The following is a 144,179-nucleotide window of genomic DNA, read 5'->3' on the forward strand; positions in this document are numbered from 1 at the left end:
CTGTGCCACCATTCACCAAGTCTGCTGTCCACTGCTGCCCCCCTTCACCCATCGCTGGTTGGCGACACTAATTGATCCATTCATTGATCACAGGACAACGGGTAAAAGGATTTCCGTACGGAGCTGATCTACTCAGGAGCTGTGGCAACCAGTGTAACTTTGCTAATCTGCAGATTTCATATAATAAACCCAGGCTACTGCACCTGGTCTCAGTATTACTGAGACAAAATCCATCCTTCGGCTCTTGCAAAGCTCGGGTGGGTCAAATGCGCAAGAAAGCAGCTACGCTCAGGTGGACACAGAAAGAAAAACTCACCACAACAGGGAACGAATGGCCTTTCAGTTTAGCCACAATTCTAATCCCGTTTTGAGTTGCCTTCTCAGACTCTCGATGCTTTTACCTTTTTTTAAAAAAAACAAAGAAAACAGCTTTCACAGAAAGCAGCGCGCAATCTCCTCTGTGTTAAACATCAGACAGCTGTTGCTTCTTACACTATGCAAGCAAAGACGGTGGATGCGTTTTACTGTTAGCCGTTTTTTTTTTAGCTGTTTGGTACAGTGCATTCCTCCCTCATAGATCAGCCTGTGGCAGTGCTATCTCAACAGGGTTGCGATTGAGACTACGTAAAGGTAGTTTTCGAAGGCTTAACAAAGTCCGCCGCTCTCCTGGCTCTTACGGGTTAGGTTCAACGATGAGGGTCTCTGGGACTTAGAGCAGGTCCCCGGGCTGTATCAAAGCTTTATGTCTTGTGACTCGGACATTTTGGCCAAGGTTTTCTTCACTCGAAGCGCCGTCAGCCGAGAAGCTGGGTTGTGGGCCCAGCATTCCGTCATGAGCTTCCCCATTTGCCTCAAACACTGCGGGAGCAACAACAACAACGACAACAAATACGTAAGTAAGCTTCCAGCAACTCTGAACCAGCTAAACCAATCTGACAGTCCCACTTCGTCTCATCTCTACTGTAACCGCCACGTTTTCTCGCTCGGTAAAATCGGCGAAGTGTACGTTACATTAAATTAATAAATTAGAGGAGAAAAAAGTTGCAAAAAGGAAGTCTTTTTAGACAGAGGGTTACTGACTGGACTGCCGAATGCTCCACCACAAGAAGCTGTTGATCACAAGATTGTTTGGATGTTAAGAAGACCCTTCGGCCCATTTGATCTCATTCCTCCAAAGGCCGAAACCCATGGCAGCTTTCAGAAGGCAATTTGATAAATATTTAAGGAAAAACAATAGGAAATGGTGTGAGAAAGAGCACGTCTGGGGTCCCCAAGCATTAGCTCTTTCCAACCTGTGCCTAGGACTTTCTGGAATTAGGTAAAGTCAGGGAGAGAGTGTGCATTCCATTCCAGCAATCTATCTCTTGAATTTCCATGTGTAAGTGGGATGCATGGAAATCTCAGCTTGGTTTGGATACTCGAGCAATGTGATGGGTGTCTGCGTGCGTTAGACGCACGGCTGCCCCCACACCCCCTACCCAAAAAAACAGCAAGGAATGGGATCAAAATAGATCATTTCATTGGAGGATCCAGCACCAACCCCATTCTCAATGGAACAATTGGCCTCCTGCTTTGCTATCAACTTTCTTTGATTCTAACCATCAAAACAGGTTTGAGAGCCCAGTTGATGGGAGTAAATTTTCCAGATGAATAGGTTGGTTGGACACCTTGGTTGGATACCCAGACTGTGTCTCCTACCTCGTCGCTAGTCCATCTGTTGGGGAACGATGGCCTCAGCCGTTTGATGCACACCACTTCTCTCATGTCTTCGAAGGACGGGTCGCTGGGCACCAAATCGTGATAGGGCAACTGGTATTCTTCAACAATGCCTGCAGGTACGACAAAGTGTTCACAGTTAGAAACTATAGGAAGAAGGTACAATTGGGCTGAAATTCTGGTCTGTGCTAGATGCCGCGCCTTTAGCAACACACAATTATAATGGGAGATATAACACCAACTGAAATTTCAGCCCCAAATAAGTCCAGTCGTATACTGTAATATTTCGATACAATTTTCCTTCCTAAAAAAAATGCTAATAATCCTTGCATTTGACAACGCACCTTTCACGTCGGGAGGACAGCTCAAATGTCCTGAAGGGATATTTAATGTCCTTAAGGGACATGTCCTCTTCACATCCCCGTCTCCTTGCCCAACACTCACACACACAGAACTTTACATCAGGATTCACTGGATAGCTGTCAGAAGCAGGATTACCTCCCCTTCCTCCTCCCTACCTCTACCCAGGACTCTGAGCCCTCAACAACACAACCAAATTACATTTATAGAGCGCCTTTCACGTCGGGAGGATGTCCCAAAGCGCTGTAACCCTCATTGTAATATACCTCGACTGCAGTCTTATCTGAGATCAGTGAACACAGCACAGACTAAACATTGCACCTGACCTAATAATAATAATCCTTGCATTTGACATAGCGTCTTATCACGTCTTCGAGACGTCTCAAAGCGCATCGCAGAATATACCGTAAAGAGAATTGACTGTGCATTTTGTGGGGGAAACACGGCAGCCAATTGCACACAGCAGCGTCCCACAAACAATCGTGGATTGAGTGACCACATTTTTTTAGGTGGGGGGAGGAATTATTACCCACGGAAAAGCTATCCCCTAATCGACTGACAATCGGGTTCCTACTTACTGCTAGCTAAACAGAGGCTTGTGGAGTAGAGAAACTTGCCTAACATTTCGCCCTGTCTGGAATCGAACCCTGGTCCTTTCGCTTGCGAGGAGAGCGCTCTTACCAATGCACTACAGGACTCCAAATCTTCTAGGTCTGTATGGCTCAGTATGGTTCGGATGCACACCATATAGTGCTTTACCAACTGAGTCATTAGAAGGCGCGTTACAGTTAGTTTAGTGTGCCAACGTACTGCCTATGTTCAGGCATTTTTCCCAGCGGCTGGGCAATGGAATACTTTTCTTGGTAATACGTGCGAGTTGCTGGAATAATTTGTTTATATCCGATGTTGTGGAAACATGTGGCTCGTCTATTATAACAACCCCGGGCCACCATGTGCGTTTTCATTCAAATAAATTACTGTGTGACGTTTTTACAGCTACTACTGGGGCAAAGAGGAAGTGTTTATTGGTTTCAACACTGCTGTTCTTCATTAGTTAGCAATTCGAGTCATTAAACAGACATCACGCTCAAAGGAGGTCTTTAATGGCACCTATCTGATGGTCAAGGCTTTCCGTCCATCTCCCTCTCACAGCAAAATAAACACGGCTGAGACACCAACAGGGTATATTGTAAGGGAGGTTAGGATGGTTTCGTTTTACACACAGAGAGTGGTCATGTGAAAGGTCGCAAGGTACGGTGGTCGAGGCAGGATCCATATTAGCTTTCGAGAGGAAACTATCCAAAAAAGGAGTGTTTTGCAGTGCAGGCGTGTAGGAAAACGACAGATAAATGGGATAAAAGGATTGGTCTTTCAAGGAGGCAGCACAGGCACGATGGGCTGAATGGGCCATCTGCTGCACTGTCAATTTCTATGGTTTCATGTCTCGAAGGAACATACAGAAAGATCTTTTCATCTTCTTCACCCCATAACACTCCTTTTAGCAGAACCAGTCTGAAGTGCATTATATGATGTGAGCAGGACACACCGCTTATGAAACACAAGCTCACGTCATCATAGTATGTTCCCTTCGTGTTTACATGAAGAGGCGTGTGGAGTAAGGAAACTTGCCCAACATTTACGCCCTGCCAGGAATCAAACCCGGATCTCTTGCTTGCGAGGCGAGCGCTCTTTGTCACTGAGCTACATATAAACCTAAGAGTAAGGACCTTTGATTCACCCTGTACATCGTTCATCAACAGGGTTGTACTGGAGAAACAGGAGGATTCTGGTTTGCAAACTAAAAGAGACTGCGGGAGTCGGGATTAGCAAATCAGAATGTGTAAAGTTCTTTTACATCCAAACCGAACTTGTCATCTTGTGATGCAAAACTCTGCTTGAGATGTCCCAGTCATCATAAAGGCGACTTGAGCTTGTGTTTCATAAGTGGTGTGTCCTGTTCACATCACAAGATTACAACTTTGTCAATGCTTACTAACCTATACCAATTAAACGCCAATGTCTGTTGTCTGCGCTTCAAGAAGGATCTCAATAACCGATTGACGTAGAGGCATGACTTAACCTCATCGGAAAGCTCTTGCAACTGGAAGTGACATGGGCATATTTGTTTTCGGGTATCTCCTATTGTCCATGAATTGTGACCCAAAATGTATTTTAGTTTTGCCTTTTTTTTTGCTGCACTTCCACCCGCTGACCATCGAGTCAAAATGGCGCTGTGGCGTCGTGCGTAACAGATCACCTACGTATATGCGCGCGCTGCAGTTACACCTGGTGGCCACGTCAGCTGACCGTGGCGCTGTGGCATCCTGAGCCCGAATGTAGCCAAGCGGCGGCGGGAACCAAATAAAAAGCGCAGACGAAGCTAAGCCGCGGCAACACCAACAACAACAACAAAATCCCGTTTTTTAAAGCGCCTTTCACGCCGGGAGGACTTCCCGGTGATTATAAATCATACGTTTATATTGATCATTATCAAGATGCCTAAACGGAAATCCACCCTTTCAAGGATAAGTAAAACTGCTCGACAGAAGAGACAGACGGCCCATTAAATGAAACCGAAGAGCAAAGAACAGCGCGGCTGGACGTCAACGCCGAAAGGACGGCAACCAGCGCGGCCAAAATGAGTCGCCCACTCAAAGAACAGCGCGGCCAAAATGAGTCCTCCCACAGGAGTCCTCCCATATATGAGTATAGATGAAGGTGAAATGTCTGTCTGTGTGTCTGGCTGTGTGTCGATCTACATTCCATATGGGATCCTTTGGTTGCAAGGGCAACCTGCTATGAAAGATATTCCCACCCACCCAAGTGGAAACTGAGCGTTTAGATAATCTGGAGGACTTCCCTCGAAATATCCTGGGCTCTGATGAGATCGCAGGAGAGAACGCAGGCAGCCTTACCTCCCGACACACAGCGCCTGCCAATCTCCCACAGGATCAGACCGAAGCTGTACATGTCTGCCATGATGTAGGACTGGAAGTGGTTCCTGTTGAGACTTTCATCCAGCACTTCTGGAGCCATGTAGCGTTTGGTGCCCACTCTGGTATTGAGGGGTATGTCAACTTCATTGGTATCACTGAGGGGGGATAAGGAGAACATTAAGCATGTTCATCATCATACGGATTTGTGACAATTCATCTATAGTAATAATCCTTACATTTGATAATAGCACCTGTTGTCAGGAGGATATTTCATGGGGATTTTATTGCAATTTATAATAATCCTTGTATTTGGTATAACGCCTTATCACTAAATTATAACCAATTGTGGCATAAAATGTAATAAATGGAAGGTCACGTATAGACTTACAGAGCCATGCTTATAGCCATATACAGATAGACATAAGAAAATACAGTTACCAAAGGATTTTTCCGATAGACAAACCCAGCTACATGATGCTCAGAACAAAACTTCCTGCTATCTGGTCTGAAATGGCCCTTTATAGCTCTAAACCTCTGTCAGTCCTGGCTTGTGGCTTCCCAAAGTTTTGATCTGGCTTTACTTTTCAATCCCATTTAAAATTTGGTACACATCTATAAGGTCCCTTTAGAGGCGCCTTCTCTCAAGAGTGAAGAGCCTTAGCTTGTCTAATCATTACTCATAGTTAATTCCACTAACACTTGGGGGTCATTCTTATTGCTCTCCTCTGTATAACCTCCAAAGTGCCTGGTGACCCCCTGTGTAGTGATAACCAGAACCGTATACAGTATTCAAGGTCCGGTCTGACCAGGGCAGTGTACAGCCTGAGTGTGATGTTTGAGGATCTGAACTCAAATGATTTAGCAATACAGCCCAGCAACCTGTTTGACTTGTTTATCGTTGCTTCACGCTGTTTTGACACACAGTGAACGACAAGTCAACAAACACCACTAAATCTCTATCAGAGTGCCCTCCCCCCCACTTGGCGAGTTCTGTCCTATCCATGGAATACAGTACTTATGTTTCCTATTCTTGGAACTCATTTGTATCTTGTATTTATTTGTATATTACAAGTCAATCTACCAGTTAGCAGGTCTCTTCGTAGGACCTTTGCTGATTCCACAGTTCCCCACCCCCCACCAGTTTGGTGTCGCCTGCAAATGTAACCATCTCACACTGGGTCTTTGAATCCAGGTCATTAATATACATGAGGAACAGGAGGGGTCCCAATACAGACTCCCTGAGAGACCCTGCTCAGTATCTCTCCCTATTGTGAACAAGCTCCCCTAACAAACACCCCTCCGCTTGCTTCCCTTCATCCAATTCTGAATCCCATATCTTGCCTTTATCGCCAGTGACCACAGTTTATGAAGGAAAATGATCCGTGTCATTGCCAGAGAAAATTCGAGAACTTTATATCAAAATGACACGGTTTTTTTTTTTACAAATCTTGCCAATTTCCGTCGAGCCGAACCCTCGGAAATTGTCGGCCCGTAAACAAGAACACATGTGTAATTTTGTGGAGCGATGGCAGGATTTCAGAAGGCATGTTGTGTTCGTTTCGTTCTTCGAGTAATGCAGACTGGGTGGGCTGGGGAAGCAAGAAAATCATGTGTTCCCACTCTGCCAGATCCGCACAGGCCCCTTTGGCTGGGAGACTGGAGGGGAGCGCAAAAGCGCACTCCCTGCTGTACCCTCCCCACCCCACCAGTCCTCTGTACATTCTATGCAATACCTCGACCCCTCCATTGCACCATCGTCGGCGGGCGGGTGTGCGGGCAGCCCCCTACTCAGGAACCTTTGGAACTCTCTGCCTCAATATCTCCACCTTGCCCCCCCCCACCACCTCTTTGCTCACCTTCAGATTGAACCTGAAGTTCTTTCCTGTTTGACTTGTGTTTGTGGTCACCTCCCCTCTCCTTCCCCCCGCACGATGTCGAGCGCCGCCTCTGTTAAGTGCTCCAAGATCCGACCTTGCATCTTCCAACGATTTCCAGTCGTTTAGATATGCTGATTTGCAGTCTAGCCACTTTAGGCACCATGGACTGTTTTTCTCAATCTTCCTCTGTTCCCCCCTGCACCACCCTCACCCCACCCAACGCACATTCCACCCCTGGATCCTCTCAACACAGAGAGAATATTTTCTTGTGAAGTACACAGCTCGGAGACAGACACTGAAAGATATCATCGACTGCTGCGCGCAACTGGCTGCCGTGTTTCGCCCACGAAGTCTAGTCACTCTACTTTACGGTGAAGCGCTTTGAGACATCTGAACGATGTGATCAGGCGCTGTATCAAATGCAAGGATTATTATTATTATCTACATTACATTTATAAGTATAACATATACAAACTGTTTACGTGGATTTAATTCAGTCTCACAATGAGCACCGTCTGTTCTGTCAGGAAATGTTATCCCTCTGATGGTTACCTGTCCCCAATCATTCATTTGTCCCTTTTCACGATTCACCATTCCCATTCCCCGCTGACAACTCTCTGCACAACACATTGTCACAGTGTCTAGCACCAAGCTTTCTCCAACAGTTAGCGTATATATAGGGACTAAAATGCAATACTATTATGAGTCTCAAACAGTAAGTCTGTCACAAACTCGCAGGAAACTTGAGTCTGATCTACATCTGAAGCAGAGTTCCCTTGGGTTTTTGCGTTAAGACTTCCAGTTGCTGGCAGTAGAGTAAATATCATGTTTTAGACTCCAGATTATAAAGTAACAGATACCACTGAAAGAGGAAAGGAACCCGATGCTGTGATACGTGAAATGTATGAATAACCGAGTAACTTGTGATAGCCTGGTATGTGCCACGATCTACCCGCATGCATCCTGTGCAGATGGTAATAAAACGATTGAGAGAATAGATACCTGATAAATTTGACAGCCAAGCCCAGATCAGCTATGCAGCACGATCCATTCTTCTTCACCAGGATGTTTTTGCTTTTTAGGTCTCGATGGGCAATCGCTGGCTTCCCCTGGGTGCCAAATATCTCTGTGTGTAAGTGACACAGGCCACTGACCGTGGAGTAGGCCAGCTTCAGCATGGCTTTCGTATCCAGAGTTGTGGATTTTAAGTAGTCGTACAGTGACCCGCTCTCGTGGTAGTCAGTGATGAGATAAAGCTGCGTCCAGGATCCCGTCCCCTTGATGTCAGCTGCAATAAAACCTACAAGACACAATTTATTTTGTCAGCTTGCTGTCTGCCGCACAGAAGCCTGTCGCCACGCTTAAGGCTATCCAAAACAGACGGGTAGTTCCCGTATGCGCATCACATCGCAAAGCGCACATTCTCTCCCAGGAGGGACGAGTCCTACTTATTTAACTCCAGCGAGTATCGGGCGCAGGCTGGCAAGTGCCTTGGCAAGGCAGAGCGTGCGTTGGGGTACTGCTGGAGTTTTGGCAGCTGAGACCCCGTAGCTTGCCATTGAGAGCGCTGTCTGGCAAACTTCCCCCAGCTTCTCCCGCCAGGACCACCCTAACTGTTGGGATTTTGGCTTGCAGGATTAACAGCATTTAAGAAAAACACACACACATCTGCCACGATCAAAAAAAAAAATGTTTTTAAATCTGTGCAGTAGCTCGGTTTCATCAAAACATGTTCAATCTTCAATTTCTAATCAATCCAACGGATTGGAAGAAATGGGAGTGATTCACTTCACCCACGAAAAAGTCACCCCAATTCGCAGCATTTCCTGCGAAGTGCTTTGGGACGTCCTCCTGACGTTAATGGTGCAGTACCAAATGTAAGAATTAATAATAATAATAATCCTTGTGTTTGATATAGAGCCTTATCACGTCTTCGCGGCTGACCATAAAAAAGGAAAACGCGTGTGTAGATGTCATTGAGGACGAGTGTGGATTTGGCTGTGCTGAATCCCTGCAATCGAATGGCCTATAAAAACACTCATTGGCTCACGTGTGAATTATGGCATCCAAGGAACCATACCTCAGTAACAGGAAAGAAATTCTTGAGGAAAAGGAGAAAGGGAAGGGAGGGGAGGAGACAGTGGGAAAAATTTGGCAGCGTTATACAACTAAACATTACTGACCAAACATAAGTAGGTTTGCTGATTTTATTCCAAAAGGTTAAATTTTTTGGTTCAGGGGACGTTGAGAGGACGCGAACGGCGCAGAAGGAACACAGCACAGCACAGAAGGAGGCCATTCGGCCCATCGTGCCTGTGCCAGCTCTTTGGAAGAGCTACCCAATCAGTCCAGAACCCCTGCACTTTTCCCATATCCTTCCAAAATTTTCCTTTTGAAAAGAAAAGTTTGAAAGCTGTTATTGAATCGGTTTCCACCACCCTTTCAGGCAGTGCATTCCAGACTGCAACAACTCTCTGAGTAAAACAATTTCTCCTCATCTCCCCTCTGGTTCTTTTGCCAATTATCTTGAACCCGTAATTATTGTGGAAACTTAAAAACAACTGCAGATAATATCCTTAAAATTGAAAGTGAATTTCGTTTTTTTTTAAAGTACAATCTCTCTGTCACAATAATACATGTCAAGGCTAAAACAATGAGGAATTTCAGGTCTCTGTTTTTTGTTGAATTTCTTTAAACCCGTTTTGAACCCAAAGCTACAATGTTCTAGCCAAATTCCACAGAGCTAGCGTGTTGTGCATGAACTCTGTATTGCAGTGAGGTTTCAAAATGAAGACTGCACTGTCTTGAATTTTAGTGAAGTCCTGTAGCTCAGTGGTTAGAGCACTCGCCTCGCAAGCGAGAGGATTCGGGGTCGATTCCCGGGCAGTTCAAAATGTTAGGCAAGTTTCCTTACTCCACACGCCTCTGTTTACCTAGGAATAAGTAGGAACCTGGTTGTTAGTCGATTGGCGGATCGCTTTTCCGGGGGTAATAATTCCTTCAAAAAAAAATAATAATTTGGTCACACAGTCACCGTTTGTGAGAAACTGCTGTGCGCAATTGGCTGCCGTGTTTCGCCCACAAAATATACAGTCAATTCACTTTTCAATATATTCTGTGAAGCGCTTTGAAACAACTTGAAGACCTGATAAGCGCTATATCAAATGCAAGGATTATTATTATTAGTAGTAGTATTATTTTAGTATTATTAGTATTAATAATAATAGTATTATTGCAGGATCCACACATTGCTGTTGTGACATTCAGGCTAGTTTCTCATCAGTTGAAGATCGTGCAAGGTCCCACCGGGTTCGAACTCTGCATTCTCTGCTCCAAGGTCAGCTGAAAGATTCTGGCCTAAATAAAGCCAGTGTACTCCAGCGAATTGGTGAAATGTAACCTCGGTTACATTTCATACGTTCTGAACGTCTGCATTACCCCTGGGGAATGGTGTGCAGCAACACATCAAGACTCAGGCAGCCTGGGTTAATCAGCTGCACGAGAATGTCATGCTATAACCAATACTATTTAAACAAACCCTTGTGCCTGAAGCAGACAAGTGAGGAGATCAGCCGATTTAGGTTAGAATGCTTAGATCGTATTTACGGCTCCTCTCGTGCTGCCACGATGAGTTATTTCTTCCGTGCAAGCGTTATTCCAATATGGTCACTTGTATCGTGACGTACTATAGAATTTCTCCAAATAAAAGCAGCTCTGTATTGCAATACAATGCTGTATGAACTTATGTATAAATTTATATTATATACTGTATATAGTGCCTTTCGGATCAAGAGACATTCCCAAGGATTAAAAAGCAATCTGCGAATGGACTAACGACTGAGCTCCCACTTTCTGCTCGGTAAACAGGCGTGCAGAGTAAGGAAACGTGCCTCAACAGCAACAACAACTTGCACGTATATGGTGCCCTACATGCAGGGTAGTGTCTCAGTCGAAAAGGAAGGTTTTCAGGCAGGACTTGAAAAAGGGGAGAGTGGGGGCAAGGCGGAGGGATTGTGGGAGAGTGTTCCAGAAGTTCGGGACGTAGTGACTGAAAGTGCGACCTCCGATGGTGGAGCGGAGGATGCGAGGGATAGGGATAAGCAGGAAGCCGGGGCCAGTCGAGCGGAGGCACCCTGTGGTGGATTGGGGAGTGAGGAAGTCGGAGAGGTGCCGGAGAGTGAATGGATTTGAACACGAGCGTGAGGATCTTGAAGTCGATCCGATCGAGGAATTGTGTGTCATCCGCATACGTGTGTGATGTATTAGGGTTTTGCCCTGCCTGGGAATTGAACCCAGGTCCTTTCGTTTGCGAGGCGAATGCTCTAACCGCAAAGCTACAGGACTCCAATCTTCCGGGCTGAGTGAGGAGGATCGGTGCAGATCGGTGCAGAGAAGAACCATTGTAGGCCTATCGAGACACTAGAGCTCTCTGCTAACCTGAAGCTATGATGACCACTCTGGGAACAGTGGCCAATGACAGGGTAAATGCACCCTCTGTTTAGCTTCTTACCTCCAGAGGAAGGAAGAAAACCTCCAAACACAACGTGGAGAGAGAATAATGAGTTCATAACATATCAATTGCTACCTTATCCGCTTGATCTGTTTCTGTTTGATACAGAAGGGCAGAAGATGCTATTAATAGGTCAGTCCCTAACACAACCCAAAGTTTTCCCCGCTCCGCAGACGCGAAAGTAAACTGACCTTTGGAAAAATGCTCTTGAACGAAACGAAGCCAAAACATGTAGCTGCTTTGCTTGGCAAGCTATTTCTAATGTGAGTTCTGACTTCATTTGTTCAGTAGGTGTGACCTGATAACGGGGCAAAGTGCCTGCCTGACAAGATACTCCAGTGTGTTTGTAAATAGGAAAATAGGGGCTGCTGATACCATGAACGCCGTGACACAACAATAGAATAGACCTTTTTTTTTAAAAAAGGACGGAAGCCATTTACACAGCGTGAGCTTAGCACACGACAATCTTTCCGAGATACTGCACGCGGTGCCAATGGAGTGGGGTATTTAGAAACAGGCTGTTACAGGAAGGAAGGCTGCCTGAAAACTCCAAGGCCAGTTGTTTATCAGAAGACTTTATATTCTCTAATAATAATAATCCTTGCATTCGGTTTAGCACGTTATCACGTCTTCGAGAAGTCTCAAAGCCCTTCCCAGAATACGCTGTAAAGTGAACTGACTGTATAATGTTTGCCTCCCAATTTTCTTTCTCGCTCTCATGAAGCTTTTTCGCTCTCAAATCATTCATTTTATTATCCAAGGGCACTGGAGAAACTTCCTTCTCTTTTCAAATAGTGCCATGGGATCTTTAACGTCCACTTGAACAGGCAGATGGGACTTTGATTTCAAGTCTCATCCAAAGAACATCACCTCCAACAATGCAGCACACCCCCACCCCAGTACTGCACTATGTCCGTTCAAAGTCCTGACGCACGGCTGGAACTCACAACTTTCTGACAGAGGTAGAGAATGGTACCCACTGAGCCAGGCTGACGTCTGACTACTTTGACCTCAGTGTGGATGATGGCGTGATAGTGTTGACTCACCGAGGATATTCTCGTGTCTCATCAGAACAGTCTGGTAAATTTCTGTCTCTCTGAACCAGCTGGCCTCTTCCATGGTGAAGAAAACTTTCACAGCTACCTTCTCCCCACGCCATCTCCCCATCCAAACCTCACCATAACGACCTTTGCCAATCTGCTTTACCATCTGAATCTGCTTGGCTATCGTCCTCTGGACCTATTACGACAGGAAAAGGCAAAGCAAAATCCTGAACATTCGTACTTCAAAAAGCATCTATACCACATCCATTGTGGGTTTCAAGAGTGAAGTAGATACAACAACAATAATTTGTATTTATAATAATAATCCTTGCGTTACAGCGGCCTTCGCACAAGGTAGTCGTATCTCGGAGAGCTTAATAGTGGCTGTTGACACCGAGCTGGGGAGAGCGGGGAGGTCAAAGAGGAAGGTTTTCAGGTGTGATCTGAAGACAGATAGACAAACACACCGGCCTCTTGCTATCAAAGTCAGAGGTTTCTGGGACAAAAACCAAAAATGCTGTAAATACACAAGAGGCCAGGCCCTGAAAGAGAAAGGCAGCTTTACGTTGTGGGTGTGAAACCCCCCACCACCCCCACCGCACCCCCATCCCCCACCACTGACAGAATTCTCCACTGATGAACCACTGGTGCAGTCGAAGAATGGAGCATTGGCTAATGATGTCGGCGCTGCTGGATGTTTCTTGATTTTTACTTTGCTTTGCGTTATCTTGACCGAAATTAGTAGGAGGCCTTTGGAAAGGCTGGGGTGTGGGAAGGCGGGAAGCGACCATTTCACGATCAGGTTCGCGCAAAAAAAAAAGAAAGCACGTTTGAAATAGGGCGAGTCACGTTGAATACAAGCAACGAAAAGGGCTCTGAGAAATTCCAGGTGCCAACAACAACAACTTGCATTTATATAGGACCCTTCGTGCGGTGTAGCGTCTGGGAGATAGACCGCCCACCACCAAGTATGAAGGTAAAGCGCTTGACGTAAGAGGTGCTTACCAATAGAGGGAGCCCCGAACCACTGCCCGAGCTCTGCGATTGCTCGATCAGATCCTTGAGCGATTCTCCAGGAGGAATGAAGGTCTCGTCCTGCTCAATGCCCATGTTGTATCGTGGCCTGTCCTCCTGCCTCTTATACCTGAGCAAAACACCAAACACAAGTCGGCCTGGGTAAGTGAATAACCGAGACTTGAGTAGAACGTGTTGATTGTTGTTACTTTGTGCTTCTCTTCGTTCGTGATTCTCTTCCGTTTTCCAGCAAATAATATTTTTTTTTTTTTTTGCTCGTTCTAATCCTTACACTTAACATAACCAACGGAAGTAACGAATTACATTTGTGCAGCGTTGGACGGTCAGGGATTTGGACTCGAGCAGGGGGTTGGGGTCAGGAGGGCAGGGAGGGTGGGAGAGTGACCGAAGGCGCGGCCGAAGAGGAGGCTCTGGAGACGAGCCGCGAAGGAAGCAGTGGAGGGAGCGAGGCATAGGGCCTGTGGGATGGAGTTCCGAAAGGTAGGGGCAGAGAGGCTGAAGACTAGACCGCCGATGGCGGGGACGGCTGGATGGGGGAGGTGGAGCAGGCTGGAGCCAATTTCATGTCAAGCGGACATCTTGGAGCGTTAGAGATATACAGGATATATATTTGGATTGCTTTAAAAATTAACATTTCGCTTCCAAAAATAATATTCACTGTGTTGCATGCAATACATGCAAAACACTGGCGTTGCTGTTAGATTCACCTGAAGTAGCAGAAGATAATGAGAAGGGCCAGGATAATACTGCAGACAGTGACGGAGATCAGCAATGCCATGTGATGGGTGCTTCCATCCACAAAATCTGAAAATGGAATGGAAAGTGAGCACTGCGGGCATAATACAATACAGATATACATTTATATAGCGCCTTTCACGTCATGAGACCGTCCCAAAGTGTTTTAACAGTACTGGCTATGCACCTGAGCTGGAGTGGGAACTCGGGGGAGTGGGGAGGAGAAGGATGGCGGAAAGAGGTAGGACGTGAGACAGATCTTGAATGAGGTGAGGGAGCGAGCGGTTTGGAGAGACTCCGGGATGGAGTTCCAAAGAGAGGCCACAAAACGGCTGAAAGCCCGTCTTCTGCCGATTGTGGGGCAGGCGGGTGGGGGGTGGTGGTTGGGCAAAGCGTAGTGGTGGATCAGTTGCGTAACACTGTACTCCGAGCCAAACCACTGATTTAACACAAGTTCAAGTTGATTTTAAGAAGAATGATCTTTACACTTGGGACAGTGTGTTTTTTTTTGATTGGGCAAATAGGGGCAGCCAATTCTGCACACAGCAACTTCCCACAAACAGCCGTAAAGTGAATGACCAATTTTGCAACAAGGAGTTGGCTAGGCAAGCTGTAATCTATGACTTTCACCTCTTAAAAATGGCTTTATGTTTAAGCTTAAGGGCTCAAGTCTTCATGTTTAGGTATCTTTTTCAATCCTGTCCGTTTTTTTTCCATTCGAGTTTCCCTGCGGATGTATTTTTCTTCTATTCCGCTTCGACATAAACAACTGCTAACAAATCTTTTGCACGTGGAAGGAAAGCGGACCATTGAGGTAGAAAATGCAAAGCAATGTTGCTTTTACGAGGAAATCCCAAATGTTCCTCAATTTGGAGGATCCCAAATTTTCAGAACAAAGCACTGGTACAAGAAAATGGCACAGGCATAGCCTATCAATAATAATAATAATAATAATAATAATAATAATCCCCGCATTTGGTACAGCGTCTTTCACATCAGGAGGACGTCTCAAAGCGCTTCACAAAACGTACCGGAAAGTGGAGTGAGTGATGGGCTAATTTGCACACGCACAACAACGTCCCGTAAACAGTCACAAAGGGAATGACCAGTTTTATGCGGGGAACTGTTGGTCAGGAGTCTGAGAGAAACTCCTTTCTCATTTTGAACAGTGCTACAGGGTCTTTAATGTCGGATGAGGCCTTGGTTTAACGTCTCATCTTAAACACTATGCAGCCCGCCACCAGTACTGCTCTGGAGTGTCAGCTAAGACTCTATGAGTTCCTAACACGGGGTTCGAGCCCTCAACCTTCTGACTCAAGTGCTACCAACGGAACCAAGCTGACGCCCGGCACAGTACAACGAGAGCCCGGACCGAACAAAACCAGCGAAGTGGTAACTTTAAACAGCGATCCCACGTCCAGTCAAGCCTACAGCCCCCTCAATCACCGCTGCAATCCTCCGCTCGTCCCTAATAAAGTAAGCAAAGGCGTCCGTTGCGTCATCTTGATCGAAGCTGATCAGGTGTATCGTCTGAAATCGTTTCGCCGAGCCCGCCAGCCGGGGCTCCGCTAACAGCAAGCAAGCCTGACTGCCGGGGCGAATGCTGAACGAGGTAAAACTGCATGAACTCTATCGCCTATTGATTTTCCGCTGGAAGAAAGCTCTCAGATTTCAGATTTACGACCGTAATGAAAAAGTTTTTTAAAAAAAAAACACAGGCCGATCCTGAGGGAGTATTCTCTTACCGTCACGCACGCTTTCCGAAAGAATGCTCTCGTGTGATGAGTGCTCCGATGCGCGCGGTTTTATCAATACGCGAGCTGGACAAATCTTGTCCTATTACCTGCTCACAGGACATGCGAAGCAGGGACAGTTAATTAAGAGCTTGAGGGGAAATATCGATGCTTACAGCAGAAGAAAATTTACTTGCCCCCCCCCACCACCCCCCGCCCTCACCCACTCACTTCCCCGTAGAGCAAGATAAGTGGTGTTGCACTCTCCTGACTGAAACATTAGCTGATACTGAGAAACTACTCCAGGGAGCTGTTTTTCTCCACATATCAGTGGCTAACATACCCGACTGCGATCTCCGTTACAGCGTTTATCAACAGCTTAGCATTTATGTGGGCCACTTGTTTCCTGTCGAAACGTGTGGTTTGTAACAAGTTTAAGATGTCAGTACCTATCAGTTCGAAACGTGGCGTAGGCTGAAAGAGAAGACCTGAAACCGGAGGGAATGACATTCGGGCTCACAGAAAGCGGAGCTAGATTTGATCGATCTTCACATCACATCGTCAGCAGGATCAGAGGAAGCCACGCAAGCACGGATAGTCTATTTATTTATAGAGCTTAAAAAAAAAGTCTGCGGGACAGAAGGAAGCCATTGAAGTCTTGCTGTTGCTTGATCCCTAACTGGAGCAATTTACTTTTCGCTCAGCGGACTCCAGCCTTTTCCATGTCCCTTGTACCCTCCGCTCCACCATTGACAGGGGTGCTTTCAGCCACTACACCCACGAAACTCTGGAACTCTGTGGCTCAACCCCTCTACCTTGCCCCCTGCTTGCCCGGCTTCAGATCGCGCCTAACACCTTCCTGTTTAACTGTGACTATGGTGACCTCCCCTCTCTTCCTGACTTGGTATTAAGCTCCTCTATTATTAAGCGCTCCGAGACTCCAGACCATATGCAGGGTGCTATGTGTGGTTGCGAGTTGCTGTTGGTTGTATAGTATTCGCTTTAATTTAATCCCATTCCCCAACATTTTTTCCCCACATCCTTTAAATGACGAATTGTTCGGCGTCCTGAAGTTAAGCTAATTTCCTTTTAAATGCTTTCACGACCTCGGCTTCAACTGCCATTAGCTTCATGTTATAAACGACAGATCATTGATGCCGGGTGCCCACAGAGGAGAAGGGGGAGTTAATACACTGCAACAAATGAACACGTCTGAATGGGCAAAATCAAATCTGAGCTGCAGGGGGTGGAGAGGGGAGAAGGAATGCAGAGGAGTTCACATGTTGTCGGTGTTCCAAAGTTGGTACCAGCAAAACGGTACATTTATGCTTAATTTCTACCCATGGTGTAAGTGGCATTGCTCAACAAAATCCTCTCTCTCCTGTGGAGCAACAATCATCGTTCAAAGTCATAACCAGTGACCGGTGAAAAGATAAAAGTTTGCTTTTGATTCAGATTCCTGCCGCTGATTAAACATCGGGGCTAAGTGGCCAGTTTCGGCTGCGGCTGACAGCTTTGGAGGGTCTACCAAATGCCTGTCGACAAAAAAAAAACCTGTGATCTTTTTGTTAGTTTTTCTTTAAAAATGGGTGTAAACGAGCTGCTGGAATTTAGCAATAATAATATACAATCCTTCAATTGATGTAGCACCTTTCAAGTCAGGAGGAGGTCTTAAAAGCGCTTCACAGGATATAATGTAAAGTGTAGCGACTGTGTATTTTGCAGGGGAATTCAACCAGCAGTCAGTGAAACTGGAGAACTTCCTGCAGCTTGTCCAGCTAGGACACCCTACCCTTGCGGTTGTTAGAAGACAGGATAAACCCTATATTTGTCACTGGTCGTCTGTATTTCCATGTTCCTAACTACTAGATATTGCAAGAATGCCTCACGTTGATTCAAGAAACACTGCTTAAATTCCCACTTGGCTTTACCGAAGCTCGTGTTTTTGTTTTTTACCTCACCCAGCGTTACCGTGTGCTCGTTTTCACCTAAGTGGTTTCCTACAGCTCGGGGTCTTGGTTTGCCCTTCACTTTAGACTTCGCTTCACGGCGGAGCAAACATAGATAGGAAACAAAATGGGCCGAATGGCCTCCCCGCTGTGTTGCCAAATTTCTATAGTTCTAAAAGAGCTTTTGTAGATGAATGTGGGGCAATTGAGTTAACCTGTGATACTTAGATTTGGGGGAGGAAGACGGGTGTATAACACAATGAGAAACTCTTCACTGTACTTTAATAACATCCAAAAGAGAAGGGTTTCCAAATGTATCCGCCACCTACACACGAGAATTTCCCTATCTCTGGAACAGAATGTGAACGCTCCAGCTCAGCTACGTCGAGAGAGTATTGAGGTTCATGAGGCTCAGGGATCTCAGAGTGTGGGTTGGGATAACTGCTGGAGTTTGACTAGCTGAAACCACATAGCTTGCCATCGAAAGAACTGCCTGGCAAGGTTCCTGCTGCTTGTCTGGCGAGGACCACCTCTTAGGACTTTGGCTTGCAGGGTTAACAGGAGCTGAGCGGGAAGAATCCCTGCTCCCAGTGAAATGGTCTGCTTCTATTGATGAGTCGTACCGATAAGTCATCAGCGTTGCCCTGGAGCACCGCTGAGCCGCCCGGCTCAAGAACCAGACTCCTGAGACCACCACAGAGGGTGGACTTCATTCCGACGTTCCATTGTCAATTCAACTCCAAGGAGACTCAGCTTCCCTCCCAAGCCAGGGAGGATACCGAGCATTGAATACAAAATGGGGAAAGAGTGGAGGCGTGGCTGTTGAGAAAACTGAACAGAGCGTTATACTATAGGCATAATAATATTTATAAGGATGGAGATCATCTTGTTAGAAAAAGTTTCCCAAAACTGTATTGATTGTTTGGCTTTAGAGAGGATTACTGCTTGATCCAGCTGAGTCCAATATCTTTCCCGATGTGCCTGTCTGCAATCTTAGAAGAGTCTTTAAATGGGGATTAAGTTCTTGTCACTGGTCTCTCTCTCTCTCTCTCTCTCTCTCTCTCGAGTTCCCTCCACTCACAGGACTTTTGAGCATCAAGAGTAAACATTTAGTTTTGCGATTCAACCCAAAAACGTAAAAACAAGAGAGCCTTCAAATTCATTTGGTCACTTGGGATAAAGGATAATAATATGTCTGGGTCGGCAATAGGATTCGACAAACGTTAGAACCGTCAAAGATTACAGCACAGACAGACAGAGGTAAATCGGTCCATCGTTCTGCTCTCTGAAACAGCTGGCCGGTTAGCTCCGCAGTCAATCCCGCTTGTAAGCACAGAACCAGAGAAATTTACGGCACAGAAGAAGGCGATTCGGTCCATTGTGTCAACGTCAGCTGTTTTGAAGAGCAACCTCCGCTCTCATGAATGCAAAATCCTCTCTGAATCATCTTTTGGGTTGGTCTTCAAACGAACCCGATCATTGCCGGCAACAAAGTCAGAGTCGACGTTTCTCCCGGTGAATTTTACCCGTCGATCTCTGATCAGTAACAACGGCTGATTGGTACATTTCCACCTTGACTGACATTCTGCCCTCCTTCTCCACTGCCCCACCCCAACCCCCTCCCCCCCACCCCACCCCGCCCCCACTTGCTCTCTCTCTCATTCAACACCGACAGGTCTATAGCCGGGGAGCCAGGCAACTCGGCACCACCTCCGTTACATTCACAGGAACCAGGGCAGGGAGGACAAAGCTTTCTCTCCCCCATTAACTGCACTCAGCGTGTTCCGTATATACATATATACGTTTTATACACAGACAGAGGAGGTAGGAGAACTGCAGGACGACAGATTTATGATCACCTGTGTCTCTTAAGAGACCGTGTTCCACTGCTGCACTATAGCAGCCGGGGCCTCAGGTTCTAACAACCTCATCTCCACAGTACAGCATCTCACATTAGTATGCTTTCATCTAAGTGTTCATTAAAGTCAACAATATGCCCTTAACTGTTGTGTTGCTTGATGGAACTCTTTTCGAATAGTGCCACGGGATTTTTAACCTGAACAGGTAGACTGGACATCGGCTTAAAGTCTCATCCAAAGGACAGCACCTCCTACAATGCATCCCCAGCACTGCATTGGAATATCATCTTAGACTTTGTGATTGTGAGTCATGACGTGGGACTTAAACCCATAACTTTCTGACTCAAAGGCGAGCATGTTACACTGAGTCAGGCTGACATGTGAGCCAGTTTTAACCGACGCGCTTGTAATAAATCCTTCTGACGTCTAAAATCACTACAGGATGATTCAACTCACTGCAACTGGCTCCTCAAGAGGCAATTGTAAACGGAATCAGAAATAAGGACTGACGTTTTGGCTATGTTTATCTGAGCACATGGGTGGCATATCGGAGCCAAATGTACACAAGTTTTTGCGGTTTGCTGGCGATGATTTGTGAAAGCAATTTTAAGTGGAAAGAGACACACATAAGGAAGAACCAGACCCACCAGACTGCTTATACTGGCAGTCAGCACCATTAAAGAGAAGGGACTGAAAATACCGTTAACTGCTTTCTGATCGAGGATTGCCCAGAGGTGATATTTCAATTATGTTCTGAACGAAGGGTCATGGACCCGAAACGTTGACTCACTTTCCTTTCTCCTCGGATGCTGCCTGACCTGCTGAGTGTTCCCAGAGACTACTGTTGTTTTGTTTCAGATTTCCAGCATCTGCAGTATTTTGCCGTTTTTTTTTTTAATTATGTCTTTTGAAAATAAAATGCCTGAGAACCAAAGGCAATCAGACCTAGGGCATCCTCCGCAGTGATTTCGGAACGCTCTTGGAGTTGTTTCAACACTCAAATAAACACAACAGGAAACTAATTGGAACATAATATAAGCCACAGATGATCTCTTGGAGTCCTCCAACACGGTTTTGCACTTTTAGCCCCTAACTCCGCATACCGCTTCTCTCTCTTTGTGTGAAGAAAAAACTCACTAAAAATAACCCGAGCAGTTATCGGAAAGGAATTTGTTTTTTTTCCATTTTGCTTGGCTGGAGGGACGGGATTTGACGGCTAATATGGACATTCGGTAATTGTGCCAAAAAAAAACCTCCTGTAAGTAGACAATATGTCATATCCTGCCATTTGATGATGATACATATCTGGCAAATGATACATTTCAGTGGAAGAAATGAATTGTGTGTGTCGAGCAACATTTTTACATATCAGTTAGCATAACAACAGGGGTGCAGCCAAAGTTGACTATAAGAAGGCGAGATAATAAAATGAAATTGACTTTGATGATTGCCGCGAACGGGAGAAAGCTCCTGTCAATGTCTTAGAGGACACGACCTGCGATGGAAGGGGGCTAAATTCAGAACAAATCTGCGCAAACGCTGCTTCGTTGAGCGAGTCGTAAACGTACGGAGCAGGCTCCCTAACAGAGACGGTGGAAGCAGAATGCGTCGATTGTTTCAAGGACAAGTTAAGATACGTTTCTGTTAGGAAACGATATCTCGAGATACAGAGTATAGTTTGGGACATGACGTGCGTGCGAATGCCAGGATGGTGGACGACAAACTGGATGGACCTCGGTCTTCTTTCACCGAGCAAATTCTTACGGATTTATGTTCTTATGTTCACCTGCGGCTCCGACCTCCTTGACCTCCCGGGACTGTTCCTCAGACTCGTTGAATTTTTGCGCAACCGAGACATTGGGTTCGATCCACAGCTGTCTTTTCTTCTCCAAAGAGATATGGTCGGAGGCAGGCAATGTGACAAGTACCACTGTCCTCCACCTCCATCTCATTGCCCGCCTCCGACCATATCTCGCACCTAATGCAGCTGAAACCCTCATAATAATAATCCTTGCATAGAATATACTGTAAAGTGAAAAGACTATTTTCCAACCCAGCACCGTATGTGCCACAGATACCACTTCAGATAACATGAAATGAATGAGAGCTCTTCTGTTTGTGGCTCAGAAACCACCACCCAAAAGATAACAAGATTGGTTGAGATGAAGAAGGCTCTTCAAGCCTTTTGATCTCATCCTTCTGCAAAACCCACTCTACCAACAACAACGCCAAGCTGTGTTTTTAAATGAGTCCTGGCCTCAACCACCTTTCCTAGCAAAACCCGTTCCAGTCATTAATTACCCTCTGGGTAAACAAAAAACTTTCCTGGAATCTGTCCTGAAATTGCCCTTTTCAACTCTAAACCTACGCCCTCTTGTTCTACTGTCTTAGTGGGTCCTAAAGTATCGATATGGGTTGACTTTTTCAATCCCATTTAAATCTAACATTTTCAATCTGTCAGGTCTTCTCTGAGATATGTCCTTTCCTATTTGAGCTCCGGCTGCTTCATGCTTGTGTGTCTATGTACGCGTGTTTGTGTGTTCGTGAGAGAAAGTCTTACCTTGGTTGCTCTGAGGCGGAAGTGTGGGGTGAAGGTCACGATTGCAGAAGTCCCGTTCTGTGCAGCATTCGATGGCCCTCCGCTGAGATGACTTTGGGGTATCCTCCAAGGGAGAAATAAAAAGGAAGAACACTTTGACAATGGGTGACCTGGTAAGAAATTGAGATCTCACTGCTAAATGTATACTTATTCTCCTCTTTTAAGAAAAAAAATACAAGGTCTAAATTGCAAATATTTCCCAACAGATTCAACGTGTTACCCCCATTGGCACAAATCCCAGATAACAGCGCCCATGGCTTTTGCACCAGGTTTGGGTAATGCTGCAATTCAGATTTCAGAGGTTATTTGTAAAACACATTTTATCCCCGTTCCTTCCATAAGAAGCACCGCAATATTAATCCCAGCGTTGTTTTCCTTCTGCCTGACCGGCACTTGCGCTCACATCCTAGAACTATTGTATTGAACGACCCTTCACCTGAATTTGTTGTGGATTTCCCTGAGTTGGAAAACCTTTGACTAAGAGCCGAATAAAATGAGGCACACCCATTGGACGGTGTGTGGTTTGAACTTTGAAAGGGTGAAGCGAACCAGTGTGTTTACAAGCTCCGCTGGTTATATTGACTGGCGAGTCCCTAATTGTGATCCTTCTGAGGCGCTCGTTAAGGGCGCTATATAAATGCAAGTTGTTGTTGTTGATGCCTGGGCCCAGTTTCTAATCAGTGGACGACTGTCCTTACGTTGATCCTTTTATAGTCAACAGCATCTGACAATTTAAGAGTGGGGCACCTTGAACAGAACCTCTCATGTGGATGGAGGAAGGACGGGGCTCGTCGGGAAGTCACTGAGAAACGTTCAAGCAGGATCGGTGCAATAAAGTTACTTACCCGGCACTGAAAGTCAGAGCCTTCTTTACCCAGGCACCCGGATGTGATCACGTGGCCTCCCCACTCGTCTTCTTCCATTATCGTGAAACAGTAGCCATCGGTCCTGAAGAAATAAAAAGGAATGTTAATCGCACAGCGCCCACCTTCTAACCTCTCCAGCCTCTCCTCGCGACAAGCCCTAACCTCTCCAGCCTCTCCTCGCAACAAGCCCTAACCTCTCCAGCCTCTCCTCGCAACAAGCCCTAACCTCTCCAGCCTCTCCTCGCAACAAGCCCTAACCTCTCCAGCCTCTCCTCGCAACAACCCCTAACCTCTCCAGCCTCTCCTCGCAACAAGCCCTAACCTCTCCAGCCTCTCCTCGCAACAACCCCTAACCTCTCCAGCCTCTCTTCATCGCAAGTCCCAGCCTCGGAACCCAAGCACCACTTCTTGCTCCTGTACCAATCCTGTCCATAATATTATTGGTTTCATATTAGCAAGTGGGATCCAATCTACAGGATTTCTTCACAGATTTCACAACAGGAGCTATGTAATTACTGAATCTCTATTCAAAATCCCTCAGCACATGAGGTATTTATATAGCTGAGCGCTAATTAATCATCTCATATTAATAAATCTGTCAAGATGCATCGTGTTAGACACTATTCAATGCAGCACATGCTTTCATATGAGCAATGTCAACATTTTCCAGAGAGCTGGAACTATAACTTCTGAATCTATTTCCAGCCCCACCCCAGCCCCAACCACTAACACCTCATTTTTTGGCAGAAACAATAGCTTCCTGAATGCAGGATAGCTTCAGTCTGTGCAGACCATTTCTCTGTGGCATGCTGGTGGACATCATTTCTTATCCTTTGTTTTTTTACACATGTTTTTTTTCCATTAGCAACCTGTCCGCTCCTTCCACTCAGCGGGCTCTGGCCTGCTTCACGTCCCCCGCCTTGCCCGCACCCACCATTGGCAGGCGGGCCTTCAGCCTCTCTGCTCCCACCCTCTGGAACTCCATCCCGCAGTCCCTCCACCTCCTTCAAGACCCATCTCAAGACCCTCATCTTCAACTGTGACTTTGGTCACCCTCCTACCCCTACCTTCCCCGCTCTCCACCCCTCCTGATCCCAACCACCAGCTTGGGTGCGTATCCCTGAACGTCCAGTGCCGTGAGACGTCCTCCTGACGTGAAAGGTGCTGTACACTTGTAATTTGTTGTTGTTGTTGTTGTGTACCATCACAAATTCACCGACTCAGCAACGCATTTCCCGCAAGCGAAAGAAACTGCGATGTTTAAAGAGATTTGACCAACCTCAAGCCTATCATCACCATGTGTTTGGGGGGAGGGGGCTAAGAATCCAGCCTGATGGCAGCCTTGAAATCTGAATGAACTCCGCCGTGGATTTGATCCAGTTATTTCCCACAGACAGACTCTACATTTCAGACACTCTGATCAGATGAGCCCTAAAAAAAACCTCGCCACCCCCATCCCCACAAGACCGTCGACTGCAAATGTTACCCGTTCACTTTGTGTTAACAGATACTTGGGATTTTTTCCAGCGCAGTCTGCGGAAACCCATCACCGCGCTTAAGAGTATCCAGACCGACAATTCCATGTATCCCACCTACACGCGGACATCCCTGAGATAGATTGCTGCAATGGAACGCGCTCTCTTTCTCCCTGGAGGAACGCATCCTGCTGACCTAATTCCAGAAAGTATTAGGCACACAGGTTGGCAAGAGCCAAGGCTTGAAAGGTCAATGCGGAAAGTGGATGTGGGTAATTTTAACTTACTTGCAGGTGTTATTGACTGACTCTTCGGGGCAATGATGATGACAGTGACACCAGAGGTCCTTCTGAGGAGGAGTAGACATGGTGCTGTCATCCGATTCCATCTTGTTCTCTACGCTCAGCTTCCCGGTACTTCGCAGCAGCATGTTGTCAAGGCGATTAGCTGAAAGAAACGATGAGTTTGCACATAAACATCGCAGGTGGTGAATAACATCACAACATTAGCTTTTGATTGAGTTGCCTTACCGTGATGTAACGTCTGAAAACAAATCACGCAATGAGTTACTCTGAATGCCAGTCAGCAGGCAGGGGTGACTTTTAATTTGCACCATTTACGTCCCACAGACAGTAAAACAAAATTAATAATCATATTATAATAATCCTTGTATTTGATATGGCTCCATTCACTTCTATCTCTGGGATTTCCTCTACCTCTAGGATTTCCACGTGTAGGTGGGATGTCAGGTATGGAACAAAAATAATAATAATCCTTGCATTTGATTTAGCACAAATCACCATCGGAGTCTGAATCTCGAGAGGGTTGGAGAGAGGGAGGAAGCAGGAAGGGAATCTCCGTAGAAATAAGTGGAACACATCAAAGTGCTCACGAGCGAAGAAACTTCTTATACAACCTTCTGAGCAGGACGGGAAGGATTGTAAGCTCCGGTCAGTTCTGAAATGCAACACCCTGCTCACATACCGGCAGTCTGCAGAATCATAGTCAATCGATGAAGAACTGAACCTGAGCTCAGTGAAACGAGAGCCAGGCCTGATCCGTGGCCTGACTCCTCAGTATGACTGGGTCACAGGAGGCACCACTGACAAACATACTGTCACTGACATCTGCCAAGTAAAACAGCACGTTTCAATGCAAAATCCTGCGCAGCTCTTCAAATGAAACAACGGGAAGTGAATCCTGACCACAGAGAGCAGGGTCCGTGCGGGTTGTTGAACTCCTTTGCTCGTGCCAAAAGCTCATTATGGTTTGAAAACCCTCAACGTGTCCACTCACCCTCTGTAAAAAGGGGACAAAAGCATTCGCTGTAACGACAGGGAAAGGCAGTAGGCCGTGTTGGCAAGGTGCCCAGCTCAGTAAAGGCATCCTTTACATTTCAGATTGGTCGGAGATTCAAGGGGTAGAAATATCCACCTGGGTCGAGGTCAGTTACTTAGACAGCCTTTCAGAGCATCCAGAAATTCGCAAACTTGTGAATTCAGTCTGGAAGTTGAAATTCGTTTTCGGTTCCTCGTGAAAGAAACTTACATAAAAGATGTTGTTATACCCCACTGGTCAGCAGACTTCCAACCATTCTGCTTCAGCTGTGTGGAGCTCAATCCCAGATTCCCCTCTGCTTCCCTCCCTCCCTCCCCATAAAGCTCACCTTAAGACCTATCCTTTTGACCGTTGATGCTCCCTTGCTATCAGCACGTGAGCAATTCTCTGAAGTTCCCACCTGAAACGTGCCCGGCTTGTTATTCTAGACGTGCTCGGTTACAATTCCAGCAGGCAGCAATAATTGGGACGAACGCGTGGAGCCAAAGCTGGACATTCCTTCACTTCCTGTGCAAAGGGCCCAGGGCTGATCTTGCGCTGCAGCTGAGCCTCAATAATAAAAGGCACTGAGACTGAACCAGGTCCACCACCGGCTGCTTCTTCTTCAGTCCTAACTGGACTCCAGTGCCAAGCCCTGGAGCGTAACAATTGGCTTTAACAACTGGGTTTAACAAGCTCCTTTGCTTGTGCAGAACCCACCGAATTTATAAGCCACAGTAAATACATACGTTCCCCCCCACCCACAGTCCAGGAACCTTGGCTAACCCTTAACCAGATTTGCCCGCCATCTAACCCAGTGGTAGCGGAAGTGGGGGGGGTGAGTGAGGGGGGTAAACAGCCAGAAGCAAAGACGGCTGAAGGCATGTTTCTTTACTCCATACGCCTCTGTTTATCCAGCAGTAAGCAGGAACCCGGTTGTTAGTCGGTCAACCCGTGGATCGCTTTCTCAATGGTAATAATCCCTTCAAAAAATAAATTAATAATTTGGTCATTATGGTTTGTGGGGACGCTGCCGTGCGCAATTGGCTGCTGTGTTTTGCCCACAAAATATACAGTCATTTCACTTTACAGTATGTTCTGCGAAGCGCTTTGAGACGACTCGAAGACATAATAAGATGTTTATATTGTATCATATAAATATATTATATCAAATGCAAAGATTATGATTGGTATTATCATCTATGGGACCCACTTCTGCTCCGTTATTTGGCCAATCTTCAAGTGAAATAGATTGGCGTTTGTGTATTTCATTACTGGGGGAGGATACGTGGAATGTGCAAAGAAGGCTCACGTGCCTTGAACATCTGGGTGCACGAGGCAATTCAAATTGATGCCCTTGGAAAAAAAAATAGAATGGGAAGCAAAAGGATTTGCTTGGATACGAGTCCCTGCAGGGAAGAGGCTAAACTCTGTGGGGAAGAGATAAAGCAGACCCAGTGTATGTATAAATTCATATAGAACACTAAATCACACGGCTGGCATTTAAGATAATGCTGATATCTGTGCTCAATCACTGCAGCTTAATATGAATATCATTCACTTTGCGCTCTGTCTGATCTCTTCTTTCCAGTGAACTCTTTGATCTCACGGAACTCCACAGTTATGTTTGATCTTATTTTCTTTAATGTTCGGGCCTGAACTAATTAATGATAGCAAGGGAGAGAGCACTATTTTAAACAAAGTCAGCGAGGAGAACAAAGAGCTAGTATTCAGTTTCCTGCTGTAACTCAATGTTCTGCCGATGCTCATAAACTCCCTACGTTTTCCTGCTGTGGTTTATGACTCAACACTTGACATCCACTGAGTACTTGCCACTTCTCTTACCTGACTTCTTCAATCAGCTGTTGGTTCTCTTGGAGACTATTACAGTTTGCCGTTTGGGAGGGGAAAAAAAATGTGCTTTTTAAATATGGGGTTGGGGACGGCAATGCTCAATGGAAATCAAAACACAGGATGCGAACAAGCAATGATTTCCGTGGCAATAGAAAGAAAAATATAGGCTTTTGCTTACCGATACACAGTCACTACACTTTACAGTAAATGCGTTTATAAGGCATGTAGGCTGATGATGTTTTGGAGTGTTGTACAACGGTGGGGTTCGGACACAGAGTGAGGGACGAGGGAGAGAGGGGAAAGAGTGGGTTGGAGTGTGTGGCTTTGGGCTTGGTTGAAGAGGTGGGTTTTAAGGCAGAACTTTAAAGAGTGATAGAGGAGCTAAATGGAGGAAGGGACGATCGAGAGGTTAGGTGCAGAGAATGTGAAATTTTGACCACGGATGTGGCTAAGAGAAGGCACAGGATGGAGCAAGGCGGAAGGGCCAAGCAGAGAAGTGAAGTGGGGCAGTTCCGAAAAATAGAATCATAGAACTATACAGCGCAGAAGGAGGCCATTCGGCCCATCGTGTCTGTGCCAGCTCTATGAAAAGAGCTATCCAAATCAATCCCACTCCCCCGCGCTCTCCCCATAGCCCTGCAAACTTGTCCTCCCCCAAATAATGATCTACTTGTCTCTTAAAAGCTGTTATCGACTCGGCTTCCACCGCCCTTTCAGGCAACGCTTTCCAGATCCCAACAACTCGCTGCGTGTAAACATTTCTCCTCACCTCCCCTCTGTTTCTTTTAACGAGTATTTTAATAAGGAGGGATAAGTCATGAAAGGATTTACAGGTGAGGGCGAGGACTTGAAATTGATTTGCTGGGAGAGAGCGGAGCTTGGGGAGGTTGGGTTCACCTGTAGGCTGGTGAGGATGTGGGTAGCGGTGGAGTTAAGGAGACCGGGGAGGACTACATTAGAAAAGGCGCTAGCCCACCAACATTACCCCTCCAAAGTGTTCTGCTGACATCGAAAGAAACTATTTTACTGTTATCCTATTTGGTGAGTATGTTCTGTCGTTGAATATGTTCTACAGGTCTAACGAAATATATTTGTGCATTATATTACACGTTGTAAAACTCCCTCAGATAAAAATAGTCATTTACAACAACAACACCACCAACAAATTACATTTATAGAGTGCCTTTCACGTCGGGAGGACGTCCCAAAGCGCTGAATATTCATGTTACATTGCTGTGCATGAATTGACTGCTATGTTAGTCTACATAAAATAGTCACTGCACTTTACAGTAAAAACCTGGGAAGTGCTTTAAGGCGGGCTCCTGATGTGAAGACCTTGGGCAAAGCCTAGTGTTTGGGTTTGAGAGGATGCTGATTTAATGCACTTATTATTTCTGGCGCATTCTGGCAGTAAAACTCAGTCCAGTGTACGTAAGCGAAGGTGTTATCACAGAGAAAGCTGTTCCAAGAAACAAGTACATTGAGTTCTGCCAGTTTCCTTCAGACCTCCCGTGAAGACAAGTCAACAGCACAGGGGCGCATATCTAGTCCATTCTCCGGTATTAAGCTCCGAGCCCAGGCATCGTGAATGGTGCTGTCAAGGCGCTCTTCTGAGGTTCAAGCTGTGTCCTGCCTTGCCCAGCCCATCACTGCAGCTCCCCACCACCGCACCCCCGATCTGTGCTCTGCACAAGGGGCGGAAAAAAAAATCCCCAGCACAACATTTCGACGGCTTAAGGAATTCCAAGAATTTACCTTTTCCTTCCAAAAGTCTCCTTGCTTTTTATGACCGAGTTGATTTTGGTGCTTGTTAAAACAAGAAGGGGGAAGGGGGTGGGTGCGGGTGAACAGTCGCCAACACTGACTTGTGTGTGTAGGTTTGTGCTTTGTGAGGTTCTCCTGACCTGAAAGGCGTTCTCTGAAAACGTACATGTGCAATTTGTTGTTTTGTAAATGGGGATAGGGGTCATTAAAACATTACATATTCCCTTTAAAAAAAAGTTATAATTTGCTCACGACTGCTTGCGGGGACGCTGCTGTGCGCATTTGGCTGCCGCGTTTTGCCCACAAAACATACAGTCGATTCACTTTACAGTACATTCCCCGATAGAGCTTCGAGACGTCTCGAAGACGTGAAAAGGCGCTATATCAAATGGAAGGATTATTATTATTATTATTATTATGATACATTTGATATTAAATGCCTGGAAAAGAGCGTGAAAGTGCATTGCTAAATCAAAGCTACTCTCTTTAGACTGTTCAGTAAGTTTAAGCTTACACGTCTTGCTCTAACTTGCCATGTGTCCAGCATCCTGTTGACTCTTGGGCGATGGTTTTTTTTGTTGACAGGAGTCATGTGAGCGTTGATAGAGTTTCTCTGGACTAGGAGAGAACCCAGAGCTCCTGGCAGGGTTAATCCTGCACCTGTGAACTGTTATTGAGCGGTGTTAGAAACAAAAGCCTCGCAGACGTCGCTTAATGCGACTCAGCTGCTCTCTGAACAGTCCTTGTCGGAATCCCTTTGATAGCAGGCCGACGAGAAATTAATTTCAGTCCGACGGGTCTGTTGGAGACTGTTAAATTTAGGCGCAAGAGGAAATAAGGAGAACGGAAGAGAGAAAAGAGTTCGCTATTTAACCCACACCGAATTCTGCGTTCAGTAAGTGGCATGGTGTAGAGAGAAGGCTGCAGTTCAATGGATGGGGTTCAGATAACCATGGCATTTAATGGACCTTTTGGTAAATATTTCCATTCAGAGTTCCGCGGAGCTCTTTTGGCGATGGGAAATCTCCCCAGAAAAGCAATGGACATAATGAGGAACGGAATTCTTATCCCCAAGTGAAGAACCCATTGACCAGGAACGACATGCATTCTCTAACGACCCTGGTTTCGAAAGGGCCCTAATGGTCAAGGGACACATTCCAGGTGACAACGTTGTCTGTGGAGAGTTTCGCCACAATTCTGTGCATTTAATACAATGTCGATAAAGTGCTACTTGTTGTCAGCCGTACTGACTGCGCTTATAGCAAAAATGACAGTCGTTTTGTAACAACACAAAGTGAATGCAAAATTTAATCTGGAGGATAGTTAGCCAGGACACTGGAAGAAACGCTCTTCTAAGAGTGCATTGCGATTCTTAACATCCATCTGAAGAATAAGCAGAAAAGGAACTCGGTTCCCTAAATACTCCGCAAGAGTGTCAGCCAAGAGTATGAGCTCAAGTACCAATGATGGGCTCTATTCCATTACTTTTAGACCCAGAGGCAAGAGTAGGACCAGCTGAGCCAAGCTGCTGCCTGCAAAATTACTGTAGTCACTAAAGGAACATATCATGCGAGTGACGGGAAGGTAGGGTAAAGGAATTATTTTTGAATTGCTTAACCACGATTAGAAAGGGAGTCCAGGGCAGAGTAGTCGCAAAGCATGGGGCAGGGGAGGAGGTAAAGGAACACAATCAATACCTTTCACGGCACATAGCAGGGCCCAGGGGCGAGTGATCTTCGCAAACCACAAGTGCTCATTCATTCATTGCGAATTCTGGTCCGTGAACATTGGCTAATTGCGGATTTCGCGAGCAAACAGCTTCCGACCTTCCAGCACCGTGAGCTTCGATTTAATGCAACAAATCCCAACGCTGACCATTGCAAGTTAGAAGTCAACATGAAATAAAATGTTCACGGGCAAGGCACTTTGAAATTCTTTGCAGCTTGACTGAAGCAGTAACCGCAAATAGATTGTTTTCTGAGTCGTAAAGGGGAGTGCCTTGATGAAAGAGAAAGCCGCAACTTCAATTAGCCCACACCCCACAAGGTCAGTGCGGGGGGGGGGGGGGGTTATTGTCGTTTATCAATCTTTTAGAATCTTGTCACATCCAAACTTTCAATTATCTGAAATTATAGATAATAATAATAATTATTCTTGCATTTGACAGAGCCTTATCACGTCGTTGAGACGTCTCGAAGGTCTTCACAGAATATATTGTAAAGTGTAGTGACTGTGTACTTTGTGGATGAAACGCGGCAGCCAATTGCGCACAGCAGCGTCTCCACAAGCAGTCGTGGAATGAATGACCAAATTTTAATTGTGGGACGGGTGGGGGAGAGGTAGGAGGGTTATTACCACAGGAAAGCGATCCACCAATTGACTAACAACCGACTACTTACTGCTCGGTAAACAGAGGCGTGTGGAGTAAGGAAACTTGCCTACGTTGGACGAGGAACACTCTTTAACATATTAAATTGAAGCCTTCACAAACATTAGGATGAATTTACATATCAGAAAGAAATAACAAGGTCTACTTCAACAAAAATCTTTTCTAATACGCTTCAGGAAACAGTGGTTCAAGTATTTAACAGGTTACTCATAGTTACACACTTACAAGACCGACACAAAGCATAGCACTTAACAATATAAAGGTATTTGCAAAGTTTACACAAGTGATTCCGTAAGCATGAAATGTTTTGTACAGTATTTGAGCCCCTAAGTAAATACTTTATTTACCAGATCCCAAGAGTGATAATAATAATTCNTTTTTTTAACCAAAACACCTAATCACATTGTCAACACATCTCAAAATGCTTGAACGGATTTAGTGTAAAGTGTAACGACTGCGTATTTGTAGGCAAATGTGTCACACTTTCACCCCACAGAATATCCAGATAACCTGGTACATAACCGCCTGTGCCTATCACTGGGAAGCACTCGATAACAGAAGAAATTCCATCTGGGTCTAGTTATGCTCTAATTTCTTAGCATTTAACAGTGCCTGTAGTTTGGCAAATTTCTTCAATTCTGCCTTAATTTTGCAGCCGGTTTACTCTAAGTTTCTTTTAAGAACTGCTGAACCAATTTCACTGTTAAGAATAAATTCAACAGTCTGCCAAGCTCTAAATGGTATAAAGTGCTAAATAGAATAAGTCTAGACTAAGGCGGGATTTCTATTCATAGTCTCTTACAAGGTTGGCTTCATGCTTCCTGCCTCCAACGGCACAGTTCTAGTTGAGGACTCACCACGGTGGAGACATCGAAACCAGTGTGTGCCTTCAGTATACTGCGCCGCAGTAAAGATCGAGGGCCTATCTTATAGCCTGAGATCTTTTCAAAATTCCTGGCAGAAACCACAGCTTAAAAGGTCAAATGTCATCGTAATCAAATGCTTTGCAATCTTTGTTGTTTGGCAGATGGGTTAAGGTCTTGCGTCCCATTCACGTGGCAACGCAAGGAGGCAACGCCACGACAATGTGTTTCTATCGCGACGTGGGGTCACTGTATTGGCTACTTATATAAACAAGCAAAGAAATGCTTGTCTAACAAGCCTTTTCCTCCGTCACGAGAACAATGGGAACTGTTCATCAATCTGCTCGAGGGCTACAACGCCGAACCCAGGAGACTGACAGAAAACAATTTTAGAATAGTTTACACGGACAGCGCCCCACACCCAAAACAAAACATTTACCAACAATCCAGTAGGAATGCGTGTGCTAATCTAAGTTTGAGCCGGTTGCACTGTTTTCTTTCATTTTGTACCAAAGCAGTCCTTGAAGTTCCCACATCCCGCAGGGACTCCGGCAAGGGGCAAAACGAAACGGTGCTGGAAATTTGCTCTGCGTAAATGTCAACGCTCCACCCTCATCTGGGCCAACCCCCACCCACTGTGCACTTAGAAACAACTTGAGAGGGAAAGGGTGCAAGTGGCCTGGGAGAGTGACGTTCGTTCGGTGTGAAGTAACCGTGAGTAACGGCCAGCTAGGAAGTAGCCCATAATTAGTCATTGTCTACTAAAATACCCCAAGTAGCACCGTTCTTCGGGTGAGACATGAAAGCCTTCCACCGTCTTGGCAATCACATGCCATGCCGTGTCCCAAAACTATATATTGTATCCCGAGATAATAACAAATTGTTGATATGTCTCAAAGTGCTTTACAAGATTTTCCACTGTTAAAACCTGCGAAACCAAAGCCCTAAAGGGTGGGGTGGTCCTAGCTGGACAAGCCGTGGGAAAGCTTTCCAGACAGTGCTTTCAATATCAAGCTCGGCTGCTTTAGCGGGTTAAGTCCAGCAGACTCTGGGGTCACCAAGCCTTGGCTCTTACCAATCTGAGTCTAATATTCTCTGGAATTAGATAAACGCTCTCCAAGGAGAGAATTCATATCATCCTTACAGCATGGTCCCTTGATGTCTCTTCATATCTGTGGAAGTGCACCACACAAGCAGGGCGAAACCTTGGGCAAGTTTCTTTACTCCACACGCCTAATAATAATCCCTCCAAAACAGTAACAAATTGGTTATTTTCAATCCACGGCTGTTTGTGGGCACGCTGCTGTGCGCAATTGGCTGCCGCGTTTCGCCCACAAATATACGGTCGATTCACTTTACAGCATATTCTGTGAAGCGCTTTGAGACGTCGAGAAGACGTGAAAAGCGCTATATCAAATGCAAAGATTATTATTATTATTATTATATTCTGTTCTAATAAATTCCTCAGGAATTTTCATGTGAAGATGGGATGCACGTTATTGTCCGTTTGATTTGGGTACTCTTAAGCAAGGCGATGGGTTTCTGCAATGATCAAAATAAATCTAGTAGCAAGCTTCACCAATAAAAAATAACATCAATGGGGTGCTTATAGTAACAATAGAACATAATCCACATGGCTACTTCCATATTATGATGATTCAGAAGCCTATTACATTCAATACTTTATATTTTATCCATCAGGGATAACCCAAATGAGCAAAGCATATTGAACCACAGCTCATAGTTGCATCGACAAGCTACAATTTAATTATGTTAAACTGAGAAAGTTTACAAATACTGTGCAAAGGGTTGCCTCCTGTCCCCAAATTCAACATACTTAGCTCCCCGAAAAGGCAGTGCAAAGTACACGTTGCTTCACTTCAATTTAAGAACTCATGGTCCCTTGCAAATGCTGGTACTTGTCCAAGGTACGGTAAATGGTGTATGGGAGGGAAGAGGGGAGAATGTGCTTTCATACTTCCTTCTGGTTGAATTATCAGTTCCTAGAAACATTGTGTTCTGTTGTAAACTGCACTTTCAGATATTTATACAGTACACACACAACGAACTGTCTGGCGAGATGTTCCTTGCCAAACAGCAGATTTAGTGCCTAATCACTTGGCTTCGAGCATGACCTTGTTTGACAAGGCTTATTTTTGATTATTGGTTGAGCCACACATCCAGCTGCAGTGCAGATCCAGCTACAATACAAGCTCTGGCTGAGTGAGAGCCTTTCGCTCAGACCCTCAGCTCTAGGCAGAGGCAAATCAATACAAAGCAAAGGGATCGCAGCATGTTGGGGTTCACTTTCCCCAAATAATACTACGGGAATTAAAAGCCTGGGGTTTACAGGGGCTAAACAGCACTGCACAGACCGCCCTCGGATTATATACAATTCTGTCCGTTTTAAACCCGCATCTCAGAAGAGTTTACAGTGCGAGTATCAAGGCCATTAATTACAGCCAGTAATGTCTACAAGATAACACTGACTCTAATTTCGTGAAATAGTCAAGTGTAAACATTGCGCTGAAGAGCAATTTATCTAGTTGTTCGAAGATAAACTGTTGGCCGTTTCAATTAACTGGGTCTGCAGCCATGAGGCTCGGATAAGTGGGAAGAAATGTGTTGATGTTACGCATGGCTTCCTGCGTGGAGTTAGAAAATCTGCGTAGAAATAAATGCCGTGCAATAGTCTGGCACTTTTGGGACTGATGATGAATGGGAGCATCAATCAATTTTATGCAACAATAGTAGTTTAACAATCACTCTACTGAAAATTGGATTGTCCTTTGGATAGTTTTTAGTTAATATTCATAGCAATCTGTACTTCATTTGCACAGCACATTTTATTATCCATCGAGTTTGTTTGCCTACACTTGCAGAGTAAAATCCTGTGAAGTGCTTTGACACATCTTGAAGACATGAGCAATGTCATATCAAACGCAAGGTTTATTATTAATTCGGTGAATGAAGCACACAGCAATTGAACTCTGAACACACACACACACACACAGGGTGTTCACTGCTTCAGATTTAACCCAGTCAGTCCTGAGCCCTGAAATTTCCCGTAGTTTTAGCCTCCAGATAGCATTGTCTTATAATCGAAATACCGCTTGAATTTTGGAAAATTCTTAAATTGAAGGTTAATTGAGAAGCACCCGCTTTATTAAGCTTCAGTAATACTACTATAATAATCCTTGCATTCGATAAAGCATCTTATCATGTCGTTGAGGTGTCTCAAAGTACTTCACAGAACATGCTGTAAAGTGTAGTGACTGTGCACATTGAGGGCGAAACTCGGCAGCCAATTGCGCTTAGCGGTGTCCCCACAAACAGTCGTGGATTGAGTGACCAAATTAGTATTTTTTTTTGGAAGGGTTTATAACCAATACATTGCAGGACTCCATTCGCTACACTATAGTATGAGCCTCGACTGTGAGTTGAAAGTCCCGACATTGGTCGTAAACCCACAACCTTCTGACTCGGAGGCAAGAATTCTACCAACCGAGGCAAGGCTGTAGCATTGAGGTACTGCAAAATAACCCGACGCTGAATCTTGAGCACATCTGGGATTTTATTTGCGGGCAAGCGTGAGAGCCCATCTGCATTCCCATTATTCTGTTCAGTCCCTTTGTAGATTATCTGCGAAAGAATGGAAGCTGTGAAAACCCACACAGCCCCGCCATCAACTCATTTGGAAGCTGCAGCAGCGGACGCAAATAGTTGTTAAGCACTGTAGCACCTTGACAATAAATTCCGGCCTTAGATTTACTCTTCTTAACTTAACAATTCAGAGCGACCAGAATTTGGCAAGTTCTTAAAATAGACCTCAGTATTTTGGAAGCCATTTTTCGATAAGTTTCCCTTAAGAAGTACAGAAACCCCGGGTTCAAATTTTAAACTGAATTGACCAATTTCCCAAATTCTGGACACTCCAAAAAATAACAACAATACTAATCCTTACTTTCAGTATTACTGCCTGCCTCTCACATCGGGCAGTTGTCTCAAAGCACCTCACGGTACAAATAGTAATAAGTAGCAATAATAATCCTTGCATTTGATGTAGCACTTTTCACGTCTTTGAGACGTTTCAAAGCGCTTCACATAATATACTGTAAAGTGAATTGACTGTATATTTTGTGGGCGAAACGCGGCAGCCAATTGCGCACAGCAGCGTCCCCACACACAGCCGTGGATTGAGTGACCGAATCATTATTGCTTTTTTTTCTTGAGGGACTGTTGTCAGGTGCGTGGAGTAAGGAAACTTGCCCACAGTTTCACCTGCCAGGAATCAAACCCATGTCTCTCGCTTGCGAGGCGAGGGATATGTAGTAAAGTTGTGTGACTGTGTGTGTATTGTGGGTCAATGCTATATAGAGCAAATCTAGACCCTGGTTGAATTTCGCCCTGAATTTGTAACTGACTAAGTTTAATCCGGAAACCCAAGCTTGTACACCGAGTGTTGAACCCTTGATGAAGGGACTCCTGCGCTCGAGGAAGCAGCAACTCTGCCTTTCCTGTATTTTCACCCTCACTGCTTCGATGAATGCCTCAGAAGAAGCAACTGTTAATAGGCAAGTGTGAGGCCAGAGTCTGTAATAATCCGGGATCAGAGCAATTGTGACCTTCCTTTGATGCTGTCCTCCTACCTCGCGGATTCCTGGGAGGAGTTGAACACTACATATGGCTCGAAGCCTTTGTTCATTCGAGTCACATTTGTTCCAGTCGAGGCATTTTTGCCCACACTTTGCTGTGTGTGTTCAGTTACCAACACCAGAAGTACTGACACTCACACCTTTGATTTAATAGTACACGATTTTGTATATCAACCAAGTTAGAGATTTTTTTACCCGAGTGCTAATTCAGGGCAGAATCCTGACCACTGTACTTCGAATTCTTGTTATCCTAACCTGAGTTCTGATGTCAGGAATCTTCTGTAATTGGTATTATTTTTTGGCCCAAATCAATTAAGAGTTGTGAAACGAAGTCCTCGTTGACAATTCCAGTTCCAAAGATACGAAGTGATTTTGTATCCATGTACTCAAGAGGAAACTTGATGCCTACGTGAGAGAGAAGGGAATGGAGAGGTGGAGCGGGAAATAGGAGGGGTGGAGGCTCGTGTGGAGTATAAACACCAGCACGGATTGGGGTGTTTGGCCTGTCTCAGCGATGGTGGACCTGCTGCACTCACTCTGCCCCCCACTCTCCCATCCCACCACTGAGAAGCACGCCGAGAAATTATTTGCTTCGAGATGTTTCGCCCATAATGTACAGTCAATTCACTTTACAGTCTATTCTGTGAAGCGCTTTGGGACGTCCTCCCGACGTGAAAAGCGCTATATCAAATGCAAGGATTATTATTATTATAGCGCCCCTCCAAAGCAGGGCAATGACTCAGAGCGCCTATGTTAATGCAAGTTGCTGTTTCGGGTGGTGGATCATTCCGTGCCATTCGGCTTTGTTGAATTTTAGTTTTCCTACAGCAGCCGCAACAACAGCTTGCGCTTATATTGCATTTACTGGCGTGTATCGAGTGCTGGGTTATCGAACGCACATTGGATGGTGGTATTGGTAACACTTGCTCTGTTATCTCTTTGCACAGATAGCATACATCTGTAGTGGAACAGTTCAGCTGCTCTTTGTGTCTCCTGCTGCTGCCTTATTCGACATTTGGCTGAACCGCTGAGGAGTCTGCGTGATCTATTCCTACGTGCGCGCATGAGGCAACACAACAGGAACACGTGAAACAAACAGGATCGTTACCGCAGGAAAAATAAAAGGTTGGGAGGACATGACCCCAGGAAATTCCTGACACTCTCGGTCGGGAGGGACTAATCCTACAGCGGGTGGAGAATGATCACGAAGAAAGCAAAATAATATTAAAAAGGTACAGGGAAAGGCAGGGAATGACATGAGTGGATAGCACTGGTGGAGGACTTGGCACCGGTAATAATAATTTGCATTTTTATTGCATTTTCTCCACTCCACCGCATTGCCCACCTCTGACCGCACCTCATCCTCAAAGCTGTTTGAAACCTTTATAAAATCCCTCCGAAACAAAGCAATAATAAATTGGTCATTTTCAATCCACGACTGTTTGTGGGGCAGACGCTGCTGTGCGCAGTTGGCTGCCGCGTTCCGCCCACAAATATATACAGTCAATTTACTTTGCAGTCTATTCTGTGAAGCGCTTTGAGACGTCGAGAAGACGTGAAAAGCCCTATATCAAATGCAATTATTATTATTATTATTATCCCCATTTTTGCCACCTCCCAACTCGACTACTCCAATGCCCTCCTCGCCAGTCTCCCCCAGCTTCACCATTCACAAAGTCCAATTAATTCAAAGCTCAGCCGCCCGTCTCCTCACCCGTACCAAATTCGGCACCCCCAGCTTCTGCCTTCCTCTCTGACCTGTTCACACCCCACTCCGCTACCCGGCCCCTTCGCTCAGCTGGCTCTGGCCTTCTGCACGTCCATTGACCCTCCACTCCACCATCAGCAGCCGTGCCTTCAGCGACTACGCCCTGAAGCTCCGGAACTCCCTGCCTCAATCCCTCCGCTTGTTTTCTCTTTGCCCACCTTCAGATCATACCTAGATCATACCTTTCTTCTTTCGGCCATGCCTGTGGTCACCTCTCCTCTCTCCCTGTCAAATGTCACCATTGTTGAGTGCACTGAGCTTTCATCTCAAGGGACCATGCAGCTGACTGGGAGCCCAAACTGGGAGAGGGTGGGGGGTGGGTAGGGAAAGGGGAAAGATGCCTGAGGGATCAGTGGACGTGATAGGTCTTCAGGTGGATTTTGAAGACGGGAGACGACACGACAAGCCGAATGGCCTCCTTCTGTGCTACGAACATTCTGATGCATTGCAACCGCAGGTGAACAGGTTAGATCGTTCAAGAGGTTCAATATCCTGTTCGATGGATGCAAAGAAAGGTACAAGTCTCCCTCCCTCCCAGCGCCCTCCAACACTCATCGTTCAAGAGGTTCAATATCCTGTTCGATGGATGCAAAGAAAGGTACAAGTCTCCCTCCCTCCCAGCGCCCTCCAACACTCACCGTTTTGCTCTCAGTGCTGTGCTTCACACGTCCAGAAGAGGGAGCAAATATACAGCCCCCAGCCCCACGACACGGTCAAAATTATAGACTGCTTGGTATAATGACACCCGCATACATGCTTATGAATTATGGTGTGTTAAGCAAGTGACTACTCAGGAATAATAGTCTCCCTATACTGCGGTGATGGGTCTTGAGAATTTTAGTGCTATTTGAGCAAACGTTTGCACATCCACAACGGCTTTAATGTTGAGCTTCCCCGATAGCCTGGACCATACAAACCTGATGGCTACCTGATTGTAGTCAAATACAGGGACTGTAATCCCTGGTTTATGGATTGGGGTAGGAAGGGAAAGAAATCAGAAGGTTGTGCGGTCAAGACCCACATCAGGACTCGGAACTCGTGCAGTCTAAGCTGACACTCCAATGCAATGCTGGGCGGTGTGCTACATTGTTAGAGGTGTTGTCCTTCAGAAGAGATGTTAAACCAAGGCCCCGACTCCCTGTTCAGGTGGACATTAAAGATCCCATGGCCCTATTCGAGTTTCTCCGGGTGTTCTGGCCAACAATGTCCCAAATAAAATTGGTCACTCACTTCATTGCTGTGCGCAAATCGCTCACAAAACATGGTCCTGCACTTTACAGTGTATCCTGTGAAGCGTTTTGAGACATCCTCCTGACCTGAAAGGCACTACAGCAAATGTAAGGATTATTATTATTATTATCAGACAGTATTTCTGGTTATCCAGAAACTCCCCTGGTGGAAGGTGCATGATTGGGAGTTGAGTGAGTGCAGGATGCAGCTTGGCTAAGACTCTTTGCTTCCCCCCCCCCCACCCCTCACCCACACTCACAGTGCGTGAACAGCCTTCTGAGTTATGGATCGCACCCAAATCATTTTTGATTTGGGTGAAAAAAACCGGAGGGTGACCAGCACCCTGGAAACTGAACGCCAGCCAAAAAACAAGGAGAGAAATTGGCCGAAGTGGATAAAAAGGAAAAGTTCCCATTGAAAGCTCGGCCGGTGAGGCCGCAAACGAACGAGAACGAAACATGTTTACAAACTCAACGCGTATTGTATAAACGGAGTGCTTTGACAGGGACACAGATTAAGTGCAGGTTTGCCTCGCACACAACACTTCAGGCCTTTGCCAGACACATCAGACACAATCCAAACCTTGCTTACACAAAGAAATGTCAAAGCCTTTTTAAAACAGTGTCGAGAGGTCAAAGAAAAGAACACGCAGGTGTGTGTTATGTCAATGACAAGCAGCTACCAAGGCCACTCGCAACCTGATCCCTTCACTAACAAATTCTTAAAGGCATTACAAACTTGCAGCAGGAATTTAACCCTAATGCATTGTTCTCCGAGCGCGCTCTCCTCTCCGGCTTGCAACGCAAAAGCTGGCTCTAGCACTTTGGTATTAACCCTTTGCGTCAAAGACATTTGTTAAGGTTTTCACACCGGCCACCTTCAAGCCTTCTCGAGCTCCTTCAATGTGCCTTAATCGCCCCTCGCCATTACTTCCACAAGTTTTCTGTCAACGGTCAACGGACAAGGCAGGATAAGAAATTAGGCTTTGTGTGGATGCCTCGCTGATCTCAGTATCACCTCCTTGGCTCACTGACAGATACTGATACCATCTCAGGTATATTAATAATAATTCTTACATTTTATACAGTGTCTACAACATCGACGCATCTCAAGGTGATTTACAGTGATTTACAGGTGAATGACCAACTTCTCCAAGGAATATTCTGGCCAGGACACCGAGAGAAACTCTGTTCTCTTTTCGAATAGAGCCATGGGATCTTTGATATCCAAATGAATCGGCAGATTAGCCTCAGTTTAGCATCTCATCCAAAGGACGGTCACTCTGATAATGGCCCCAACAACAACCAGACCCAGAGGCAAGGTTGTAACCCACTGGGCCAGGCTGACACTGACCTATTCTAGGAATTTTCCCAATTATCTGACGGCAGGAAAACTGAAATAATATTCACCTTCAGTACTGTAGGAGAAAGCTCGTATTACCTACACCGGCAATGCACGCAGCTGGACTGAATGGACCTCCGCGGACATTGTTGGAAGGTTTGGAGACGACCAGAACTAAAAGACTGCCAGTGACGGTTCTTCCTGTGTTGCTGCTGATGTCCTGGAATCTACCCTGTGGAGAACATTTCACAACCGCTCCGAGCTTCACGGTGGCTTCTGGCGACAGGCGCGCAGCATGAAGGCGTCCAGCGAACTGCATCTCTAACCCACGCCATCTGTTCCCAGGGAGAAGTGTCACATTCCTGGTTGCAGGGTGTTTCCCAGAGGCCATGCAAAGCGGGATTCTGCTCCAAGGGATCGGAGAACATTGTGAAGCAGGTGCCTGAAGCTGGAGTCAGCTTAAGAAGCTCTGCTGAGCCCTGCTGTCAAAGAACAGCACTTAATAAGGAGAAGAATAACAAGAATAAGAATCCTTGCGTAAGATATAAAGCCTTTCACATTGTTGAGAGTCTCAAAGCGCTCGCAGGATTTCCTGTAGAGTGTAGTGACTGTGTATTTTGTAGGCCAGCTTCTCTCAGGCCTTCACTTAACACAACACACAGTAACTATTATCACGGGTGCCAAACACTTCTTTTTGTAGGGAAACGCCGTAGAACATTTTGCACACCGCAAGTACCCACAAAGGGTAAGCGGCGAGGGTAAGAATGACCAATTAATCTGGAGGGTTGTTGGAGCACGAGGCCAAGAGAAACTCCCTTTTTAAATAATGTTGGGTGACCTTTCAAGTTCATTCGAAGAGCAGGCAGGCAGGACCTTGGTTCAGCACCTCACATGGAAGACCGCACCTCTGATAACGCAGGGTTCCCCCAGTCCTGCACTCGGGTGTCGGACTGGACAAGGGCACAAGTCACTACCTCCACAACAGATCCAAAGGTGAAAGTGTTCCCCCCGCTTGTCCAGCTAGGACCTTCCAGGTCCTGCCAATGAGCCTGGCCGATTCCAAAATATTAAAGAATTCTCCCAAATCCTTCAACGATCTTAAATATTAAGGCAAAATAATCCTACAGATGAGGACAGATGAAATGTATGTCTGCAGGGCGCCTGCAGCATCGAGCACACACGTGGGGGACATGTAATATAATAATGATAATAACCATTGCATTTGACACAGCACCCCTCACGGCAGAATGAATATCTCAAAGAACTTCCGATGCACTTTAAAATCTAGTGCCTGTGTGTTTTGAAGGCGAACACGGCAACCAATATGAGCGCAGCAATGGAGCGAACGACCGATTTTATTCGGGGGGTTTTGCTGGCCGGGACAACCTGGAAGAAACTCCTTTCTCTTTTGAGATGGCCCCACGGGATCTTTAACGTCGCTGGAATGACACCCGAAATGACGCCAATGCCCCGTCGTCGACGTTGGAGCTGTAAATCCGGTGTCGGGAAGAGGACTGACACAGCCTTTCCATTCAGAAAGAGTCGCGCACCCACCCCGGGGACAGCTGAGAACCGCTCTGGGCGTTATCCGGAGCAGAACAAAAGGCTGGATTGTAGCTCCGTGATGGGGCAGATCACAATGTAGAACATCTGTTCTACGTTTAGTGGTTACACACAAACCACATGTTCTGGGCGAGGGCAGAGCCGTCAAAACGCTGTGACTAATTCACAATAGACAGCGCGGCCCTACCATCCATTTCTCTTTGAAAATGGAGGCCAGGTGTTGTACGGCGCTCTGCTGCACCTCACTGGCGGGCACCCTACAGTCATCGCCCATGATATTTCCCTCTGCTCCGCTCTGACAGGCACGCAAGGAACCGGACAATGACAGCGAGGAAGAAACCCACGATGCCCCTTGCCCCACCCGCCCGGACTCCGCCATCTTTACTTCTCAATTCCGAACGCGCTCCAGAAGGAAAGGTCCCCGCAGACGGCGCATCACAAGGCATGATACATACATGATGACGGAGCCACAGCACGCTTGGGTGTCAGCCTGGCTCAGTTGGTTGCACTCTCATCTCCGAGTCAAAAGTTTCCGGGTTCAAGCCCCACATCGGGTCTTTGACCTCATTGCCTCGGTTGATGGGGCGGGTGGTGAGTGGGGGTGGGGGGGACTGTCTTGTCAGAGGCACAATCCCTTGGATGAGATGTTAAGTCGAGGTCCTGACTTACCTGTTCAGGTGAACGTTAAAGACCCCATGGCACTATTCAAAAAGAGAAGGGAGTTTCTCCTGGAGTCTTGGTCAACAATCCCTGAGGCAAAATTAATTTGTGTGTTGAGACGTGACTGTGTGTAAAGTCATGTAAATTCACATTCACCCTCAAATAAACTGCCACGGTGCTTTACAGTAAATCCTGGCTAAGTGCTTTGAGATATCCTCTTGACAAAACATCCTCCTGACGTGACAAGCCGTACAGTTTCTGCTGGTTAAACTCTAGCAGTACCCCAAACGCAAGCTCCTTTGTCCCCAAGCCTTGGCCCTTGCCCGTCTCCGTCTTATATCTTGTGGAATGAGGTAAGCAATGTGCATTACCTCCTGGGAGAGCGCGAGTGCACATTCCATTCCAATACATGGGAATTTCCATGTGTAGGTGGGAGGTATGGAACTCTGTTTGGTTTGGATACTGTGAAGCACGGTAATGGGTTTTCGCATATGTTTTCGCTGACCCCCAAAAAATCAAATGCACGATTATCATCATAAAGTAAACTTTGCCTATTGCGTGAGTTGTGTAAACACATGTCCACAATTCGCATGGTGTTGTGCGGTAAGAAAATGTGGAGCCCCCGTAGCTTAGTTGTAAGAGCGCTCGCTTCGAAGCGAGAGGACCTGGGTTCGATTCCCGAGCGGGGTGTAACCTTGGGCAAGTTTTCGTATACCACGCGCCTCTGCCTACCCAGCAATGAGTAGGAACCAGTTTGTTGTCGATTCGCTTTCTAGGGGTAATAATCCCTTTAAAAAAATTTTTTTAAATGATATTAATAATTTGGTCCCTCAATCTACCCACTGTTTGTGGGACGCTGCTGTGCGCAATTGGCTGCCGCATTTCAACCACAAATAGACAGTCAATTCACTTTAAGGTATGTTCTGTGAAGTGCTTTTGAGACGGCTCGACGATGTGATAAGGTGGCAACAACAACAACAACAACTTGCACTTATGAGCGCCCTCCACTCAGGGCAGCGCCTCAGAGCGCTTAACAGCGGCGGAGCCTGATTCCGAGCCGGGGGCGGAATGGGGGAGAGATGGCCGTAAGCACGGTCAAACAGGAAAGTTTTCAGGTGGGACTTGAAAGAGGGGAGAGAGGGGGCGCAAGGCGGAGGGATTAAGGGAGAGGGTTCCAGAGTTTTGGGGGCATAGTGGCTGAAAGCGCGACCTCCGATGGCGGAGCGGAGGGCGCGAGGGACGAACGGGAGGCCGGTGCCAGTCGAGCGGAGGCGCCGGGTGAGTGGATTGGGGAGTGAGGAGGCCGGAGAGGGAGGAGGTGCCGGGGAGTGAAGGGATTTTGAACACGAGAGTGAGGAGATCTTGAAGTCGAGCCGTTCGGTGATGGGGAGCCCGTGGAGCCCGGCCAGAACTGGCGCTATATCAAATGCAAGGATTATTATTACCGTTATTATAAAATCAGAGCCCTACTTTGGGGCCCTTCTTGCCGTCGCTGCCTGCACTTGCTGAACCAGACGAGACTATTATCCGTGACCAAATGAAGCACTCAACAAAGCATAATGTTGCCATTACACTTTACAGTGGAGCCATTGCCGTGACGATATTTTGGTTGTGCAAGTGCCAAAAATGCGGTGGGACGCTGCCAGCACCAGCCCGATCTCCTCAAGTGTTGATATAAGCAAGGTTACCCTTCAGGAAGTCATCCCACGTCGACTATACTTCGTATCAGCCCGAACGTAACTGCAGCTGGCCCGACATCTGCCTTTTATTGACTGCACTCGTACGGAGACGTACCCTACCTCCTGCAGGGCCATCCCGTTTTCCATTCATTTAGAAAGAGAGACGATTGTGCTCTCCTGACTCAGCGAGACAAGAGTCAAGGGCCAGCGTGTGCTGTCGGACTGGAATCCGGAGAGGTTTGAGCACGCGGTCATCTGATGGCGGTGAGGACGGACGGTCTAACTCTGTCCTTCCCGGCTCACGCTCACACTGCAACTGAACTGCCAAACACAACAGCCTAAGTTATCCACTTTCCGAGTCCTCTCAGGTAGTTATGGGTCTGACGTTTCCTCTACACCGCACAGATTTTAACTACAACTAAAAGCACCAGGCAAAGTAACTTGTGTACGATAATAATCCTTGCGCCTGTCGTTATCAGGAAGATGTCTCCAAGTTCTTCATAGGATTCTACTGTAATACAACTTTACAGGATTTTACTGTATTTGTAGGCGAATATGGCGGCCCAATTGTACGCCGCCAATGTCGCATGAACAGCCATGGAGTGAATGATCAATTTTGTTTGGGAGATTGTTGATCATAGTACCGTGGGATCCTTATCACCCACCCAAACAGGCAGAGGGGACCTCGGTTTAACATCTCATCTGAAGGATAACACCTCTGACTATTCAACACACCCATAGAACCATAGACATGTACCACAGAGAGAAGGCCATTTGGCCCATCGCGTCGCCAGTGTGTGTGAAACCTCTCAAATAAAATGGAAACACTTTCCACTTTCAGCTTGAAAAGGTTTCAACTTTATTGTAGGTCCACAGCCTCTACCCTCCTCCTACCCATCCTCTCTGAGCTTTTAACCTTTTATGTGTCCTCCCATTGGATCTACAAGGTTATAATAATCCTTACATTTGGTATCGTGCCTTTCGTGTCGGTAGGACACCCGAAAGCACCTCACGTGAATTTACTGTGAAGTGGAGTAACCATAGAGATAATAGTCAAAGCAGCAGCCAATTGCATACAACAACGTCCCACAAACAGCCATGAAGTGAATAACCAATTTTATTTGGGGGATGTTAGCCAGGACACTGGGAGGAATTCCCTCATCTTTTCAAATAGCGCCATGAGATCTTTAACTTCCGCCTAAACAGGCAGATGGGTCCTCAGTTTCGTGTCTCATCTGTCTCATCCGAAGTTGGGCATCTCTGACAAAGCCATACACCCCCAGTGCTGGAATGGAGTTTGATCCTGGACTATGTGAGTTCAAGTCGCAATGTGGAGCTTGAACCCAAAACCTTCTGACTCAGAGATGAGAATGCTACCTACCGGCTGAGCCAGACTGAAACACTAGGTTACCTGATTTATATTCGATAACGCATCCAACATCGCTTTGGCGTGTCAGCTGATTGTATGATCCTTACACATTTGTGAAATCTAAGGAAGTGAAATAGAGCTCAATTTTTTTTTAGGGGGGGGGAAAGGGACTATTCCCTTTCTGATGTCCAACATGGGAGACATTTCTCAGAGCAATTTAGTTATTGAATCGATCTTTCAGCCGCACATTCTGATAAGCACCTTAATTGGACTGTGGAGTCCTGTAGCTCAGTGGTTAGAGCACTCACTTTGCAAGCGAGAGACCTGAGTCAATTCCAGATATATCCCAAACCAAAAACAATAATAAATTGTTCATTTTCAATCTACGGCTTTTTACATTGCTCTGCGCAATTGGCTGCCGCGTTCGCCCACAAATATAGCGCTTTTCACGTCAGGAGGACGTCCCAAAGCGCTTCACAGAACACACTGTAAAGTGAATTGACTGTATATTTGAGGGCGAACGCGGCAGCCAATTGCGCACAGCAATGTCCCACAAACAGTCGTAGATTGAAAATGACCAATTTATTATTGTTTTTGGTTTTGGAGGGATTATTATTAGGCTCTGTGTGGAGTAAGGAAACTTGCCCAAGGTTTCACCCTCTGCCTGGAATTGAACTCAGGTCTCTCGCTCGCAAAGCGAGTGCTCTAACCACTGAGTTACAGGACTCCACATGTGCATGTGAATGTGCATCAAAAGGGTTAGGCACAGTATACTATGATCAGATCAGGACAGTTCGATGTCTGGTATGTGCTGAGTTAGCTGTTTTTGACTGGGGTCCGCAGTAGAGAACACTACAATTGCCCTCTTCCCTGAGGGTGAAATTCCTAGATTTCCTCTGTTTATCCAGCATTTAGGAGCATCCAGAATTTGGCAAGTTGTTGGATTCAGTCTTAGCTTTGAAGTCAGTTTTCTGTAGTTCTTAAAAGAAACCTTATGGAAAATCAGCTTCAAAATTAAGGCTTGTATTTAAGAATTTGCCAAATTCTGGATGCGCTGAAATGTTACATAAATAGTGTAAATCTAGACCCTGTTGGAATTTTACCCTGAGGGTTTCTGGGCTAGAGGGTGGGGGAAAAAAATCAACCGGCGTCCCTTGTCTTGATCACTATCCAGTAATTGCTGGAGAATGTGTATCCGGGGCAAGAGAATGATCTGATTCAAACTGGTACCACTCCAACCCAATAGCGTGTCAGCACCGAGTGTGGTTTATCAATGCTCATCTCTAAAGCTAGTAATCTTTTTCGTAGCGTATTTGTAACGGGAAATCCCATTGTAAATACTGCCTTGAAAGCACATATATCCCACAGATCGCCCATGGTGGCTGGCTGACATTCACACCCGGTCTTCCTCCAGATGGCTAAGTGCTCAGCTTTAACTCGTTGTAAAGCTCACTGCTTTAACTTACTGAAAAGCTGACCGCTTAACCCAGAGGGAAAAACACCCAGCTTACCTTAACCACCGCAGCAGCCAAATAGCACTGGCGCACAAAAAATATAAGACGTTACGGTGGGGGTGGTGAGAGGGAAAGAGACACGGTTGAGAGGGGAGAGAACAATAACAACATTTCTTTGCGATAATCTCAGCGATAAACTGAAAGTATTTCGAATCTGTCCCGAGTCACTCACACATTGAAGATTTGGAAGTGAATTGAGGGATCGTTTTTTATCAGATCCATTTTTTGGGGGGGAACAGTTATTTACAATTTACTGCAAAGCACAGCGACAGCAACGGACTGTTGGCCGAGAGATCGGAGCAGAAGGCTCTGCCGGACGTGGCGGAGGCAGAAAGGAATAACCAGCTCATGACTTCCAAAGGGCATTCAATAAATTACCACATGAAAGACTTCTCTACAACCTGTAGTCATTGGGTATCAAGGGCAAGACATGGACATGGATTTAGACTTGGCTGAAGGGAAGGCAGCAGAGGGTCTTTGTTAGGGGAGCTCGGTCACAGTGAGGAGCATTAATAAGCAGGGTGTCTCAGGGATCTGCATTGGGACCCCTTCCTGTTCCTCGTCTATATCAATGTCCTGGATTCACAGACCCGGTGTAAGATGGTTACAAATCCCCAGACATCATTCTCAAGCTGTCCAGTGCTCCAGTCAGGCCCTAGAGGCAGTGCTGAGGAGCACGACAAGGAAGATTCCTGGTGTTAAAAGGAATGAGCTACGAGAAACGACTAGACAGGCGAGGGCACTTCAAGACCTGACGGAACGACTCGGGAGTGGACCACATAGATGCGTATACCATTTTAAAGGGGATTGGAAAAGCAAGCCGAGATCAATACTTTAGGATGTATCATAGCAGTAGAACGAGCGTGCATAGGTTAAGGGCAAATTCAACACTGATATCAGGAAAGTTTTTTTTTGACCCAGAGGGTAATCCAACGACTGGAACAGGTTGCTGGAACAGGAAAGGTGGAAGAGCCCATGACACTTGACACAGCTTGGTGCTGTGATGGAGGGAGGAGAGGGTGGGTGTTCCGGAGGGATGAGATCAGGTGGGCCAAAGGGCCTCCTTCGTCCAAACCGATCTTGTAAGATCTATGATATCCCCTTTGGGATGAATTCTTCCCCTTTGCTCAGGCTGACCAGGGTAAGCTAATGAGAGTATCCGGATAGTTTTCCACACAGTTGGTTCATCCTGATATCCTGAATGAGGACAGGATGGGAACAGGGGGATTAAGTTGGACGAGGATTTCCTCCCACCACCCACCCCCCCCCACTTCACGGAAAATAAATTGAAACGTCTAAATTTTTGATTCAATCAAAACTCCACGTTTCCGGGTGTAGTCAGAACTGATGCACTAAAGATGTGGCTTTGATTCTTGAAGCTGAATTTTAACCAGTACATCCTTGAAAGAAAATAGCAGTGGGTGAGTGGGTGCACTACAGCAGGTGCAGTCTTTCAGCCATGGCATTAATAGTCGAGGTCTTATCTATTTCTTCGTGTGGATGTTAAGAACGATCCTGTGAAAAGGCAAGGGAGCTTCTCTTGGTGCCCCGGTTGACAAGCGCAAACTGTTTTTAGCTGCTCGGGTGGCAATTACTCCAATTGTAAGTTTACGGTGTTAAAATCATAGCAGTGGGGCCATCATGAGGTCACATATCCTGTTGCAAAATCTCTTGCGAGACGAAAATACCCCCTTTAAAAGACAGTCTGAATCTTTGCAACATGCAAGGCTTCCTCCTCGAATCTAACGTTGCAGCTTTTAATGCCTGAAGAAAGGCAGAGTAAAACAAGCTCTCTTGTTTATCGTTCCTTACTCTTTGATCCTGTGCGAGGAATTTTTGGATTTCAGCAAAGCATAGGTGCATCCTGTCAGCAACGAGGGGATGAGGATTATGTTCTACAAACAGAGCCCGTAGGATTGTCAGAGGGTTTCTTTTTACACAATGACGCTAACAAAAGGTAAATCGGAGCGTGTTTTTTTGCCATTTTTGCCCAGCACCTGAGCATTCTTTACTTTGAAAGCAAAGACTGTGGCCTTTATCTTGTTGAGTTGCAAAGGCAAACGTCCTGGGTATATTGCTCAGTTCGCAAAGACCGTTACTCAAATGCCAGATATCGTCACGGCCCTGTTAACTCAGTCTCTATTAATCCGAGCAGTGATAGATTTCAACACCAAGTTGTTGAAGCACAGCTTCATAACCGGAATTAGCTTTCAAAAGCCACTCCACTTCGTCTGACAGTTTCTGTGGAGGAGAGGGTGTCTCCGACTGTGAGTGTGTGTTTCTGCGTCTGTGAGTGTGTCTCTGTGAGTGAGTGTGTGTCTCTGCTTGTTGAGCGCGTGTCTCTTGAGTGTCTCCCTCCGAGTGCGTGCCCGTGTGCGTACCTGTCTGTGAGTAAGTGCGTCTCTTTCTCTCTCTCTCTCTGGGTCTCCGTGTGATGGTGGGGCCTGAGAGGTAGGAGGTGGTGACCTTCTGTAGCTCCACAGCCAGAACGCTGGCGAGCAATGCTGTTCTTTGGCAGATCTCTAAGCCCATCGGGCGCGCATTGTGGAGTCCTGTAGCTCAGTGGTTAGAGCACTCGCTTTGCAAGTGAGAGACCTGAGTTCAATTCCAGGCAGAGGGCCAAACCTTGGGCAAGTTTCCTTACTCCACACAGAGCCTAATAATAATCCCTCAAGAAAAAAAACAATAATAATTGGGTCACTTCAATCCACGACTGTTTGTGGGACATTGCTGTGTGCAATTGGCTGCCGCGTTCGCCCACAAATATACAGTCAATTCACTTGACAGTGTGTTCTGTGAAGGGCTTTGGGACGTCCTCCCGACGTGAAAAGCGCTATATCAAATGCAAGGATTATTATTATTGGTGTGTCCCCACCCCCCCACACCCCGAAACATCTGAATATTAGAGTTTATCAATAAAGTGCATAAATGTAGGTTGGCCAGTAAAATAAATGTGCCATTCAATAGCACCAACCAGCCCCGCAATTTCCCGCAAAGTTTATCAAATTTTCCCCGCGATCTCTGGGGAAAATTTTTGCAATTTTCTCCCCCCCCCCACCACCCCACCCCGGTCATCTTTAGTGTGGGAAATGAAATCAACCAACTGTTCAAAGGGGCAGTGAATGGGATCCTCGTACCATTTGAGTTGAAAATGAAGCAGAGCTGTTATAAAAACGCCTTATAACAATAATAATAATAATATGATACATAACAAGGCTGCACTGTAGTGTGGAAACCGCTATCCTTTACGAGAATGGGCAGAATTCACGGCAATAAGCAGACAGCCCGCGCGAGCAAACATCTACAATTTTGTTTGTCCACACCGCTGAACACGGTGAGGACTGAGCCAACACCTCCGTTCGCATCGCACAGGACTTGGCTTCGCGCAAAAAAAAAAAACAAGATGTTTTTGGACCAATACTAATTGCAAAAAGTTAACCTTTTTTAATTCAATTACATTTTTGTCACCTTTGTTAAATATTAACTGGAATATTAATGTTTGCAGTTCCTGAATACAAAAGTTAACTGAATTTCGCCCCTGGGAATTATGCACCGCAAGATCACATTGAAGTGAATTAATTATCAGATGCTCAGACGTTCGGCATTTCAAGTCACCAATGAAGGAAAATTAGTTAATAATCTCCAGAGTTCATCCGGTATTTGTTCGGAATTTGTAACATTCCTATTAAGTGTACGGTTGATGAAGCAAGGAACAGAATAGGGATCAGACAGTAGAGGAGGATATAAAAATGGAGCAGCAATCTGAACAGTCCAAAGCCAGTTGACTATCTATCAGATGTACGTAGCTAGTCCAGATTGACACTCGAGTGCTGTACTGGGGGTGTGCTGGATTGCCAGCGGTGGCACCCTTCATGAATTAAACTTCATTAATTAAATAAAATTAAATAATCATGCATTAAACCGAGGTCCCGTCCTCCTGTTCAGGTGGAAGTTAAAGATCCCATGGCACTGGTCATAAAGCGAAGAGACTTTCTCCAGATGTCTGGCCAACAATTCCCCGGATGAAATCGGTCACTCACTTCATGTCTGTTTGTTGAGGGATTGACGTGGGCAAATTGGCTGCTACAGTCGCTCACAGGTAAAATCACTGCACTTTACAGTATAATCTTTTCAAGCGCTTTGAGACGTCGACGGCAAGATAAGGCGCCGTATGAAATCCCTGGAATTTAGAATTATTACAACTATTTGGGAAAAGGAGATGGTGCATCTTTCCCCAAACCTGCTCATTTTCTTTTAGGTTAGGGAGGAGAATATAAGCCACAGTTTCTTCCCCTGTTGCTATCCAGAGACATTCAGTGAGGACGGGATTGGGTTTGACTGAGTTTACCTATTGCTCCCCCTCCCACGGTCAAATAGCTTGTTGGATGTCAAGCATCACACATAAATAATGGACACTTAAGCCATGAGCAACCATCACTTATGCAATTAACTGTCAGTAGAAAGGAAAAGTAGTAAGGGGTACCTCTAAAGAGGAGTAGGGGAGAGAAGAAAACTCATGCAGAAAAACTGATAGAAAACCAAAATACCGAGAGTTTAATGTTGCTGTAATCGTACTTTAATAAATAATAATCCTCGCGTTTGATATAGCGCCTCATCACGTCTTCGAGACGTCTCTAAGCGCTTCACGGAACATACTGTTAAAGTGAATTGCCTTTTTTTTTTGTGGGTGAAACGCGGCAGCCAATTGGGCACAGCAGCGTCCCACAAACAGCCGTGGGTTGAAGTGACCAATTCATTATTATTATTTTTTGAAGGAATCATTATCCCCGGAAAAGCGATCCGCCAATCGACTAGCAACCGGGTTCCTACTTACTGATAGGTAAACGGAGGCGTGTGGAGTAAGGAAAGTTGCTCAGTGTTTTGCCCTGCCCCAGGAATCGAACCCAGGTCTCTCGCTTGCGAGGCGAGCGCTCTAACCACTGAGCTACAGGACTCCGCGATGTATAAAAACCTGGGATTTATATAGTGCCCTTCAATGTAGGATAGTGTCTCAGAGTACTAACATCGGTCAGTATAACGCTGATATTATGATTTACAGCTCCTTAAATAACAGTTTGACATTTTAGAGGAGAGAAAGTAAAAGTGGCAGATGTTTCAAGAGCTGCATTCTCTCCCTGCCTCTGGTCATGATGCTTAGCATGTATAGATATGATGGTTTAGTGTCTCTGGCCGTTGTCCTTAGATGCGATGGTCACTGACTCAGGAATGACAGTCAGAGACAACATAACATTTCGTATCTCTGGACATGGTGGTCAGTATCTTGCGGCATGAAAGGGAGTATAATAATAATAATAATAATAATAATCCTTGCATTTGATACAGCACTTCATCACATCGCTGAGACGTCTCAAAGCGCTTCACAGGATATACTGTGCAGTGAATTGGCTGCATGTTTTGCGGGCGAACGTATTGCTGCTGGAAGGCAAGGCTGCTGTTGGCTGCAGTGCTGCAGTGCGAACTACAACGTCAACCAAAATAGCAACGCTGGCAAGGGCTGAAGTTAATAAAAGAGCAGAAATAAAGTCGGGCAGCTGCAGAGAAAACTTTAGCAGCTACGGAAAACTTTAAATGCAACAAAAATATTTTTTCCCTGATACTTTAATTGGACCGGAGATTAGTCAGTTACACAAAACTAAAATAAATTCAAATTGTCAGCGCGAATAGGGTTTAATACTAATGTCTTGCAGCAGAGCCAAAACGGGGAGCACAGGTGCAAACCAACAGTGTAGGTACAAAGAGCGGATAGTTCAGTCAGTATCAGATTGTGCTTGCAGCAGTATTTGTGATTCAAACTTTGAACGCCAAAGCTCAGAGGGTTCGAAATTCCGCTTGGTTTTAGCCTGCGAGGCCATGTTGCCTTAAAACATAAGACCACGCAGAAAATTCTTAAATTCAGCCTTAATTTGCCCACGAAACACACAGTCGCTGCACTTTAACAGTAAACTCTCTGGAGCGCTTCGAGTCGTTCTTCCCGACATGAAAGCCCCACATCAAATGCAAAGATCACCATTAATATAATTTGAAAGACTTTTTAAGGCTTCCAAGCTAGAACTAAACATCGACGAGTAATCAAAATGTGGTGCAATCGGACATTTCAAAGCACCGGTTTCAAGGCCGTGACGCTTTGATTTGCCGGTGTCATTGGAACAAATGCACACGCATTTCTATCCATTTGCTTCACCGGTTTCCTTTCGTCATAATGTTCATGATGTTTAAGATTTCACCGGCCAGCCAGAAATAAGAGCTCAATCCTCTCTTCATCAACAGGAACATTCAGACCTTTACTTAACACTCCAGATTAGCAACTCCAATCTGCTTTGACAGTTTTTTTTTTAAAAAAGAAACCCTTAAACACTTTACAACGTTTCCACAGTCGGATAAAAGATCTGCTAAATGCAGACAGATAAGGAGGGCCGTTTTTGCTCCATCTATCATTTTAACCTCAGCTCACTCCTCCAAGACTTCAGAAGGCAGGAACTCAAAATAACATAGACAAGGTCACAGGAAGAATTTGCACAGACTTCAATACAGAATTGACAAAACAAGCTGGTTCTCTTTCTAGCAGACACCTGCAGCAAGAATTTCTTCAGTCTCTCAGGGTAGAGATATTGACGGTGAGTGCGAATATCTGGCACGGTTAGAGAACAGCAGCAAACGGGACTTAGCGGCATGAGGAAAATCTGGTTCTTGTAGGTTTATTACTCGAGCTATTGGCGCAAGGAATACACTTGGCAGAACGGACAAGGTGTATGTTCTTAAAAAGTCCCTTAAAATCTTTCTTCGGAACAGACATCTTAAAGTCAAGCCGATCAGAGTTGTGACCATCCTTTAAATGTAATAAAAATTTACGGCAGACAATTTTTTAAGTAGAATTAATCTCCCCCCTCCCCCCCCACCCCCACCCACCTCGACTCGGAAAACTTGCCGCACGTAGAACTCGGTTATATTTCTCCCCCGCCTCTTTCCGCTCCTGAAAGAGCGAAGTTGTACTGCAGTACGTTTCTGGGACCACCCTCCGGTGCCTCGCTCAAAGAGCTATTATTTACGTGTGAGCCTGGACAATGAGTTATTCAACCACGAGGGCCGAGATCATCGCAGCCAGGCCCTAGTTCAGTCCTTGCCCAATGCCCAAACGCTGCAGTTTCCAACATGTCAGTGATCAAAGGCTTGAAATTTCACCTCGTCTCGGGCCTGCAAGACAACCTCGGGTTAAAATTTCAAACGGCGCAGAATTGTAAAACTTTCGTTGAGTCCAGAGCTCATTTGGAAAATCCAGTTCTTTTTTTTTTTGTTGTTGTTGAAGAACTGCAGGAAACGAACTGCCAAATTAAGACCGGATTTAAGAACTTTCTGCAATTCTGCACAAGCTTCAAAAAAAATCCTTTCAAGACAAAACGATCTCGCGGGCTAAGATAAGGGGGAATTTTGTGCCCCAGGACTGGAAATCCTGGTTGATTTACTACTCCCCGAGGTGGCCTGCTGTGAAATTGCTACCATGTTGGCAGCCAAGCACCGGGATCAATTGACAACAGACAACGTGATCTTCCTCAGTCTGATGCGCTTTTCACGTTGCAGTGTTGCTGACTTTATAGACGTCGTTCCAGTGTAACACGGGCAACGCTACTAACTCCAGGGGAACTCAGCCTTGGGGTCTTTACAATCGCTCTGGAGGCACAAACAGGGACCTGCCACCGCATCTCTCGCTAAAGCACCCTAAAACTGGCCAGCGCCAACAATCTTGCGCCACCGGCTTGCACGCAGCCCTTTCCCAAGAGATCAAACAGAACACCAAAGTCTGACCTTACCCAGTGACCCGGTGAGTAATTATAAAAAATAACAATACGTTCGGTATATTGCCTTCCACATCAGGAGTGCATCTCAAAGCCCTTGACAGAATTTACTGTGAAGCGCGGTGACTATGTATTTTGTCGGCGAACGAGGCAGGCAATTGGCGCACAGCAATGTCCCTCAAACAGCCATTAACTGATTGACCAATTTTATTTTGGGGGTGGGAGGAGGGGAATTGTGGCCACAACACCAGGAGAACTTCCTTTCTCTTTAGAGATCCACGGGATCTCTAACGTCCGCTGGACCTTGGTTTAATGTCTCATTTCACCACCAGTGTTGCCAACCGATCCCGGCTGACACACAAAAATTACGTCCTGATAAACAGTTGGCCTTATATTCTTGGTTCAAATCACGGTCTGTGCTAATTTTTTTTTAGCTTATTTCAGCGAAGACTGCAGATACAGTTGGCCCTTAATTTATAATAATAATAATAATCCTTGCATTTGATATAGCGCTTTTCACGTCGGGAGGACGTCCCAAAGCGCTTCACAGAACACACTGTAAAGTGAATTGACTGTATAATTGTGGGCGAACGCGGCAGCCAATTGCGCACAGCAATGTCCCACAAACAGTCGTAGATTGAAAATGACCAATTTATTATTGTTTTTGGTTTTGGAGGGTTATTATTAGGCTCTGTGTGGAGTAAGGAAACTTGCCCAAGGTTTCGCCCTCTGCCTGGAATTGAACTCTCTCGCTTGCAAAGCGAGTGCTCTAACCACTGAGCTACAGGAAATTCCTCTCCTTATCCCAGCGATAAGGAGAGGAATTTCCACCCTTTTTCCAAACTTTTCTCTCTACTCTTCTCCAGGAGAGGATGCGGACTCCAGACACGCCGTTTGGTGAAACGAGCAGCTGATGTAGAGAAAAGGGTGACAACAATCTGCCAGTCATCTGATAAAACAGGGGAATCAATTTGATAGCTGAATCCAACCTATTCCGCTTGTAAAGCAGAAACAATAATTTGTGTTTCTACATTACTACTGTAAAGGGGTTACGAGCTTCCGTCAATAAATTCTCCTCCCCCCCATACACATCTCTCTAAGGAAGTTTTTCCTGCGCCCTCTCCGACAATCCTCCAGGTAAATTTGTCATTCGCTTCGCGGCTATTTGCGAGGCATTGCTGCGCACAAACTGGCTGCCACTTTCGCTCACAAAAATCCTTGCGACTGCACTTTGCAGTGTATCCTGTGAAGCGCTGTGGGACATCCTCCCGACGTGAAAGGCGCTTTTTTTATCAAATGTAAGGGTTATCAGAATGGGCCAAAGGGCCAGACGTGTGATCCTTTCACCTTCAGCAAAGCAGCGAACCAGGATACCTCTGTGAAGCAGTGCAAGTCGATCCCTGAGTTCTTTGCGTTTTTCTTCCTGTGAAGAAGCACGTTTCTGTCCCATTCTGTGACTTCGACACCCCCCCCCCCGACCCCACAAACCCCACCCACCCCCCCCTATCCCTTTCCTACTAGCTCCGTCACAACCAATTTCTAAGGCATCCCACAATGTCTGCGATGGTTTCACAGACCCAACGCTTTCCTTGGGGTTTGTGGGACACTTCATGCGCTCCTATAGTCAGCTCCCCCTTCCCCTGCTGGGTGCCTGACCCCGTCTATGAAAAGCACCCCATCTGCTCCACCCACCCCCCTACTCCCCATCTCCCCACCGAGATGTTATCTTGCGTTATTTTAGTCACATTGCGCAACTGTGTGAAGTGGGGGGTGGGGGGCGGTTCTGATTCGAGTGCTCTATGACACTGTGGATGGCAGAGCACCAGTCGCAATCTGCAGTCGAACCATCTCAATCTGTTCCCGACAACGGGCAAAGCGGAATGAAAGAATCTGGGAAATTCTTGCTGGTTCTTCCGATTTGCCCGGAAACTGCCTTCCCACGTAACTGGGAGCTGTACCAGCGTCTGATTTTACATGCTTCACGATGACTCAGGCTGTAACCCCGCACCCTGTCACTTTCCCGCCAGCTGTACTGTGCCGTTCTCCTCGGGCAGACGTTGACATTTGTGGGGAGGGAAAAAAAAAGAACGCCAATCGTTCAATTGACTTCGGGCGGAAGAACTAATTCAACATAATAACAGATCTGATAACAGTCCTTGTATTTGATCATGGGCCTTCTCTGTCCTCACTTTGAGAAGACATCTCAAAGCACTACAGCATTTGCTGCAAAGTGTAATAGACGTGCAGTTTACAGGTGAATGTGGCAGACGATTTGCTCACAGCGATGTCCCACAAACCGCAATGAAGCAACTTTATACCTCGGGAATTGCTGGCCGGGATCCCGGGAGAAACTCGCGGCTAAACATCCCGGGTGGAAAGAGAACAGAATTCCACGAAGCGCCGAGTTCGGAGAGCGATTTGCAAGACACTTGAGGCCAAGTGACCATGGCTTTTTACGAAGTAAGATGATTACCTTGAAGTGTAGGCGGCTCATTGCATTACAGGCGCGAGTTCATTGTACAGACCGAACACTCACTGATGCCTGCGGAGGGAGGGGGGAGTCGTGCACACAAGACCGCTTGCAACTTGCATACAAATTTCCCATTACATGACGCTTTGCATTATAGATTCAATCCAATTCGCTAAAGGTAATGAAGAATAGCACAAAGGCCACGGAGTAAAATGAACAATTGCTCCCATTTTCGGGGGATGGTGGTGGGTGGGGGGGGGGGGTGTGGGTGGGTGGGGGATGGGATGGGTGGGAGGCGAGGAAAGCGTTTGATGGACTGGGGCAAAGTGAACGAGCAGATGTTTCCGCAAAGAATTTCTTAGACGAATTAAATGAAGCATAAAATTACGAATTAAATAGGCTTAGCTGCCAAAAAAAAAAGGTGCACAGAGCAAGCAGTCCTCTGCATTGCGTTCCGCTTAAACCGTTTTAAATGTAAAGTTGATCTGTTAAACAGCCAATTCAATTCAGTCAGGATTTTCCCACAGACGGCCAATGTAGCTTGACTGGTTGAATTCTGCCCGCAATTCTATATTGCTGAACACTGTAATCTCCTTACCTTCTGTCTGTAGGGACAACAGCATAATCAGGGACACGGGAATCTGCCAGATTGGATGTGCGAGCCAAACCATCCCTTTCGGAGCTGTTCTAACCCTGGGAGCGGGTTTCCTTCTCCACGCGTAGGGGGGGGGGTGGTGGTGGGGGGGCAACACTGCGTCGTTCAGCTGTGAACCTCTAAGCGATTCCCCCCAACGAAGCCTGTGATGGAAACGCAGAAGACAAGACGGTTACAAACTGGCCCTGTCACCAGCGAGAGAGAGAGAGAGAGAGAGATAGAGAGACGTCTGTTGGGACACCTCATGGGGAGGACAACAGCAGAAGGGTAGCAAGGCTCTGAATCCACAGCAGGAATGGATTCTCTCGAGTCGGAACATGGACTGCGAAGGTGGGGGATGAGAACACCAGCCCCGGTCTCCAAAAACCAGAAAAGCAAAAATACCGCTCGTCGCACGAGTGCGAACAGTATCGACCTGGGGTGGCTCGGGTTGAATAATAATAATAATAATAATAATAATCCTTGCACACCTCCTGGAACAGGCAGTTTAAAAGGGTGCAGACAGTCAGCGAAGCAGCTGAGAGTTCCTCTCTCTCTCTCTCTCTCTCTTTCTCTCCTCCCTCCCTCTCTCTCTCTCCACTCCGTTCAAGTTTCGCAGAAATCCACATCACTCAACATATTCGCTGCACAGAGAGGAGCCGACACAAACCTTCCCTCCCAATGAGAAGACCATCACTTTGTTGCAAGTAAACAATCCCCCCCCCCCCCACCACCCACCACCCAGTCCTGATTGGCCCTGGAGATATTCTGAGCACGTTTTCTTCAGCTTTCCAAATGCCAAGCTTTCCAAATTGAAATCCTCAGACGCACACACACACACACACACTCACTCACACGCACACAAAATAGGAGGGAGCAAAATTCCACCACTTGTCCTGGGCACACAGACAATGATTTGTTTTCTCGCTTGCTCCGTCCGTCCGCTCTGGAGTGTTGACTGTCACTGCTGATTTGCTCTCAGGCACGGATTACATGTGATGAGGGGCTGACCTTTATTTTAAGGATTCGCGCATTAAGCCCTCGTAGTAAAGTAACGGAACACAAAAGTCCCCTCACATGTTCAAAGCATCAATCAGCCCTCGCAGTACGCAGTCTGCCAAACCTTTTTTTTTCTCTCTCTCTCTCTCTCCACTAAACTCAGGAGGAGAGAGAGAGAGAGAGTGAGAGAGAGAAAGAAAGAAAGAAAGAAAGAAAGAAAGAAAGAAAGAAAGAAAAAAAAGAAAGAAAAAAAAAAAAAAAAAAAAAAAAGAAAGAAAAAAAAAAAAAAAAAGAAAGAAAGAAAGAAAGAAAGAAAGAAAGAAAGAAAGAAAGAAAGAAAGAAAGAGGGGAGGCCTTTGTTTAACGCAGACTTAATAAAGTTTAAAAGCTAGACACGGTCCCTCAATATCCCACTGTCTTTTCTTTTCCCCCTTTCAGAGAGTCACTAATGATAATAATTATACGGAGCGATGGGCTTGCTCTATCCATCGCTCCCATTGTCCGCAGCGTTGCGAAAACACGCAGATTTATTTTGTGTTTAAACTCCTCCTGCACCTGTAGGTGCTTTACGAGCAGGACTCAGCTGCGAATTTCCGCCGCGGTCTAACAGCTTGGCGAAACTCGCTGTCGAGGCCTGGATGACAGACGGCCAGGACGAGGTACGAGAGGGCATTCGGAGCCTGTGAAAGTGTACCCCAGAAGAGAGACGGAAGGGAGTCAAATGTTTACAGGAGTGGAGGGCGGAGGGAGGGAGAATGTTGGTGCTGAGACACCAAAAAGACCCACTGTAGAATGATGACTGTAATAATAATAACAATCCTTGCACTTGATAATAGCGCCTTATCACGTCGTTAAGACGTCTCAAAGCGCTTCAGAGAATACACGGCAAAGTGAGCTGACCGTATATTTTGTGGGAGAGGCGCGTTCAGCCAATTACGCACAGCAGCGTCCCCACAAACAGTCGCGGATTGAGCGACCAAATTGTATGATATATTTATGTATATATGTGTGCATGTGTATGGTAGAAGTGAAAGAAAAAGTGAATGCTGGCAATCCAAAACCATAACTCAAGGGCTAGAAAAACACACCACCTAAAAGAAGAAAAAAACAAGTTTATATTTTGGACACAACTCTGGCCAGAACAGTTTGATCCCAACAAGGGGCTTACCCGAAATGTTAACCAATTTGCTGCTTGACCTGCCGTGGATTTCCAGCGTTTCTGTTTTTATTATCTTATCGTGGTGGTTCAGAAGAAGGTTAATAACCATTGAAACCTTCTCTTGGGGCTTGTGATGATAGATTACCGCCTTGAAATCGCTTCCAGGCATCTGTTAACCTCAATTTAACACCAACTGCAACAAGAATTTAGTGCTATTCTCGAGCACTTTTAACTGAAGCTGTTCGCTGTAATGGGTTAACACACTGGGGTCTAATGTGCGAGGCTCGATTATTTGACGAAGGGATTTGTCAGCAGTTGGCACCACTGGTACCCGGACTGGACTGAGGCTGACACGTTTGAGCTCATCTCTTACTGGGCACCGGAAACCTTCATCAGACGCAATTCGGGTTTCCATTCACAGAGGAGATTGGCGTGCAAGAGAAGTGTCAGCCTGCGACAGATCTGGGTACCTGCAGGACGCCATACTTAAAACATCCTTTCGCAAACCCTCATGAATGAGTCCCCCCTGGCCCTTCGTCCCCATCGGATGGGTCCTCTCTGACAGCTTTAGTGCGGTGTCACACTGCTGTGTGAGAGCTGCTGGGCAGAGGTTGAGTGCAGAGCAGCCCTGCTGAAAGGCTATCAGCAAGTCACCTACTGACTTAGGTTTGAAGCAGCCCAGCTGGGTTTGTGCCGGAAGAAAAAAAGGTAGCTACCGAGAGCGCAGCAAGGATAATTTAGGCACAGCTCCTCTCTAATCTGTTTCTCCCTCAATCCCACACCCCGCCTCGCCCTGCTGGTAGACCAGGTGTAACCGTGTCCAAGGCTACAGAACCCATCGAGGGATTGATGACAAGAGACAGGTAGATGATTGAGAAGCAGGAATACTAAAGGATTCGCCAAGCAGGAGGCAGGGAAGTACAGGGTGTCCACAAAGTCCTCTTAACTCTCGTCACAAATACTGCGACGAGACGACGGGGGTTCTGAAACAAGCTGCCAGAGACGCATTTCGGTGGGGGGGGAAACTACCGTGAGGGTAACGAGACTTTGTGGATACCCTATAGTAATCAAGGGAGCAGTGACATTCAGTGCTGTGGATGGCCTGTGGTGAAGGGGGCTTGATGGACCAACTCTCCTGCTTCTAAATACCTATGTGGACAGTAACCTTCCTGGTTAGAGCCACACTACGCTCTGGGGTCCTCACACCTTGGCTCCTGCCAACCTACGCCTAATGCTTTCCGAAATTAGGTAAGCAGGATGAGTCCTGCCAGGGAGAGAGAGCACATTTCAATGTGGTTCGGATACTCTTAAGCACCCTGATGGGTTTTCTGTGTATGTCAGACACCCAGCTGACTCCAAAAACAAAGGAGAAAAATGATTTACCCAGGAGACAAGTTTACCAAACGCCTTTGGAATACTTTTTTCACAAATAAGATTTCATTCCCTCATTGAAAGTGACACTGAGTCCAGTAAAATTTTGCTCGATTAAATTTGTGCTTTGGCAGTCCTGTGAGTCGGTCGCAGACTTTATCAGCCGTTGAACAATAGGTGGTCTTTTTTTTCCCCGACTCTTAATCAATGGCTAAAATTATTTCGTTACACGCAGTCACACCACACCAGAATGTCTGCGCTGATGAACCTTAAAGATCCTGAGGTACTATAATGAGCTATAACAAGGTGTTCTCCCTCATCCAAACTGTCGCTTATCAACATGCTTTTTCTGAGGGGGGGGGAAGACTTACTGGTGCAGGTATTAGCCGACTTATCGAGTCACAGCAACTCAAAGTAACTCACTGTGTGAATCGTTCTGAGACGTTCTAACGCGATACGGCAGTCTATTGAAAAGATGTTTTGTTACTTAAAATGTGCTGGTTGCAAATATCAGTGTGCATTACTCCTGTAACTGGTTTGAAACTGCTCTCAGATGTAACGTATGCCTTAAGTGTTAGAAGGCGACCAGATGTCACTGGGTTAGTCAGCATTCTGACTCACCTGTCACGTAATGTGGGACCACTGAATTTCCAAGTGTCCAGATCTCACAGCTGCTTAATGTACCATTATCAGCATCCAGAGACTATTTAATGTCCCGCTATCCATCTCTCGGGACTGCTTAATGTCCCATTATCTGCCTCTGCTACGACCGACTACACAAGCACTTTGTCATCTGGTAAATTGTCTCACAAAACAATTTTCCGAGCTCGGTAAACAGAAGGAGAAGCAGCCAATCTGCAACCTGATAACATCATAGCTCCTGGCGTTGCAAAGCAATTCTCTTCATCTTGGTTTCTGGATGCTAATGCAAAGCAGCCAGCCAATAAATAGCTCGTTGCTTTGCCTGGCACCGCTGGATAGGAAATATTTCTCCAAATATTTTGCAGCCTTATCAATACCGTGTACGGCTGTCACATAAAGGCAAGGGAGTCCTGTAGCTCAGTGGTTAGAGCACTCACTTTGCAAGCGAGAGACCTGAGTTCAATTCCAGACAGACGGCGAAACCTTGGGCAAGTTTCCTTACTCCACACAGAGCCTAATAATAATCCCTCCAAAACCAAAAACAATAATAAATTGGTCATTTTCAATCTACGACTGTTTGTGGGACATTGCTGTGCGCAATTGGCTGCCGCGTTCGCCCACAAATATACAGTCAATTCACTTTACAGTGTGTTCTGTGAAGCGCTTTGGGACGTCCTCCCGACGTGAAAAGCGCTATATCAAATGCAAGGATTATTATTATTATTATTAAGGGTAGGGAGGGGGGCAAATTATCCTGGGAGTGTGGAGGGTCCATTCTTTTATCCTTTTACGACTGGAGTGGTTATAATAGGCTATAGCAATCTCACAGATTTCACAAGATCACAAGACCGGTGTGGATGAACACGGTTCCTTCAGCCCATCTGATTTCATCCCTCCAGAAACCACACCACACCTCCCCACGTCAGTGCATCAAGCTGCTTTTTAAACAAGTCTAGCGCCTGGTCTCGACCACTGTCCCTGAGAACCTGATCCAGCTATTAATTACCTGAGTAAAGCAAAACTTCCTGATGTGTGGCCTGAATTTGCCCTTTGCAACTCCAGAAACTACGTCCTCTCGTTCGACTTCTGTGGCACATTCGGAAGTGTTAATCTGGGTTTACTTTTCGATCCCTTTAAAATGTTACCCAACTTGATGAGATCCATCTGAGTCGTTTTCTTTCAAGATTGAAGAGCCCCAGCTTGTCTAATCGTTGTTCATAGCTCATCGCCACTGAAAGCTTTGTATTGCTAATGTGCACAACATGGGCTGCTTATCCTTCGCTGTTTAACACTGTCTCTCCAGTCCCTCTGCATCAACACATAGCGGAGGGAGTGTGTTGCGCATGTGGGGCGGGGGAGGGAAGTGAACGCAGAACACCAGATCCGTCAAGGCAGCAGAACAAGAGGACACAGGTGCAGGGTTTCAATGAGCCATTTCATAACACTCACCAAGAAGTACCGAGACCACCCACTTGGTGTTCCTCAAATTGTTTCTTACATGAGTTAAGGGACCCTTTAATAAATGTCGGAGTCACTTTATTGCCTTGATGTTTAGAATCAGAGAAACGTACAGCAAAGAAGAGTCCTGTAGCTCAGTGGTTAGAGCGCTCGCCTCGCAAGCGAGAGACCTGGGTTCGGATCCCGGGCAGGGGGCGAAATGTTGGGCAAGTTTCCTTACTCCACACGCCTCTGTTTACCGAGCAGTAAGTAAGAACCCGGTTGTTAGTCGATTGGCGGATCGTTTTTCCGGTGGAAATAATTCCTTTGAAAAAATAAATTGGTCACTTCAATCCACGGCTGTTCGTGGGGACGCTGCTGTCCGCAATTGGCTGCCGCGTTTCGCCCACAAAATATATAGTCCATTCACTTTACAATGTATTCTGTGAAGCGCTTTGAGGCGCCTCGAAGACGTGATCAGGCGCTATATCAAATGCAAGGATTATTATTATAGAAAGAGGGCATTCGGCCCATTGAGTCTGAAAAGTGAGCGGTCCATTCAATCCCACTGCTCCATCCTCTCCCCATACTTATTTATGTCTATATCTTTTTATTGGTATATTTTGTTACATTACATACATTTTCTTTGTATATATATATATACTGGTATTTTTTCAGCTGAAAACAGACAGAGTCAGGATTCTCTGCAAATGTGAGGGTCAGTCTGAGGGTCAGCTTGTTAAAGTAAATCAATGTAACGTAAATAGGATAGGAGGCAGGACCTGAGGAAATCTAATCCAGAAGAAGTATCAGAGAAGTGTTTCGGGAGAAAGGGTCTCGAGCGATTAAAAAGTTCGCACGAATAGAAGGAACAGTAAGAACAAAGAAGTCAACAGGAACCGATGCTTAAAAAAGTAAAGAAAGGAAAAAGAACCGGAAGTTGAAAATGGAAATGGAAAGTCACCCGTGTAAGTCGATCAGAATTACCACCACTTGTGCAGCACCTTACACTTGGGGCAGGGTCTCAAACGCCGCAGTGCGAAATCGTAAGGTACAAAATATATGACGCATTTCAGGTCACATTCAATGTGAAACGTTCACCTCAAAATCTCTAACAAAATATACCCACGACCAACTCCGTAACTCTGAAACCGCCCGCCTCAATCCCTCCGCCTTGCCCCCTTTCTTGCCATCTTCAGATCGCATCCAAGGACTTTCCTCTATGACCGTGCCTACGGTCTCCTTTGCCCCTCTCCCCTTTGGCAGCAGTGCTACGCGTGCCGAGATCCTGCTCGCGTGAAGGGCACTACCTAAAGGCAGGTTGTTGTTTTTTAAAAAAAATAAATAACCTGTTGAACAAACAGGAAAGAAGAAGGTCCGGTTAAGGCGGAAAAGCAAAGCAATAAGAGTAGGAAGGGAAAGGAAAATCGAAGGGGGTGAAAAAACAGGTGAGGACAGGGCTGCATATTGCGGTTTATAGAATTGCTGTAATATCACTTCATTTGCACTTCTTTTCCCTTTCATTTTCTACTCCTTTGTATATTTTCCTTTCCAGCTCTGTACACGATCTTCCTTCAATCCTATGCGGGCGTGTGTGGTTTTTTTGTGACCGTCTCCTGATCCTTGACCGGATCTCCTGTTCCACGTTCCGGCTGGAGCCGTGCATTTCTCCCGGTGCTGCCGCCGACGCAGTTTCGCGTTACACGGACTCGAAGGTGGATCGTTTTTATCGCGAAACACAGTGCAGAAGGGCTCGCGCTCGTGCAAAATTGCTTGGAGTGCGATGGCACGGTGCGGCCCAGAACGATGCCGGGCCGTTTGCGGTACTAAAATGGCCAACTTCCACGCGACGGCAGCTGCAGATCGTCAGGATGTTGGCAGCACCGGAGCACTGCAGCTTGAATGCACATTATCCCCGTTCTCTAATCCGTCTTCGAAAAGTAGGTGAAGTGTTTGTTCAGTCCGATCGAGTCAAGGGGAAGTACCGACAGATAGCTACGCGCAACCCCTTTGCACGCAAAGTTAAGGAGGTGGAACTTTATTTTGTTCCATCAGGCCAAGGGCTAAAAGCTCTTGAGAGCCTTAGAAAAAGCTGGATTTACTATCGTGAATATTCACTTAGGATTACGATTGACTGTTGACTCTCGTTAACAGACGAGCTGCGCTGCACGCCAACGTCTTCACATTATACGATTGAGCTCACTATCAAGTTAGCGCAGTGAAATTCCAAATCTATCGTAGATTTACTCTAATAAAGTAGCATTTGTTCGGAGCACGACAACTTGGCAAATTGTTGAATTCAGTCTGAACTTTGAAGCCGGCTTTCTGTCGTGCTAAAAATAACTTATGGAAAACCAGCATTAAATCTAAGGCTGCATTTAAGTACAGTATCTGCCAAATTCTTCTGATTTCTGATTCTATTCGCAAATACACGAGCCCAGCTCACTCTGGGTCACCCCTGGCACTGCCTGGAGCAAACGTACTAAAAATGTCATCGATGTTCAGAGAAGCGGAATTTCACTTGGAATTCTGCCGTAAAAAGTGCTTCGGGATGTGACGTTAAACCGAGGTCCCCGTCTGCCTGTTCGGGTGGATGTTAAACATCCCATTTGAAACGAGAAGGCTGTTCTCCGGGTGGTATAGCCAACAATCCCCCTCCCACCCGCCCCCCCCCCCCCCCCGACAATAAAATTGTTCGTTGACTTTGTTACTGCGTCTGGGATACTGCCGGACGCAAATTGGCTGGCCCTACCATTCTACTTGACAGTGAAATAAACTCCTGTGAAGCTCTTCGAGACGTTTTGACGACGTGATAAGGCGTTACATCGAACGCGAGGATTACTTGGGAAACTTTCCCCGCAGCCTTGTGTGGAAGCTGCAGCTTCGGCCCCGACACTGAAGGGGTCGTGACGTTGCCTTTAAAACCGTCAAGTGACTCACTCCTGCCTCTGCTCTGGCTGGCGGAGCGGCAAAACTTCCAGTCCGCGGCAATGGAAGAGCGGGAAGACCCCTCGTGTAGAATGCAGGCGGCGGGATCTTCCCACGGGAGAGTTTAGCGATCGACCACTGTCCAGGACGATGCCGTTGATGATGGTAACAGCTAAGGCTGTTCTGTCACGATAATCCCCTCCCCCTCCCCCTCCCCTCAGGACAGCCAACGTAATAAAAGATCTCCTTATGTTACTACCAAAATCGCTTCCCGGATTGACTGAGCTGCTAACTGCACAGGGGGCGGGGAGGTGCCGGAAACTATTTGAGCCGTTATCCCACCCCCCCCCACCCACCCACCCACCCCGCCCGGCATTTTTTTGTCCCACGTTTCACTTTTATTTGGACAATTTGTCGTACAAATCACACATCAGCGTGAACCCTGAAGCACTGCAGCTGCTGTTGTGCTGAAGGGATTCCTTTAGGTTCCTGTCACCAAATCACCTTGCTGCTCTGGTATTGTCTGGCCTGACCTCTGGGCTGATTTGTAGCACGTTGACCTCTGGCCTTCTTAATAAACTGCAGCGCTTCAAGTCAGCAGCTCTGTTTGCCCCGGGCACTGCTCCAGCATTTGCCTCCAGCTCATCAGCCATTTCCCCTCTTCTCCCTCCTTAATCTTTCTTGGGTTCCGACGGACCACAAGCTCAGGCGAAAAGACCTCGAAAGACGAAGGAAGCAATAAGCGAGCGGGAGGTTTAGGTAAAAAACAAAAAAAAGACCTCGCCGTGGTGTTTAAAACCGTAAGATTAATCAATTAACGAATCACCCCTCTACTGGCACACACACACCGGTGCTTGGAAGCGTTTCCACTTGGTAGGAACCATGGAAAGTGAACTGCTGGAGGCTTGGGGGGGGGGGGGTGGAAGGTCAGCTACTGTGGCCGCAGAAACAAGGGCAAGTCTTTTCTTTTCAAAACCAAGGCTATTATTTTTGGCTGCTTCTCAAAACTGCTGGAAGTACATAACAGAATACCTTACACTGAGCTCCACTGTGTCCCAACTTCCCAACCCGTACTAAAAAATAATCAGTGGGCCACTTCCCAGCGCAGGCTTAACTCTTACGCGAGTCAACCTGTCGAGGTGGGCGCTGTGCAAACTTTTGTCGTCTTGCAGGCTAAAAGTAAAACCTAACGAAAAGTGCCTTCGGAATTAATTTATGTAATATATCCTTATACTTCTGATATCCCACCTTTCAGGTCGAGAAGAAGCCACGGGATACGCCGTACCGTGTCTGCCGTGTTTGTAGGTGAATGCAGCAGACGATTTGTGCGCAGCAATGTCCTACAAACAGCCACGGCAGAGAGTCATTTTATCTGGAGGATTGTTGGTCAGGTCACTGAGCGGATTTTTAATGTCCACCTTGAAAGATAGGTGGGATCTTGTCGGTTTCATGTCTCACCTAGCGTCTCCAACAATTCAGCGCATCTCAAGCACTGTCATCCCAGGCTTCAAATAATAATAATAATAATAATAATAATAACAATCCTTGTCTTTGATATAGCGCTTTTCATGTCTTCTCGACGTCTCAAAGCGCTTCGCAGAATATACTGTCAAGTGAACTGACTGTATATTTGTGGGCGAAACGGAGCAGCCAATTGCGCACAGCAGCGTCCCCACAAACAGTCGTGGATTGAAGTGACCAATTTGTTATCGTTATTTTTCTTGAAGGGTTACTATCAGGCGTGTGGAGTAAGGCAACTTGCCCACGGTTTCACCCTGGCCAGGAATCACAGCTCTAACGTGGGGTTTGAATCCACAACACTCTGACCATCCAGGATGACACACTGACCATCTAGACCCAGGTGAAGTGTCTCTTCACAAATGTAACTTTTTTTTTTACAGTTTTATTTCATTTTGAGCTGGAGAATAAAAAAGTGCCGTGCATTCTTTTGTCTTAAGACCTTTTTATTATTAAATTCAGGCCCAGCTGGAAAGCCAGAGGGCACAAACGTGTACCTCTGGTTATTTATTGAGGTGCATCAGAGCAATGGAAAATATGTTGTGCCAATCAACAGATAGCATGACATACATCATCACGCCTTCGAAGCAAAGACTGGGAGGAACGCAAAATCAATCCAGTGCCGATGGAATCAAGATTGCGGCATGTGATATCAGCACTGGTGAAAACGATCACACTGACCCAAAAATATGCCTGGGGCCTTGAGCAATGTTGCTCTCCCAGAACATTAATCAGTTATGGCTGCCTTCTGGGTCCATGTAATATCACATGCCACATTTCTGACCCTGACACATGGCTCGGGATCTCAAACACTAATTCATTAATTTATTCTATAAACAACAACAACAACAACTTGCATTTATACAGCGCCCTTCACACCGGGTAGCGTCCCGGGAAGCGCGATCAAAAAGTGCCACACAAAAGTGTAAACACCAACCAGGAACGTCGGACAAACCTGACAAATATTCCAATGAAGGCAAACAAAAAAAGGCCTGAAAGCACAGGGAGAATCCCGCACAAACTCCCAACAACAAATTACATTTGTACAGCGCCTTTCACGTCAGGAGGATGTCCCAAGGCACTGGACCAATTCTATTAATAATAATAGTCCTTGCATTGGATATAATCGACTAACAACCGGCTTCCTTCTTACTGCTAGGTAAGCAGAGGCATGTGGAGTAAGGAAACTTTCGGGAATCGAACCCAGGTCTCCTTGCTTGGGAGGCGAGTGCTCTAATCACTGAGCTAAGACAACAACAACAACAACAACAGAATTACATTAGTATAGCCCCTTTCACGTCGGGAGGACGTCGCAAGGCGCTGGACGACCAGCGTTTCGGACCTGAGCTGGGGGCTGCAGGATTCCACGATTGTATTCTCTCAATGACGTGTGAGCCACTCGCCGTTCCCTATTGAGCAGCTCAGTGAAACAAGGGCGTTCTCAGAAGTCACTGGATAAAACTCTTGTTTTTCTTCTTGCGTTTCGTGGCAAACAAAGCTCTCTTTTTTGCCAAAGCAAGCACAATTATTGGTTGTGCAGATTTATTATAATCTCCCTCGACAAACTCCCAATTCCAAAAATGCCACTAAATACTTGCAACAGTTATTACTACTGTGCCATGTTTAAAGTTATTCAATTGCAATGTTGGTCTATTGCGTATGTGTACATTTCAGGTAACAAGAGGTTGTTTGCACGCGGACGCCAACAAATAAATGAAATGAAACAGAGTCGTGCTTGCTTCATGCTGTAACATCACTTCCAGCAGCAGAAAGATTTGGAGTGGGCGCCGGGTTTGATTTTCAGCCCCTGTTGCTTTTGCGGGACTTTGAGAAGAGTTCTGCGCTCGTGCAACTAAGCTCACGGATTCAGGAAAAAGTAGACTGTTGATTTAACTAGAGAACCTATGTACCACCTCCCCAACCCACGGTCCATCTAACCAACCCCAGGTCTACGAAGCCAACGCACAGTCCACCTAGTTGTCCAATTGAATGGTTTCTCTCTCAGGTTTCTGACCGTCAAAATTGGCTGCTATCTTTTTCTCTGCGTTTTGAAGAGAAAGACAAGATGGTGCGTGTCAGCCTAGCTGGTTTGCTAGCTCACCTCTGAATCAGAAGGTTGTGCGTCCGAGCCCCACTTTGGGACTTGCAGCTCGTATCGTCTAAGCTGACGCTCCAGTGAAGTGCTGGGGATTGCTGTTTGGTCGGAGGTGCCGTCCTTCAGATTCAAAAAGAAAAGGGAGTTCCTCCCGGTGTCCTGGACAACTATCCCCCAAATAAATTTGGTCATTCACTTTGTGGCTGTTCGCAGGACACGGCTGTGCGCAAATTGCCCGCCGTGTTCACCCACAAAATCATACAGGCACTAACTGCACTTTACAGTGCATCCCGTGGGAACTTCTTTGAGACATCCTCCTGGCATGAAAAGGGCCTCGCCAAATGGAAGGATAGTCTTTATATTATTATATTTTGAAGCAGCTTTTAAAAACCTCAGAACATCGTTTTCAACTTTATGTTTGGGTCAGTATCCGGCAAAGGAGTGTGACACACACTTCCCTTTCTATTCCACAATGCAGCATTATCCCTCAGCACTGTGTTGGAAGGTCAACCGAGACTCTCCGAGTTCAAAGACTCCGTTGTGGGGTTTGAACCCACAACATTCTGACTCTGGCAAGAGCGCTACCAACTGAGCCAGGCTGACAACTAATTGGGATTGGGGGGAGATAAGAAGTGAGTTCATTCTCAGTTTGAAAGAATAAGCCACTTGAAAGCTTTGTTATGTGACTCGGGTCATTAATAAATGATGAATGGCACAGGCTCTGGAGCAAGCTTGCAAGGTCAACCCGCCATCACTGGGGTGCATTGGAGAGTGCTGAGAGGCTGCGTGCAAAAAAAAAAAATAGGTTTATAATCAAAACAGTTTGGCCTTAAATAGGAATTTCTGCAGAAATTAATGGGAAGAAAATCTGCAAATACATTAAAAGTTCCTCTTGAAAAGAACGTATTGTTCTCTGGCGTTTTTTGGTGGTGGTGGGGGGGGGGTTGAGTGGAAAAGCCTGCATTTAATTTTCGACGTTTAGTGCATTTTTCATTTGACCTTTAATTGTGTAAGTGTTGCCACAAAACAAAGTGCAAGGATTGATGTGCAATCCATCGCTAACATCCGCGCTTTTTAACACGGTGACACATTAAATATAAATCTCCATAAATAAAAAATGGTGCAATTATGGACAACTGCTCCATTTATAAATGGTGTAATTGTACTCATAATAACAGTGGTGAAGCCAAAATCTGCCAAGGGGAGTACAAATGTATTGACACCACAAATATGCGCTTGGAATATCGTCCATATGGACTGAATTCAGCAATCTGTACGAAGAGCTTCAACTCGTCTGCAATAAATATCACAGGCAGCTTTTTGGAAGGGTGCAAGTGGAAGCTCTTTGTCATTAAATTAGAACAGATCACCTGCCTTATCTGAAGATAAACATTACACAGCGCTCTACAGATGTTAACTCACTCTCCTGAACCAAATAACAACCCCTGCTGTCTGCTGGCTGTGCCAAACCTATGAGTACAGAGGCTGTTTCCAAACCACCAGCCGCAGCTGGATGTACACGCCTGGTACTATTGTGCTGCTGTTCTTACATTACCAGATTGTCTCCTGAGGCAAGCCTGGCTTTGGAGACAACTAGCAGTGGGAAACTGCCAGCTTTCCCACTGCTGGATTTCGGAGAAGGCTAACTAACCTCGAGCCTCAGCTCGGAGGAGATCTCATTCCATGATGAAAACAATCGGGGGAGAGACCAACGTTCACTTTGCTCAAATAGCACCGTGATGCCAAGCAGTCTTGAGTGTGGCGCAAAACCACTAGAAGTTTAGCTTCACCAGGTCCACGGCCCACATTACAGCAGGAGGACATGCAGCAGGTTCAGAACCAATGTCGCCTGATATTCGTAGTCGATCTATTGGTCTCAAACGACCACTGGACACTGACGTCTGAGGCGTTTGAGGTAGTTACATCATGATGTTACACCTTTGTGTCTGTGCGGAATGCCATTCATTCCACCGCAAGCTCTCGCCACCTCCCCCGTTTGGTGTCGGGTATCAGTTTGGCTCAGTTGTTGGCCCTCTTGCCTCTGAGTCATGAGCTCCATCTCAGAAACCTTGAGCTCATCGCTGAGGCTGTCGCTCCCAATATAGTGTTGGGGGAGCGACGCATGGTTGGAGATGCCATCCTTTGAATCGAGATGTTAAACCAAGGTCTCGTCTGCCTGTGAACGTGGATGTTAAAGATGACATGGTACTATTCGAAAAGAGAAGTGAGTTTCTCCTGGTTTCCTGGCCAACAATCCCTCCAATAAAACTGGTTGTGCAAACTGGCTGCCACATTCATCCATAAAACACGCAGTCACTCCACTTTGCAGTGTAACCTGTGGGATACTTTGGGACATCCTTTGATGTGAAAGACACTATACCAAATGTAAGGGTTATTATTATTATTATTATTCCCAAGCATCTACCCACCTCCATTTTAAACATCTCCCAATTTTTTCTAAGACAGTGTAATCCACTAAATCATTCCAGTTATATAAAAATAAATAGTAGTTAATTCATTGGTTTGTTTTAAAGGCCACAGGGATTTAGTTACATGTAAAGATCGGTAGCATTGCCATGTAGTTGTTTGTTTACAGATATGTCAGTCTACTGGAGAGAATGACTGGGCATTGATTATACAGCATAGAGGACAGACACTTCAAAATTCTATTAAAAAAAAGCCCCATCTATCATTTTTTCCCTACTCCTGACAGAACTGACTCATTTTCGAACCGACGAGGCAAGTCAAAGACAAACAGAAAATGATGTACAATGAGGTTCTCTATCTATAATGCAAAGCAGAGCTTCAGTCAATCCCTCTGAAAAAACTATCCGCTGATTTTCCAAAAGCAATTCGACATGCCAAATGCGTGTCAGCTCTGAGCTATAATGCCTTGCTGCTGTGTGTCTACCCTTGTTCATCATCACCGCTAGACATTATATTCAATGGAGGTTAAAGAACCGCCTACCGGAATATCAAATCACATCAAAATGCAAAGCAGAGCACCTTTTGCTGAATTGAAATAAAAAGTTTTATCGAGTTTTATTTTAAGACTATTTTCATCGATGAACGACACGATCAACAAAGTGCCCGTAGGGACCTGTCAATCTGCATTTGGGTTGAAACTCGTTCTTTCTGCGTAATAAACCCGATAGGTCAGTATTTCACATCTGGGCAGCATTCCGCGTACAACTGAAGAATGTAGAAGGCCCATGTGTTTCCATAACACAGGCATTACAGGAAGTCAGTTCGTAAACCCGAAGGGATCTTCACTGTGGGGGGAGGGGGGGGGGCGCGGGGGGCATAGGGGGTAATGATAACAGCACACTGGTGGCTTGGCCATGTTCATTCACAGCGCGAGAGCGTAGGTTCACCCTGCGATTCCTCACCTAACTACCTTTCTGAGCTCAGGAATGTCATTGAGGGAAGTGCTGAGGCGAAGTCAGGCGTTCCCTTGCATCAGAATAGACAAGAAGAAAAAACTTGAGGGCTGAAATCTCCTTGGAATGCTGTTGTGTAGCCCCTACGTGATGACTCAAGAGCTCCATTGGCAGGGGTCAGAGAGCAGGTCAGTGACTGCTTGTCCTCTTGGCCGGGCAGAAGGGTTCGTTGGACGGGGAACCTCAACAGGGGGAAATACAGTTCAGTGTGAAACACGGCGTGACGGAAGGGAACAGCTTAAGCGAGTAAACGTGAACTGCGAAAGGTCCTTTCCCACGATCGATTCAGCTGCAACTCTCCCCCACATTAAGAGCTTCATCAAAGAGCAATGCGCTGTCAGACATTACCCGGAAAATTAATGATCGGTTTCATTTTTTTTATCTGAACTTGAAACTGATGAGAACTGCAGCAAACATTTTGGTATTCTGGAATAAACAACAAGGGGCCAATTAGAGTTACACGTTCGGGTAAATTCTCCTCCCGAGCACTTATACCTAGTGGGTATGTGTTACAGCAACCAGGGATTTGCCAAATCCCTGTAATTTTTGTGAAGGCGAGGTTATCAATATGATGAAACGATCACTTTTTCCACAAAATCCCTGACTCCTAATTTCAGGGATTCGCAATTTTGCTGAAAATTTCGGGGATTTGGCAAGAAATCCCCGGTTTCACAACTTTGCCTTAACATGTACAGGACATTACTCCAGTCATAGGGTGCTATGTGCATGGTTTCACGGGTGTCACAGCTCAGTGACCTACCAGTGCAGATAACAAGCAAGGCAAACACGTTCTTGCTGACAATAAAACATCGGTGCGGCAATGATAGCTTACAGTGCAGTAGTCTACGGAATCAAACATCGCTGCGGTAGTTTTGTTTGGTCAGCCAGATGTCCGACACATGCGAAAACCCATCATCACGCTTCCAAGTATCTAAACTAAACTGAGAGTCCCACATTCTTATGCCGCCCCTACACATCAAAATATCTCTGTGTCTGGAATGGAATGTGCCCTCTCTCCCTGGAGGGACGCAACACACTTATCTAATTCTGGAGAGCTTTCAAGGTGCAGGTTATTGAGAACCTAGGCTCGGAGAGCGTACATTGGCAATACTCTGGAGTTTAACCAGCAGAACACATGGCTTTCCATTGAAAGCACTGCCTGGCAAGCTTCCCGCTGCTTGTCCAGCCAAGACCACTCTACTCATTAGGGCTTTGGCTTACCAGGTTAACAGAAGCTGAGTGGGAAAAATTCCTACTCCCAGTGACTGGTCTGCCTTTCCTTGACCTGCCGATGAGCCAGACGAGCTGCACTGTTACCAGCAGTGCCTTGGGAGTGCTGTTCATCCACCTGGCTCAGAAGCCAGACCCCTGCTCGGTTACAATAGTTTATAGGATAAAACATTGTACAGATTTGAGGGGCTACCGGAGTCTATGGAAGAGAGTGTTACTATTGCAAGCAAACTGTAAATGCTGAACAGCAAAATATTCAATCCGAGTGAAGCTGTGGATTTGGTATTTCAATTGCTTCTCCAGTTGTCGAGGGGGCTTCACATTACCTGAGCGTTAAGAAGTAATCGTGTAATATTATTTTCTTGAAATCTGGGAGTCTTTAAAATAACAAAATATTATGCAAATTCGGAAATCACTTTCCCGTTGGTAACTGGAAGAGAAAAGCGGGAAAAAATAGATCTCAGCTCCTGTTAACCCTGCAAGCCGAAGCCCTCGTGAGTAAGGTGGTCCTGGCTGGACAAGGAGCGGGAAGCTTGCCAGGCAGCCCTTTCAATGGTAAGCCATTCAGCTAATTTAGCTTGTTTTAGCTAATTAAAGAAAAATAGAAAATTTGGCCCAAAAAGAAGGCACAGCCGAAGAGGTAGATTGCAAGGTGGGATTTAAGGATAAAAAGAGGTGGGGTGGGGGGACTGAGGTAGCTAATTCCACAGGCAAGGGGGTGTAGTGGCTAAAGGTGCAATGGTGGTGCAGAGGGTTCAGGACTGTGTTAGCTGAGCGAAGGGGGCACGCTTAGACGTGGGGTACAAGCAGGTTAGAGAGACGGAGCTGCTCAACCTTCGCTAGGGAGGCGTTACATCCTCGGTTAGGGAGGTAGGGGGTTTAAACTCCTGAGTCTCTCTCAGCAAAGGCTTCTTCTCTTGCATTATACCTCTGATCTGTCACTGTATTGCTGTCGATCTTAATAGCGTGTGATGGAAAACCATTTCGCAGAAACCTCAGCAGTTTTAGTGGTGTAGCAACAAAGCACACATTGACGATGACGATAATACGGAAGAAAACAAAAGGCGAACATCGTCCAAGGTATGAACAACATTTGGGAACAATATGTTCGAGGTTGCAACACGATCTCAGATACACCTACATCGTCATTCCAACTCCTCGGACGTGTTACAATATTCAAAGCGTTATTCGTGCTCTACGTGGCGTACAGAGCCAGTTATGACACACAGTGGTTTGGGATTCATCCACTCAGACCCTTTGTTAAAACATGGTCTGCTACAAAATGGCCCTCTTCCAAGTCGTCTTGGTCCAGGTGCAATGCACAAGAAGTGAGACCAGGATGACTTAGCAGGTCCACAGTCCATCTGTGCTCAGCCAGGGTGCCTTCCCGTTCCTGTATCACACGACATTTGCTAAGGACGGCAATGTTTCATTGCACCTTTGTAACCGTTGTGTCACTTCAGTTTAGCCCTGGAGGACAGGTCACGTGCACCAGCTTGTGCTGATCCTTTATAGCGTCTTTATTTCTAGCAACGGTTTAGGTTTCGTCGCAATCAATCAACAGAAACATCAGACCTCCCACGTTCTTGACAGATAAGTGCTCTTCTGGGCATTCTCCTGTCTAAACTACAGCACAGCTTTTTACTGCCTGGTCCGAAAACAGAAGTGGGCTTCGTTCAAGACAGAGGAGGCTTTTTTTTTTAACTTGTGGAGCAATTGTAACCACACTTCACAGCAACTCCTTCCACTGCCTTCCTTTTTGACACAGTTTTTTTGAGTGTGGTTAGCCTGTCGATAATTTCGTCGGCTCTTGCATTTTAAACCCACTTTATGCCGGGGATGCAAGTTCGTGCGGAGGATGGACATTCAGCATGTGCTGTAGGATCAGCACTGCAGAGTTATTCACTGGTTTCAATATACAAACAGCCGCTTCTTGTCCGTCGAACAGTTTGGGGGCCGTTGAAGAAAAGTCACGTTGGGCTGAGTGTGAGCGCTCTGCGTGAATCTCCCTGTCATCTTCTGACAAGAAGGAAAAAGCTGTGTCTTTGTTCCCTCGGAAACTCACAAAAGAACGCATACACTGGGGGCGTGTGAACTGCGATGGAGTCTGCTTTTAATCTGCTTGAACTCTGATCAAGAAACACTACTTTGCATGAGTTGGAGCCGCCCTTAAAGGGACATACGAGAACCTCGTTATAACGCACACCGCTGGGTCCAACGGCTCAGAGTGAGTGAAGCCGAGAAAATGGCTGACTCCCGGGGGGTGGGGGTGGAATCAGGTTGTCGCTGACGTCACTTCCCGTGCGTTGTGTTGGATCATCGTGCGTTCCTTTGCGGAATGACGTCAGGCAGCGCTTCCTGCGCACAACACGCAAGACCAGCGAGCTCGCGCACAGGAAGTGGTGTCAGCGGCGATCTGACAACTCGAAAGCCGGTCATTTTTCACGCTTTGCTCCTCGTCTCTGGGAAACGGTTAGTGACCGAACGGGAGCCATGTCACCAACGACAGGAATAGTAGGCAAGTCTGTGCTTGACAGCGAACCCCCACTACACTGCTCTGGTTAGACATTTCGATTCTGCCTTTCAGTTGGCACTTTCAACCACAACAACAACAACAAGATTTCATTTAGAGAGCGCCTTTCACGTCAGGAGGACGTCCCAAGGCGCTGGACAGTTGGGTTAGGACCCGAGCAGGGGGGAAATGGTCAGGGGGAGGGAAGGGAGGCAGCGAGGAGGGGGTAGAGAGTCGAGAGGGGAGCTGAAGGCACGGTCAAAGAGAAAGGTTTTGAGACCGGCCTTGAAGGAGGAAAGGGAGGAGGTGGCGAAGGCACTGGGGGATGGAGTTCCACAGCCTCGGGGCTGAGAGGCTGAAGGCCCGGCCACCGATGGTAGGGCAGTTGGGATGGGGGATGTGGAGCAGACCGGAGCCAGAGGAACGGAGGGGTAAGTAGGGGGATAGTAGGTCGGAGAGGTAGGAGGGAGCGAGGCCGTGAATGGCCGTGTAGGTGAGGATGAGGATCTTGAATTCGATCCTCTGGGGGATGGGGAGCCAGTGGAGGCGAGCGAGGGTGGGAGTGATGTGGCCCCGAAGCCTGGTGCGGGACAGTACACGAGCTGCAGAGTTCTGAATGACCTGCAGCTTGTGGAGGGATTCACTCCTTTGAATATTGGAAGCAATGTGTCCACTGTTGCTTCCAGTTTACTTTGAGGGTCTCGCTATTCTGAATCGATTTTGTTATCTGTACAGAATCGTTGAAATTTATGAATCACCAGGGGACCATTTGTTTTCTGCCCATCAAATATTACAGTGGATGAGATACATGTCTATTCGTTTCAAGTCATGTCGCCGTACCTTAGTACAGTGCCCTTTCTGGGTCACACAATGAATCTAGTGGCTGTTGCAAGTGTGTCCAGAGTCCCAAATGTCTTTTTAATTACCTATAAATGTTCCATCAATTCACTGTTCGTTTCTTGCCTCTTACCTGAACGAACAAATCAGAACTCTTATCACGACCGGATATCGATAACCAGTATTTCTTTTTTGGGTTTAATTTTGACGTTTCTCCTCCCTTACACGAAAGACTTACCTAACTCATTAAAAAATATTTTTACAAAAGTATACATCTCGACAGGTCTCCGGGAAAGTCGTCAATTTGCAACGCGAGAGAAAAATGATTGGAATTCTGAGATGGAAAACAACAACAACAACAACAACTTGGATTTTTTATTTCGCTCTCCACGCCGGACTTAACATTACACAAGCGCTACCATTACAAAGGATTAACGTTACACATCAAACATACACACGTGTAATATTTACTCCAATGCAGCTCGTTCAGCAACACCACGCAACCTGTAAGTTTGCTGGGGCTCATCACGGACGGGGGCCACTTAGCACTATTTCAAAAAGTATGTCAAAAAACACGCTGACGTGTACAATTTTAAATTGAACAAAGCAACAAATTTACTCCGAAGGCAGATGTGCGAATGGTTGGGATCGGACTCTGTCGACGTGGAAGCCCCACTTCTGCAATACTCGGCAGAGTGAGTTACCATGAGAGAGTCGGTGCCGACCATTTTTGGGGGTGGGGAGGAGAGCGCTGACAGGTGATTAAAGCAGCCGCAGCCGCATCGGATACTCACCCGTACAAAACTCCTTACCCCCATCACATCAGTCCTTGCCAGGCTCTGCTGGCTCCCAATTTCCGCACGGATCGATTTCAAGATCCTCTCACTCGTTTCCAAATCCCTTCATGCCCTTTCACTTCCCTACCCATCCAACCAGCTTAGCCCCCCCCCACCGCCCCCACTCCAACTCCCGCTGCCTCCGCTCGGCTGGTTCCGACCTCCCGTTTGTCCCTCATCTCCTCCGCTCCACCATCGATGGCCGTGCCTTCGGCCACTATGCCCCGAAACTCTGGAACTCTCTTCCTCCGTCCCTCTGCCTTCCCCCTCCCTCCCCACTTTCAAATCCCACCTTTTTTGATCATGCTCACGATCCCGTCCACCCTCCCCCCACCCCCCCCTCTCTCTCTCTCCCTCTGGCTCGGAGTCAGACTCCGCCAATATCAAGCGCTCCAGGACGCTACCCTCTGTATACTCAACAACAACAATTTGCATTTATATAGCACCCTTCATACAGGATAATGTCTCGGAGCGCTGTGTAGATTTTTGGGGGTCAGCCGGATGTCTGACACATGTGGAAATCCATCATCGTGCTGAGCAGTATCCAATTCAAGCTGAGAATTCCATGCATCCCACCTACACATGGAAATTCCAGAGATGTTTATTGGAATGGAAATGCGCACTCTCTCCCTGGAGGGACGCAACCTGCTTACCTAAGTCTGGAAAGAATTAGGTGCAGATTGGCGGGAGCCAAGGCTTGAGGACCCCAGAACTGCTGGAGTCTCACCAGCTAAAACAGGAGAGCTCGCCATTGACGGCGTATAGTGGTTCAGTCAGATGCCGAGCAAGGGAGAAGGTGGAGCAGTCGAAGGCGCAGGAGACCTGGGCAGATCATAGGCACAGTCAAAGAGATAGGTTTTCAGGTGGGATTTAAAGGTAAATAAAGAAGGGGAGAGGCAGAGAGGTTGAGGTAGAAAGTTCCAGAGTTTAGGCAGGGAGTTGCTGAAGACTCAGCCAACGATGGTGATGTGGAGGGGTTGAGAACATGCAGCAGGTTTTGTGTCAGCCGAGCGAAGGGAGCGGGTAGAGGACAAAGATACGAGCGGGTCAGAGGGAACAGGGATATATTATACTCCAGCATTAAACACCCAGCAAAATGGGTGAGTAGATGGTTATCAGTGATCCACAAGAATGTAAATCACATCGGTGGGTCTGATGAGTTTGTGAAGTATAAAGGGCAGGTTTACAGGGGTGTCTTGGCATACTGATGGCTATTATTCAACGTGAACCATTTGTTTCACCAATATCTGCTGCTGAACAGCTTCACATCATCACAGTCCAAGTTACCTGCCAACACATAAGTTATGATTGTCTATAAATACCCTCTTTATTATCCTTTAATCAGTACCCACACGATTTCACAACGAGTAGAAAGCTGACAATGATCATAGCTGAAAGTAATTTGTACGCTGCACCTGATAAAGAAAATCAAATATCTGCCAGTGACTTTCGACTCCAATTCAATACTGGATTTATACTGACAGTCAGAGACCCGTTGAGCTTTGTTATTGTCGTGTATGTGTATTGTGGTCTCACCGGGACTGAATTATTGCCCAATAACTCGTGTCCAGCTATCTATTTCTACATTTATTACTAATACAATCCGGATCACATGATCACAAGAGGCTGAGATGAAGAAGGCCCCTTTGACTCATTCAATCTCATCTTTCTAGAATAACAAGCCCACTTTCTGTGGTCACCATTCCTGGTAGCGATTGCCTTCTGTGTTCCTAGAAGCATAGAAATTTCATGGAAACATTGAGATTTATAGCACTGCTGGAAGTCATTCGGCCATCAGGTTTATGCTCGAGTTAGATACCTGTGTTACACAAAACATTTCTTATTTTATTGATCCCATTTTCCAGCTCTTTGCTCGTATCCCTTAATGTTTCAGTGCCTACGGGTTATCCAGTTTGCTTATGAGTGATGCTTTTGTTCTGGGCCCAGAAGTCTCCCTTCACAAAACCTGAGTCCACTTGATCTGCTGCCTTGCTGTATTTGTTGTTTTCCTTCTTCCATTTACATCTTGCTTCTTATGTCCCTCTATACGGTCCCTGAAACATCTTTTCAAAGCTGAAGCATCTTTCTTTATCCAGTCACTTTACAGTACATCCTGTGAAGTGCTTTGAGACACCCTCCTGAGATGAAAGGCGCTATACCAAATGTATTGGTATATCATGACTAATAACAATTTGCTTCCAGTCGGAGCCAGATGATCATCAGACAAACAGGAATTTACAAATGATTTTTTTCCCTCTTCTCCTATCCCCCCCCCCCCCCCCACCACCCACAAAAAAGAAAACCAAAGCTTTGTGCTAATGATAGCAATAACGTCTGGTATGCAACACGCAATAGGATGGAAGGCCGCATTTTTTTTTTGAAAAAAAAAGATTTTCTCACCCACGGTTTCATACAATGCAAAGTTTTTAGAAGTGATCGGGGTCACAATAGCAGCGCCTGATGGGGATTAAGAGAATGAATCCCAGCACCTCTCACCACAGGCTCCTCACTCATTAGTGCAAGAATGGAGGTACCAATTAACACCAAGGGCAGAGAATAAGAAGAAGCCCATGAACCACATAGACACTAAGCTTTCCACGTTTGATTCACAATTAAGCACAAATTAAGCCCGCAAAAGCAGTTTGATAAAGTAACGCCTGACCTCTGCTTTTCAGAGAACCTTCGAAGAAAAACGTTGCTCCAACGAGGAATGCCATTATCTTCAGAGAATAAAAATAGCACTTTGTGAGGGGGGGAAAAAAAAGCTCTCACTTTATATTTCTATGGCCATAATTTGGGTGACAGAAGAATGACCTCTGATACTGCCATCTAGTGTTTTCGAGACATTGCTAGTGGCTTAGCAAAGCCGCTTCTAGGTCAATCCGACTGGCAAGACTAGAGAATCAGTAAACAGACACAAAGAATTACTAGTACAGGAAATAACCCATATACTGATACATTCGGATGAACTATATCCAGCACAAGATAAACACAAAGCCGTTCATTTAATAAGTCACCTGCGAAAGTCCGACTTGATCTTCACGATGCTGCTGTGCTCCATGCGTGTTAGCATCAACAACAACTTCCATTTATATAGCGCCCATCACGCTCGGTAGCATCTTAAAGCACTTCAATAATAATCCTTGCATTTGATACGGCACCTTATCAGGTCAGAGAGATGTCTCAAAGTGCTTCACAGGATACATGGTTAAATGGAGTGACTGTGTACAGCATTTGGAGGCAAATGGACAGCCCAATTGCACATGGAAATGTTCCACAAACAGCTATGAAAAAATGGCCAATTTTGTTTTATTTGAGGGATTGCTGCCCAGGACACCAGGATAAACTTATTTCTCTTTTAGAACAGTGCTATAGGATCTTTAACTTCCAGCTGAACAGGCAGACGGGATCTCAGTTTAATGTCTCATCACATGCAGAGGTAAAACATTCATCTGAAGACCTCTTCAGGCATTTCAAAATTGATTAGGTTTCTTGAAAGGAGTTCCTTCCTTTATGCCCCCTTTAATGGTGAAATGATTGCGAAGTTATTAGCAGGGGCTTTTCATTATTTTCTGTTAACAGAATAAATATAAATAATAATAATTCTTGCGACTTATATCACACCTAACACATAAGGAACACTTTTCAAAGTGTTTCATAGGACTTACTGTGAAGTGCAGCGACTGTGTAGGAATGTGACTACCAATCTCCACACAGAAGTGCCCCACAAACAGCCATGAAACGAATGACCAATTTTCATCTGGGGCACTGTTGACCAGGACACTGGGTGAAACTTTTTTTCCTCTTTTCAAATAGTGTCATGGGATCTTTAACATACACCCGAACGTGCAGACAGGACCTCAGATTAACACGTCATCCGAAGGGCCACACCTTCGACAAAGTACTTCGTCAAAGTGTCATTGGAGTGTTAGCCTAAATTGTGAGTTCAAAGTCCCAACGTGGACTTTCAACCCACAATCGTGTGACTCAGAGGTGAGTTCGACCAAGTCGCTGAGTGAACAGGTCGCAGAGACGGGGCAGGTTCTAACCAGAGGCCACGCTTCTTCATGGAAAGAATTGGGGGAGAAATCGGATAGAGATCTGCTCCGAGACCGCTCTCGTGCACCTCTTAGAGGTCGGTTTCAGAGCGAAACTAACACAGGTTCGAAGCAGGTCACCTGGCCGCCTGTTCTCTTGGCCAGAGAAACGTCGCCCTGCAGGTCTCGTAAAACAACGTCAGAAATTGTTAAACATGAAAAAAAAAGACAGTTGGATGATCAAACCTGATTCCCTCCACAAACTATTTGCATTATGTTCTATCGTGGACTGCACAAAACACAGTTAATCTCCTGAAGAAATCTTTCCCTCCATAAAGCTTCACCGCTCACACACACCCATAACCCTCAACCCCCCCCCCCCCCCCCCAATCCCACCCACCCACACACACTCCTCTATTGGTAGGAACTGTGTTAGCAGCCAGGAAAACCAGTCAAACTTTCCCCATTGTTTTCTCTTCCTGGCTTGGGAATCGTCTGAGAATGTTTCCCAATCCAATTTTCCCCATTCCCTTTCTAAGGGAAGGGGTGTTTGGCCTCTGCTTGGTACTTAATAATTCTTTCCCTGTCACCTCGGATTAGATGAACTAACCTGAGGTCAAAACTGATGCAGTTCCATCGATACACCATACATAGTTAGTCAATGCAATGAGGTTTCCATGATGGTGAATGCTAAAAATATTTAAAAGGCATTGATTGAAGCACGAATCAGATATACAAAGCCGCTGCACTAGAAATTGGATTTGCAACTGCTGATGATTTTGAGAAGAACGTTTTAAATGTTCGATAAAGCCTCAAAGTTCTTGGGTTTAATATTACCGAAGACTCATCTTATTTTTTTACAACATTGGAAAACTAAGCATGATTGGGTTCTGGTCACCGGAGCCTTGTAGACGTGGAATATTGTCCTCAGCCATGGTAAAAGTGGTTTTGGAGCAGGAAATATAAATCCTGTTTCCTGCTTATGAATCACCTCAGTGCTGGAAGTGATGACAAATCACTGTAACAGGATAAATGAGGCAGCAGTTTGCGGGGTTTTAAGAATATACGATGTTTGAAGCCTCTGTGGTGGTCTTGGTCCACGGGCGGGTCCACAGTACTCCAGGGCACTGCTGATGACAGTACAGCCAGTATGGCTCAGCGGCAGGAGTTGGAAGGGCAGATCAGTCACTGGGGGTAGAGAGTCATAGAGAGTCATCCGAGGCTGACTGTACTGCCATCAGCAGTGCCCTAGAGTACTGTGGACCCGCCTGGCTTAGGAACTGAGCTCTTCTAACCTCCCCTTTAACTCTTCCAGCAACAATTCCTGAATTTATGCCCCAACCTTACCAACTAGCGAGAGTAACCTTTCACCACTTATTCCCAGAAAGCCTTTAAGAATTTTAAAGATATGTGAGAGGAGAAAATCTATCCGGGTCTCGGTCTACCCTTATTTACGTAGCATTTTTTGAGCGTCCAGAGTTTGGCAAATTGTTGAATTTTATCTTAACGGCTTTCTGCAGTTCTTAAAAATGCTTATTGGGAAACAGTTAAGTCTAAGAGTTTTCCGAATGCTAAGTGCTCTGACGTACAGTAGTGCAGTAATCAAATGAATCTGGACCCTGGTGAAATTCTCCCTACTTATTTTGTTTGGGATTGTTTGATTTCATTATTTATTTGGTTTATTTTGAAGACGTGACACTGAATGATAGTGAACGAGGGTGAACAGTTTCCATTTTCACCTCCCATGCTGCACAAACCTCTTCTCTCCTGTAATGGCCCTGAGTGAGACTGTGACTCACCATTTGAGGAATCATGAGCATACAATAATAATAATAATTATAGTGCATTATCACATCAACAAAATGTCCCAAAGCACTTAAACCGCTTTACTGTAAAGCATGTTTTTACTGTAAAGACTGTCCTTTGCGTAGGCAATACAGCAGCCATTTTGCACGCAGCAATGTCCCATCAAGCCGTGAAGTGAATAACTGATTTTATTTGGGGGGATTGTTGGCTGGGGACAGGAAGAGCAACTCTCTTCTCTTTTTAGATAATGCTATGGGATTTTCAATGTCCACCTGAACAGATGTACAAAAACTCACAAACTCACAGTCACAGCTCATCCGAAAGTTGCCACCTCCGACAGTCTGAAGCACCCATAGGACTGCATTGAAATGCGAGCATAGACTATAAGGACATGACCTGAATCCTACCATTGTGTGGATAAGAAGTTATTCAAGTTCTAATGTGCACTGCAAAATCAGGCCTTACCCTTTTTTTTTTAAACAGCATTTTAGTCTTACTAATATTCTTCCCCTTTCTCTCCTCAAGGCATTTACTGCTCCTGGAGAACGAGAGGATTTTTTTTTACACTGCGTAACCCAGCACTGAAGACAACTAATGTGCTCCCACTACTGTCCTCGCAAACTCAGCACCTAGCAGAAAATGAACCTTCTCCCTTCAGCCCTCCATGGTGTGGTGAATGGAGCTTCTAAACGAGGAGTTCATTGGTTTCCATCCTGGACTGCGCTGAGCTTCGCTGATCACAGTCAGGGCTGCAATAGGGAGCCTAGACTGACTCTAGCCTTTCCAGGATTAAGGAGAGCATCCTTGAGTGCGCGTGTGTGTGTGTGAAAGACGGGCGGGTGAGGAGAGGGCAGGCTCTACTGTGACTCTCTCTACAAATGAGTGGTCTGTCAACCCTCACCTCCAAAGCTCACCTCACACATAAACAAGGGACACTTGGAATGGGAATGGTGTACCTGAGGCCAGACCAGGAATCTCTCTGTGCAATTAGAGACAATTTAGGAAAATAATCCGACAGACTACTTTGAAAGAACATCCACCTCATCCACCTCGAGAGGGCACAAACCTTTGCTCGTCCAATGATGTCAAATGCCCAACTCGTGACTATCCTTTTTGCGTGGGGGTGGTAAACAGAGTTTTCTTGGAGCCGAATTGGCTCCAAGGTGTGTTTGGCAACAGAATGTTGGAACCGAGTCAATCCTCTGTGGTGATGTTGGTAGTCTGGTTCCTGAGCAGGCAGGTCTGCTGATGATAGACCAGACAGCCTGGCTCATCGATACGATTTGAAGGCAGACGAGTCACTAGGGGGTCCTATTTGGACAAGCTGTGGGAAGCTTGCCAGACAGTGCTCTCAAAGGCAAGCGATGCAGTGTTAGCTGGTGATACTCCAGCAGCATACCCAATGCACATTCTGGGTTCCCAAGCCAACTCAGTAGTTCTTTACCAACTTGTGCATAATATTCTCCAGAATGAAATAAGTAGGGTAATTCTCCAGAGAGAATGCACATTTCCATTTGAGATACGAGGCAATTTTTATGCGGAGCTGGAATCCTGTAATGTAGTGGTTAGAGAACTCGCCTCGTAAGTGAGAGGACCCGGGTTCGATTCCTGGGCTGGGCATAACCATTTCACCCACAAGACACACAGTCAATTCACTTCACACTATATTCTGTGAAGCACTTTGAGATATCGCAAAGGCGTGATAAGGTGCTATATCAAATGGCAAGATTATTATTATTATTAGGTGGTATATATATATGTGGAACTCTGTCCGTGGCTGCTTTTGGGACATTGCTGTGTGCCAAATTGGCTGTCGCGTTTCGCCCACAAAATTTACAGTCAGTGCACTTCACAACATATCCTGTAACGCGCTTTGAGACCTCTCGACAACGTGATAAGGTGCCAAATCAAATGCAAGGATTATTCTTTTTTAACTTTCAGTCCGGTTTGGATGTTCTTCAGCATGGTGACGGCTTTCCACATGTGTCAGACACCCAGCTGACCAAAAAAAAATAATAAAATGGCCAAATGGCCTACTCCTGTTCCTATAGAAAAACACAAACAATGTTCTACTTGAACAAATAAACCTTGAAGGATTGTTAAAACTTTAGCTGCACAAGTGCTTCCAGACAGTGAACTTGATTGGATGCCAGAGTAACTTTTCCAATTTGGAAACCCAAGTTTTCCAGGATCCATAATGGAATTATAAATGGATATCAATCTGGTCTGTCCCATGTTCAGCCATGGGATTAGAGCAAACATTGATTTTGGCTTAAGGCTCTAATGAAATTAAATAGTAAATGGCAAATCTGTAATATAAAACACAGTATTGGAATTGGTTACATGTGCCATACTTTGGTAGGGAGCTTCCCTAAATGTAGGATTTGTTCTGCTATTTACACACCCTCAAGCATAGATGACTCGTTCAGTTAAAATGTAGTCGGCTGCCAAGTTCTGCCCAACAAAACACACAGTCAATTCACTTTACAGCATATTCTGTGAAGCGCTTTGAGACGTCTCAATGACGTGGTATGGCGCTGTATCAAATACAAGGATTATTCTTATTCTTATTCCCTTCCTCCTTTCCTTCCTTCCTCTGTCCCTTGGATTCCCTTTTTTTAAAATCTCCTACATTTTATTATGTTGCCCTTTTTCCGTTCTTGCACCAATCATTGGTCAATGATCAAGAGCCCACCTGGGTCATCTGCTCCATAAGGCTCAGGTCTCCCTAGACTAGAGGTAATGTGCTTCTTCTCTGTGGGGAATGCTTTGGATGAGATGCTAAACCAAGGCACTATCTACCTGATCAGGTGGACATAAGAGATCCCATGGCACTCTGCAAAAGGAGAAGGTAGTTTCTCCCTGTGTCCTGGCCAACAATCCCAGGCTCAACTGGTCATTTACTTTACGGTAACACACAGCAATATCATATACTTAATGTACAGTCAATTCACTTCACAGTGTATTCTGTGAAGCACCTTGAGAAGTCTAGAAGACGTGTTAAGGCGCTTTTTCAAATGCAAGGATTATTATTATTACTTTGTGGTTGTTTGTGGGATATCGCTCTGCGTAAATAGGCTGTCGGTTTCACCCACAAAATACAGTCATTACACTTTACAGTAAATTTACGTGAAGTGCTTTCAGATGTCTCAACGATGTGTAGCACTATATCAAATGCAAGGATTATTATTATGTATCTGGTACTTCCTCCAAAGCACACTGACATAGTCAAGATCATCGGTAACTCAGCGTGGGGGGGCGCTCAATGCTGTAAGCACATCCGTGCTCCAATGACCTGATTTAGCAATTTATTTTGATTCCTTTATGCTGTGTTTTTTTAACGTGAAAACACTACCAAACCTGCAGTAAAAATACGACATGGGCTAACTCTGAGTATAACTGAAACAAAGCATCTCAGCTCGGGTGCCAAACCGGGATAGTCAAACATCCTGGGACATCATCCCGACTTGAAGTGCGCTATATAAACATACATTTGTATTGTATTGTATCTGCCAAAAGCATCCTGTCGAGTGGTTCTGAGAGGAATGTGATCACTTCTGTGGTAACAAAGCAGACACGCAAATTGCTTTGGTTTCCACTTAATGAATACCTCTTAAACGATTTTGGGTGGTCTCTTAGATTTAATGTATGAGAATGCCAGCGTAACTCACCTGTCTAGCACAACCGGAACCTGTCAGCAACAAGATCGCGTCAATTAACGTAGGAAGATTGTTCGGCTATAGGATTGGATGGCCAGGGAGTGGCGTAAGACTGCTGTTGAGGGGGACTGTAAATGGAGTTTCCTTGGGCTGAACTGGCTCCAAGTTGCTGTGCTGGGCAATGGAATATCAGAGTCAGAGTCAACCTCTCTGTGGCGGTCTCTGTGGTCCAGTTTCTGAGCCAGGCGGATCCACTGCCGACAGCTAACCAGTGACGTCTGAAAGCCAATGCACGTGTGGATGTTGCACGAGGAAAGAATCAGTATCTAAAAGCACTTCACTGGCTTGAAAGGCCCCGTTTCGCACCCATCCCGGTCAACACAATGAAAGGGAGAAGCAAGAGCGAGAAAATTAGATGGAGCTTTAGATGACTGTTTGAATCTCGTCCAACTAAAATGACCTCACAGGAGGTGAAAGGGGTTCCACTATATATATTTCTTTCACATTCTGAAAGAAAGTCTATTTATTGTAACAGATGTAAATTCAATTAAGCATTTGCTGCCATTACACCACTGGCTAGAATGTGATATTCTCAATCGCTGGGGAATGCAGCAGAGATCTAGAAAACTTGGGAAAGCTTCACAGGGGTGAAGCGTTCGACAGTTTCCATGATGGATTTGTTTGCACAGCTGTGACCGGCTCCAGAATTAGTCCCACCACCAAAATGAAAATAAGAGACTCTGTCAGGACACCAGTTGCAAACCAATTCGAAAATGACGCTGAGAGCAACCCTCCCAACACCCCCACCCCACAGCCCGCCCCACCTCTCCACACCCCAAAAAAAAGCATGAGCTGTGCAATCTGAATGAGAAAATAATCTCTGTATTGGTAATAGCACCTTTCAAGTCGGGAGGACAACTGAAAGCTCTTCACAAGACTTTACTGTAAAGTCTAGTGACTGTGTTTTGAGGCAAACACAGCAGCCAATTTTGCGCAAAGCAGCTCCATAACGTGCCTTATGATTAGGAAATTGTGGGCAGCAAGTTGTATTATTTTCAATTTTGTTTCATTTCACTCATGAGGTCCAAATCTCACATTCTTCCTCCCTCCTCGGTACAGCAACAACAAAATGACATGTATATAGCGGAATCAAGAGAAAGAATGCATAATAATAATAATAATAGTGACATAGATAGAAATGAGAGGCTAAAAAAGGCTCAGAGGCTCATTAAGTTCACTCTTGGGAGAACATCCAACTCATTCCATCAATTCCCATTAACCCTGTAAGTCAAAGCCTTAACGGGTAGGGTGGTCCCAGCCGGACAAGCAGCGGGAAAAGCTTGTATCTCTTACAATGTTTCCACACGGAGACTCCAAGTTTCCTTACTCCACATGCCTGATAGTAATCCCTCAAGGAAAAAAATAAATAACAACTTGGTCACTCAACCCACGATGTTTGTGGGGACGCTGCTATGCGCAATTGGCTGCCGCGTTTCGCCCACAAAATATACAGTCAATTCACTTTACAGTAATATTCCTTGAAGTGCTTTGAGACGTCTCGAAGAAGTGTGAAGCACTATATCAAATGCAAGGATTATTATCATTATTTATCATAATATACATCTCCCCTGGTGTTGCTCACTCAGTTCCCTCCTAAAAAATAAAAATAACAATCTTTACATTGGTATAGTGCCTTTCACGTCAGGAGGATGTTTCAAAGCCCTTCACAGGATACACTGTACAATGGAGAGGTGATGTGTTTTCTGTGTGAACACAACAGCCAATTTGCTCATAGCAATGTCCCACCAACAGCCATGAAGCAAATGACCATTTTTACTGGGGGGCCAAGGACACCTAGAGAAACTCACTTCTCTTTTCGAATAGTGGAGGAATTCTCATTGTCCAGGTTCGAAATTCACAGGAATGCACCGCAATCTCAAGTCTCGAGCAGCCTGAGCGCTGAAACATGCCAACGAGTGAATGCTTGGAATTTGTAGTCTCAGCTGACACTCGCTTGCAGCGCTGGGAATGTGCTGCATTGTTTGAGGTGCAGTCTTTCAGATGAGAGATCAAATCCTCTATGGCCTGTTCAGGTAGTCGTGACCATGGCACCACTGTATTTGAAAAGAGAAGCGAGTTCCTCCTGGTATCCTGGCCAGCCATCTCCAAGATAAAATTGGCCACTGAAAGTTTATTTTATGAAGCACTTGAAGCCATCTTGACGACCTAATAAGGCACTATGCGAAAAGCAAGGATTATTTTTTTATTACTGTTATCGCCTGAAATACATTACATTCCTAATATTAAATAATTAATATTATTTATTAACAGTCATAAAAATAATCCTTTGTCGTCTTTGAAGGTCAGCCGCTTGTTAACCTGGAATCTTAAAATCCAGCAACCTTAACATTACAGATCACTTGAGCTGAAGACAAAGGAGGAACAGAATTACCTGGCATCAAGGGCAAATCCAGGATTCAGAGGGTTAACCTAATTATTTTATTCCAATACTTCAACGAGACAAATGTCTATTGGTGAGCTTCGATCCATTCTTCACTGAAAGCACTGACATGGTTCAATAATCACTAATGTGCCACTGGGTGCACCCTCGCAAGAGCTAAATGATTTTGAAATCAACTAGATGGTGGGCTTAAATCTTATTCTTTAATGCGTGTGATAATTCAGGACTTAAACGTATATAGTCTACGCTCACACTCCAATACAGGGCTATGGAACCACGGCATTGCCGTCCTTTGGGTGAGAGGTTAAACCGAGTTCCGTCTGCCTGTTCAGGTGGACGGTAAATATCCCGTGGCTCTGTTCAAACAGAGAAGGGAATTTCTCCTGGTGTCCTGCCAACAATTCCCATAAAAAACAAAATTGGTCGTCGTTCGATGACAGTTTGTACATCACTGTGCATAAATTGGCTGCCACTTTCACCCACAAAACACAGTCATTGTACACTTTGAAACGTCGTAAAAGATGCTATATAAATGTCGATTATGCTTATCCCAACAGATCTTTTAATTTCTACTTCCTTTCTATTTATTCGTTGCCATTTATTCCTTGCCATTTAAGTCCTCATGGTATATAAATTAGCTGCGAAAGCATATATTCTGTAAAATTTATGAACCTTTGGGTCCACACATCATAATGTCTGGAATGAAGAAAAGGATTGTCTTTTTTAATGGACTTGCATTCTTTAAATGGCTCCATCCCGGATTCCTTCCTCTTTGCCAATCGTTATCCACCTTCAAAAAGTATCTTGACGCCTATATTTTTGACCACACTTTCAGTCACTTTGTACCCCCACCAGCTCAGGCTCCCAGTCAGCTGTGTAAAGCGGTTTGAAATATCACACTCGTGTTCAAATCCATTCACTCCCTGGCACCTCCCTACCACTCCAACCTTCGCAGCACCGACCTCCTGCTCGTCCCTCGAAACCCTCCGCTCCACCATCGGAGGTCTCGCTTTCAGCCACTACGCCATGTTATATTTGTGATAATAACCATAATCCTTTAATTCAATATAGCAGCTTATCACATCTTCAGACGTCTCACCGCTTTTCACAGGGTGCACTGTAAAGTGACGTGGCCGTGTGTATTTTACGGGCGAAAGCGGCAGCCAATTTATGCACAGCAATCAATGTCCCACAAAACAGCCACGGAGCGAGTGACTAATTTTATTTGGAGGATTGTCGGCCAGGACACTGGTGGAAACTTTCTCCCTTCTAACATAATGCAAACAAACCCTTCTGGTGGTCGCTTGTATAAATCACTGAGCAAAACCAACCAGAAGGCCACACACGCACTGTATGAACAGTTGTAAATTCTGGAATGATCTAGTATCAACTACAAATGTCAGTTCAGCTTACTCCTGCCACCAAACCTTGGAGGCCGGTGATGTTTTATGGGTTTAACAGCACCCTCTAGTTTGAATCGAGACGTGCAAAAAAGTCAACTGGACAGGACAGAACAAAAGATATCAATCAAACTTCCCTATAACCACTTGATATTTTAAAGAAAGCCATTGATTTTGTGGTAAGAATCATTACTTCGCTGGAAGCAGCGCACAGAATTTTACTTCCAGGAATGCATTAATTAGTTCCATCAGCCACGTAATGCAGATCCCTGTAGAAATGCCTCATTTAAAATGCAATATATAGGTGGATCCACTCTTAAAAAACTTGGCATTTCAGGAATTTGCCAACAGGCTCTCATTTTGTTGACTAACAAAACAGGTGAACCTCTGAGAAAGTCCCTACCGGAAGTGGAGTCAATAAAACTTACTGGTCAACATCAAATGGGGTTGAAAAAGCTCTCCTCAGGACAGCACTTAGGTTATTGATGTCTTGTGGCTGGATAAAGCACCTCGTAATATAAACTGTACTATCTGGAGAGAGCCCCTGTATGTGGGGAGATTGCAACTCCAGTAAGAGTCTGAGAAACTGCAGGTAATATTCACACTTTCTCCAGGAATGTTTTCTTTAACCCAAGTGGGGCTAACATTATAAAGTAGAAGTTCCACTCGGGTCTAGATTTGCTCTATTTTCCTTAGCATTTTAGAGCCTCCAAAACTTGGTAAGTTCTGAGATACAGCTTTGAAGCCAATTCAAAGTATTTCGATGAGAATGACACAAGCCTCGCGTTAAACTAAATTTGCCAAATTCTGCACACGCTAAAATGGATAATAATAATAATAATAATGATCCTCGCATTTGATATAGCGCTTTTCACGTCTTCTCGACGTCTCAAAGCGCTTCACAGAATAGACTGTAAAGTGAATTGACCGTATATTTGTGGGCGAAACCCGGCAGCCAATTGCGCACAGCAATGTCCCACAAACAGTCGTGGATTGAAATGACCAATGTATTATTGTTTTGTTTTGGAGGGATTATTATCAGGCGTGTGGGGTAAGGAAACTTGCCCAAGGTTTCGCCCTCTGCCTGGAATTGAACCCGGGTGTCTCGCTTGCAAGGCGAGTGCTCCAACCACATCGCCCCGTAATAGTACGGCTTGTAAAATCGGCTCCGCAGAGATGATCCTCGCGACACCCTTTTTAGATCGCAGGGGCCCCTGACCTCTGACGATGCTTCGGAGGGCCTTCACACTTCAATGTGCAAGGGACAACTACTTTCCCTGTCGTGACAGATTGGAAGTGATGCAGCTGATGTTTTGAATTTGGCTCACCGGCCGCGTTGCGTAATAGCAAAACAAAGAAATATAATGAGCGCTTCTCCAGCTTATTTTCACCCAGCTGCTTTCCTCGCAGCCCAATTTGTGCAATGAGCTGTTCCACGCCGCCCTTGACACTTCTCGCACAACCTCCCCCAATTAGGCAGGAAATCCACAGACAAAATACAACGCAGCGATTGACCAATTCGAGAGCTGACTGACTCATTGTTGGACGGAATGAAGGAGGGAACTGTAAGTTGCTCTGTTGGCAATCGGAGGGTCCATTGCCCAGGGCCAGATCTCCGATGGCGTTCACCATTGCAAAAAAAAAAATGACACTGAAGAGGCAATATTATCCACAGAAGGAGCACTTAGAAAACAGTCAGGTTACCAGTCACCACAAAAAACAAGAGCAACGAGAGAAGCCAATGAATAGTAATAATCATCCTCGCATTTGATATAGCGCCTGATCACATCTTCGAGACGTCTCAAAGCGCTTCACAGAATATTACTGTAAAGTGATTGACTGTGTATTTTGCGGCAGCCAATTAATAATAATGATAATAATAATTCTTGAATTTGATATAGCGCTTTTCACGTCGGGAGGACGTCCCAAAGCGCTTCACAGAATATACTAAAGTGAATTGACTGTATATTTGTGGGCGAACGCGGCAGCCAATTGCGCACAGCAATGTCCCACAAACAGTCGTAGATTGAAAATGACCAATTTATTATTGTTTTTGGTTTTGGAGGGATTATTATTAGGCTCTGTGTGGAGTAAGGAAACTTGCCCAAGGTTTCGCCCTCTGCTTGGAATTGAACTCAGGTCTCTCACTTGCAAAGCGAGTGCTCTAACCACTGAGCTACAGGACTCCACGACTCCCAATTGCGCACAGCATAGTCGCACAAACATTCATGGATTGAGTGACCACATTATTATTTATTTATCTATTTATTTGGAAGGGATTCTAACCCTCGGAAAAGCGATCCGCCAATCGACTAACAACCGGGTTCCTATTTACTGCTAGGTAAACGGAGGCGTGTGGAGTGAGGAAACTTGCCCAACTTTTCACCCTGCCCGGGAATCGAACCCAGGTCCTCTCACTTGCGAGGCGAGCGCTCTAAGCACCAAGCTACAGGACTCCACGATGGATGCAGAGCTCTGGTGGAACATGTAGTGCACTTACTCTATAAACTTGTGAGGCTCAACAAGAGCCTGGCTCAGTCAGTAGCACTCTCTTCTCCAAGTCAGAAGGTTGTGGGTTCAAGCACACCTACACAATGACTTGAAGTAAATGTGGTCATGCTGATATCCTGAGGAATCTCATTCTCCGCAAAGCGTTTCAATTGTAACTGATGGATCGCTAATTTAATCTATATTACTGAAGTAATGAAACTCAACATCACCCATGATCAATAATCATCAGCCTGACTCAGCTGGCAGCATTCTCGGGCTGGGACTGGGACTCGGACTGGGACGTCCTCCTGACGTGAAAGGCGCTTTATAAATGGAATCTTGTTGTTGTTGTTGTTGTTGGGTTAAACGATTCAGGGCTCAAAACTCACAACAGTACTCGAAGCTCATAGTCCATAAGTTGCCCGGCCCTGGGATAGACTGACATTCCAATGCAGCGCTAGGGGAGGTGGATTTTTAAAGATCTTCAGCACTCAAAACGAGAAGGGAGATTCTCCTGGTGCTCTGACCCCAGCTAAAATTGGTTATTCACTTTGTGGCTGTTTGTGGGACAATACTGTGTGCAAATTGACTGCCACATTCACCCACAAAACACACAACCACTACTATACTTTACAGTGTATCCTGTGAAGCACTTTTGAGACGTCCTCCCCATGTGAACGGTGCTATATCGTAATGCAAGGATTTTCAAATCCAAATACAAGGATTATAGTGCATAAGAAGGTACTGTATTCTGCTGCGGGGATAATAATTATTATTTACGTATGGTATAGTGGCTTTCATGTCAAGATGATACCCCAAACATTTCGTAGGATTAGCTGATAAATGCTAACGTTCTGAAGTTCTTGACTGAATCCATAGGTAGAAATTTTGGGATTACAGCACCTTTAATGTTAGGGGGACATCTCAAAATGCTTCACCCAGCTGATCGGGCACCGTAGCTGGCGTTGTGGGGGAGGGAGTTGATTAAGGTAATTGGGGGAAAGATGACCAAAAGCGTAGTCGAAAAGTATTAAGGTGGGCTTTAAGGGTGGGGCAGGAGGTGGCGTCTTTTGGGGAAAAAGAAAAGAAAGGCCTCGATCTGTGTTGGCTTCAGTAGGCTGGCTCCTGTTCATGTTCAGGGATTTGCACACAATGAATGCAAATTCCTTCTCCGTCAGCCATGGTGACAAGAAACTCTCATTGTCTGCTTCAGTTACAGAACAGGAAGATGCTGGTGTTGAGTTAATAGGTTTTTGTCAAGCTCCACTGGATCATGGTCTGAATACTCCTTTGCCTCATACAATCACATGGGAACCACTCTCCCTACCTGTCTGGCATTCCTGAACATTATTACAGATTTCTCTGCAGGGACACGGGGCAAGGGTAGAATTCTGCAACTGTTCAGTCACCTCCTGTCAAACGAATAACGTCAGTGTCCTTTGTGCTGTTCTACTCCAAATCTGTCCGTCCCCCCGCACCACCCTCCAAAAAAAACAAATAAATAAGTAATTTGGTCACTCAATCCACGACCATTTGTGGGAGACTGCTGTGTGCTTACAAAATAAACAGTCAATTCGCTTTACAATATATTCCGTGAAGGGCTTTGAGACTTCTCAATAGTGCGATAAGGCGCTAAATCAAATGCAAGGATTATTATTGTTACTATTGACATTGTCATTATTATTGTAGTGAGGACCACGGGTTCTCGATCTACTCCATATCCACACTCGTTCTGGCACTTAAAACACAACACTTTTATACAGTTCAGTAGCTCCTCGCTGCTAACACCCTCTGAATCCCTTCCCGGCCAGAGGAAGCTGAACTTTTGCACTGTGCAGTGTGGTGAATGCTCCTGGAAGCCACCAGCTGGTGCTGTGGGCTTGAATTCCCCCCTGTGCCAGAGTACACAACAATAAGAAAAAAAAGTTCTGTTGACTTAATTTGACACGTCAGATTCTTCGGATTTCTACACGCTTTCCTCCTCTTCCGAAAGTGCCGACGGATGTTTTTCTGGTACCTCGGCTAAAGATAATTTGTCATGGGGGCGCCCAAGAAGTAAGCCTCCACAGAAGCTCCATCCTGTCTCCCCCGCCATCGTCCAGGTTGCGTCACAAGATGATAAAGGAGGCTCGGATGAAAAAGCCCCTATCTACGTGTTGGATCTCAACCGTCCGGAATACCCACCCTACCCTCTCCTCTGTCCATCACAGGATCAAGCCGTTTCTTCATCAAGTCCCAGTGCCCCGGCCTCAACTGTTTCCTAATGGGATCCTGAGTCCTGGCCTCTCGATAGCCTGTTCTACTGAAGGCAACACTTTCTGGTGTCTGCCCTGACCTGGTGCTTCACAACTCTAAATCAGTGATCTCTGACGTTCACTGTGACTAAGTGTTCTCCTCCTTACACTCGGGAATCTGATGTGAATTATGAGGGCCTGTCATCGCCCCCCTCCCCCATTGTCGCAGCTGTGATCAGCTCATACCTCACAGACCAGGGCCAGAGGGCTTCCCGAACTCCATGACTCACTGTTCCATCACGTATTACATTTTACCACTGGGACGGGAAGGCTATATTAAATCATTTCTTTGGAGACTTGTGAAGGTTACTGCAAAGTTAATTCGGAGTTTCACTGGTGCGAGCGTGATGTATTGAGGGAGCTACCTGTGGTGTGATTTTTTACGTACTGCATTCAACGCAGTTCAGAAAATTGTGGCAAACACCCATATTTACGGGCTATTGAAAGTTATCCAGTATTTGGTTGTTAGACTACCCGATACTTAAAATCGATTCCTTGAAATCGTGAAGCACCAACTTGCCGCGCAGGAGTAAAAGGCAAATCACCTCAGACCCACTTCAGAGCCATCGATTAGCAAGAGGATGGGCTGAAGGAAGTACAGCTGCTCATAGTCAGACAACACGTGGCACTACAAGAAGAGAGACAGGAGATGACGTGTCTGTCACATCCAGCCGACGTGGATAGAGGCAGATCACTGAGTCACCCTTACACAATATTAGTGTGTCAGCCTGGCTTACTTGGTAGCACTCTCGGCTCTGAGTCAGATAGTTGCAGGGTTCAAGCCCCGCTTTCGGTTACTTGAACCCTCACGGTTCAGGCTGACAGTCCAGCTGGGGGAACACTGCATAGTGGAAGGTGTGCCTTTCAGATAAAACAACTGGAATAGATTGCCAGAAAGGCGGTCGAGGCCAGGACACTGGACTCTTTTAAAAAGCAGTTTAACGCTGTGAAGGGGTTAGTGGGGAGGGGCGGTAAGATTGGTGAGCTGGAGGGATGAGATCAGATGGGCCAAAGGGCTTCGACGTCCAAACCAATCTTCACAACCACAGTGTTTTGTGGGCCTGGGTAGTCTAAAGCTTGACTGTTTGTCCCTACCTAAAACAGCACACCCGCAAATAAGCTTGGAAGGAGCGAAGCCACGTGTAGCTGAGAACTGTAGTAACTGAGAGAAGGGCTACTGAGAGGGCACTTGATAAGAGAGAAGCCAGCCAGACAGACAATTGTAAACTTGTGACAGGGATTTTTAGTATCCACCTGAAGTACAGCCAATACTGTCTTGAGGTCTCATTCAAAAGGTGGTTCCTCTGACACTCACCTAATCCTGTCTAGACCGTCTAGAGCGTTAGACCTGTAGTCTCAGCCTCCATTTCCCAGTCGTTACTTTAATCCAAATGGAGTCTCCTACTGGAAAATGCTTCAAGCAACAATCCAGCCAGTTGCACCTCACTTAGACCACATTTAATGCATACAGATCGTTTAAGGCACAAACTGGACATATATCGACAGTGTAATCAAACAAACTGAAAGAATCCCTGCTTTTACCAGGGAGAACGAACACTGGTGACCAATCTTTTCACTTGTCACCATCCCGTCACGCTCAAGAAATACTTGATCTTGAAGGGAGTTCCTCCCAGTGTCCTGGCCAACAATCTCCCAGATAAAATTGGTCATCCACTTCATACCTGTTTGTGGGACATTGCTGTGTTCAAATTAGCTGCCATGTTCACCCACAAAACATACCCAATCACTCTACTTTATAGTATATCCTGTGAAACGCTTTGAGACGTCTCAACTGCATTATAACAAATGCAACAACAACAACAACAACAACAAGATTCCATTTATAGAGCGCCTTTCACGTCGGGAGGATATCCCAAGGCGCTGGACAGTTGGGTCGGGATAATAATAATAATTATTATTATTACAAGCCTTTAGGGTACAAACTCTGCCATTCCACCAATGGTTTGGCCAGCAGAAGGCTTCCCAAATGACTTTTTAAGCAGCAAAAAAATTCGATCCAGTTGCTGGAGGCCCAACAGCTGTTTGGAAGAAACAAGGTGCAAGGCAACAATTTTGGGCAGTCAGGGCTGCAGCGTGTGCAAAAATGAACGTCTCCTTTGTATACGGAGCAAGTTGAGCAGCTCTGAGCAAAATCCTTCCGTCACCAGAGGAGGTGAGCTGCATACCCTACCAAACACAAGCCACCAGCTCGGGATAAAGCTCATAATTTCTGCTAGTAAATAATATCTTGGAAAATAATATTTCGGGATACAATTTGGGACACGACACGTCAAGCAACTGCCAGGATGGTGGAAGGCGAACTAGATGGACCTTGGTCTTCTTTCGCCCCGCAAATTCTTATGCCCTTATCCCAATTCCGTATCAATTTACTTCAAGGCCAAGGTCACGTTTGGTGTTCTCTTTTTTTGTAACCGAGTCAAACCCAAACAATGTTCGGCTGTAAAAAGGGGCAATTTATCATCTGAAGCTCCCAGGGACAAAAACATCTTGACACGTTGCAGGAGAGATCCACGGTTAGGCTGTAGGTGGTAGCATTAGCTCCCCGTTCATTCTCCTGTTTTTTTTTTCCATTCGCAGCTGGGAGATTTGTTTACATTTCTGAGCCGAGGCAACATTTCTGTCTTGCACATCAGAATGTCCCAAATATTCCAAACACATTACCCAGTGCTCTGAACTATGCCCAGGGCTGCAAGAAGCATTCAAAATGTATCAGCCTGTCCGTGCACGTACGCTGCTAGCGAAACACTGTGCTCGTTCCGAAGAAGCTCAAGGTGACTGTGGAAAAACGAACCGTCTTAATGACTTGAAGCCTTCTTCTTTACGTTTCTAACGATGTTTAAAATCCTTCTGCTTTTTTTGGGGGTTCGAAACCTAAACGAAATTGTAACAATTTGACCGACGGGCAGATCGCCTGCAGCGAGCTGTTACCTCTCGACACAAGCAGGCCTTCGGAGGCTTTCGTTCCCGTCCTCGGCCGAAACACACCAATTGTCGTCGAAGGGGCAGAATGAGGCCAAATATTCCAAGAGCCTCCAGGTGTTGCTCGAGCAGGTGACAGAAACAGGTTTAGACCACGCCGTAAACCTTGGCTTGACATGGCAGCACTGCACATCAGGCCACTAAAACCGAATCCACTGTGTTGGCGGTTCTCGAGCGTTCCACTCTGTGCTCAGGGGAGCACCAGTGGAACGCGGTGGCTTCGGGCGAACCAGCAAACTCACAGGGCCCCAAACCTTGGCCCTCGCCTTGACTCGGAGTCTTGCCGAACATATGCGCAGACAAACTCACTGCCCAACATCAATCGGTAGATCAATACTCCGACAGACGGCGTCGTATGAACTCGGCTGATACTTCTAGGTTGGATGTGTGCGTTGAAATATTAGCAGAACACTTTGAAGTTTTGTCAATGGCCATCAATTTATTAGCATATTAATATCTCTCCCAACAGAGAATTACTGCAGCCTTTCCAGACTGCCCTGGCACACCATGTTAATACTGTTCAGACATATTTTGAGGAGTGAAATATTGATGTACGCATCAGAAGGCTAAATGTTATTCATTACAAAGCAGATAATAGCGTACCTGACCCAGTGCCTCCATAGTAACAATGCATTGTTTTGGATTAGGATTCAACCCACTATCCACTCATCACTGCTACATTTAGGCAGCGCAGCTGTGGGTTATGGCTTGAGAGTCTGGCGGCACACCAATGTTTCCACTGCATGGTAAATGGCAGGTTGTGGGACTTTGCTGTGCGCAAATTGTTTGCCTTGTTTCACCCACAAAACACACGATCACTACACCTCGCAGCATATCCTATGAAGCACTTTGAGATGTCCTGTCGGCGTGATAGGCGTTGTATCAATTGGAAGAATTATTATTATTACTATTGTTATTATTATTATGTTGAAGAAACTTCTGAAGACGTTACGTTACATTCGAGCTGAATTTTCAGGACTCTCATTTCTTACTTTGCGAAGTTATTACGAGGATTGTTTATTTGTTTATTAATTGCACAGCACCGGGACCTGGCTGGGGGGGGGGGGGGGGGGGGGGGAACGATCTGCACAGGACGTGACCAGAGCCCTGGCAGGCAACGTCACTTTGATATCCGGAGGCATTGCTTCTCGTGGAGGAGACTGCGAAGCATCTGTTGAAGTGCTGTTGAAGTGAGGGCAGCTGGCAGCAGCGGGGGCTGCAAGGCAAATGAATGTAATAGCAATAGATGTAATCCACAGGCATCCCTCGTGCTAACAAAAAACACTCAAGAGCCAAGCATATCCTCCAGACGTGCTCGGTAGGCCGAGAGCAGTGGCACACTTTGAATTGTATAGCACTGGAGTAATGTGCCACAAGGTGATAGGATGTGCTATGTTGCACCTTGGATTCCTTCACGTGTTGAATTCCCTGCCTCTGCTCGTCCTTGTTGGGCACAGCACTGAGCGGAGAGAGGGGCCAGACATCAGGACAGTCACTTGGGACCGCTCTCACGTCGTAGCATCCCTTAAAACCACTCTGAGAGAGTCTGTCCTGAAACCGACCTTCGCAACTGCTCGCTCTGGTCAGGTCGGGTAAAGACACAGAAAAAGCTTTCCTTAAAGACAAATCAACCCCACTCGCCCCCGCGATCTCCCCATAACACTGCAAACTTGTCCTCCCCAAATAATTATCTACTTCTCTCTTAAAAGTTGTTGTCGAATCGGCTTCCACCGGCCTTTCAGGCAATGCATTCCAGATCCCAACAACTCGCTGTGTGAAAAAAGAATTCTCCTCACCTCCCCTCTGTTTCTTTGACCCACTATTTTAAATCGGTGTCCTCAGGTTCCCGACCCACCCGCCAGCGGAAATAGTTTCTCCTTGTTCACCCTATCGAATCCCCTCACAATTTCTGAAACTTCTATGAAGTCTCCTCTTAACCTGCTCCGCTCCAAGGAGAATAATCCCAGCCTAAACGAATAATGAAAAATTATAAACAAAATCTCCTGCATAAAACAGTACAACACTTAACGTGGGCATTTTATAGTCGATGAGGAAGCTGCGCCTTTCGAATTCCATTCACACATGGAACTTTCCCGCATCTACGTGCCTCGGCCATCGACGCGTCTGCACTTAGAATGTGTGTTTATAAACCGGAAATAAAAGGCGCTGGAAATCAAATGCATTTGACTCTCATCATCATTCAGCCACTTAAAGGCCGATGTTTAGATCCAACGCAGTGAAACCAGGAGACGACTCAGGTTGTCACAGGCCACGTAAAAGACGATAGGTACTTTTATAGGTCCGAGGTACTTTGTAACCTACATTACGAAGGGAATTTGAAATATTGATACTCTGCCACTAGATGTCACTGTCATATTTAGTAAATACAGTGATCACTTCCCTCTTTATAATCATCACGGTGTTTGGGATTCGTATAATGTCCATGTGCAATACTAAGGGCTCGACGACTCTATTTATTGCGGGGCCCGTGTGACAAGGAAATGGCCGACTTATGAGCAATAAGTGACCACCGACATCACTTCCCGCTTTGCGCGCGCGCGCACACGGGCACACAGCAAAACAGGAAGCGACATCGGCGGTGATCGAATGACCCAGAAGTCAGCCGTTTTAGCTCAAAAAGCCACCGGCGCAGAAAGCCAGCCACGTAACCGACACAGCCACGTTGTAATCAAATCGACACGATCAAGAACGCCTCCGCGGTTCGATCGCAAACACTTTTTTACGATGATAAATCCGACGGCAAACCCAAAAAAAAAAAAGATCACTGAAGTTAACGATCAGTGTCTGATGGATCCCGGTGCCAATATATGCACGGCCTCTCGCGTAAAACAGGATCCAATTTTTTTTCAAAAACGATAATAATCCACTCATCGGAGGAGGAATTCTTTCTATGACGTATCACGTGTCTGCAAGGCAGTCGCAAACACTTTCCTAAGAGGGTTATGGGAACCTAACTTGACGTTCAGGTTGCGAGTAGTTCTCTCTTAGACAGCAGGTTGTGGGTTCATGGACCTCATCGGCACTGGAACTTACAACCAACGGCAGATTGCGTTTACAAAGCGCCCTTCGCCCGGAGAAGCGTCCCGGAGCTCTTCGAGGCTTACACGCCTGCGAGAGGGGAAGGGTCTGATTGTGCTGCTGCCTCGGTGCCCAGGAGAGGGGGAGTGGGCAAACAGCTCTGCGACCTGCCGTTATCACCTTGTTCTGCAGTTTGCCATTTTAAATTAAACTGAACACTACACAGCACAATACAAATGTACAATCACACCAACGCCTATTCACATCAGGAGGACGTCCCGAGCGCTTAAGAATCCTGGTTTGTCACCCACGCTGCGGGTGAGGGGGGGGTGGGGTGTCGAAGTCACGAGGAGGTTGGGGCTAGGAAATACGACCGAAAACACAAAAAGGAACGCGTCTTAAAACGCGTCTCGCACGAGGTGAGGCAAGGAGCGAGTCAGGGGAACACCGGGATGGAGCGCCAGAGAGTGGGGATACAGTGGGAGTGGAGGTGGGGGTGAGGGTGAGTGGTGGGGGGAATTAAATCAGAAATTAACGCAGGAGCTTAAAGAGGCCCAACAGGTTTGAGCCAAGCCATCCCCAGGAATAAGCTAAAGGCTTGGGTCGCAGTGAGATCTCACTGACTCTCTCCGCCTGGTTCGGTTAAGCAGTTCAGGAGGCGACTGGAACATAACGAGATCGGTCGGTGTTCTTACAGCAGAGGCTGGAAGTAGAGACTAAACTGAAGAGCCGCTACAATAAAAAAAAGAACAGCTTGGTGTCCCTGCTTGTGGAAAGGGAAGAGGACAATTTGGGTCTATTCTTTTCCACACACACACACACACAACACACAACAAAAAAAACACTGCGATGGTTTTACTTGTAGGAACGAAACAAGATGGATTGTTTACCTTTAAAGCACATGATTTACTCTCCCATGATCTACGTCTCAGCTCTGGAATCTGTCCGACTTGAGAACGGTTTTATCAGCTGTAAGCCACGACTTTTAACCAAGCCTGGAGCGTGGGGGGGGGGGCGGGAAGACATGCCCGTGGAAAATGAGAGCAGCCCAGAAGCCTCAAGGGGCTTGTGGAGGGGGAAAAAGGGCCGGGGGGGGGTGGGGGTTGGTGCGGGGGTAGCCTGGATGGTGGTGGTGGAGGGGGGGGACTAAGAAGCAAAGAAAAGCCTTAGTCTTTGCTAACTACACTACCTGTACAATGCATGTGTTCACTAACCCTGCAAACAACAGGGGGGTACCACAACAGCCTCAACGCAGCACATGTGGCAGTTTTATTACTTCACGTCTCAAGCAGAGACAGACAGTGTGTGTCAGAACTGCTAACTCAGGCCGAATGAAACACCCCTGCAAAGCCCTCTGTCCCCAATAATTAAATTGCGTTCAGAAACGGAGCAGGCTTCCTTTACGGTGGGGTGGGGTGGGGTGGGGTGGGATGGTTGGGTGGGTGGGAGGGGGTCGGGGGGGGGAAATAAAAATACAATGCTGACTTTTCAGACCGCTTAACTTCGTCGACCCCAATCCGTCAGCTTTTTCTACTAAAACAAACCCGAACGCTGGGCTCCCTCAGATTCCTGAGTAGCCTCAAAAGAAGCCCCCCCACCCCCCCACTCCCCCTTTACTTGCTCTCTGGGGCTGTACCAGTTGTAGTTGTTGTTGCTGTTGCGTTTACTACCAGTCTTTCTGTTACTGGAACAACTTGACCGTACAAATCAAATACCGTAAAAACACTTTATTAGTAGATTGTGCTCTCAAGAGTCGAGATTTATTTTTCCCCTTCAAAAGTTTCCTGCAATCATGCCAAGACCTCACGTTTTATAATTCTGCAGATGCTCTTTATATTTCCAATGAGCGAAACATTCTGAGCTTAAAATATCGCCGCAATGTGTTGTCTGATAGTCAACGCACGCACATCCCCGACCAGCTTGAAAGGACCTGCATGTCCTGCGGGAGCCTGAAGCGTGATCAAGCTCAGATATGGTTCGAGCTCCACCCTCGGGACCTTGAGCTCACAGTCTCACCTGAAGCTCCAACGCAGCTGTTTTGGAGGCGCTGCTCTTCGAACCGAGATCCCGTCCGCCTGTTCGGGTGGGTGCTAAAGATCCCACGGCACGAGTTGAAAAGAGAAGGGGGTTTCTCCCGGTGTCCCAGCCGACAATCGCCCAATTAAATGGATCGTACAATTTCATCGCTGCTTCTTGGGGTCGCTGCTGCGGGCAAATTGGCTGCCTCGTTTATCTAAAAAGAACACTTCGCAGCAACTCCGGGTTCGGCTAGAATATCCGCACGGTCACTACACTTTAAAGGAAATCTTGTGAAGCGATTTTAGATGTCTTCCCGACGTGGGAGATGTTACGGTTCAAAGCAGGGAATATTATTTCGCCCCCCCCCCCTCCAACCAGGATACAGGACGTGTGCTGACCGCTACAGACAGCCGGAGCAATTCCAGCGTACGAAACTTGTCGATTTCAGATGCGTTCAATGTGATCAAATTGGCCGCATTGTGAGACGCCACAAATTTAGAATCACTTGTAAAACGCACGCCCTCCCCCTCACACCCCCTCCCACCCCACACACCCACACACACACACAGAAGGTCCATCGAACAGCCATGAGGTGGAATGACCAATTAATCTGAAGGCTTGATCGGCCGGACCAATGGGAGAAATTCCTTCCTATTTGTGATTAACTACCTCGGATGTTCACGGGAATTTTAAGAGTCCAGCTGAACAGGCAGATGATGGTTTTTTTTTATATACAACAACAACAACAACAAGATTCCATTTATAAAGCGCCTTTCACGTCAGGAGGACGACCCAAGGCGCTGCACAGTTGGGTCATGACTCGAGCAGGGGGGAAATGGTCAGGGTGAGGGAAGGGAGGGAGCAAGGAGGGGGGAAATGGTCAGGGTGAGGGGAGGGAAGGGAGGGAGCGAGGAGGGGGAAGAGAGTCGAGAGGGGAGCTGAAGGCACGGTCAAAGAGAAAAGTCTCATAGTCTCATCTTGAAAGATGGCGTCTCTGGCGATGCAGTGTTCCCCTTGGCGTTGCACTGGAGTGTCGGTCGGTGTGGACTGTGAGCTGCGTTCGTAATGTAGGACTGACATCTGAGCCAGAGACGAGAGTGCTACCGACTGAGCCAAATCGACTCAAATCGACGCTGTTACAACACTTTGGCTTGCATAATGAGCTGAACGTCACCTGCATGATGTATCGGGCACGTTGACAGAAAACCAAAGCACGACAGGGACTTTCTCGAAAGTTAGCTCTCTCATCATCATTCCAGAAGGGGTTCCAACCTTTTGGCTGCCGGGGGCCAGTTACCCCTATTTGAGAAACGTGCCCCCACAAGGACGCTTTAAGCGATATTTTCCCGTGTTTCCTTTCCGGAAACGTTACCTAATATTTACGGGTTGCGGAAGGGGAGCGGTTGGGCCCAAATGAAATGGAGGGAGGGAGGGAGAGAGAGAGAGAGAGAGAGAGAGAGAGAGGGAGGGAGGGAGGGAGGGAAATTGGATGAAATCGGAGCTCAACAGTTTGGTCAGCGCACGTAGAAAATTATCCGCAGTTCCCAAACTAGACAGAGTTACGCACATATAGGTCAACCTACACGTGGAAATGTCAACAACAACAACAACACAAACTACATTGATATAAAGCCTTTCACACGCCTCGGATCGCTTCTTTAGATACAAAGCACCGTTGCCTGGGTCTTTAGAAAGCGTGTCAGCCTGGCTGAGTTTCTGGCTGCTCTCACCCGTGAGTTGGAAGGTTTCGGACTCAATCCCCACATCGCGCCTGGGCTCGTGTGGCATTCGCGGAGGTGCCTCATTCAGATGAGACGTTGAACCGAGGTTCCGTCCGCCTGTTCACGCTGGACGTTAAAGATCGAAGACAAGAGTGTTGAACCCGGTGTCCTGGCCAACAATCCCCCAAATGAATTGTTCATTCACTTTGTTCGCCTGCTCCTCTTCAAAGTAAATCTTGTGAAGCGCATTGGGACACACTCCTGACATGAAAGGCGCTGTACAAAATGCAGGGATTATAATAGGATATTTTCATTAAATTACCATCGCCTGTTTTTAGACAATAAAGCACCATTGCCTGTCTTTAGAAACAGAGGGGGAAAAGGTTTCCCAACAATTTTACAGAGACAACAACAGCCCTTTAAGAGAACCACGTCCAACAACACCAGGCAGTTCAAAACAATGAACAGACTGCAGGTCAGTGCATGGGATTATACACAAAGGTTTCGTTCACGCAAAACAACATAGACGCCATTGATAGCAATCACCCCAGGGATGTGTGTTCGTTGCCCCAAATATTAATATCCCGGGGTTTTATTTGAATCACATGTCTGGCTTAATAATGCATGTAACACCAAAATGTTACAGAGCCAGTAAAAGGCAGCGATAAAAATACTGTCGAGAATTCAACTGCAACCAGATTGGAGAGAGAGAGAGAGAGAGAGAGAGAAAAAAAGAGTAGGAATTAGAAGTAGAATGTCTCGCGCTTCCCGATATGGCAGGACCTGGTGTGTTGACTTTTACCAACTTTACAGCACCTTATTGCATCAAAATGTCTGTAAAGACTTTGCCCTTATTACCGAGAGAGAAGGGGATAGAGGGATATAGGTGAGGGGAACAGAAGGGAACAGAAGCTCTTTTGGAGCGTAAACACCAACACGGATTTGGTTGGCTCGAGAGGCCTGTTTCTGTGCTGTATCACTCTCTAGGTAACGCTATACGACGTCAAGTGTAGTAAACGTTTATTACGTGGGGACGTCGCAGCTGCCATTTGCCCACAAAATAAAACCTAAGCTTATCTCCCGCTCCCAACCAGCCCTGACGACCTGGAATGCGGCCAATGTTTTTTGGCACTGGAGGTTGTCCACACCTGCCCCGCACAGCACATGACACGCACGGCAACCCAACAACCGGGAAAACGGACATTATTTCCGCACTTCATTTACAACAGCGGGACCTGTCATATCACAGTGGAAGGTTCCGTTATAACGGGTGGGGTGAGAGTGGGGGGGAGTGGGGGAGGGGGGGACAGTTTGCTGTCCTATAATCACTATCGCATGATGCTCTGAATTAGCTTTGGACCTGTACCTTATACGAGAAGGAATGGGGGAGCGTGAAGATGTTTAACTGTTAGCAAATCACCTTCAGATTGTGAGCGGTTTTCCGTGCGTTCCCGCACTTGCCTGGCTTGCCGTGTGGGGCAATGTCGCGCTGCCGTGGGATGCTGTGGAACATCTCAGGGTCAGGGCCTTGGCCTCTCCTGCTGTAATGTTTCCACACAGGAATGTCACTACCTGACGTGAAACATTACTGCGATTTTACCCAGGCCCTGGAACGAAGCAAAATAAGGTACTCTGCTCTGCGTCCCAGGTTCTCCATCCCCCAAAATTCCTTCGCCTTGGAAACCGCCTTCGAAGGCCTCTACGCCTACGTGTGATGAGAAGACACGGACTCGAGCTCAGACGAGAGAATGGTAATAACAATAATAATAATTCTTCCGTTTGCTGTAGCGCCTTTAACAATGCCAGGACATCCACTCCACAGTATTTTGTTGTAAAGCGCAGTGAACGTCCGCTTAGTGTGCGAACGCGGCAGCCAATTTGCGCACAGCGATGTCCCATAAACAGTTACGAAGGAGGTTGATGCATTTCTGGTGGCTGCGATTGAACGTGCTGGATTTTTACATTCATTCATTCATTCCGCGGAGCTTTTCTCTCAGGTTGATTGAGAAGGGACCTGGGGTGCTTCAAATTATGAAAGCGTCTGATTAGGAGGAGATGAATTAATTTGGCCATTTCCACTCATGAGTTCATAAAAAAAAGTGGAGGCGGGCCATGAATACATTACAAGGTTACATTCGTAATAGAGCCTGTCATGTCGGGAGGACGTCCCAAGGCGTTGGGCAAATGTAAGAGAGCCAGGTGTGGGTCTAGAAGAGAACTTTTTTTACGCAGAGGGTGGCAAGAATGTGGAATTGACTCAAGGCTGACGAGCGATCCAAATCGGCCTTTATCCCTCCACCTTGCCCGCTCCTCACTCATCCCCAGATCGCTTCCTCTCTGACTGTGCATCCGGCTACCTGCCCCGGGCCCCCTGGATCGGCGTCCAGCTCCGCCACTGTTAAGCGCTCAGAGACGCTACACTGCGCGAAGAGCGCGACATGAACGCAAGCTGTTGTCGTTTGAGCCATTTTCGATCTTACAATCGTCGCACTTGATATGGCACCTTATTTGTTGGACAAAGCATCGAGGTGTTTAGGAGAGCGCCGAGTCTCCACCGTCCACCCTTCCTGGGAACCCGTTCCAGTCGTTAATTACCCAAACTCCACGATCAGGAACAGAAAAGGAGGAGAGAATTCTTCAAGCCCAAACATTATGGCAGCCTAGCCAACTGAGGAGGTGGTGGGGGGTTGGGGGGTGGGTGGCGGGGAGATAGGGGAATGGGAATCATTGCACACACAGCTGCAAGATCGCATACACACACACACACGCTCCCGCACACACACTCATACACACGCTCACACGCACGCTCACGCACTCATGCACACGCTCACGCGCACACACACTCACACACAAGCTCACACACTCACTCATACACACAGACACACACACGCTCACACTCTCATGCACACACTCACACACACGCTCGCACACTCATGCACACATTCACACACACACTCATACACACACACACGCTCACACACTCATGCACACACTCGCACACACGCGCACGCTCACACACTCACGCATACACTCATACACACACACACACGCTCACACACTCACGCACACACTCACACACACTCATACACACACACACGCACACACACTCACGCACACACAAGCACTCCATTTTTTGAAACCCAGCTTGAAACCACTGGGTCGGGTTCCAGCCAACAATCCTCCAGATAAAAAAATTGGTGGTTCTCTTTGACACTGTTTGTGGGGCATTGCTATGTGCAAATTGGCTGCTGGGTTTTGCCTAAAAAGTACAATCACTCCACTTCGCAGTCGGTTCCTCTGTGAAAAAGTTTGAGACGTCGAGATCACTTGACCAGGTGCAATATCAAATGTAAGATTACTATCATTTCAAATCGTTTGAACGGTAAACTGTGATGGCACGATAAGGTGCTATGTCAAATGCAAGATTATTTATTATTTCAAAACATTTGAAAAGTAAATTGAGAAAGAAGACGGGGTTTTCCTCTTTAAAAAATGAATGACCAGCAATTTCACGATGGAAATCGCCCGAACATATTGCCAGCAACTATTGGAACAGGGTCATGCGCTGAGGAGGAAGAGGAGGGCAATGAGGCTCTGTGACCTCTGGCTACAACTTGGCAACTCCCAGTATTATTTTGTCTCGGCCGATACAATTTTTCTGAAGGACAAAAAAAAAAAGGACTTTAGGCTGCAATTTGCCAACGAATATATCTGCGTGTACGTTATATATCGTATGCATTACAGCCGCCCGACTTATTATTCGAGTGGATCTTTTTGGAAATTTTTACAACCCACTTAATGTTTAGTTGTGAAACCACACATACCTAGAAAATAGCAGCCGATCCTGAGCGAGCCTGTGTGCCAACACATTCCCTCCCTCCCAGGCAGTCTAATGCACAAGTCTGGCTACCGCAGTGCTTTCTCCCAATTATCCCGTCATCCCTTGGGTTCGGGATTCTTTTATTTTTGTTGAATGCTCCTTTCAACCCCTTGCTCCCTGCTTTGTTACCCTCTTGGTCTTTCCCATTCTCGGGCTTTATTCTGCTTATTCCAGCCGCCTTGTTTTCTCCCCGATAAAGGTGTCCGATTTGGGCAGAAACCCATCGCCGTGCTTGAGAGGATCCAAATCAATCCGTGACTTCCACGTGGGTATATCACCTACGCGTAGAAGTCTCCCCGTGCCTGGAATGGGAATGCGCACTCCCTCCCTGGAGCGACGCACTTAAATTAGCAGAGCTTGCCATTGAAAGCACTGTCTGCTGCTCGTCCAGCTAGGACCACTCTACAAATGAGACCACCAAGTCCGCCACAGAGGGTTGACTCAATTCCAAAATCTCGTTGCCCAGGCATGTCGGCTCAGCTCCAAGGCACTATTGCTGACCTCCCCCTCTTGCCCACCCCCACCCCCAGGAAAATAGTCTTCCAAGTTTGTTGGTACTATCTGCTGGATTTTATTTTACTCTGCCTGCAATTAATGGGCCATAGGGCGCTCAAAGAGACAAGTGAGGCTGTGGAGAAATGCCTCCAAAATCTTTCCTCCCTCGCTCATCCACCTTTAATATCTGCCTTAAAAACCTTTCTCTTCAACCAAGCTCACAGTCACCTCACCCGCCATCGTTCAGCACCCAAACCCTTCCTTGTTAAGCTTTCCAACATGTTTATCCTACATGAAGATGTGCTGTAATCTTTGCTCATTATAGTATCCCTCCGTCTCACAATTGGACGTCCTCCTGACGTGAAAGGCGCTCAATAAATGGAATCTTGTTGTTGTTGTTGTTGTTGGAGCCTAAATCTTTCAGGCACTAATCTCCTGCCCTTTGGAACAGTGGCAAAACCTATTTGCTTTGCTTCCTCTCACCCTGTCTTCAAATCTACCTATAAACAGAAATGTATGACCATGATTTTGGTCAACATCACTAGTTCCCTCTTCTCCCTGTTCATTGCCTTCTATGATAACTGGTTGAGTGCTTTGATATATTTGTTCGGCACACAGGAAAGAATAATAATCAATCCTTGAATTTGATATAGTGCCTGAAACATCCAAATATCTCAAAGTATTCAGAGTTTTCTGTAAAGCGTAGTTACTGTGTATTTGTAGGTGAACATAGCTGACAATTTGCACATAGTCACGTCCCACAAACAGCCATGAAGTCAACGTTCAATTTTTATAGCTGGAACATCTTTGACCAAGACACTGGGAGAAACTCCTTTTCTTATCGAATTGGATACAGTTATATACATATATTGGATCTTTAATGTCCACCCGAACAGGCACAAGGGACATCAGTTTAACGTCTCATCCAAAGCATTTCACTCCGACAATGAGGGTGCAAACTGCTGTAATAACATAGCTACTGAATACGATTGGTGGGGGAGGAGGGAATGGAAAGGGATCAGTTGGTGTGAATGCAAGCCTCAAATTGTCCCATCTCCTCCTCCCTCCCTGAGCACAGTCAACTGAAATGGCTTCAGCAGCAGCTCTGGAGAAATCAAGTGACTCAGACCGTCCTGGTCTCCCAGACAAACAGAGTTCAGGCTCTGTGTGTAACAAATGGCTTCCACGAGGAGATCAATGGGGACAAATAACAACAGTAAATCAGGCTTGAATTTGATATAGTCCTTTGATGGATGTCTCAAAGCACTTGACAGGTTTTACTCTGAAGTGTTATGTTTTGTAGGCAAACAAAACCAAGCGGGAGACACTTCACAGCCAACTAGAACAGTATATACAATAGTAATATTGATTATAGTTCATGCAGAAAGATGCAGTCCAAGAAAGACGTCAAAACAAAGCAATTACTGCTACAAAATACATTGCAAGCGTACAAGTTGTTTCCCGTCGCTCGGGAGAGAGAGGACTGAGCAGGGAGAGAGCTTTGCTGTTTGATACACGATGCTGTGACAGGTTTAAACGGCGCAGAAGGTCAAAAGTACAAAGAGAAAGGAGCAGTCGATATATCCTACCTGTAAACGTTGCTGCTGGGTTATTCTAAAGCTGTCATTTGCTGCTCAGCAAGCTACGTCACTCAAACGCGCTGAAGCGGGCATTCCAGGATGAAAACAAAAAAAAAACCCTCAAATATCGCAAACCGTGTCAGCTCGCAAAGGAAATCAGAAACGGAAAAAACTGAAAGCGAGAGAGTCAGCAGGCAGCCTGCTCGCCTTCTCCGAACTGCTGTGTGCAGATCTATAAATATTGACCCTGCCAACACTTGCTCCCTGGCACATGGCACAGGTCTGTGTTATTGTACACCATGATATCAGAATGATGAAGTGCCTGATTGCTCAGCTGCTCAGACACAGGCATGGAACTGTGCATACCAGCCTGAGCGTGCCTATAAATACCACGGAGCTGCCAGGTTCAATATAGGTAAAGCGAGGGCAAGGCGCTTCGAATCGCAACCATCCCTGACCTGGACAAGCTGTAAATCTGTCAAGGGAATTCCTCTGCAAGCCTGTCCCAGGTTCCGCTGCATCCTCTCCCCCCAACACCTTGCTGCGTATGTTTTGTTTTTTTTTGAAAACGAAAACGAAAAAGATAAATCGTTTTCGCTCAGCGAAATTACGTTTTCGCCTTCTCGACCGGGCAACTAGAACAGGGAGCAATGCTCAGGCAATGTGCCTGGAAGAATCGGGAGATTATTATCACCGTAAGAAAATAATCCCGATGTTTGGTGAGGCACCTTTCGTGTTGAGAATCATCTCCAAGCACTTTACGAGATAATACTCTGAAGTGGATTTTTTAGGATATTTTAATTGCGAGTCCTATTTATTTTTTTTAAAATTGGTACGGTTTCAATCGCGGTCCACGCATGAACAGATAATCGGCACAGGTGTGTCACGTCTTTTCAGAAAAAGTATAAAAACACTAAACCACTCACGTTTGTTTGAAACAAAAGCCGAGAGAGCTGGGAACACTCAGCGGGTCGAGCAGCATCTGTGGAGAAAGGAAAGCGAGTCAATGTTTCGGGTCCCCGACCCTTCGTTAGGTTCTTTCCTTCCTCCATAGACGCTGCCTGACCCTGTTGAGTTTTCCCAGCTCTCTCTGCTTTTGTTTCGGATTTCCAGCACCTGCAGTATTTTGTGCTTTGCTTACATTTATTTAACGCCACTTGTGCAAAAGGCATGTCTTCACAGAATGGCAATAACGAGGAAGGAATGCGAAAGCTGTCATGTAGGCAAGCAGCTGACGTGTGCCAAGGACGTCCCCAATAATGAGACACACAGTCACTTAATTTCGACACGGAGGGAATAAGCCAAGGTAACCCTGAGGAAATTCTACTTGCGTTAGTAAAAGGGGTGGAGTAGAGAAAAGGTCCTTTCATACCCACCTAAATCATAAAACAGATGAGAGAGAGTGAGATCATTACTGATTCGATCAACAAAGGAATAGAAATCTGGAAATTAATAAATATAAAGATTGCGTTCAATATTCAATGTTAAATGACACACAAATCTTCCGGTTCGGTTTACAAAAAAGGACCTCTTCCTAAATTACACATGGCTGCATTTTGCTAAATATTTGAGAATGTAACCTTTAATGAGAGAGAGAGAGAGAGAGAGAGAAAGAGAGAGAGAAATAAGGCAAAGACAACAAACAGCAACAACAGCACTTAATTATTGTCACCCAGGCAAGGTAACATCTCAAAGCACTTTACATTTTTGTAGGGAAATGTCTCGAAAATGTTTGGAGACTGGACAGAGCGCTGGCTGGAGAGAGCACAACCTGGGAAGTTAAATGGTAAATCATCAAAGTCCAATTCAGGAGTGTTTGATCAACCAAAAACCTTCCAATAGCTCCTCGTTCTTCCCTCTGAAAGTCCAGCTGACTTGATGAACCAGTGGCCCGGAGTGGGGGGAAGGCAGGGAAGGATAATAACTTGCCTTTCTACCCACCCCTCACCGAGAGTGGCAGCTTGCTTTGCAAAGGCAGTTGGAGAATTGTTTTAAAATCTCAAGAATCCTTTACGTGACCTTTAAAGGAATAAAGGGAGTACAATTATATGGAGAGGCACTGCCATATATTGACTGCCAAAGTAAGGCTGACATTTATGGCGTGGGACCAAAGCTGTTGCATTAGCTGAAAATCCAAATCAACCAAAGCACCATTGGACCTTCAAAGGAACTCTGTGGTTGATCCTGCAGATATGAGTTCATTTAACGGCAAAATCCAGCATTGATCTGGCAGTGTCGCTGTGTGCACGGTGACGCAGGGCTTCAAAAGAGGGCCTCGGAACGGGTCACTGAACTGGAAACCGCTGAGAGCCAGACTCGGAGATGTGTGACGAAACAGCACAACCTAAAGATGGACGTGAAGGTAAGCCTGAGGTGTCCTGTCTCGAGCTGTGCTGTTCACTGTGATCTCATATGTGAACAGAGGATGCAAATGTCACTGCTTAAAAGATATCAGTTACTTAGCTGCCTAACCTCAATCTTCCCCCTCTTTGCCAGTCAAGAAATCCCAACCGAAGCCTTTCCCCATCGACCGTGACTTCGGTCTCTTTCTGGGTCGGAGTCGAACAATACTGCTGGGCACTCCAAGACACTACTGATGCGAAGGGTGGTACATATAACTGCAAATTGTTGTGGTTACTAATTTGCTAAGAGTGTCCACGCCACTGGATGTTGTTTTGTAGAACGCGTTATAAATAGTGTTGGAGTCGGCACCAGTTGTTCCAAGTACGAGTCCGTGGTGATTGACAGTGTGACGACGAGTGATTGCTGGGTCCACTGGCTTTACTGGAGGAATACTCACAAGATCGCTAAAGAGATTCGGATGAAGAAGGCTTTTCAGTCTCATGCGATCTCTCATCCTTCCAGAAACACCCGTTCCCCCCCCCCCCATCACAGCATCAAGCTGTTTCTTAAATGAGTCCAGTGTCCCGGTCATTATTTACGAGCGAGAAAGAGAGAGAACAGCAATAATTGCACTTATTTGCACTTATCAATTGCGTTTCGTGCACGAAATACACAGTCAATCCACTTCACAGTGTATCCCGTGAAGTGCCTTGAAACGTCTCAACGATGTGTGAAAAGGTGCTATATCAGATGCAAGGATTATTATTATTATTATTATCACTTTTTCAGTTGTTAATTACCCTCTGGGTAAAGGAATACTTCCTCGCATCAGTGTGTGTGTGTGTGGGTGTGTGCGTACGTGTACAAAAATGATGAGGAAAATGCATTTCAGCATTTTGTGTGTGTCGACTGTCAGTGTGTGTGCTGATAAGAAGCAGATGGTAAAGAGATTGTTCTCTGCTCCCAGGGAGTGTCGAGAGGAAAACACTCAAATATTTCAACTATCGCTTGTTGGGGAAAACAAGTGATTTCACACTGCATTCACACTGGTAAAAGCACCACTGGACATGGACATGGACATTTCCTGCAGTGAGCCATATGTGCATTAAGCCAACCTGATATCTTATCAGAGTGGTTTACATGGAGTTCACTGCACGAAACATACTTTCTGTCCGAAGACACCTGTTCCAGCTCTTGCTCCAATTATGCTGATCAACTTTTCCAATCCTTATATAAGCCCTTTGCCTAGAAAAACACAGTGACTACGCTTTACAGTAAATCCCGTGAAGTGTGTTGAGAAGTCCTGCCAACTTGAATGGTGCTGTATCAAATGCGAGGATTATCATTTCTATTTATTTCTTTACAAGCAGAAAGCTCAAAGGCAAGTCCACTCCGCTCTTTTACATCTATTGAATACATATCCCATCCACCTCGTTATGATAATAATCCTCGGATTTGATAGAGTGCCTTTTCACAACATCGAGACGTGTCAAAGTGCTTCAAAGAAGATATTGTCAAGTAAATTGACTGCATATTTTGTGGGCGAAATGCAGCAGCCAATTGCGCACAGCAGCGTCCCACAAACAGTCGCAGATTGAGAGACAACATTTTTTTTTAAAAAGGGATTAGAACCCCCGGAAAGGATCCGCCAATCGATTAAAAACTGTGATCCTACTTATTGCTAGGTAAACAGAGTTGTGTGGAGTAAGGAAACTTGCCCCAGGTTTTGCTCGGGTATCAATGTGCGAACGCTCTCGCTTCAAGACGAGTGCTCTAACCAATTGGCTACAGGGCTGTTGGTTGGCGAAGAGCACAAACATGGCTCTTGGGAGGGAATCCGAGGGAGTAACCTTATAAAAAGGTGTCAGGTTGAAAATGTGTTTAAACACGATAGTGTTGCTGCACCGTGGAGCTTAAAGGTAACGCCGTGCCTGCAACTGCATCTGAAAATAGTACCTCTAAGCCTGGCCATTACTCTGCAATGCAAAAAGGCCCAACGTCCGCGGCATTTATTGCACCGTGATTAACCGTTAAATATCTGCAATTTTTTTCCCCCATTCTCCGAAGTTCTTTGAAGATTCTTAGCAGCTTAATTCCATTCTCCCCCCGTTACGCATTACGATCTCACAGGCAATGATATGCCGGAGGTGTATTGACGAATTGGAATTCTGTTGGGACTGCATTAAATAGTCCCCTCTCCTCCCCCATTGGGCAAACTAGCTCTTGTTAAGTGCATTTTGTAACAAGGACTGTGCCTCACAGCCTGTGCCCTGTGAGGCATTCAATATTCTGGCTCCAGATGGGATACTTCATCTAATTTAATTGGACTAAACACAGGCTCAGTTGCACCAACAGCTGAGAAGCAATCCATGAGCCTTCCCCCTATCAACACACACACACACACACAAACACCGCCAGCTCCCGTGACAGATAAAATCTCCAGCGAGAGCGCAGACCTAAAGCGCAGCCAAAATTGAATCCAACAATTGGGCTTAAATGTCAAGGGGTTGCATTGTGATCCTATGTGACCACTTACTGGTGATGAATGTATCAAGTATTGAGAAATGCCCATTTCTTTCACCGTTGTGTATTGGGTTGAACATGGCGAAACACAGTGTTCCCTGACACTTAATAACACGATTACCTGCTCGTTTTGCACAGGGTGGTTTGCGAATGCAACACTTGGCCTTTGCAATTCTGGTCGCTGGTTGCTGCTGTCTTTGTTAACTCTTATCAAAGCCCACGTGCATTCCAGCTCCTGTAAAATAACATCTTACAGGACTGTTTGCATCTCGCAGCGCTGTGGCCTGTGGACTGACCAGAGGAATGGATAATATATATATTATAGGCACAGTGGGAAAAGATTTCTTCAATTTGTTCACCTCAGAGCCGCACATCGCTTGTGCGTAACTACCGAACAATAAATGGCTTTGTAATGATCTCCACTGCATGCCATTGGGAATCACAGAGCAAAAAAGTGTAAGGCTTCTCAAAATCTACTTGACTAATCAAAGTTCGAATTTCTCTCTCTGTTTCTGATTTACACTAATCAAGATAAGAAGGGTCAGCGCTGGGGAAATGGAAGACTTGAAACATGTCAGCTTTCTTTTAACAGAAAATCTCTGGGCAGGAGCCAAGAGAAGTCAGGGGCAAAATCACTTTGCAGGCTGCAAGCCAGCTGCCAGAGTGAGGAACAGGCAAAGGCTCCGGCAGCTGTGAGGTTCGGAATTTGGCAACGAAGCATGTGTGTGCCTCTTTGCTTCCCGGGCAGAAACCAGTCACTGAAGTGGACCTCAGGAAACACAAGAGATCGGATACAGTGCGATGTTCATCTGCAACGGTTCAGTGTCCCAAAACGGTCCATGTTTCAGTAAGTCAATGCTCAATAATAATAATAATAATAATACATTAAAACAATAATGTTAAATAAAAATCTAAAGGCGCATCGAACAAGTACACTTTTTCCATCATTTCCAATACCCCCCCACCCACTCCTCTTCCTGAAGGTGGAGATATTCAGATCTGTACAATAATAATTATCATTGCATTTGCTCCTTATTCGTATCACTGAGACGTCTTAAAGCACTTCACGGGACATACCGTAAAGTGGTTTGACTGTGTATTTCGTGGGCGAAATGCAGCAGTCAGTTGCGCGCAGCAATGTCCCCCAAGCGGCCATGGAATTGAGCGAACAATTTTATTGGGAGGATTCCCGGCCAGGACAGCGGGAGAGGTAAACTCTCGTCTCTTTTCGAATAGTGCCACGCGATCTTTAACGTCCACCTGAAGCAAACGTTCTTTCGCAAACATTCTCCCAACGCGAGAGTCATCAAGTAAAACGTGCGCAGAACAGTTTCAAGAATTCACAAACCCCCTTGTTGCTGGGGCCCATCGTTGACTTTGCTCACTCCGAGCACACCTGTGGCCGATCAGTCACAGTCTGTGTTACATGCTGTGTTCTGTAGCCCAGGGCGCAATACTGCAGCAACAACAACAATTTGCGATTGCCTTTCAGATCAAGAGGAAGTCCCGAGGAACCTAACCTCTGAAGTGAAAGGGGGTCAGAGGAGAAAACAACGACGACGAAGTCTTGGATTTACATAGCTCCCTTCACGCAGGGCAGTGTCCCGGAGTAATTAACAGTGGCGGAGCCTGACTCCGAGCTGGGGGGACGGAGAAGGTGACCGTAAGCACGGTCGAAGGGGAAGGTCTCCGCTCCGCTCCGCCTCTCAGCCCCGAGGCTCTGGAACTCTATCCCCCAGTGCCTTCGCCTTGCTTCCTCCCTCTCCTCCTTCAAGGCCGGTCTCAAAACCTTTCTCTTTGACCGAGCCTTCAGCTCCCCTCTCGACTCTCTTCCCCCTCCTCGCTCCCTCCCTTCCCTCCCCTCACCCTGACCATTTCCCCCTCCTCGCTCCCTCCCCTCCCTCCCCTCACCCTGACCATTTCCCCCCTGCTCGGGTCCTGACCCAACTGTGCAGCGCCTTGGGACGTCCTCCTGACGTGAAAGGCGCTTTATAAATGGAATCTTGTTGTTGTTGTTGTTGTTGTTGTGATCTAACAAGAGGGGAAGGAGGGGGCAAGGCAGAGAGATTGGGGGGGGAGAGAGCTCCAAAGCTTCGGGGGTGCAGTGGCTGAAAGAAACAAGGGAGATGGGACAATTTAAAGAAACATAAATTGTCCGCACATCACAGGATAAGTGCTGCGGGACTCCAACTCAAGAACGAGTGATGTGTACACATCTCCCCTATGAGCGCTGATAACCTTCATTTACAGCGGCTTCAAATGACACGTTGGTCAACGGTGCGAGACAGCGCACAGACAATCTGACACCAACTCTAAATCATCCATCCACTTCCACCCACCAGCGAGCTATCAGCGACTGACCTGCCACAACGTCTTCGAGTAAACCGGCGCTCTCATTTCTCCGCCCGTCAAAGAAAAAGGTTTCTTCAGCACAGTAGACTGGGTAAGTTTGTTTGACCCGTGGAGCAATTCAGGTCACAAAGGGAATAGGATAACATAAATGATATGAATCTATCTACAGTACGTTTTCAGTGGCAAAGCAGCAAGACAAAACATCGTTAGCATGCCATGAAATTTCACCCTTCCTGTTGACAGATCTGTCGAAAGAGCACAGGGGGAAAAAAACTGAATGCATCCACTATGCGAATTCACTGACACAACACTATATTAGAGCATTTCCCTTTAGGGCACCAAAGTGAAGCTGATATTAATTATACTGAGTGAGCACAGATCTGATTTCTGTAGCTCCTATAGCTCAATAATTAAAGCACTTGCCTCGCGAGCGAGAGACCTGGGTTCGATTCCCGGCAGGCGAAATACTGGGCAAGTTTCCTTACTCCACACAGCTCTGCTTACCGAGCAGTAAATAGGAACCTGGCTGTGAGTCGTTTTCCGGGGGTAATAATTATTTTTTAAAAAATAACAATAAACTGATCACTTCAATCCACGACTGTTTGTGGGGCAGACGCTGCTGTGCGCAATTGGCTGCCGCGTTTCGCCCACAAAATACAGTCAATTCACTTTACAGTATGTTCTGTGAAGCGCTTTGAGACGTCGAGAAGACCTGTTAAGGCGCTCTATCAAATTGCAAGGACTATTATCGTTATTTCAAGGGGAACCAAATACAGTATATATTTTCAGGGAGACACTGGTCGGGTTTGTACAGGCTCTGCGGTCCTTATCGTTTTCAACCGATAGTTTTAAACGATACTCGGGACAGATTTGATCCACGTGTTTTTAATTTCATCGGTAAATAAAAAAAACAGTTGATCTCTGCCGCGAGACGTTCTGCCTTTACGTTACCCCACTTTGGCGCTGTCAGAGTGCTGAGAATTATTGTGCTGCGATGGAAAAGGGTATTCGCTTCTCGGGCAAACAAAGCAGGGCAGCAGCTACCTGTAAAAGGTCACGTTTATTTTATTTTAACTGGGAGGGTAATAAACAAACGACCTCCTGAACTGCCATAAGATAACAATAATCCTTACATTTGATATAGCACCGCTCACCTTGGGAGGAGGGCTCAGCAAGCTTCACAGGATGTACTGTAAGAGAAGACGTGAAAAGCGCTATATCAAATGCAAGGATTATTATTATTATTATTATTACGGTAAAGACTGTGTGTTTTACAGGCAAAGGCAGAAGCCAATCTGAGGATGGCTGTGTCCCACCCAATTTTATACGGGACAACCGTTTGGCTAGGGCACCAGGAAAAGCTGTGGTGGGATCTTCAGCGGTCAGCTAAACAATTAGACAAGATATTAGTTTCATGTCTCAACTGATGGATGGCACCACGGAAATTGCAGCACTGCATTGGAGCATCAGCAAGGACAATGTGAGTCCCGAGGACCGATGCTGGGGGCTTGAACCCACGACATTATGGCTCACCAGTGAGAGTGGCACCGACCGAACCAGGATGACTTTGATTGGAAGGACCTGACGTACAGGTTGTTTCGCTCAGCGCACATTTGCCCACAAATATACAGTCAATTCACTTTACAGTGTGTTCTGTGAAGCGCTTTGGGACGTCCTCCTGACGTGAAAAGCGCTATATCAAATGCAAGGATTATTATTATTATTATTATCCACCTGTTTCATGTTCCCCCCCCTTGCCCCCCCCCCCGCTCGACCCCTTCCACCATCGGAGAGTGAGATTTCAATCATTCTGCCCCTGCTCTCCGGAACTCCGTGCTGAAGTCCGTCTTCCTCCTGATTCCCCCTCTCCCCACCTTAAGACCTTTCATTTTGACCACTCTTTTGGTCATCTTGCCCCCAGCCTAGTTTGGGCTCCCAGTTGGCTCTACGAAGCGATGTGAAAGGTGCAATAGAAAAGTAAAGTTTTGTTGTTGGATGAGAGAAGGATCAGCTCAATCACCTTGGAGCCTCCTGCCTGACTTATGGCAACTTGAGAGCAACCGGTATTTATCGAACAGAGTCCTGTAGCTCAGTGGTTAGAGCATTCACTTTGCAAGCGAGAGAACCAGGGCTAAACCTTGGGCAAGTTTCCTTACTCCACACACCCGATAGTAATAAGGAATCCCACGCCTTTGGGAAGAGAGGAAATGTTGGTGGGATTTCAAAAGAAATTCAAAGTACTAAAAATATGCATCCCGCAACAATTTTAAAATAGGATCAGCTACTTAATGATGACAGGATCCCCACGGCTTCAAATTTACCTTCATGACTTCAATTCGTACCATTCTTCGACAGATGTGTTAGGCTCAATGGTGCGCTGACTCGAGAACACACAGAAACCAGTACAGCTTAAGCTCCTGCGCCATAAATAACAAAGTGCTGTTTTCAGCATTAGTCACACCTTCATATATTCACAAGTAATAAAAAGACTGTGATGATAATTGATTTGGCAATTTTACAATTCCTGTCTCAAAACCTCTAATTTACTGTTTTCTCTGTTGACTGAAGTGCAATTAAAGATGTCCCCTTAAAACTAGCTTTACGCTCCTTTTCCTCTCGTCAGCTTCACACCAGCTCAGGCCACAAACGTGTGCCATTGGCCAATTTTCCTATTTGCTCCTCACTGATTGTGGGTTATTTTCCTCCTCCTCTCTCGCTCTGCCTCTGACGTAGTCTTTATGAAGTGCTACCAGAACGACAATATACCTTATGTGAAGGATGGTGTATAAATGCTGACCTTCAGCTCGTCTCCATTCTACTACCTGCTCCGGCCTCTGGAAACCAGATGTATTGGCATTCGTCAGGTTACTACTTTCCTTTGCCTTTCCTCACTTGGTCTGGTTCTGCCATGTTCTCTGTGCTATCTCTACGATGCCCAATGAGACCATCGAACCTCAGGCGACCATTAAATAAGGTGTTTCATCTGTTTTTTTTTCTTACATCACATTAGGCCCTCCCAAGGTGAAGATTATTAAATTGAAGCCATGTTTCTTTGAAGATTATAATTAAAGCAGACACTCCAGTGCTGGGAAAGCAAGGCACTGCCACACGTGCCGTCCTTTGCATCAAACACATTCTCCGTTAGATAAAGTTTCGCTATTTACTTCCAGATCATCGGCTCATTCTTTGGTTGTGTTTCTAATGTTAGAAACTCTCCGCCTTGAGGTTCCAGTCAATGTACAGGGACTGCTGTGCAGTTGTGATTTCAAAGCCTCGTGGAGTCTTTCCCCTAGTTCCCCGGTTCTTTCTTCCCTTCCTGATGTAAATTCACCCCGAATTTCATTTCAACCAGCTAAGTTCATTGACATTCAAGCCCCTTATGACTCACTGAGCCAAGCTGACACACATGGACACTCGGGTGAGATATAGAAGGTAACTGGAGCCTGTAGAACCCTAACCTGCCCATCAGAAAGAATCAGGAATCAGACCATTTCAGAGGAAGAGAAAATTGGAGGAGAATAATTGACAAAGAGCAGAGAAAAAAAAATGGAGTCTGTAGGATAAACGCACAAGTGTTCTTCAGTGGATCCAAGTGAAGAGATGGTCCAGGATTAGCCAAACACCTTGATGACGTTTCTTGAAAGTGGTTAAAGAACCTGGTGTACGAATGGAGAGAATGTGCATTTTACGATGCCAAGTGGGTTAGAAAAAAAGCACTACACATTCTTCTCCTACTTCACTGGGTACCATTCACTTTCGGATATCCTCGCCGTTTCTGATGCTGAATGCATCAAATACCGTTACCTTCCCAGCAGAAGAGTGTTGTGGGGAAGGGAGAACGATTTAAACCTCCTGCTCTACATCACATGGCATCAGGACTACACAGCGCAGCTAAAATCTACAACGGTGCCTCATTGGAAGGCGGTCTTTTGGGTTTTACGTTGGGGGCAATCCGACCAGCTCAGGGTTTGTTTCAGATGTAGCCTACTAAGTCTTTCTTAGTGCTTGCTTATGTGGACAATGCGGTACCCATTTGTACCAAGGAGATCTGACAAACAGCCCTGGTGGATGACCAATGAAACTAGATGATTGCAGACCAGTAATGTGGAATACCTTCCCTTCACGTTTCTAATCGCGCTTTGGTGTCCATCAGAAACACAGACAGATGGGACCTCAATTTAATGATCTGAATGATGGCATTTGTACAGTGATCTCCTGTACTGCACTGTAATGCCTGTTGAGACTATGCGCCTAAGTGCAAAATGGGTCTTCAACCTTCTCACCCTGAGGTGACAACGCTGCCAACTGAGAAAAAAAACTGATGGTCTTGGATATATTTTCACTTACTGAATAAAGTGATAAGACCAGACATAAATCATCACAAGTAAAACTGGATGGATCAGATCAATCTGGAAATGGTACACACCCACAGTGACTCCAGGGTATCTCACTTAAACCGTTCCCCCAAACTGTACTTAATAGCCTCATTAGTCAAGTGGACGCCAAATTAAAAACACATTTTTGCAACTTCATTCCAGCAAAGTGGCAATTTCCTTTATTAAACAAACTGTCATAAAAGATTCTATGGATTCTGCGTAACATGAATCATGGCAGTTTTCCACGATAGCTGCCCTTGATGTGTAAGCAAAGATGGAAAACATTTAGTAAACTGCAATACTGGATCTGTAAATGGGAAAGACAATTTTCCCTAGTACATGACACACAATAATAGGCAACTATATTTCTACGTTCTGACAGACTGCCTGCGCTGAATAGGAGCCAACTTTCTACAGTTGAATGTCAGCAAGCCCAAAGTTCTCCTGATTGACTGTCGCCAGCGCCTCCGCACCTCAGGCACTGGCAGCATCAGCATCCATGGATGCACACTCCACCTCACCGAGCCAGTCAGGAAGCTAGGCGTCTTGTTCGACCCTTATTTGTCCTTTCCCCCCTCATCCGTGCCGTGACCCGCTCTGCCTTCCTCAACTTCAGTAACATTGCCCGATTCCGCCACTGCCTCACCCCTCAAGTTGCCGAATTCCTCATGCCAACGCCAATGCTTGTCGGCTTTCTCAACTCTTCCCTGCACAAGCTGCAGATCATCCAGAACTCTGCCGCTCGTGTCCTCTCCCGCACCAGTCTCCGTGCCCCCATTACCCCACCCTCTCCCGGCTCCACTGGCTCCCCATTCCTCAGAGGAACAAGTTCAAAATTCTCGTCCTCGCCTTCAAGTCCCTCCATGGCCTTGTCCCCTCCTACCTCTCTGACATGCTAACCCCTTATCAACCTGACTGCTCCCTCCGCTCAGCAGACTCCGGCCTGCTCCATGTCCCCCGCCCCGGCCCGTCCCACCATCGGTGGTCGGGCTTTCTCTGCCCCTACCCTCTGGAACTTCATCCCATATTCCCGTCGCCTTGCTCCCTCCCTTGCTTCCTCCAAGGCACGCTTCAAGAGCCTCCTTTTCGACCGTGCCTTTGGCCACCCTCCTACCCTCTCTGACCTCCATCCTCCCTCCCAACCCCGCCCCCGCCCCCCCCCCCGTCGGAGCTCTAATCCCTGACTTTCAGCGCCTTGGGACATCCTCTGGATGTGAAAGGCGCTTTACAAATGTAATTTTGTATTGTATTATACATTCAAGAGATCCATCTCGCCAGCTAAATACCTTACTTCTGTATTATAACAAAATTGGAAAGCATAACTTTTTTTAAGTCTTTTTAGTCCATTCTTTCTACTTTTTGGCAGGGTTTAGAGAAAGTAGATCATCTTTGATGCATTAATGACTAAGTTTAGGAACCGGTAACTCGGTGATATATTACAGTAAACACTGCCATTTCCTCTCTGAGGCTTGGGTTCAGATCCAGTCAAAATCTTTTCACATTGCCTGCTTCTGATACCATGTAACTATTCTACGTCGGACAATTCAAACCAAATCTGATTTGCGTTTGGATTCAGAACATTTCCTATTGATGGGAGCTTGCAACCGAACATCCCACCTTGTGGTATTGGTAAAACCATTCTTTCCAAGTAACAGTTGGGAAAGTCCTGCCACTGGATGAGGTAAGACAATAGAACTACTAAGGAACCACTCAATTTTCCTGTGTTTCCCCTGGTGTTCTGGCCAACAATCCCTCAAGTAAAATTGGTCAATCGCTTCATGGATGTTTGTGGGACACTGCTGTGCACAAATTGGCCAACACGTTAGCCAACAAAAACAAATATACAGCTGCTACACATTACAGTACATCATGTGAAGTGTGTTCAGATGTCCTCTTGACGTGGAAGCTGTTATATTGAATGTAAGAGTTATTATTATTATTATTATTATTGCAGTACTAATTACATCAACAGTGAGAAGGACACATAAGATTGGTCTCAACAGTGAGAAAAGAAAGCACATCTACACCTGCACAAAACTGAATGCTCATGAAGTTCGAATCGGATTCTGCAGGTTTCTTCCCCGCGGTCAAGGAACATATTCCCCCGTCACAAGACCAATTAGCGTTACTACAAAACAAACCCCAAAGTCCCCCTCCTCAAATGGATTGCACTCCAGCACCTGCAAAAAAAGTTAGCACTCCCACTCCCCCACCCCCCCTTAGATTGCAAGGGATAATGAATGCACATTTCACCACAAGATTCAGATAATTTTCCTGACCTCAAATTGATCACCAGAGGAAACAAAAAAAAGACTTTTGGAGCCTCAGGAAGACTATGGCCACAGTATATAAAAAAGCTCAAACTGTAGCACTACACTAATAATAAATGTAATAATGATCCTTGCATTTGGTAGAGAGTCTTATTAAGTCGGGAGGACATCTCAAAGTGCTTCACAGGATTTACTGTGAAATGAAGTGACTGTGTATTTGTCAGCGAGCCGGCAGTCCAATGTCCCACAAACAGCCATGAAAAAAATGACCAATTTATCACTGGAGGATTGTTGGCCAGGACACCGAGAGAAACTCCCTTCTCTTTTTGAAATGTACCGTGGGATCTTTAATGTCCACTCAGGGAGCAGTTAGACATTCAGTTTGACATCTCATACGACGTACGCACCTTCAACACACCTAACATTGCATAGTAGTATCATCCTGGAATATATGAGCTCCAAGTCCTGAAGTGGGGCTTGAACCCACAACCTTCTGACTCACACACAGGCCGTTAAGAGTACAGTCCTCACCGACCCCACTTTCATAAAGTTACAATGCCGTATCAAAGTTACCGTTGGCTGTTCATCAACAATCTTTCTCATTTTAATGACAAGTTCACAGGAGAATGGGTTGTGACCTCATCAAGATCAATTCATCTGCTGAGATCTATCAACTCGCTCATCAAATGGCAGTGCAAATGCCTGATGGTATTTATAAAGTGCTGATAAATCCTGCAGCCAAGTTGCTCAACTAACATCAGATTTCGTTGATATCCAATGTTTGCTTAAGACAAAAAAAAAAGGGATATTGGGTAATTCCGGAATTAGTCACTATATCTGGGTCTGACAAAAGTGGTGTTGGCTTAGTTCTGTCTAAACATCCAGAAAAACAATGTTTCTCTCTTTTGTCAAATAAGTTCTAACAAGTTAACAAAGCAATGCCAACATTATTGACTTCACATCAATGGGGCCATTATCCTCCCCAAATGGCTTATGACTTCTCCCAGAAAAGTAATTAAAGATTTGCCCACAGAAGAACAAAAGCCTTCTGATGGTTCTCAGTGTGTTACCATGGTGCTGTTCCACTCGCCTGTACAGTCCCCTGCTCCCATACTACTCTCCAAGATGTGACCAGCGGACATTAAAAAAAACCTGAGTGACGGTCAACTAACTTTACGGTATATCTTGTGAGGCATTTTAGGACGTCCTCCTGACGTGAAAGGCTCTATTGCAAATGTAAGGACTATTATTAAGGATTATTATTATTATTATTATTCATTTCAATGTTCACAGTATGTTTCTGAAATGAAATGACCCGATTCTTTCTGAAACAATACGGTTATATTACGGACGTGAGAAAATGATGTGCTCAGCTCACACGTACTGTGATGTTTGGTTCCTGAGGCCCTTTTATTTGGTATGATCTCATAAACTAGGTCCTGTGTTGATTCACACTGGTGTCTCATATGCAGTGATTCAATGGGATGTTCTTAATAAGTGTTTCCTTACATTAAGTGGAAGTGCATCATTCAGACCCACAGGAATGTTGTTAGGAAAGAGTGGTTTGCCTGACATAGTCTCAGTAATATGGCAACCTGCTTCAGTTCGTCGATTACCCTCTAAAGAAAGAAAAACTTCCTGGTGTACGTCTTGAAATTGCCCTTTTTTACGACTCTAAACCTCCGTCCTCTTGCTCTTATTTACACACGCTTCAACCGTCGTATTGCAGGCACAAGACCACAGGAATAAACGTCTTGTTGACAATACTTCTGCAGCGTTACTAAATACAATGACAAATACATATGTAATGCCAGGTGAGGAGTGCAGCATTAACCCAAGAAGCCAATAAAATAGGAATAATAATAATAATAATCCTTGCATTTGATATAGCGCCTTTTCACCTTGTTGAGACATCTCAAAGCGCTTCACAGGATATATTGTAAACTGTACTGTATACTCCGCAGGACGTACTGTGCACTTTGTGGGCGAAACGCAGCAGCCAGTTTGCACACAGCAATTTCCCACAAACGGGGCCACAGAGTGAGTCACCAATTTTTATCTGGGGGATTGTTGGCCAGGACATGGAGAGGGAGAAATCCCCTTCTCTTTTCGAATTGCATCACAGTCTCTTCCCACTTGAGTTTGAATTCAGCACAGGCTGGACACGATGAAAGGCGGAGGGCGGAGGGAGACGAGGCCAGCTGTAGCAGTCTTAATCAGGAGGAATGCCAGTAATCTCTGTGGGCCGAGCATAAAAATGGCCCATTATTTGACATCAGTGGATACAAAAATGACAGTCTCACTCACAAAGCCCCTACTTGTCGCACATAACGCAGATGGATGCTTTAAAAATGGAGATCTCCCACTGGAACAGCATTGCGGCGATTCCAAGATTGGGATGGAGGGATGTTGAGCGAGAATAGCGTTACCAGCATCTGCTTCGTCTGAGAATATCTGACACAAAAGATAGTGGAAAATCCTACAGTCCATAACTAGCAGCCATCACTCTCGAAAGTCTTAAAGTAAGTCTTTATTGATTATCCAGTAAAAATGATACGAAAAACAATTCCCAGACATCGGTGATTCGTGTACAGTACAGCTGCTACTAAAGGGAGAGTGATTTTTTTTCCCCCTTCCTCGAGATAGGCAGCCAACAAGTGGTTCATGAACGAGGAGGAAATGGATCTCAAGTTTTGCCATGGCATGTGCAGCAATTGATATGTTAGCCACTAAACACGTTAAAGTTTGTCTCTGTTTGAAATGGAGCTGTGTTGTGCGTCTGTACGCATTTGCCAATCTCTGCCCTCCCTGCGTTTACAAACCACAAATTTGAATTACAATTATAATCTAAGTAAACTAATAATTCTACTTAGTCGCCAACAACAACAATAACTCACGCAGGGCAGTGTCCCAGAGCGCTCAATCGTTTGTCATCAGTTTAAAAAAAAACGCAAGACCACATTTTATTATTAGAATAATAATTCCTACATTTGTTGTACAGGAGTTACTGTAAAGTGAAGTGACTGTGTTTTGCGGGCAAACTATTCTTCAGCACGCTAATTTATTCAATTGAATAAAAGAATGTGTCAGTTTGATCCTTCACTATTTAATGCCTTTATTTCAAATAACTTTGCAAAGTGAAAAACAACATTAAATAACACCTTAAGGGCAATTGCCGCTTTTGCATGTAATTGTAAATTGCCGTTGTAAATATTTCATATGTATCATCTTTATTTAGCTTTATTACTCACATGCTGTTGCTATCTACATGCTGAAAATGCAATTAGATTTATTTTAATAATAATCCTTACATTTGGTCCAGGACCTTTCACATTGGGAGGATTTCCTAAGGTGCGTCACATCGTATACTGTAAAGTGTAATGACTATGTGTTTTGTGGATGAATGCAGGAGTCAATTTGCACACAGCAACAGCCATGGAGTAGGGGACGAACTTTGTTTGGGTGGATTGTTAGCCAGGACAGCGGGAGAAACTCCAGTTACTTTTCCTGTAAACACTAATGGTCCTGAACTGCAAGAGCTTGAACAATTTGTGCAATCGTAATATCAGTTATAAACATAAGTCAGCCATCACATGGCAACGGGGGTGAAGATTTGCAAATTGGTTTTGCTACGTGCAAAGGAGATTTCTAAAATTGGATAGTTGCAAACGAGATAAATGGCTCATTACGGAAAAATAACACACACGTCTATTGCCAGTTAAACGTTTTGATACAATGAACCCCCCGAGGTATTGCATGCTATGCATTCCAGCCTCACTTCTCCTTCTTTCATGAACCATTTGCCAGCTGCCAATCATGGGGCCAAAAATATTCATATTCCCCATAGTGCGGCGACCGATGAAAGAAGAGACAGTTGCCCGGGAACATTTCCCGTTGCCATTTTATGAGTTAAACGAAGCAAGCTGGAGAGCAAGCGCCTTGGGACGCCCTCCCAACGTGAAAGGTGCTACAGAATAATAATAATAATAATAATAATTCTTGCATTTGGTACAACGCCTTATCACGTCTTCGAGACGCCTCAAAGCGCTTTCAGAATATACTGGGAGGTGGACTTGCTGCACATTTTGTGGGCGAAATGCTCACGCTATCTTGCATTGCATTGCGTTGCCACGCAGCCCACCGTGCTCGCTCCCCTTGCTGCTCTTGGCACGCTTTGTGCGGTGGGTGGGTGGGGGGGGTGGGGGGTGGTGCTGCTCCTGCTATTGCTTCTGATAAATACTGACAAACTGCCCTGTTTTGTAACCGGAGACTTTTCGAGTTGGTGGTGGTGGTGGTGGTGGGGAGGCGAGGGGGGTTGGGGGGGTGGGAGGGGGGAAATGCAACACAGCTGCTCGAGGTCCTGTTCAGCGTCTGCCACAGCGATGATGTCACGGAAAGAAATGGATGGCACGTGAAGTGTGCCGAGCCGACACAATGCACCTTCTCAGGGTAAGGCTTCCCCTTCTCGATCCAGCTACAACACAGCGGCTTATTGTGCGTACGGCACATGCTCAGAAACAGAGGCGGCCAGGCTAAGCCCCCAGATGACATCCCGGCTGATTGATATCCAGGGATTTTCTTGCGAATAACTGAGACTATTCAGAAGTAACAGGCTTGTGGGTCTTGAGGAATCTGCGCGGTAAATAGCCCACAGAACTGAACGCCCTCTTGATTTTCCGAAGTGCACTGAAACCTCTTCACGTCGCGCGCTCAGTGGATGTTCCGTGAAAGGAACTCTCTTTACGAGCCCAAGGAAAAAAGTCATCCTCTTTGAAGCTCGACTGGAACTCACCCTCTTTAAGAGCGTGAGGAAAATCTGAATATACGCATTGAAACGCACTTCGTACCATTCACTCATCGTACATGCCACCTATTGTCATGTTCGAATATATTTTCTTGGTAGATTCTACCATTACACTTCTGGGTAAAGACGTTTTTTTTCCAGATTGCTGCTCTAAATGTCCCTTTTTACGTAGTCACATTAACGTGCTTTCTTGGCTTTGACCGTTTAATACACGCTAAAGCTAATATAACATCTGCTTCGGTGCTGTGTTTCACACGTGTTGTCAAAAACGAGTCATTGGGATTACTGCTGAAAATAGAAACCTTTGTGCTGCATATTAAGGGATTTCCCATTACCAGGGCTTAGCAAAACAGTCACTATTTTTAGTGATCGGCAGAAGTTAAATCCCATCGATTGCCTCGATAATATTTCTTGTACGTTGGCCCTCCTTGGCCTGACTACTTCATTTCTGGGAAACTGAAATCTCTCAAGATTATCACATTACAATTTCCTGCAGCCTTCCTTACTTACCTAAGCACCTCTCCATCTACCTATACAGCTTGACCTGGAGGTCAACATCAGTTGCCAATTACCATTTTGTTGCTCTTACTGTTACTAATTTCAACCCAGATTCCTTCAGTCATGTCTCCTGCTGTTGAGTCTGCTTCCCCAGCTCTAGCTAATTCCCATCCGCCATTCTCAGACATCCTCTTGTGACGACGATAATATTAATAGTTTTGCTGGTTGGACGTATCTCTGATTTCCAACATTAATTCATTTTGCTTCCTCCGTTATTGTGAAACCTTCTGAGCTTGGTTTTCAATACAGCCCTTTTCATGTCTAGTTATTTTATTGAATCATGTTTCCCCTTCCTCTTAACCCTGAACTATAACCTCTCTCCTCTCTTTCTGATCACCCATTAGGCCTCAATTCTTATCTACCTCTCCTCCCCCTAGCTTAAATATACCCCATTTGCTTACACCTATGCCATATGTTCAGCTCTCCATCTGACATGTGTCGATCATCCTTTCTGACGTATCTTCTACCAGCTAGCTACAAATTCTTGTCTCTTCCTGGATACAGCATTCACCTCCACAGTCCGGTATCTCCAAACGGCCATCATGTTAGGGAAGAAATGATCTGACAAAATTTTCAAATGTGTGCAAAACCAAATAAGACAGCGAGATTTTTTCCGCTGATTTTCATCACGTCAGCGCTCTACAGAAGCCTACGTTGAATTTGTCGATACTTAACTGTACACTGGGCAATGCTTTGTTTCTGTGGAGGCTATTTCCACGGAGCTTGATGCCGGGGAGAAGGGGAGGTGACCGTAGGCGCGGTTGAAGAAGAAAAATCGGACTCATTCTGTCTCACCCTCCCGTTTTCAAGGCACGCCTCAAGACGTACCTGTTTGGACCGTGCTTTCGGTTATCTTTCCCCTCCCTCGCACACCTGCTTCGGGTGGCCATCCAGGACCGTGAAGCGCTTTGAGAATGCCTCCCCGGCGTGAAGGACACTGTGTCAAACGTAAATTGTATTTGCCGATATTTTTAGCCTGAAGCCATTCACAGGGGCTTGCTGCGTCTATCGACGTTTAAAAAAGGAAGTCTGTGACAAACATTCTCTGTGAAACTATTGGATCGCATCATGTGTTTTCTCCCGAGTGGTTGGGTTCACCTCGCAGAAACAGTATTGATATGCATTTCGTCCCAGCTGTCTCAACGGTATAGTTTTTCCAGATGTAACAAGAGTGTATTGGGGCTTGACAATTCCCCCTCCAATATCATCACTGAAAAGTTGGATTGCAAACTCTGCGATAGGTAGCTGTCAGCGTGCTTCAGTTGGTAGCACTCTGAATCAGAAGGATGCACATGCAAGCCCCATCCCAGGACGCTGAACTCGTAGGCGAGACTGAACCCGTACTCCAGTGCAGAACTGGGGGCGTGCTGCATAGTTGGCGGTGTTGTTCTTTGGAAGAGATGTTAAAACAAAGTCTCGCCTGCCTGTTTTGGTGAATGTTAACGACTCAGAAAGAGGAGGGAGTTTTCCCAGTGTCCTGGTCAGCAAACCTCCAGATGAAATTGATCATTTACTTCCTTGTGTTGGTGTGGCACATTGCTGTATTCAAATTGGCTGCCGTGAAATACAGTGACGACCACAAATACAGTCACTGCCTTTCACAGAAAACTTTGCGTAGCACTTTTAGGTGTTATAGGCCAAGCGAAGGGATTATTATTTCTTGCAGGATGGCAGAAATATGATTACAGCACCAAGCTCCCATGGGCCATTGCTATCCGAAGCTAGAATAAATAATAATAATCCTAACATCATGATGAATGAAAGAATGGCACAATCTGGGCACGGAAGAGACATGTCATTCAGACCTGAAACACTACCTGCGAGTTTATCACCTTCGGTTTGCTGCTTTGTCATTGCGTCCTTTGTACAGCTCTCTCTGTGACGTTCCCTCTACAGGTGCGCACTCAAAAGAGTGCACATTTGTCTTCATATGGTACACTGAACCCTGCAGCGTATGGAGCAATATGGATTACAATATACAGAGGGAATGTAACAACAACGCCATTCACATACGAAAACACTGTGGGCAGCAGCGCGGCAAGGTAAATACGACGGCAAGTCAGCCTTATGAATGGAGATATTGATCATACTCTGTACGGTCATCAATCTTGAGTCTTCTGGCTTTTCAGTGGCAGTAAGATTGTTTTTGCAGCCAATGAAAATCAACTTAACTTCAGGCGTTCCCTATTTCAAAACGAACAGAAGAGAGAGTAGCACTTGAAGCTCGAATTTTTTTTAAAAGAATGTTAGAACGGGTTCAGAAAATAACCGCAGAAGTGTGACGTGAAACAGGGCGGAGAATATAATACAGCAACGGCGACGACGGCTTGAACTTATATAGCACCCTCCACGTAGGGTAGTGTCTCAGAGCTCTTAAGTAATGACAGAGGTATGAAAGGGGGGCGGCGGGGGGGGGGGAGGGGGGAGTCAACACTGAAAATGTTGCTGACGATTTTAAAATATCGTTTTATTTTGGTTTCACAATATTTTACAACTTGGGGGTTAATGTTGCAGTTACAAAGCTCTGGTTGAGCAGCTTTATTACTGTAACGAGCCATTTTATTCCCTGACGAGCTGAACATGTACGGAATCGGGCACCCACATTGACCAGCAGTTTCCACAGACCTGTCGGGAGTACAAGGATCGATGGGATATCAGAACGCATTTCTGCCTCTACCGTATCCCTGAAAGGAATAGATTTTTGGCTGAGGGCGTATTAAGAATGTAAATATACACGACGGCACACGGTTAAAATATCAAGCGATTCCCCGCATGACATACGGAAACATTTCAAAAACTGCACTGGTGAAACCCCATTTCTTTTTTTTTGTTTTAAAAAAAAGTGGGGGTTGACCAGCCTGTTCCCACTTCGAATCAAAATCGAGAGATTGGAAAACAATTCGGGAATTGCAGAAACTTAAACTGGGAGAGAAACGAGGCGAGGTGGATCTGCAACAACAAAGTACATCTGTATAGCGCTTTTCGAGTCAAAGCGCTGGGTTACCAATTAACGGCAACAGATACCTCAGAAAGCAGGACTTGCAGCTACCCACTAAATTCGAGCTCTGTCTACGGATAACCAGCTCCATTATTCTGCTATTGATTGTGTACGTGCGGAGATATCAGCCTGCCTCAATTAGCAACACTCTCGCATCGGACTCAGAAGGTTCAAGTCCCGTCACGTTGGGATTTTGAGCTCGTGGTATAAGGCTGACTCTACAATGCGGTGCTGAGGGACAGCTGCTTTGTGGGAGGTGGCGCGCTTCGAATGAATCGTGAAACCTGGATCCCGTCTGCCCGTGCATTTACTTCATGGCTGTTTGTGGGACCTTGTTGGGTGCCAACTGGCTGCCGTGTTCGCCTAGAAAATAGGCTTTGCAGAAAAGTCTGTCGAGCACTTTGACGTGATAAGGCACATCGTGGAGTCCCGTAGCCTGGTGGTTAGCGCACTCAATCTCATTCGTGCCACAATGGTTCTGAAGGTTTTCTTGACAGCTACAATGGTTTATCGACTGCGTTCCCATAAGGCGCGTACAGTGCAAGAGATACAATCCGCAGTGCAGCATGACAACAACAACAACAACAACAAAATTACATTTACAGAGTGCCTTTCACATCGGGAGGACGTCCCAAGGCGCTGTAAGCTCCCATGAGCTGGGGTTCCGCATTCAGAGAAGGCAATCTAACTGCTTTATAGGAAAATTACTGTGCTTTATGGCCAATGCTGCTCATGGCAATGGCGAAGTGGAATGGACCCACACTGATGTACTTGTTCTGGTTCTGTCGCCCTCTCTGTAAGTCGTTTTTTTTTTCAACCCCAGTAATCTTTTAGTCACAACTGAATCCAGATGTCCTTGGTGGGTATGTGGTACCATTGCAAAAAAATGTACTGGCACAAAGCAAGCAAAGGAAAGCCAATTAGTCTAGCCAGGCTAGGGTCTGGGGGAACCTCAAGGGATGACCCCAACTAGCAATAAATGAGCTTCAAATCTGTTTGACATCCACTAGGAGTTCACCCCAGAAAGTCCTTGTTTTAAGCCAAGTCCCCACAATCTAATGCATGGTTTGCACCATTTGCCTTTCCTCCAACAGCCTGTCAGACCCACAGGGTTTGAGCTACGGGCAATGATGTATTTTGGCTTCCCCTTCTCACAGCTGTCCAGTTCTCTGGGATACTAAGAGCAAAAAAGTAGAAAAAAATAAACCTTCTGGCCCAGGAATTACTAACCCAAAAGCCAGGAAGACATCACATTTCACCAGGGACATTGGGAATTCAACTCGTATTCTAGGCTTACATTGCAGACCAGGACTAGGGGAGCACTGTATTGTCAGAAGTGCCATTTAACTCTTCAATACAGTAAACCAGGAGCCCGTCTGCCTGTTCCTGTGGATGTTAAAGATTATGTGCCACCGTACAAAAAGGGAAGGGAGCTTCTCCTCGTTCCTCCTGGCTAATTGGAGTCTGGATCAATTAGTCATTCACCGCATGACAACAAAATTGCCTGTGACGTGCTCTGAGATGTTTAGACATAATAAAGTGCAATAAAAATCCAAGTTTTTTCTATTCAAGGGAATTATAGTTAGTAGTTGTTTAAGCCCTCTAAGCCATTCTCCTACATGAAGGACGCTATATAAAGGCAAGTTGTGTTTGTCGTAAAACAAATGTCTTGCACTGGCAGAGTTGCACCTGACGAAAGCACACAGGGCATTTTATCAGTAGGTTTTAATCGCTCATATCCTTTGAAATCCCAGGCTAAGAAGATATTGGCAGCATGACGAGAAAGACAAGAAAGAGTGGAGGAGATGGCCAGAAGGTTTATTTATTTCATGTCAATAGCATGATAGATGCTATTCCTCCCTGAGGACAGAATGGGAATTGCTCAACTTGTCAGGTTCATCTATGGGAAAATAGTCATCCCAATCTCAGCCCCTGTGTAATTGATGTGTTTCTTTTAGCCAAATATTACGGCAATGGTCCCATTTTCCTTGCACATGATGTATTTCAACTCTAATGAGTACATGGGTAAGCTCAATGGGGAAACCAGCGGGGAATGTCAGATCATGACCTGGGAATGCTCTTGTTGTTACAGAAAAAGGGATTGACCACTCACATCTCCACAAACTCAGTATCGACAAATTACTGTAATCTAAAGCAAATGTGCTAAGAGGGAAACTTTAACTATCAGCTAGACGTCACATAACAGTACTGTTGTCCACAGGGGATACCCAAGCCTTCAAGTACATAAAGAATGATTGTCCGATGTACAGCGACAACAACAAACTTACGTTTATATAGCATCGTTCCAACAACACCAACAATAACAACTTGCAATTATATGGCACCCTTCACGCTGGGTAGCGTTTGACAATGGCGGAATCTGACCTTTCACTTTAGGATGACATCCCAAAGCTCTGGACAGTCCAGGATTTGCCAGGTGGGCGTGAATGCTGAGGGGGGAGGGGGGGGAATGAGGGCTGAGGAGGGCAGAGGGAGAGATGACCGAAGATGCGGTCAAAGAGGAAGGTCTTGAGACAGACCTCGAAGGAGCCAAGGGAATGTGCGAGTCGCAAGAGCTCCAGCTAGGAGTTCCAGAGACAGATAGGCTAAAAGCCTGACTGTTGAGTGTGAGTCGGGGAGGGCAAGTTAATCCCAACAAAATGTGCTGAGAGAAAAACTTTAACCATCAGCTCGGTATCGCATTCCCCTGGGCGCAGGGAGACAAGACACAAGTCCTCAAACAAAGATGTAAGTTTAAGTCTGAAATGATCCTCTCTGTGGGCTCACCGAGACGCTAAGATTTCACAGTCACGTGAGCCAAAGATGACCAGAGAGGCTGGGAGAGTCTATGGTGATAGACTCGAAGGAGTGCAAGCTGTTTCTTTGGCAGAGTTCAGCTCTCAAAGGGGAAACCTGTGATTTGGGTTCTTGACTGTTGCAATCACGCTGTGTTGCCCTTCACAAAAGGGCAAAGAAAATCAGTACCAACCCAAGGAATTGAGAAACAAATAAAAGCAAATGAAGCTGCCCAGTGCAGCTCCAATAGATAGGTGCTCCCACGTTTGGGAAAGAAGACCCAAGGTACCTTAGCTATGTAAATCCCTTTTATGTCCTACAGCTTAACGGTACCAGGATCCTTGACATTAACCTGTGAGACAATACACAATGTTGTTTTTCATATAAACTTAAAAGTAAGATAAACACAGCTGCTGGAGAGATACTGTTACATAGAGGCTCTCTCAAACTGAATGGGCTCAGAGTAACAGCAGCCCTTTCATTGTAAGTGAGAGACGTAGAGCTTCCCACGATCTTCTGCCCAAACGAGAGGCTGGCTCAATGGCTGGCTCACAACCCCAGCCAAAACATTCAACTCGTTCTGTGGGTGAGCGACTTCTTTGGAACAGAAAGCACGTCTTTAAGTTGGCTCTGGATTTATTGAGACGCCGTGGCATTTGATGGCTAAACATTATTTGGCTTACTAAACTCACGACTTGAGATCATTTGATCTCGTTTGAACGCTTTGAGATGTCCGTTCCTGCCGAAGTGAAAGGCGCTGCTATGTAAATGCAAACTGTGTTGTGTTGGATTTCTTGTGAGCGGCAACGTGCGAACCAATTAAATCAGCAGCCAAATAACAGATCGGGTAGATTGTCGCCATCTTTTGTGCTGCAGAATGAGCTCAAATCTCACTGGCCTGAAAATGCTGGTGCTGGGGACTTGGCTGTGTTTCGTTTGCAGGTAGAATCACGGCGGTAACGCTAAGGCAATCCCGCGAGCCAACGCGCGCATCCAAATTTGGGCTGCATCAGGGAAATCCTTGCGGGCAAACATTGATGGTTTGTTGGGGCAAGGTGAGAGCTCAGCGCACCTGCTGACCACCAGGACACCTGGGTTACAAGTGTTGCAAGAGGTATCTTCACCGCGTTACCTCGCGCTGAAAATCTCCAGAGAAGCAGTAGCCCCACTGCGTCACCTGCGACGTGGCACTTCCAGAGCAGACAACAGCAACAGTACTACATAGTGAAGAGTGGCGCTGTGTTAGGCTGTGTCCTGCTCACCTCGACCATCCCTTCTCCCCACATGAATCACGCTCAATCCTACGGGTCAGCACTTGACTTCCTCTCTGATGGACTGTGAACCATTGTGTGGTTCGTGAGGTAAGTTAGGCCAATCTTAGGCCATCTACACACACCGCGGCACACCCAATGGCGCCCAGCGACGTTTCTATTTTCCCAGGCTGAGGCAGCACCAGCTTTCTACGTTGTACACTCCTTTATTGAGGTTGGCAGTGGGTCGGTGGGAACCCAGACAGCATTGTTCTTGTTGATATTATCTGTTGAATCAGAACAAAGCACTGTGTAGCTCAACACTGCTGAGCTTGTGCAAGAACGTACTGTGGGTTTAAGACTCCGAGCTAACAGGAAACAACCATTACAAGACTGGAGCGCGGAAGGTAAGCAGTGGTCCTTGACGAAGAGGGTGCCCAGGGCCTTTCAGCTGTGTTTGGGCGCGACTGCTGTTTAGTTTGGAGGGAGGGGAGGGGGATGGTGGGGGTAGAATGTCAAACCATATTATGACCACGTCACTCAAAATAAGATACGCAATCATTATGGGAACACTGCAATTCTGACTTCATAAGTAGTTTGTGCAAACTGCTCAACAATGGCACGCGAATGTTTAAGACGTATCAGATTCTTTTTTGAAAAAAACGTAGTACATAAAGTGCGGAAGGTGAAAAGGCCATTTAGCCCTTCGTGGATGGATCTCTCCTAACGACAGACTCCGCAAGAACTGACCCCTGCCTGGACTTCACACCGATCTCATCTTGCCACAGAACATTCAGCAAAAGAAATACTTTCCTAATCTCCAGGATATCGATCCATCTCCACAACTCATTCACCGCAGGCAGCTCTCTACTCTCCCCACACCCCAACCTTAGACCCCGTTGACTGTCCCAGCAACTGCACCTATATATCCGTTTACGTGCAATCCCAAGGACAATGAAACAGGCAAGTAATATAAAGCAGGTCACCTTTGCACAACGTCTATTATTTATATGAAAGGCATTAATCTTACCTGCTATATATATATATATATATAGAGAGAGAGAGAGTATATATATCGGTCTTCAGATCTGAACAGACAAAATCAGCTTTTTCTCGTGGAGCTCAGAGCCAGTTTCAGTCACTTTGGCGTCTGCAAAACGAAAGATACACAGAAAAATATAAATAGAAAGTCCGGGCTTGAGATTGCATCAGTTACTGCAAGTAATCATGGCCTTCGCTGGTTCCTCACATTTTTCCCAACAATGCTGGTCACCTCGCTGGGAGGTGTGCCAACAACAACTTGCCCACAGGTACAACAGGGCCCGGTATGAATCACCAGCATTGTTCAGCGATTGTGAAAGGTTATTGTGTACACATCGTTTTCTTTGCACTCAGGGTAAACCTTAAATATCTATAGCATTGATCCATGACAACAGGACCATGCACCAGTGGCACTGATTAATGAAGCAGTGCGCTGTTACCTAAGGTGACCGTGAAGGATTCGCTAAGTTCTGCGCTGGATCAAGAGGCAGGCGCGGGTTTGCTCGGTCGCTCAAAGAGCCCTCTCTGATTTTGCATTTCAAGGCGAGACCCTTTTTTTTTAAAAAACTCAATTAAACCGGAGAAGTCTGTTTCATTCCGCGTTTCAATTGATGGTAAGTTGGGGTTTTGCTCTTCCTGCTCTGCTTGTTCAACGGTAACTCGGACTTATGCGGTTCGGGCGACGCAGACAGTTTGAAAGGTAACGTGCCGAAGATACACGGAAAGGCACAATGAGCAGTAACATAAATAACAATGTTGTTGCTTATTGTGACTGCAGCTCAGTGCTGTAGCTCAGTGGTTAAGAGCACTCGCCTCGCAAGCGAGAGACCTGGATTTGATTCCTGGCAGGGCGACATCTTGGGCTCACTCCACATGCCTGATAATAATCCCTCAAGGAAAAAACAAACAAAAAAAAACCCAATAATAATTCGGTCATTCACTCCACAACTGTTTGTGGGGACGCTGCTGTGCGCAATTGGCTGCTACATTTCGCCCACAACATATACACTCGACTCACTTTGCAGTATATTCTGTGAAGTGCTTTGAGAGGTCTCGAAGACGTGAAAAGCACTATATCAAATGCAAGGATTATTATTATGATATAACCCACCAGCCTATTCCCTCCGCTCACACACTGGGTTTGATTCAGGCCCCCCTGAAGGGCAGTTTTCATTGCAACTGAAGACTGTAAAATAATCCAATGAAAAGTTTACTAGGCAGAGTTTACCATCCACCAACTGCAAATTGGCTTTAAAATAAACTTGTAATAAAGATGTCGTAATCTTTAATCCTACAGGTGTGAATACTAGCATCAATCACCCAGGGCCGTAGAACGCACTAAAACCAAGTGGAATCTAAACTTTTTAAATTATATTATACAGCACACATTGCAGCAGTTTCAAAGCAGAAATCAGGGCTTGGGATTTAGATTATTGCTGTGGAGTGCCTGAACTTCACACTCAATATACATCATCTGAACCTTAGAGCGTTACAATGCCTTCCTAAGTCTCCACGCTTCCCCGCTGAATCTAATATCTCTTTTAAATTTAAGACTAAACTAAACCGTGCAGCAGAATGACAGCCACTGACAGAGAGAGAGTCCGTAGTGTCGGGGCGTAGAGGCTGAAAGCACGGCCGCTGATGGTGGATTGTAGGGGAAGCGGATTTGGGATCGGTTTAACGTATCATCTCGAGAGCAGCAAGTCGACAATGCAACACATCCCCACGCGGTGTTGGAGGGTCAGCCTGGACTGTACGAGTGCCGGGTCCCAATGTGGGGCTTGAACCCGTGTCCTTGTGACTCCAGAGGGAACAGTGCAACCAAGTGAGCCCAGGCTAACACACAATGTAATGGCTTTGAGCAGTGTACGTTGCGAGAGGCCTGAATACAATCCCTTCTGTATGAGGGTGCCCTTGGGGGCCTTTTTCTGTTCAGTATTATTATTAATATTGTTATTGTTAGTCAGTGACTGTCGGCAGGGTGGGGAGATTATGTTCAGTCTCCAGCTGAGCTATGTGGTCAAAGGACCCAAGGATTAGCAGAGCTGCTGAACACTGACTCTTAGTTCTACAAAGTCAACTTCATCAGTGGAAATTCTGTGGTGCCAACATACTTGCAGAGCCTCGAGTGACAAAACATTGTATTTACTAAATGGTAAGCGTTCAAGAGAGCACGGCTAAAACGGCGGCTCAGCTTGTAGCCTTGAAGCCGGAGCTTTTGAAGTGCGTGAAAGGCAGCTTCGACTGTAACCATCTGCTTGCCAATCTCACCTCCATCTGCGTTACAACACTCCTTCCGGATGTTACTTCATCTTCCCGCTCAGTCGGAGAATGCGCTCCTGTGAGAAATGCTGGTGGTTCGGGGGGAGGGCAAAGAGCGACCTTGGTTTCAATCACCGTATCTTTCAG

The 144,179-nt window shown here is 45.9% G+C and overlaps 1 protein-coding gene across 2 annotated transcripts; it reads right to left on the reverse strand.

Annotated features, from left to right (window-relative positions):
* Positions 1-326: 326 nt before the first annotated feature.
* Positions 327-60,531, reverse strand: bmpr1ba (bone morphogenetic protein receptor, type IBa). Of its 2 annotated transcripts, XM_042336575.1 has the most exons (12): positions 60,436-60,531; positions 59,539-59,738; positions 24,981-25,140; positions 23,198-23,300; positions 22,314-22,416; positions 14,185-14,281; positions 13,448-13,586; positions 12,446-12,638; positions 7,892-8,189; positions 4,992-5,167; positions 1,699-1,829; positions 327-858 (listed from the first exon to the last, which is right to left on the reverse strand). In XM_042336575.1, the coding sequence occupies exons 2-12, from the start codon at positions 59,609-59,611 to the stop codon at positions 733-735; spliced, it is 1,599 nt and encodes a 532-aa protein (XP_042192509.1). In that variant the 5' UTR covers positions 59,612-59,738; positions 60,436-60,531; the 3' UTR covers positions 327-732. The 2 variants fall into 2 exon arrangements, with proteins under 2 accessions (XP_042192509.1, XP_042192506.1); XM_042336572.1 differs by lacking the exon at positions 60,436-60,531 and having other exon boundaries at positions 22,314-22,404; positions 59,539-59,666.
* Between the last annotated feature and the right edge of the window lie 83,648 nt (positions 60,532-144,179).

Source organism: Callorhinchus milii, unplaced genomic scaffold (assembly GCF_018977255.1).
Source record: "Callorhinchus milii isolate IMCB2004 unplaced genomic scaffold, IMCB_Cmil_1.0 Scaffold1, whole genome shotgun sequence".
Taxonomy (NCBI): Eukaryota; Metazoa; Chordata; class Chondrichthyes; order Chimaeriformes; family Callorhinchidae; genus Callorhinchus; species Callorhinchus milii.

Coding starts and splice junctions, on each gene's coding strand:
- bmpr1ba (XM_042336575.1), bottom strand. CDS start 59,611: ATGGTTTGGCTCGCACATCCAATCTGGCAGATTCCCGTGTCCCTGATT. Junction 22,417..23,197: donor GCTCTGACTTTCAGTGCCGG/GTAAGTAACTTT, acceptor TCTCCCTTGGAG/GATACCCCAAAGTCATCTCA. Junction 1,830..4,991: donor CAGGCGCTGTGTGTCGGGAG/GTAAGGCTGCCT, acceptor TCGTACCTGCAG/GCATTGTTGAAGAATACCAG.